The 144,179-nt window shown below is 36.9% G+C and overlaps 4 protein-coding genes and 3 pseudogenes across 13 annotated transcripts; 2 read left to right on the top strand and 5 right to left on the bottom strand.

The window, feature by feature from the left end:
* Window positions 1–21,973: 21,973 nt before the first annotated feature.
* On the bottom strand, window positions 21,974–23,211 carry LOC126727727 (uncharacterized). Its single transcript, XM_050433648.1, has 2 exons — window positions 22,837–23,211; window positions 21,974–22,750 (listed from the first exon to the last, which is right to left on the bottom strand). The coding sequence occupies exons 1-2, from the start codon at window positions 23,209–23,211 to the stop codon at window positions 21,974–21,976; spliced, it is 1,152 nt and encodes a 383-aa protein (XP_050289605.1).
* Window positions 23,212–24,334: 1,123 nt separating this feature from the next.
* On the bottom strand, window positions 24,335–24,853 carry LOC126727726 (uncharacterized). The gene has a single exon (XM_050433647.1). The coding sequence runs from the start codon at window positions 24,851–24,853 to the stop codon at window positions 24,335–24,337; it is 519 nt and encodes a 172-aa protein (XP_050289604.1).
* Window positions 24,854–53,578: 28,725 nt separating this feature from the next.
* LOC126724940 (40S ribosomal protein S3-2-like) lies at window positions 53,579–58,439 on the top strand (annotated as a pseudogene).
* Window positions 58,440–66,554: 8,115 nt separating this feature from the next.
* Window positions 66,555–124,232, bottom strand: LOC126724935 (uncharacterized). 9 transcript variants are annotated; one of them, XM_050429353.1, is made up of 8 exons: window positions 123,827–124,232; window positions 122,430–122,724; window positions 121,867–122,164; window positions 120,958–121,020; window positions 120,689–120,862; window positions 67,370–67,465; window positions 67,079–67,128; window positions 66,555–66,873 (listed from the first exon to the last, which is right to left on the bottom strand). In XM_050429353.1, exons 1-8 carry the CDS (start codon window positions 123,993–123,995, stop codon window positions 66,819–66,821), a joined length of 1,200 nt encoding a protein of 399 aa, XP_050285310.1. In that variant the 5' UTR covers window positions 123,996–124,232; the 3' UTR covers window positions 66,555–66,818. The 9 variants fall into 9 exon arrangements, 8 of the variants coding, with proteins under 8 accessions (XP_050285310.1, XP_050285313.1, XP_050285312.1 ...); XR_007655197.1 differs by lacking the exons at window positions 66,555–66,873; window positions 67,079–67,128; window positions 67,370–67,465 and adding exons at window positions 118,819–119,137; window positions 119,343–119,486; window positions 119,634–119,729; XM_050429356.1 differs by lacking the exons at window positions 67,079–67,128; window positions 67,370–67,465 and adding an exon at window positions 119,634–119,729.
* LOC126724938 (polyadenylate-binding protein 6-like) lies at window positions 68,461–71,977 on the bottom strand. 2 transcript variants are annotated; one of them, XM_050429363.1, is made up of 5 exons: window positions 71,580–71,977; window positions 70,177–70,471; window positions 69,664–69,912; window positions 68,694–68,756; window positions 68,461–68,605 (listed from the first exon to the last, which is right to left on the bottom strand). In XM_050429363.1, exons 1-4 carry the CDS (start codon window positions 71,746–71,748, stop codon window positions 68,726–68,728), a joined length of 744 nt encoding a protein of 247 aa, XP_050285320.1. In that variant the 5' UTR covers window positions 71,749–71,977; the 3' UTR covers window positions 68,461–68,605; window positions 68,694–68,725. The 2 variants fall into 2 exon arrangements, with proteins under 2 accessions (XP_050285320.1, XP_050285319.1); XM_050429362.1 differs by lacking the exons at window positions 68,461–68,605; window positions 68,694–68,756 and having other exon boundaries at window positions 69,329–69,912.
* On the top strand, window positions 106,639–111,479 carry LOC126724939 (40S ribosomal protein S3-2-like; annotated as a pseudogene).
* A 3,790-nt stretch (window positions 124,233–128,022) lies between the features above and the next one.
* LOC126727725 (uncharacterized) lies at window positions 128,023–130,359 on the bottom strand (annotated as a pseudogene).
* Between the last annotated feature and the right edge of the window lie 13,820 nt (window positions 130,360–144,179).

Raw genomic sequence — 144,179 nt, 5'->3', positions numbered from 1 at the left:
TGGGCCTACAGAACCACCGCCAGAACCCCAACAAGAGAAACCCCCTTCAGGCTTACCTATGGCACAGAAGCAGTAATCCCAGTCGAAGTGGGGGTAACGAGCATCAGACGAGGAACTTTCAACGAAGGGATCAACGACGACGAACTACGACTCAACCTGGATTGTCTAGACGAAGTAAGAGACAACGCATCCAACAAGATGACGAAGTATCAGAAAAAGATGGCCGAATACTACGATAAGAGGGTCAAACTCAGACGACTGGACATAGGAGACCTCGTCTGGCGCAGGACCACCACAGCAACTAAAGACCCTACCCAGGGAAAGCTGGGTCCTACTTGGGAAGGTCCTTACCGAGTCATTCATTACTCAAGGCAAGGAAGTTATCACCTGGAAACCATGGACGGACAAAGGCTCCCTCGACCATGGAACATTGAGCATCTAAAAAAGTACCACCAGTAGATGTAATAGACAAATGCAGTCACTCTTGAATTTAATAAAAAAAAAAAGAAACTTTGATGTCTTTATGCAAACAGGTTTAGCCAATTGTAAGATGAACTAACGTAACAAGATTCCACCTTGACGGATGTAAGTTATTGACGACAACGCCAACGGGTATAAGACAAACTACAGTAACAAGATTTCGCCTTGACGGATATAAGTTACTAACGACCCTCATAGCGGGTACAAAATATGTGAAAGCTAAGTGATAAGATTTCGCCAAGACGGATGTAAATCACTGATGAATCCCGAAGTGACGAGATTCCTTAACCGGATGTAAGTCACCGAAAAATGACTAAGTGATAAGATTCCGTCAAGATGGATGTAAATCACTGACGAATCCAGAAGTGACGAGATTCCTTAACCGGATGTAAGTCACCAAAAAGTGGCCAAGTAATAAGATTCCGCTTTGACGGATGTAAGTCACTCACGAAGGCCCAAAAGAAAGTGAATGTCCCCAGAACGTGTTGGTGACGTAGACATAATCCTAAAGCCTACGCAAATGGCAAAGTCCCACTCGACGAACTCAGGGTACTGACGAACCCGCAAGAGAAAGAACAAAGAGAAAAAGAAGAAGGACAACAACCCTCATCAAGGATAAGAAATGACGAGCAAATCACGGCTAAAGAAATTTACGCTAAGTACAAGGTATGCTAAGAAGTTTATACTAAATCACAAACATATGCATGGTCATAGACAGGAGCATAGCCACAAAAATAGGTAAGTACTAAATCATAAAAAGCCCAAAAACAGAGGGCAATTATCCTTGTTCTTCCTACAGACCCATAAAACGAAGGGCCAAGAGGCATTGTTCTGAAAATAGAAAAAAAAAAAATATATATATATATATATATATATACATCTCCAAAAAAGCCCAAAACACAACGGGCAAATATAAAAGATAAATTTTCCTAAGTATCAGGTTCGGGTGTCTGGAGCGTCAGTAACGGTATCGTCAGCAGCAGCGGGAACATTCTCAGCAATAGGGGCGTCATCAGTAGCAGGGGCGTCACCTTCAGGTGCAGAAGACTGGGCAGCCTCGTCAGCAGCCATCTCTTGATCTACCACTTCTAGATCCAAATTCGGCAGATCAACCCCTGTAAGGTGCTTGACGAGGTACCTGCGAAGGAGCTCGAAGCCCTTGAAGTACCAGCTGAAGAGTACTGTGGAATACTCCTCAATTTGCTGAAAGGCCTCGACGGACCTGGCAGCGATCGTTTTCAACTTCTCCTTTGCCACCTGAAGCTGGTCGTCCTTCTCCAGATTCAGCTGACGCTCGACCCTAAGGTCAGAATTCAGAGCCTTGACTTTCTCCTTCAATGTGGCAGCATCGTCCATCGACTCTATGAAGTCCTTTTTCAGCGTCGAGTTCTCCTTTTCCAGAGCCTCCATCCTGGACGTCAGAAAAGCCACCTTAGCCTCTTGAGTGAGACACTCAAAAGCAAGGTGAAGGCTCTCCCCCAACACCTGACGAAGCAAGATAAGTGCGTCAGTAAAAAAAAAAAGGGGGGGGGGGGAAATTGATGTGAGAAGAAACCAAGGAAAACGCATGAACAGCCTTACCTGCACAATCTTATGAATGTGCTGACTTGCAACCACATTGATAGGAACTCCAGAAAAGACCTTAAGGTCCTCAGCCCTCACAACGTTATGTGCCCGCTCCACAGCCACACCTTCGTCATCAAAGACGGACGAGCCAACTCTCTCCTTCTCTTTCTCTTTGGCTGACAGTCTCGGCCTCTTTGATGACGGGTAGGGATCTCCTCAACTGAAGTAGCCGGTGAAGCCACCTGGGTACCCTCAACTCCCGAGACGATGGGAGTAGCATCCACAGAGGGGACGATAGAAGGACCCTTCCCCGTAACACGAACTACCTTCTTGCCAATACTAGCTAAGGGTTCGTCCTTCTTGGCCCTCATCTTGGCGTACATATCCTTGTTGAACTTGGTCGTCATCTCTAAAAAAAAAAAAAAAAAGAGACTAAGAAATCCAAAGTACGCAAGTGAAGGTCAGTACTGACGAGGTAAACACTTACTCTTCTTCTCTTCGATGCTAATGCTGCGCAAAACGTAAGGAGATGGATCCGAGCCTAAGCAGTAGAAAGCAAGTGTCCGTGGGTCAAAGAGATCGTCCCAACTCTCAATCGACTTTGCGTATTCGATTGCCTTCTGAACATGACCCTGGTATTTGCTCTTCAACTTGGGGTGTTTTTTAACTGCAAAAGAAAGTGAACAAGTGGTTAGTGACGACTAAACATGCAAGACAAAAATAAACAGACGAGAAGAAACATGGACGCACCTAAGTTTGGGGTTCCCACCGACGAAGTAACCTTGGGATATCACCCCAAGCCTCGCTAGAAGGGGTCTCAAAGTCATCCTCGGACACGAAAATGAAACATGACTTCCAGTACCTGAATGACGAGGCTAAACCCTTAATGATTCTAGTCCCCCTCGTCCAAGGGACTAGTTCATAGTACCCATACTCTTTTGATTCCTTTAAACGGTAGATATGGACGAACTCACTCACTTTGATCATATCTTCGTTGGCAGCCAGCCAAATCTCCATACAATTGATGACTATCCTCCAGGAGTTAGGCATGAGTTGCCCGGGGGCAATGCCAAAGTGATCCAGGAGCTCCATCACCAAAGGATGGACGGGTAGCCTAAGTCCAGAAGTAAAAGCAGCCTCATAGAAGCACACTTCACCTGGAAAGAAGTGGCAGGCCCGATCCTCAGGACCAGGCCGACGAACGCGGACCCGCGCAGGGAACTAGAACCTATCCTTAAACCTAGCCACTTTGTCAGCGTCCAGCCCACACTCCTCGTTAAGAGCGTAGAAAGCCCTAACCTGACGAGGGGTGGAAACGGCTATATCACCCTCGACCGGGCCGCCGCTAGACGACAACCTAGTGTCTAATTCACTGGATCTCACCTACGACATCCTCCTCGTCTCCCTCTCAAACCAAGCCAGTGACCGGCCTAAAATTGGAGATAGCTCCCCTAGAACCACACTCAACCCACTACCTTTAAAAAGATAGTCCCCAATCAAAGGAAAAAAGTCCCCGGAAACGCCCAAAGCCACCCCTAAGCGAGCAAAAAAGAAAGAAACCGAGGGGCAAGCTACCCAAACCTCAGAGGAACTAACCATGAAAAGGGATACCCAATCCTAAATGCCCACATATCAAACACAAAAACAACAAAAGTAAAAGACAAAGAAAAAAAATAAGGGATTTGTAAAGGGACCATGAAGAAAAAATCTGAGAAATCGAAGAAGTAGCGTACCTTGAAAAGCAGAATAGTCGAGGCCGGAGAAATTCGTCGCCGGAGCAAGGTCAAAGTCGCCGGAGTAGAATCAAAATGATCGTAGAAACAAGCAAAAGGGAAAAACACTCGGAGCAGGAAAAGAAAGAAAAACCAGAGTGAAGGAAAAAGAAAAGTTTTTAAAACCAAAAACCCAAGGAAACTGAAAAGTAGCGGGAAACCCAAGGGTCATGCCATCAATACCCTCAACCAGCATGTGCCACGTGGCCACGTTCCATACTGCGCCGCCATCACACATTAAATTCGAAATGAAACCCCAAGTGTCACAAACAATTCAGGAAAAGAAACTTTTCACCTTCTGTAGCCCTCATGACACGTCACTGACGACCATAGAACCTGGGGGGCAACTGATGGGAATGAAGAGAACACATTACCTTGACGAGGTCAACCTAGTGACAAGGTCACCCCTGACGACGAACAAGCCATCACTGACGAGGAAAGGAAAGTCATTCAATGGTGCTAGCAAGTAACCTGGGCAGTTACGAAACCAGCAAAACAGACCGTTGGAGCCTAATAAAAGTCCCATAATTGGGATGGAGGCGTTACAAAAGAGAGGCATTAACACCCCCAACGGCTAGCAGTCAAGCTCACATATATAAAGTCCTCACATTGATAGCATAAGGTACATAGATACTGAGACTCTAAGAGAATACCTATTACTTTCTAGTTTTATGAGTTGCTTTACTGTACTAACTTTGGCATCGGAGGCGTTGTGGCAGGCACCACACCGGTGACCCCTTTTTGAAGATACACAAGTGCTGACGGGGAGTTCCATCTGCCTACTACAACTGATGAGTTTACACTTCATCACTTGGGTAGGTAAACATAGAAATCATGGAATTCAAGGCTAACAATTGCCCACAAGAATGATACCATTGTATCACTGGACAATTAAAAGCCCAAATTTACTACTTATTTATTTATTTATTTTGGCCAAGTGTAGATAAAAAGTCGTACCTAGTGTATAAGACTCCCCGTTTTTTGCAGGGTCTACAAGAGGTGGTCAATAAACAACCTTACTCTTAATTGGAGGAGGAAGTATACTCTGTTTTGGGTGTATGCTTCCTTCGACTCACAGCTGAGTGGGTCTAGCTATGGGACCCACTTAGCTGTCAGTGGGAGGAAACATACACCCAAACAGGGTGTATTTTCTCCAATTGGAAAGTCAAATTTTGGAACTTAAACTCATGACATGTCATTTGGGCAAAAGCACTTGTCATTGCACCTAGGTCTAACCTCTTATCCACTATACCAAATGTTTATTAAAATGTTAACAACACCAAGTTATCTGCAAAACTTAATAGCATAAGAATAATGAGTAAATTATGGGGAATATTCGTTGATGAATAATGATTGTAACTATGTGAAGGCATCATTAGATCATATTTGATTTTTATAAATTAACTGAATTAATTACATCGAGTAACTAATTACCCGTTTGAGAATTAAGCAATGCTGCCACAACCATATGGAAATGAAGCTTCATAATGAGATTCAGCTAGAGTAAGAGTGCTCCATCAAGAATGTAGATATGGTACTTCTCTTGGAACTGTGTTAGTTTACAAAGCTTGGTCAACCCCTGGTTGTAGTCAGTCATCTAATTTTTGATATCTCTTGTTTAACTTATTTCAACCGTGGTTCCTATGTATCTGTTTGTGAATAGCTTATCCAAGGGTGTAGCCAGAAATATTTGGTTGGGGAGCCGAGATAACACTATCAATTTGATTTGCAATTCAAAAAAATACAAAGTGTGACATATATACATACATACATGTCTTCCTAGGTTAGTTTTAGGGGGGAAAAAAACCATTAAATCTAACAAAAACTAGAATACATTTACAAGAAATAATATTCATAGAAATTAAATATAACAAAGTCACTATAAGCAACCATAAAATAAATAGTAATTAAATTCAACCAAATTAGACTACTATGGTCAACAATAAATTCAAAATCAATTTCATACCTCTCAACTAAATAGAAATTGAACTAGAGAAGAAGATCATAAATCATAAGATAAATAATTAGGAATCAAACTAAAAGATCAATAAAAAAGAAGAAGAATTTTGTACCTCTCAATATTTTCTAAGCTTTAAATAAGAAACTATTTCTTAAGGAAGGGAGAGAAGCTAATTAAAATGTGATTAAGTGAGAGCATCATAAGGAAGAATTAATGAAGAGAAATTGAAGAGAGAGCAATGAGTGATGAGGAGAGTTTTTTGTGTGGCTATATACTAGAAAAGAAGATAATTAAGCTACTAGAATGCAAAAGACCATAAGAAATGGGTCACACCGACAATCCAAAGTACTACAAATACCATCGAGTTATAAGTCACCCGGTGGAGAAATGCTTTGTTCTGAAAGATATCATCATAAGGCTTGTAAAGGAGGGTAAAATCCTCTTGGACCTGGATGAAACGGTTGAGTTAAACTATACCATGTTCATCACTAAATCCTTTGCTTTAATAAAGTCACAAACTCCAACAAAAACATGGTCACCTTTAGCTTTAACACTGGGGGCATTTGGCAAGCATATTCAATCTGGAACAATTGGAAATTTTCACATGCCATGCTTAGGTCCATTGAATGAAGCTAAAATAAAAGGCAAGTTGATGAATGAAGATGGGAGTTGGTCTCTCGTAACTTGAAAGAAATCTTGGATGAAATGCAACCCGAAATCACAAGTGATCCACGCAAAAAAGCAATATCGAAAGAACAATCCAAGAAGACCTCGTAAGAAGGTGAAAAGGAATCCAAGCATCCAAAATGAAGAAGTTCATGACGACAAATTGTTGCAACAAAGAAGCAACTCTCTATTCACCCTTCATGACTTTTTTCCCAAAGGTTATTTCAAGGCGATGAATGATGGTTTGAGAGTTGAAGAGTCGAAAGCATGTGATGAAAAGCCTCAAGATCAAACTTCCAAAGCATTCAGCAAAAGAGCTTGTCCATATCCTTTTCAACTAGGAGATTTGGCACTTTCAACACGATGACCATTAATTCAATATGTTGTCCAAGAAGTTTGCTTTGAAATGGGGTGGTCCATATGTTGTCCAAGAAGTTCACAGCAATGGTACCTACCAAATAGTTGACAAAGATAGGCAAATGGTTAGTCCCATAAAGGCAAAATGTCACTAAATAGTTCAGTCACATATCTCAAAATAAAAAAAATTGTGAAGTGCAAATCCAAAAAAATTTCAAATCAATTGGTAATGCTAGCAAGTAGCAATATTGAAGGAGCTAGCCGGATGAGTAATTTACAAGGTAATGCTCATGATCCATGGGATGAAGACGAACGCCAGAAGATCTACTTGATCACAATCGCTTGAAGAAAAAAAAATCAAGCATGTAGAGATTGTAATCCAAGTGAAAGAAGAAGCAAAACATCTACTTGATCAAGATCGCTCAAAAATATCAAGCATGTAGAGATCATGACCCAAGCAAAGATGAGCGTCGAAGAGCGACAATTCAAGCAGAGCTCTGTTTGGTGCAAATTACATCATACACCTTAAAAAAAAAAAAAAAAAATCAGCGATATGAGTTAAGTACTTGTGTTCGTGTGAATGTTAAGATCAAAGGATAATTGCACATGTCCATTATCTAAAGTCATAGCCATGCGTTTGTGGATTGTGGCTTATTAATCATGAGGTGTGGTATTGGGCTGCAAGGTTGGGAGATAGCCATGTGTCCGCATGGATTGAAATTTTGGGAGGCGTGGCTGATTGCATGCTTACTATCCAAAGGTGAAAGACTTGTGTTTCCAGGACAATTTGGTCATCATATGCAGCATTAAGATTAAAACCCATGAAAGATGGACCACTCAGAAGTAAAACGAAGACAATTGAGAAGCCCATGCTTGTTCATACAAGACGTCGACCTCAGGTGAGTGTAGAATCGATACAAAGAATTTCAGGAAAACCACAACAATTTCTTAAGCCCTGCAAATACAAAGAATCAACATGGAAACACGTGGCTAGCAGAGAGTGAAGTCAGAGTGCCTAAGTACCATCGCTTCACAGCTTGGAGACCAAGGAGCACCGATAGTTGCGAGGTGAAGATGAATACGCGGATGAAGCTCACACGCTAGGGGTCGTTGCAAGATGATGTGAGATGTTTACGCCGACGAAAGCTTACATGCCGGTAGTTGCAAGACGAAAGCAGTGAGATGGGCTCAAGGACGAAGCTTCCTGTAGTTCAGAGAGTACCGCATGCTCAAATCGGTTGGACGCTAAAAAAGAAGAGCTGGACACCGCAACTTGCTTGGGACCCTAGCGCTGAAGCAGAGATGTCACTGCGGTAGCGCCAACAGCTGCGAGGTGGAGACGACAGATGTGGGAACAAAGCTACACACCTATGGTTGTGGAACGAGGGTAGTAAGTGCAATCCGTTGGATATTAAGATGAAGAGCAGTACACGATGACTTGCTCTGGACCTAGTGCCGACTCAAGAAGGTTGTTTGAAGATGAAGCCGCCAATGATTGAATTCGTTGGACGCTAAGGCAAGAAGATCATAACTCAAAGACTCGTTTTGGACATTGATGCAGTGGAGGATTAAAGCGACGTTGCTTATGCCACCGCCATGAGAAGACCATTCGTGGTCCAAAGAAGATGCACGGGCATTGTCTATGAGACTACGATGATAATCACAAGGAGTTTGGTGGGATCTCAAAGCACCGGTGGAGTAAATATGGCAACACCAAATGTCGCATGTCGCTGGGAGTGGATAGAATTCTCTAGATAAGATGAGACAGCAGAGTAATGTCGATGATCTAGCCCACAAGAAGTTGAGATGGAAGGATGTGCCGACAAAGCTCTCGCACTAATGACCGCAAGACGAAGGAGTCAGAAGGATGCACCGTCGAAGCTCTCGCACTGATGGCCGCAAGACGAAAGCAGTGAGAAGGATGCGCAGGTGAGCGTCGATGGTTGCTAGACGAAGGCAGTGGCAAAGGCAGTGAGAAGAATGTGCAGTCAAACCTATTGCACCAATGGCCGCAAGACAAAGGCAGTGGCAAAGGCAGTGAGAAGAATGTGTAGGCGGAGCTTTCGCACTGATGGCCGCAAGACGAAGGCAGTGACAAAGGCGGTCAGAACGTTGCGCAGACAAAGTACTCACACAAATAGTCGTGAGACAAAGGGCAGTGGGATGGATACGCTAATGAAGCTTACAATCCCGGAGTCTAGAGAGGACAAGAGGACCGCTATTGCTCGAATCCATCGGACGCCGAGACAAGAAGGACAAGTTAGTCATAACTCGTAATTTTTTATTTAAAATTTTAAAAATATCGAAAGTATTTTTTTTTTTTAAATTGAAATTTTGTTTTTTCAAAAAGATTTAAGATTAAATGAATAATTTTTTAAAATTTATTAGGCAAATTTTGTATAAATTTGAAGCCTTATTGAGAGAGCGATTTTGAAAGAAAAATTGTTATTGTGAAGGAATTTTATTTTCATTTCATGTCATCAAATTTGTGTAAAAAGAAACGCTCATTATGTATTGGTTGAATATAGACCTTTGATTTGGATATGAGATGAAGAAATATTACTCATTTGAGAGGTCCATCTCCCATGGAAATGACATGGAAAAACATCCCCTAATCTAATTCATTTCTTTACCAAAAAATAAAGATGAATGATTGAGGTCCTATATAAACCAATTAAAAAATGTCTCATGTGGTGAAGATAGGGGCCCAAGCGGTAGGAGATAGGCCTGGGGCGATGGGCCTTAGTTTTCAACTAATAGTCTTCCTTTAAAAATTGTATTTATATTTAAATATAAATGAATAATGCATCATTTTTATTTCTCTTAATAAATTCATGTCATCATATTTCACTCAAATTCCCTCTCTAAGTAAATCTATTTTTTAAAAACAAAATCTATTCATTTTTATTGGGATATTCAGAGATATAGAAAAAATGGAAATAATATTAATTATGATCAATATCATTTGAAAGATATAAAGTTCGAAAATTTTCAAACTAACTAAATGAAAAAAAATAATTGAGTTTTTTGAATACTAACATAGTCTAAATATCTTTGTTATATATGAAAAAAAAAAAAAAATAAATAACACATGTTGAATCATGTTATTATCCAACTTTATATATATATATACACACACACACATTTAACTTGGCACATGAGAAGCTTAACTCCATGCTTGTCCAAGAGAACAGATAGAACACCCAAATGTGATGGATATTTTTGAAACAAGAGTACTTAGAAAACCAATAGGCTGTCAATAGTTGAAACAAGAGAATAGAAATTTGAATCTTAGACCTCTTCATTGAAAAGCTAATATACATGTTGTAAAACCTTTATCACATTTTAATGGCTTGCATTTATTTGGGTAATTTTATTTAACTTATTTGGCTGATGTGAATAACTTTTTAATGGGTTTTTGTTGTTGTTGTTGTTGTTAATAAACTACAATAAAAATTTTATTCCCAAAAAGGCATCTTTTAGAGCTTGTGTGGATTGGCCAAAAACTGAGTGATATCACTCAGTTTTCATGATCCCTCATCCAAAACTCGTAGGTCCCACAAATGAAAGACTATTTGGCTTGGTTTTTAACATTTGTTTCCATCACTCAAAAACTCAAAATTTTGAGTTTGGATGATGGAAAATAGAAACAAGATTTTGCTGTTTTCAAAAGTTGAAAAATGAGATTTAGTGGCAAATGTGGTAAATAGAGTGACTTTGTGGGCCCCTTATCAGTGCGTTATCAAATCAAAGTTAGGCTGTTGATATTACTGTTGCAAACTCTTTATTTCATTTTCATTTCTCCCCCAAAATTTTCAGCAACACTTTCCCTCTTCTCACTTCCCTCTCTCCGCCTTCTCTCACATTTCATCTACTTCATCCCCAGCGAGTTAGCTCCATGATGAACACTCCGTGATCGAAGCACCATTTGAGATAAACACTCCGTGATCGAAGAGACCATTTCTGAGGCAAAATTGAATCTTCAACAGTGAGTCCATACCGAGCCCTTTGTCGTGATCTTCTCCCAAGTGCAATATATATCTCTCTCCCTCTCCATTTTCCATGTCCATTGTCTGATTTGGGTAGTTTTAATTTTTGTTTTATTAATTTTTGCTGGTATTATACTTTGGATGTGAAAATGGGTTTTTCTCCATGGACTGATGTTGATGACCTTTTTGTTTATACTAGTAATTACTTGCTCTATGTGACAATCGAAGGACAATAAACTAAAATCAGTCCAACTTTTCTATTTGTCCTTACATATTCTTTGTTTGATTCTGTAGAAACGAAAAATGAACTAAAAGATTTTTTGTTTTCCTTTTTCAATTGACTAAAGTGGACCCTTTTAGCTTCTAATGTAAAGGCTTAAGCTTCATTTCCCCTATCTATTCTCAAAAATCAAATGCCATTGTCATTTATGGTTCCTACCGTAGGTATTGACTTCATTATCTTTAAATCTTTCTTTTTTGTTTTTTATTTTATCGATTAGCAAGTCACCACTGCAAATGCCATTATCAGTGCAAGCATTAGCTACTCTAGTAGCTCTTGCCCTTGCCAGTCCATTTAAAACAAAATCCACATGCATTTAGTGCTCTGCTTTTGCCATTGCATCAGTTGCTCTGCATAAGCTTCTCTGCTTAAAAAAATTGTGTGCTTGTGTTGTAGTTTGTGTGCTTCTGCTATTTTGAGACATGTTAGAAAAGATGCTAAAATGAGTTAAATGCTTGCTTTACATTACTAATAACATAGATTCCATGTAATTTTAAATGAGTATTTTTTATTTATATATTATTTAAATAATATTTAGTTTATTAAAAAAACCACCAATTTATTACATCAACAACAATAAATTGCAATAACTTAAAATTTTTCAGTTGCAATAGAAATTTTAATATATTAGGAAAAATTATTACAATAACTTAACATGAAGAAATCGTTACAATAAATTGATACCAATTATTTTTGAAATCTATTGCAATGCAATTTTCAAACTAATAGCTTATATATTTGAAATTTTCAAATATTGCAAATGAACAATCATGTTACATATAAAAAATTATTGCAACAATGCAGAGCAACAAAGACAAATGCAGCTATAAATAGAGAAATAGCAGAAACAAAAATCATAGTATAACACTCATTGAAGTAGATTCAAGGCCAAAACAAACACCATAGAGAAGCAAGTCAAATGCTCCAAGGAAAATACTAGTATTAAGCCGACTTATATGTTGTCGAGTACAAAACAAACACCATAAGTTGCAATAACTTAAAATTTTTCAGTTGCAATAGAAATTTTAATATATTAGGAAAAATTATTACAATAACTTAAAATGAAGAAATCATTGCAATAAATTGATACCAATTATTTTTGAAATCTATTGCAATGCAATTTTCAAACTAATAGCTTATATATTTGAAATTTTCAAATATTGCAAATGAACAATCACGTTACATATAAAAAATTATTGCAACAATGCAGAGCAACAAAGACAAATGCAGCAATAAACAGAGAAATAGCAGAAACAAAAATCACAGTATAACACTCATTGAAGTAGATTCAAGGCCAAAACAAACATCATAGAGAAGCAAGTCAAATGCTCCAAGGAAAATACTAGTATTAAGCCGACTTGTACATCGTCGAGTACAAAACAAACACCATAAGCGAAGAATCATACCGTGAAAGAGGTATTCGGAAACACGCAATCAGAGTTCTAGGGTTTTTGCGGGAGAGAATTGAAGCGATTTATGGAAAGAAACGAAAACCAGAGAGTCACTATGTAGTAGCCTCCTATGGAGACTCAATGTGAGAGGCCTTGGAGGGAAAAAGCCACTTGTTTGGGAAATATTATAATAACTACCACTTTTCTTGCTATTTATAAATTTGAATTTCACTATAATTGAAATAATTGAAATCAGGTTATTGCAATGATATATTTATTGTAATTTTGTGTTTGCCATTGCAATATATTGTAAAAGAATTAATATTAAATTATTGCAATGATAACTTTGTTGTAATAAGCTATTAGTTTGAAATTTTCATTGCAATAGATTTCAAAAAATAATTTGTATCAATTTATTGCAACGATATCTTCATTTTAAGTTATTGTAATATTTTTTCCTAATATATTAAAAATTCTATTGCAACTGAAAAATTATAAGTTATTGCAACTTATTGTTGTTGATGTAATAAATTGGTGGTTTTTTTAATAAACTAAATATTATTTAAATAATATATAAATAAATAAATACTCATTTAAAATTACATGGAATCTATGTTATCAGTAATGTGAAGCAAGCATTTAACTCATTTTAGCATCTTTTCTAACCTGTCTCAACACAGCAAAAGCACACAAACTACAACACAAGCACACAAATTTTTTAAGCAAAGCAGCTGATGTAGAGAAGCTGATGCAATGGCAAAAGCAGAGCACTAAATGCATGTGGATTCTGTTTTAAATGGACTGGCAAGGGCAAGAGCTACCAGAGCAGCTGCTGCTTGCACTGATAATGGCATTTGTAGTGGTGGCTTGCTAATCAATAAAATAACAAACAAAAAAGAAAGATTTAAAGATAAGGAAGTCAATACCTACGGTAGGAACCATAAACAACAATGGCATTTGATTTTTGAGAAAAGATAGGGGAAATAAAGCTTAAGCCTTTACATTAGAAGCTAAAAGGGTCCACTTTAGTCAATTGAAAGAGGAAAATAGAAAAAAATTTAGTTCATTTTTTGTTTCTACAGAATCAAACAAAGGATATGTATGGATAGATAGAAAAGTTGGACTGATTTTAGTTTATTGTCCTTTGATTGTCACATAGAGCAAGTAATTACTAGTATAAACAAAAAGGGTCATCAACATCAGTCCATGGAGAAAAACCCATTTTCACATCCAAAGTATAATACCAGCAAAAATTAATGAAACAAAAATTAAAACTACCCAAATTAGACAATGGACATGGAAAATGGAGAGGGAGAGAGAGATATATATTGCACCTGGGAGAAGATCACGACAAAGGGTCGGTATGGACTCGCCGGTGAAGATTCAATTTCGCCTCAGAAATGGTCTCTTCGATCATGGAGTGTTTATCTCAAAAATGGTGCTTTGATCACGAAGTGTTCATCATGGAGCGAACTCGCTGGGGATGAAATAGATGAAATGTGAGAGGAGGCGGAGAAAGGGAAGTGAGAAAAGGGAAAGTGTTGCTGAAAATTTTGGGGGAGAAATGAAAAGAATATGACACGTGGCACTGTTATCTTATTAAATTTCTACATCCCACAATTTATATTAATCATTTATCATAATTTTATATTTTACAATAAAAAAAACATGCACATTGCATATTGTCCCTAGAATGATAGTGTAAGGGTCGGTTTGGGGCCTAAGCCCAACAAGTATGGAGTCTTGGTCCAAAGGGGCCTGATACAATGAATTTGTAAAAAGTGGGTTACAGAACCGGGCCTTAGCTAAGTAAATAGGGGCTAAGGTTGGGCTACACAACATTTAGACACAAGAAGATCCTGTTAACGTCCAAATATTCTTAGTTCGAGGGGATCAGGCAGATATTTGGAGGTTCTTCCTTTCAATTTTCTAGTCCCCTTTTCTCGTGAGGGCTCCTTTTCTTATATAGCCTCCTTGAAGCCATTATGGCCTTACACTTGTTGATTATCTGGATTCCCACTTGAGTGCTTGTCCCATCGGACACCCCCTCCACCTTTCTGTGAGTTATGGTAGCCAAGGCAGCACTGTTCACAAGTCTTCTCCACATTAATGCGGTAAAAAAAGTAGCTGCAATGCATTTAATGTGGCAGCTGCAGCCTCTCCTTGGGCATCTTTTGTTTCCTTCTTTGCCATGGGTCTGTAGGACTTGTCCTTGCTATTAATGTTCGTTGGGGTGGATCCTTTTGGCAGGCAGAGTGCATGTTGAGTCCTACTTGTCATGTCCGAAGAGACATTTCTCCTCGGATTGCCCTTTAAGTGACTTTAGGCCTACGAGAACTGGACTGGGACCCCTTTTGGTATCCACGTCCTTTCCTCGAACATGGTCGATCATCCCGTATGGGGTCCAAGGACCATTGTATGATTTTGGGCCTGTGGGCCTTTGCCCTTACAATAGCCCCTCAAAATTCCGGTTTTTCCCTCTTTATCCGAGGAGAAAATGTGGGATTTTGATACTTATTGAGTAAATTATTACAATTTCTTGACTCACGCGTGCGGGGGTACAGCCTCACATGCTTCATTATTGCCTCTGGCGTTTCGTAACCCATGAGGCGCTATTAATTGCACCAGGCGGCTTTATGTCCCCCATATCCAACGATGGGTCATTCAATCAACGGTAGATATTCCCCCAATTCTTTGGGCGGGAGTAATCCCGTTCAGTTTCCCCTCGCTATATAAGGTTTCTGAGGGGAATTACTTCCTCTTTTTAGAAAAGACACCCAAACATTCCAGAGTACTTAAGCATTTCCTCTCACAAAACACTCAAAAGTCCATAGCCACTTCCGTGTGGATTTCCGGCAGATTCTTTGAAAGCTCGAGAGGTTTAGAATCTGCGTTCCTGTAAGTGTTCATTTCCCCGTATCCCTTTACTTTTCTTCTCTGTTGTTCTTCTCGGCGTCCTTCCATTAGTAAATCTTCTCCGTGCCACCTAGGGTTAGTAGGATGGGTAAGTTTCAGAAACTGGTAGACTCTCCGGCCGGTATGGAAGGTTTCAGGGCCAAATACCGTATCCCACCGGGAATGGGTCTAGAATACTACTCCTCAGACTAAATCTTAACCAAGAGAGAGACAGGGCAGGTCGCCATTCCTATGATCGCTTTCATAGAAGGAGGAATGACGATCCCCATGGGGAGGATAACTAGGGATTACTTGCGCGGTCATAGGTTGGCCCCCCACCAATGCGCCACTAACATATTCCGGATCCTAGGGTGTGTAGACGCTATGAACGAACAGATGAACCTCGGCCTCTCATGGCACTCGTACAAGTGAACTACATCGTGCCATTGCCTCAATGAGTCGTATTACCTGAAATCCAGGTCCAACGAGGTGAGGCTGATATCCTGCCTTCCCAAGTCCAACAAAGGCTTGAAGGACGACCATTTGATTGTCTCTGGAGTATGGCATGACGGTCTTCGCTACCCAGTTAGGGCGGAGGTACCAGGTGGGGCACTATAGGGTCAGACCCATCGGCGGGAATCTTAGTTTTGAGCTTTCCTTTCACTTATTTTGGTTTCGGTTTTGATTATTTACCTTCTCAGACTGACATAACCCTCCCTTTGGGTATTTTGCAGACAAAGAACTCACAGCTCCGAAGATAAGTTTGGTCAACGTCCAAGCCCTCAATTATCTCCTAAAGTCCGAGATCTTTGTGAGCTAGGACGGGCAACTGCGTGCCGCTCACCTTATGTTGGACTACGAGCCCCTTTCTCGCGCTTTCGTGGACGTAGGTGTAGACACCCCATTTTACAACTTGTATTTAACCAACTGGTAGATCTTCAGATTTGTGATACAAAACAAATCTTGATGTTCTAACGATCATAATGGTATGTCATGGGTTTTGATCGGACCACCTGATCAAAAGTTATCATACAAACAATTTTCAATGATCATGGCTTGCCTACACGATGGGCCTGATCGCGTTCTATTCTAAACACTTAATTTTGATTAGTTCTCACAAGAATTAATTTAAAATTAATCAAGTGTGATTTTTGATTGGATTTCATTTTATTTCATTTTTTTTAAAGAAAATAATAAAAAAATGTTTTTCTTTATGGCATCTTATCTGCTCTTTTGAAAAAAATTCCGGAGATATGATCCATGAAAAATTCAAAAAAAAAAAAGAAAAAATGCTCAAAAAACGTCATTATCATCAGCAGTAACTTGAATCGCATTTTTGGTCAGAAAAACGTTGAGATTTGGATTTCTCTATTTCTATAAAAGTTGTAGAGAATTAAATTTCCTTTCAAAAAACATCAATCCAGAATCAATTGGAATTTTGAGCAGCAAGTTATGGCCAAAATACGAAACAGGTGCAGAAGACAACACAAATTCAGCATTATCTTCAATTTTCTCTCAAAATTTCAAATGAGTTCAACGTCAAATCTGTTCAAGCCTATCTAATAGACTTATCCTTTCCCTTTGCTTCAGAAGAAATATTTTTGAAAAATGAATTGGGTAAAGAAACAGATACAGCCTATGAAAAAATTCAAAAATGCTCAAAAGACGTTACTATTTTCAGCAGCAATTTGAAACACATTTTTGGCATGGATAACGTTGAAATTTGGCTTTCTCTATTTCTCAAAAAGTTGTAGATAATTGAATTTCCTTTCAAAAGAAACCCATCTTGAATCCATTGGAATTTTGAGCGGAAAATTAGAGCCAAAATACGAAGCAGGTGCAGCATCATTTCAAAATTTGAATGGGGATCAACACCAAATCCGTCCCCAGCTCATTTAAACAGGTTATCTCCTCCCTTAGCTTTAGAAGAAAGCTAATAACTTAGCTTTAAAGCTAAGCCATCCCTTCCTCTATAAATAGAGAAGACCTCTTCCATTCTCTGGACCCCGAATTCCCTCTAGAGAGCTAGTGAGAAAGCAGAAAAAAAAGCTATTGAGCAACCATTGTTCTTACTTTGATTGTAGTTGTGTACTTCCTTGCTTTCTCTCTAGCCCTTTAGGTGATCATTTCCCCTTTTAATTTATGCTGGTAAGTAGTTAACTTTTTTTAACTCTTTATACATGCTAGAATAAATGCTTACAAATCATTATTCACTTCTTTTATGCTATGCTTGGATGAACATGCCTATGTCTTATTGGTTTTCTCTTACATGCTTAGATGAACACTTCTAGGCCAATACACAATTTTCTTTTGAATGCTTAGATGAGCACTTCTAGGCTAAAACACAATTTTCTCTTTAATACTTAGATGAACATGTCTAGGTAGTTGTTTTACTTTTTTTTAAATGCTTGAACAAACATGTCAAAGTATTTTGATTTTGTCTAGATAAACATGTCTAGGGTTTTTCCTTTACTTCTCTTCATAATTGCTTGGATGATCAAATATGCTTAAAGGTTTTATTTTTATTTGCTTCTCTTTGCAATTATGTTGATGACAAATAACATGACAATTTTGTTTTTCCCTCACATGCTTAGATGAACATGTCTAGGCTAGGAATTCTTTATTTATATTGATGTCTTGGATGAACATGCCATCACCTTCATTTTTGTTATCTAACAAGTTTTGTTTTATTTTTTTATTTTTTCTCTTTATGTCAAATTCCCCTAACAGATGTTTATTTACACTTCTTGCAAATCACATGTTTATATGACATATTCTTTGTATTTGTTTGACATGACATGACATTGGCCACCTTAACCTAGGAGACCGGTTTTACCGGGCGAGATGGGTGCTTAATCCCTTCCCATCTCGTAAATTAGCCTCCGAACTAAGATCAAGGGTTCTAGACAATGTTTTTTTTTTTGTATATACAATTTTATCTGTTTTAGAATGTAACTAGGAAATAAAGCAATGTAATTTACTTTTCGTAGATTGTACCTAGGACAAAAAGCATTGTAAATTTTGTTACAAAATTCGATGTAAATTGTCATATACATTAATACAACAGAAGTATTTTTCATTAAAGGTTTTCTTGTTTTTCCTTTTAAATTAAATAAATGGCGACTCCATGTAAAACCCTCAATCTAGGGGAGAGCACATTTTTACAATAGGTCAAGCAATAAGGGCTAGGAGTCCCCGATTAGCCCATATTGACGTCTCTAAACTGGGCTTCCTTGCTCGGAGAGACCTACCACTAGTCCAACCTCCCGTTTAGCATGTTCTCCAAGAGGTAGCCGCTCTAGGAAAGGAAATTGACTCCTTGCGTTCATCTCTCGAGGCTGAAATTGACCAATTCCATTTCACCGAAGAGGGCGAGGTGTCAACAAGGCCCGTAGAGCTTTCAAATTCCAGCTCGGATCTTGATCGATTCTCGGCGGCTCATCCTTCTAGCCTGGTAATTGCTCAGATTGACATGAGCCAAGAAATTGAAGAGGAGGATATGGATTTGAAGTCGAGGTCCGAGCTGAGGGGGCTTATATCCAATAGGAACAAGGGGCAGTCCTCCAAGGATGCCCCTAAGGAGTAAGTTCCAGCTAAACTCCCTCCTCCTTCCACTGACCCCGCACTACAACCAATTCCCAATTTGAGGCGGAAGAGGCCAGTGGAAGAATTGGAGGAAGGTGAGATCGACCCTCAGAAGGCCAAACAACAGAAAAAAGGCAAAGAGCCAAAGGACAAGAGGACATAGTCCGTTGATAGCCGAGAGGAGGCGGCTATCAGGAGGGAGCAGCGCACCTGGTCTCTTCGCCTGGAGTTGGATGGCACCCCTATCCCGTAGGATGCAACTCTTTGGGAGTCCCAGTGGGGGCAGGCATCCTACCTTGCCGAGGCCCTACATCAGCCCCTCCTTCTGCCCCGTGACATGGATGGGCTCCGAGCCACCAGGAAACCGGACCTCTTCATGTCGTTGAAGAGAGATCTTGCCATGGTAAAACGAAGACTCTTCCTTGTTTGGGTTCTTTATTCCATGCTCATCTATCTGTCATTCTCGTTTTAATGATTTTTCCGTTATTTCTGTGCAGGTCACTCAACAGGTCTTCGTCGCTGAGGAATGGGCGAAGAACTCTTGGGAAGAGCTGAACGCTGAGGTTCAGTCCCGCCTCGCCGCGAAGAAGGTTGTGGGTGCTCTCAAGCTGGATAAAAAGCGCTTGAGTAAGGAGATCAAAGAGGCACTCAAGGCCCAGGACAGTGCCGAGGTGGGGTTAAAGACCACAACGAAGCAGGCCGAGGACATGCGCCAGCAGCTTTATACAACAGAGATGAACCTTGCGACCGAGAGGCAAATGGTCTCGGACCTCAAGGCGTAGCTACTATAGGCAAAGGAGGCGGCTCGTTTGGCGAGGGAGGTGGCTAAGGCTGCGGTAGCAGCCTCCTACGAGCACAGAGTGGTGAATACTGAAGTCAGGCTGACTGAGGAGGTGGCTGTGGTTTACAAGGACTACGTCATTGAGTCCTGGGGAGTAGCCTTGGACCGGGCAGCAGTTCCTGCGGATTTCGACCTTAGGAGGATCGAGAATATCTTCTTCCCTAAGGATATTCGCGAGATTCCTGGTTCGGATCCTCTTGAGGAGCCCCCTTCTGCCCCGACCACTGTTCCCGATTCCATCATACCTGAAGGGAAAGGGGGGAATGAGGAGGTACAACCACCACCCAAGGACAAGTCGCTTGAGGACGCCCTCATTATAAGGGACGTGGTCGCGCAAGCCAAGGAGGCCGAACCCAAACCTATAGCAGGAGGTGACCGTCTTGAGGCTGAGGACCCTGCAAAAAGCTCAACCCAAGATAAAGCTTAGGACAATAGTGTAGGACTTCTCTTGTAGTTGTTTTGTTTTGTTTTTCATTTCCTTAGCCTTTGTTAATGTTTGTAAGATGACACATCTCAAAGCTTAATGAATGATATAATTTCTTTTTTGAACTTCATTTTACTGCTTCCATTTTTGTCTTCAATGTGAATGAATTTTGACTGTGTTACTAGACCTTCGAGGATAACCCATTACTCGTAGTTTAAGTAATACGGCTAAGTATGAATGAGAGGATAGTAACTAATTTCCTCCAAGCCTGTGGTCCGAGGAGCCACGCAGGACTTGGGTTTTGTTTAACACTTAGTTAAAATGGTGTAGTGGTTAATTTCCCTCAAACCTGTGGTCCGAGGAGCCACGCAGGACTTGGGTTCTATTTAACACTTAGTTAAAATGGCGTAGTGGTTAATTTCCCCCAAGCTTGTGGTCCGAGGAGCCACGTAGGACTTAGGTTTTGTTTAACACTTAAATAAAATGGCGTAGTGATTAATTTCCCCCAAGCCTGTGGTCTAAGGAGCCATGCAGGACTTGGGTTCTATTTAACACTTAGATAAAATGGCATAGTGGTTAATTTCCCCCAAGCCTGTGGTCCTAAGAGCCACGCAGGACTTAGGTTCTGTTTAACACTTAGATAAAATGGCACAGTGATTAATTTCCTCCAAGCCTGTGGTCCGAGAAGCCACGTAGGACTTGGGTTCTGTTTAATCACTGTGGTCTGAGGAGTCACGCAGGACTTGGGTTCTGTTTAACACTTAAATAACATGGCGTAGTGAGTAATACCAAGAGTACGAACTTTTATTAATAATAGTACCTCTTCAGGTTATTTACATTCCAAGGACGTGGCACTACATGCTTATCTAAATCTTCTAAAAAGTAGGCTCCTATGCTCACCACCGAGGTGATATGATACCGGTCCTTCCCAATTTGTTCTGAGCTTTCCCCACGTGGGATTCTTTGCAGTGCCCAGCACTTTTCTTAAATACCAGATCCCCAGGTGCTAATGGTCTTAGCTCACCTTGGCGTCATAACCTTGCTTAAGTTTGTGTTGGTAGTAGGCAAGTTGGATCATTACCCTGTCCCTTCTTTCCTCGATGAGGTCTAAGCTTTTTCCAGCAGCCCGTTGTTGACTTTAGGACAGAATGTGCTGGTCTTCAATGTTGGGAAGTTTGTTTCTAGAGGGATGATAGCCTTAGCTCCATAGGTCATCGAAAAGGGGGTCTCCCCTGTGGATCTGTGCGGCGTGGTATGGTACGTCCACAGGACATGGGGCAATTCTTCCACCCATCTCCCTTTCGTGTCATCTAACCTCTTCTTCAGCCCATTTACTATGACTTTGTTAACGGCCTTGGCCTGCCCATTCCCCTGTGGGTAAGCCGATATGGAGTATCTATTTGCAATTTCCAACTTACTGCAATACCTCCTGAAAGCTTTACTATCGAACTGGAGACCGTTGTCTGAGATTAGGGTTTAAGGGACTCCAAACCTGGTGACGATGTTCTTCCAAATAAACTTTTTGGCATCTACATCTCTAATGTTTGCCAGCGGTTTGGCTTCGACCCATTTTGTGAAATAATCAATGCCGACGAGAAGGTACCTCTTGTTCCCCATCACTTTAGGAAATGGTCCTAGGATATCCAGGCCCTACTACGCGAATGGCCAAGGGATGGACAGCGGATTGAGGGCCCCGCCCGGTTGATGTATATTTGGGGCGAATCTCTAGCATTGGTTGCATTTCTTCACATATTTGTGCGCCTCTTTCTACATGCTCAGGCACCAATAACCTTGGGTTATGGCTCTATGGGACAAGGATCTGCCCCCTGTATGGCTCCCACAAATTCCTTCATGCAACTCCTCCAAGATAAGCTCTGTGGCATCAGGGTGCACACATAGCAAGTACGGTCCTGAAAATGAGCGTTTATACAATTTCAAGTCCTTGAACAGCCAGAATCGACAAGCCTTTCTTCTAATCTTGTCAGCCTCGCTCTTCTCTTTGGGTAAGATGTCCTCCTTTAAAAATAATATTAAAGGATCCATCCAGCTAGGCCCTGCCCAGATGCTGTGAACATGCATCAACTTGGACTTGACCACCGAGGGCTTATGTAGATCTTCCACGAGTATGACTCGAGGTAAGCATTGCACCGAGGAGGTGGCTAGCGTGGCAAGAGAATTGGCATGGGTGTTTCTGCTCCTAGATACATGCATTAGGCTAAAATAGTTAAAACGCGTCCGCAAGCGTTTAGCTTGGACCAGGTACTCTTGCATTCTTTCATCCCTTGCCTCCAATTCCCCATTTACTTGTCCTACAACAAGTCTTGAGTCCGAGAACATATCTATGGATTTCTCGCCCAGTTTCTCGACCATAGACATTCCTTCCAACAAGACCTCATATTCTGCCTTATTATTTGTGGCCGAAAAATCTAGCCTTAGTGATTTCTCGATGGTAATCCCCTTGGGGGAAATCAAGACAAGCCCCACCCCAGAGTCCCTTTGATTTGCTGCGCCGTCAACATATGCTTTCCAACAGGTGGGCCCTTGCTGAGAAACTGTGTTGACCAACTTTTGGTCCGTGCTTGGTATCCCCCCCCCCCTTCTTCTGGCGAGGGTTCAGTAAACTCAGCTACCAGATCCGCAAGGACTTGGCCCTTCACAGCGTTGCGAGGCATGTACCTGATGTCGAAGGCGCCAAAAATGGTCCCCCACTTAGCTATTCTCCCTGTGTAATCAGCACTTTGGAGTATTAACCTAAGCGGGAGTTGGGTTAATACGACAACTGTGTGCGCTTGAAAATAGTGGGGGAGCTTTCGCGTGACTCGTATGATCGCCAGGATGGCCTTTTCCAGGGGGAGGTAACGGATCTCAGCCTTATGCAACGATTTGCTCATGTAGTAGACGGGCCATTGTATGTCGTTGTCCATCCGAATCAGCACCAGGCTCACTGCGTGAGGGGCCACAGCAATGTAGGCGAATAAAACCTCATCGGCTTTAGGACTGGACATGATTGGTGGCCAAGACAAATACACTTTGAGTTGCTGGAAGGCCAAGGCGCATTCTTCAGTCCACTCGAACCCTTTCCACTTATTTAATAAGAGAAAGAAAGGCCTACACCTATCCGCCGAACGAGAGATGAAATGGTTCAAGGCGGCAATCATGCCGATGAGCTTTTGTACCTCCTTGGGGTTTCGAGGAGGCTGCATACTGTGGATAGCTCTAATCTGGTCGGGGCTGACTTCGATACCTCTATGAGTTACCATATAACTTAAGAATTTCCCTGATCCCACTCCGAACGAACATTTAGACGCACTCAGGCGCAGCCTGTATTTTCTCAAGATTCCAAAGATATCGCCGAGGTCCCTCAAATGCTCGGACACCAACTTACTCTTCACCACCATGTCGTCTATATAGATTTTGATGCTCTTACCCATTTGCAGCTCAAACATTCTGGTCATCATCATCTGGTAGGTGGACCCGGCGTTCTTTAAGCCAAAAGGCATCACCTTATAGTGGTGGTTTCCAATGGGGGTGACAAAAGCCGTCTTTTCTTGGTTGTCGACACTAGGGGTATTTGATGGTATCCTTGAAAGGCGTCTAAGAAGCTCATTCGAGGGTGCCCCATGGTTGAATCCACCAATTGATCTATCCAAGGCATAGGAAAGGGATCCTTTGGGTAGGCCTTATTCAGGTTCGTGAAGTCTACGCAGACTCGCCATTTCCCACTCTTCTTCTTCACCACAACTATATTGGCCAGCCATTCAGGGTAGAAAACTTCTTTGATAGCCCCTGCTTTCTTTAGTTTCATCACCTCCTCCCTCACCGCATCAGCATGCTCTTTCGACAGTCGCCGAGGAGGTTGTTTCTTAGGCGTAATGGCCAGACTAACATTAAGATGATGGCATATGAAGTTTGAATCGACCCCCGGAGCCTCGTAGGCGTCCTATGCAAACACGTCCACATTTTCTTTGAGGAAATCAATTAGCTCTTCCTTTTCTTGGGGTGGTAGTTCCGAGCCTATCAGAAAAAATATTTCCGAATCGGAGCCCACAAGAAATTTTTCCAAATCTTCACAACTTGCCTCCTCGGTTGGTCCCTACCACCCGAGCCCGGGGCTAGAGCTGTTAATTACTATAAGCCATTCTCGGTAGAGGGCTCGGCACTCGGCCGTTGCGAGATGGCGGACACCATGCATTGTTGGGACATGGCTTGGTCCCCTATCACTTCTTTAACCCGACCCTCCGACGGGTACTTCACCTTTTGGTGTAAGGTTAAGGATACAGCCCCTAGGACATGAAGCCAAGGTCTAGCTACAATGGCGGTGTAGGGCAAATACGCGTCCACTATTATGAAGTCCACCTCTACTATGTCCAAGCCTGTTTGTATAGGCAACCTAATTTGGCCTTTCGGAGTAACAGTTTTCCCTTCAAAGCTTACCAAAGGGGAGTCGTATGCTGTCAAGTCTTCCGGTCTCAGCTTCAGCCCCTTGTATAGGTCGGGGTACATTACCTCCACGGCACTGTCTTGATTGGCTAGCACCCTCTTCACGTCATATCCCCTAATCCTGAGTGTGACGACTAGAGCATCGTCGTGGGGCTGGATGGTTCCAACTTTATCCTCGTCCGAGAATCTAAGTATGGGCAAGGCCATCCCTTTAACCCTCTTAAACTCACGATCGTCAGCTTCAGCGGGGAGTCAGGCCACCGACATTACTCTGAAAGGATGGGAGCCGGTTCTTCCTAGAGTGCATGAATGACATTTATCGTGCCAATAGGCGGTCTCAAGGTGCTTTGCCTTGCCTCGACGCTTGTCTGCTCTTGTCGGCCACCAGAATGATGTAAGAGATGTCTCAGCTTTCCCTCTCGGACCAGCTGGTCCAAGTGGTTTTTAAGATTTCTGCAGTCGTCGGTGGTGTGCCCCGGTTCCTGGTGGTATTTGCAATATAGGCTCTAGTTGCATTTCGTGGGGTCGCCTGCCATCCTATTTGGCCATTGAAAGAACGGCTCGTTCTTGACTTTCTCTAAGATCTTACGTAATGGTTCCCGGAACATAGCGTGGGCTGCCTGCACCCCAGTGGATCCAAACTGCTCCGAGTAATCCCTTCTCAGCCGGTTGTTGTTGCTAAATCGGTCCGACCTGAAGTCCCTCCTCTCTTGAGGGACAACCTTCGTTTTACCCTTTCCCGTCTGTTGGTCCTCTTCGACCCTTTTGTACTTGTCGATTTGGTCCATGAGTTGGCACACACTGGTAACCGATTTCCCAGTCAGGGATTTCCTTAAACCGTGTTCTGTCGGCAGACCTCTCTTGAAGGTGCTGATGGCGACGTCGTCATAATTTCCCTCTATCTCATTATACATCTCCTAGTACCTATCCGAGTAGGCCTTCAGGGTCCCTCCTTCTTGCATGGATAAGGACAAGAGGGAATCCAAGGGCCGAGGAACCCTACTGCTTGTTATGAAGCGAGAACTGAAAGCTTGGGTTAGCTGCTTAAAAGAATTTATGGAATTTAGCTTGAGGCTGTCAAACCACCTCATCGCCATGGGTCCCAAACTAGACGGGAACACTTTATACATCAAAACTTCATCTCTGGAATGTACAGCCATTCTCTGGTTAAACTAACTTACCTGCTCTATGGGGTCCGTCAGACCATTATATATGGCGAAAGTGGGTTGGTGGAACCGCCGAGGAAGTTCAGCTCCCTCTATCTTGCGCGTGAAGGGTGACTGGGAGATGCGGTCCAGGGCCTTACTCATGGCGTCATTTGCGAGGCGCTTGTAAGACGGACTTCTGTAGCCGCGTTTATGAGGTTGCTCTTCCTCATAGGAGAAAGTTTCACTTGGTGGGTTTCTCGACCTTTGCTTATATTCGTTATCCTCTTCATTGCTGGTGTCCGGACTGGGGGAAGGATGCCTTCGCTGCGCTCGGCACAACTTCCTCTTCAGGTCGTCGATTTCTTACTGGAGAGCCCTATTATCGCCCCGCTTTTGGGATGCATGACCTTTCCCTCTCGAACTTCTTCGGCTTGTATGGGAGGTATTTACGCTACCCTCACGTCGCTTGTCTTGATCTTTTTCCTGTTCGAGGTTAAGAAAGTTGTCCTGCCGTTGGGAATCCGCAGGTCCCGTTTGTCGCAAACCTGATCCTTCCATTTCTAACGGTCAAACTTGCTGAGGCACAAGTTCTCCCCACAGACAGCGCCAATTGTAAGGGCTCGGTTTGGGGCCCAAGCCCAACAAGTATGGAGTCTTAGTCCAAAGGGGCCTGATACAATGAATTCGTAGAGAGTGGGTTACAGAACCGGGCCTTAGCGAAGTAAATAGGGGCTAAGGTTGGGCTACATAACACTCGGACACAAGAAGATCCTGTTAACGTCCAAATATTCTCAGTCTGAGGGGATCAGGCAGACATTTGGAGGTTCTTCCTTTCAATTTTCCAGTCCCCTTTTCTCGTGAGGGCTCCCTTTCTTATATAGACTCCTTGAAGCCATCATGGCCTTACACTTGTTAATTATCTGGATTCTCACTTGAGTGCTTGTCCCATCGGACACCTCCTCCACCTTTCTGTGAGTTGTGGTAGCTAAGGCAGCACTGTTCACAGGTTTTCTCCACATTAATGTGGCCAGAAAAGTAGCTGCAATGCATTTAATGTGGCAGCTGCAGCCTCTTCTTGGGCATCTTTTGTTTCCTTCTTTGCCACGGGTCTGTACGACTTGTCCTTGCTACTAATGTTCGTTGGGGTGGATCCTTTTGGCAGGCAGAGTGCATGTTGAGCCCTACTTGTCATGTCCGAGGAGACATTTCTCCTCGGACTGCCCTTTAAGTGACTTTAGACCTACGAGAACTAGATTGGGAGCCCTTTTGGTATCCACGTCCTCTTCTCGGACATGATTGATCATCCCATATGGGGCCCAAGGCCCATTGTATGATTTTGGGCCTGTGGGCCTTTGCCCCTACAGATAGTATGGTGGTTCAACATAAAATCGATGAGTTTAAATTTTTCCCTAGACCAATGAACCAACCACTAGAGTACTCAATGAGGGATATGTTGATGAATATATAGTTCTAATGCTATTTTCTTATTCATTTTATATTGCATAATTATTATAATTATTCTCTCATGTTCACCGAAAATTGTGTTCCTTTCAAGACCCCTCCCTTTTTATTTTAAAAAATTCAAGACATGCTTATGTCTTAGCTGGACGTAGTTTAACTTAGATGAGATAAGGAAGTATTACAAATTTGAAGGGTCCATTTACCAAGGAAATGACTTGGAAAAAGAATCTCTTAAGTTGTTCCATTTCTTTACCAAGAGATAAGGATGAATGATTGAGGTCCTATGTATACCAATTCAAATACATTTCATGTTGTGAAGATAGGGGCCTGAGGGGTGCGCGACAGGAGGCCCGTGGACCTTAGCTTTTTAAAATTCTTCCTCTCTTCTATATTTTTATATAAAAATTTATGTATAAAATTTAACTAAGGGACTCCTATTTTTTAAAAACATTGTACAACATTTATATAAAATGACTAATGCATCATTTTTATGCCTAATAATATTTTTATGGCATGTGTAGTACATTAAATTAAAATTTATTCAAGGTATATTTTGATTATTTTCTAACCAACACTAATCAATGAAAAAGGCAAAAGCACAGTATAATCCTTGTTCAAAATGGATCATCTCGCTTTCAAATGAAATGGAGATGATCCAATTTTATGGTTATTAGGCTACAAGAAATGAAAAGGGCAAAGGACAATACAATCCTCGTTGAAAAAGGATCATCGCATTTTCAAATGAAATAGAGAAAATCCAATTCTATGGTTGTTAGGCTACGTGAAATCTATTCTCTTTTCTTTTTTTTTTTTTTGGTAGTACTTTGGATTCTCACATTATCAACTTTATTTTTACCCTTTCCTACCCATTTTTTCAAATGTAATGAAATAATTTCCCCTAAACATTATCATATTAATTAAAAAGATAATGAGTATCACTAACTTAAAATTGTACACTCACCGCACAGGCACGTAAATCATGTGTTTTGAAAATAAAAGAGGGTGTGAACGGAGTGTCTGGAGCGAGCGTGTAACAAAGAGCCAACTATTTAGCTTCAAGCTTCAATCGATATTTTAACAAGTGATTTACAGGTATGCTGACAACTGCTTCAACATTGTTTATGATTTGCAATATCTAGTTAGCTCATCCCATGTAAATGAAGTTGTTATCCAACAATAGTATGTTGTTTAAATACACCAAAAAAGAATTTCTTGAAAGAAAAAAAAAAAAAGCCAAACAATTGGACACAATAAGCCATTATCTATGATGACGTAATTTTGTTATATGCTATTTGAGATATAAGCAACTGTACTTGCCATCTACTATTATAGGACGTTGCGAACTATATAGTTGACATTAATTTTTCACTGGTATTGCTCCTTATCTGGTCAAGCCATAAACTTTAGCAAGCCTGATCTCTTCTGTTCCCCAAGGTTAATCTTGTTCGGTGTCCTAGTAAGTATTTGGGATTATCTTTTAAGCTTAGGGGGAGAAGGGTATTTGATTTTCAGGATTTAATTGATAAGGTACAAGCCAAACTCCAGGGCTGGAAGGCAAGGCTGCTCTCTCAAGCTGGAAGAGCAGTCTTGATCTCTTCAGTTTTACAGTCTACTCCCCTCTTTAGACTGCCTGATAGTGTGTGTAGCAAACTAGATGCCATCATGAGAGATTTTGGTGGGGGCTTGAATCAGGTACCAGGAAGCTTCATTTAATCCATTGGGATAAGGTATGCCAACCAAGAAACATGGGAGGTTTGGGTTTTAAAAAATCTAGTCTTTTCAACCAGGCTATAATTTCAAAGCAATATTGGAGAATACTGCATAATCCGAACTCTCTTCTTTCTAGGACCTTTAAAGCCAAATATTTCCCCATATCCTCTTTACAAGATTACAAGCCAAAACCTCATCACTCTTTCATCTGGAAGAATATCTCTGTCCCTCAAAATAGAAATTTGCATAAGGGCAGATGGATCATAGGAAATGGTAGAAGCATCCCTCTAACTCATAAAGATTGGTTTAACTGTCCAAACCAGGTCTTGCAGAGCCATAACTTGGTTGATGATACTGTGGCTGATTTGATAGATAACATAACAAAATCCTGGAATTTAAGCTTACTTGGGAAGTTGTACCAACCACCTACAGTCAAGGATATTGTGCAAATTCCTATTGCAAAAGTAGATGGAACTTTGGACAAGCTAGTGTGGAAGCACTCTGCCTCAGGGGAGTACAAGGTGGATCAGGCATACAAAATGCTTCAATTGGACTATAATCAATCTAAGGGCTTATGTACAAATTCATGTGTGGACCATCAATCCTTATGGAAGTTTTTCTGGAAGATAAAACTTCCTATGAAGGTTCTCACATTCATTTGGAAACTAGTTCATGACAGCATTCCTGTTCTGGCTATTCTCAAAGGGAGAAGTATCACAAATTACAGCATTTGCCCTTTGTGTAATGAGGGTGAGGAAACCACAACACACCTATTTCAACAGTGTACCTTTGCTAGAGCTGTTTGGTACGGATCCATGCTTAACATCAGAACTTCTGAATTTAGTCATATGACCACAAAACAATGGATCAAAGACGGTATTTCTACCAACAGAGTGTTAGGGCAGAATGGAATGTTGTTTCTTCGGGCCTTTCTTACTATCTTTTTGGCTTCTCTGGAACCACAGGAATCTGGTGGTTCACCAAGGCAAAATTCCTAATCCTATTGAAGTAGTACTCACATCTAACTCTCTCATCTACAGGTACAAGGAGGCCTTTAAAGATTCTGTGCTAAGTCCAAGACCAGGTATAGTGAAGCAACCTCAAACCAGTAACCAACACCATTGGAAAACGATAATCAAGGTGGCAGCCTATAGGCATAGGAGAACAAGAAGATCTGGATATGCTTTTGAAGCTATTGACTTGGAAGGTACCAGACTTTTCATAGGAGCTTCTACCAGTGGGAGGCAATCTGTAGTTCTCACATATCAGGAGGCAATAGTGGAAGCAATCAAAGCAAAGGAAGTCAATCTAAGCAGGCTCATTATTTTGACCAATTGCAAAAGATCAGTCCAACTGTTTAATTATGCTAGAGTACCAACTTGGCAGGAACAGACTTTTGTCTCGGACACTAGGCAGCTAATGCATCAAGGAATGACTGCTATTTTGTTTTATGTACCTAAAGTTATCATATCCCTTGTATTACAGCCTGCAAATTGGTCTACTAGGTTCCCTATGCATGTCTATAATCTTTGTATGAACTCTATATGGAGGCTTAGCCTCTTTATTAATTTTCTCTATCAATATATTATGTTTATCAGGTATCCAAAAACAAAGAAAAGATGACATTAATTTATATATTATATACCTTTAAAGAGTAATATTTAGTATTGATGTACATCAATGAACATATCATCATTTTCTTTTCATTATTTTTCTTTAAAAAATATGTATATAAATATTAATGCATGTAATAATGCTTTATGCATTTACTCATTCTCAAAACTAATTATAGATGATCACCTTTCACTCTTATGACTTTACACATTCTCGAGAATCAATGTCATTTTCATCCATTTCAAGGGATAGATAATAAAGCCTTTAACAAAGGTTTTTTTTTTTTTTTTCCCATTTTTTTTTTGGGTATAAAATATTACATGCAAGTGGTTTTCTTGATATGCTTTTTTGTGTTGTACCAACTTTCTCTAGTGTACCAACTTTCTCTACATTGTCTCGAGTTCATCTTGAATAAAACATTCAACAAACACATAGAATCACCAACACATGCATAATAATTAAGTTAAAAATATTAATGTTATAACAAACTTGATTAATGTTACTTAAACAACAAACCACTTCCATTACATTGGAATACATTACCTTATCACAGATTATGGTTTTACATCATCACTTTATTATTAGAATTATTATTAATTTTTTGAGTTATGTTTCCTAATTATGGTTCGACATTCTATCCATTTTGGGTCCATTTCGGTTCATTTGGTTCATTTCGGTCCAAGTTGGTCTACTTTGGTTTATTTCAATCCAATTCGGTCGAATTTGATCCATTATGGTCCACTTCGGTCCATTTAGTCAATTTCGGTCCTTTTTATCCACTTCGGTCTAAGTCAATCCATTCAGTCCAGTTTGGTCCAATTCGGTCTATTTAAGTCAATTCGGTCCACTTTGGTCCTTTTAGTCCATTTAAAAATGCGAAAAGACAGATTGGGGTTGAAAGTACTATAAATTATTGAGTAATATCAATTGTAATTATATGATAAGTTTTGATTATTATGATAATCCTAAGAGAATGAGAAATTTGAAGCTAAAAAATTTTAATTTTACCAAAGTAAATTAGAAAAATATAATATATATATATATATATATAATAAAAATATTTAGAAGAAAATGGACAAGTTCAAAAAATAATTGTATGAATCAAAAAAACCTAAAATGATAAAATTATATATTTGTAAAAATGGAGAGATAGAGATTGACCGTATATGGTTTTGATTAATAATTTATAATACTGGCTTAATAAACTAATTAACTACATATATTGTTCACACTTCTTTATGGGAGGAACAAGTGAAAGTCAAATGCACATGTTTGTCGCTTTTATTTTGCTTATTGACATTGATGGTTCATTGAAATAATGTTGCTTTTGCTAATTGGATGGAAGACGAAAGGGTTTTGTTTTTTAACTAGACCTTCCTCCTTGTCTTCTTCGTCTAGTTCTTTCAACTAGCAGTGGCTGTTGTACAACAATACCAAAAACTCCGGTGATATTGTGGTTTGATTAGAAAGAAAATCGTTGATTTAATCCTCTCTCTCCTAGGTTTTTCTCTCTCTCAAAACTGGGCATAGAGTTTTTCTCTGTCTAAGACAGTGAAATGGTTGCAATTGGAATTTGGAAAATTTCTTCTACATGTGACGTTCATGTGAGTGGGAGAAGTGCAGGATGTTAGGCCATTTAACCGTAGATTAAACAGAAGTAGGAATTTGGCACCTGTGAAGTTTAGGTACTAAACTGACTAAAATAAGTTATAATTGTCACTACCCAAAGTTTAAGGAGTGTTTAGACATTTTTCCCTCAAAATTGTAGCAATAAGAACAAAGTTTCTCTCCAAACTAGTTTGGAAAAAAACTCTACAAACTTCTTATATATATATATATATATATATCTTTTTTTGGTGTAAATTTTGAAAATCTAACCGTTAAATTTCATGTTTTTTATGTTCTTAATATGCATATTAAATTTCGTTCAAATTGGATATTATTTACTATTCGATCAATAAACTTATTTTTTATACACAATTTTAGATTATAAAAAATTGAAATTTTAATATTTGTTTGAAGAGATTGCAATTGTTCTTTGATCTTTTTGAAATTTTATATGCATGAAAAATATAATAAAAACATGCAATCTAACGGTTAGATTTTCAAAATTCACAGTCAATATAGAAATATATGAGCAGTTTGAAGAGTTTCTCTCCAAACTAGTTTGATAAAAAACTTTATTCAAGTAATAAAGTTCCTAGAAGAGCATTCTAAAAAAAAAAAAAAAAAAAGTTCCTAAAAGAATTCGTAACAGAAATCAAGAAGAAATTTTAGCCTATCAATTCCGTTGTCTAGATTTAAATAGATGTCACCTAAGCTATGAAAAACACAACAGTTTGATTGAGATGATTGTAGTGTTAAAGCTTTAAGGCCTATCCTATGGCAGGCTCTCGTGTGTGTGGGTTCTTTCGTAGACTAAAACCCATAAAATTGGTATTGGGTTTTCTGTTCTCAAACCATAGTGATTTGGGGCTTATTTATTAGTCATAAATTTTGGTCTTTTGACGTTGGTAGAACAGTTTTGTAGAGTTGGATTGGAGTAGCCATTTGGGGTTTGTGTAGAGGCCGAAAGCCGAATTGAAATGGTCTGATATTTAAGGGAATAAAAGGATGGATGTGAGCTTCTCATGCTGTGATTTAGTTTATTGGGCTTAGCCGAAAGGGTTAGGCTTACACGAATTAGAGCTTCTAGTCGACTCTTGGGTTACTCGAATTAGACCTTCACAAATGTTGTATACTAGTCGCTAACCCGTGTGATGCACAGAAAAACTATTGAAAATAAGATTTTAAAAAGAAAAATTTATTAATTTTAGTTTATATTGAAATTTATTTATGGTAGTTTAAAATAATATTTCAAATCTTCATTTCATTTTATTTTAGTTGGAATAACTTATATAATTAAGTGAAATGCTTATAAATAAGAGATGACATTAATAATATATTAGTGATTATTCAAGATATCATTCAAATATGACAATTTTTTTGTTTTAAAAAAAGAACAATATTAATACATAGAAACACAAAATACTATATTGTCCAATAGATATTACAACTTTAAAACTAAAACATGAGTAGTGAGGTCTCCAAAAAAAAACATTAGTAGTGATTTTTAATGGACTGGGGTAATAGTACAACTTTCAGTAGAAAAAATCTGATTAAAAATTACATTTGGGTTTTTTTTTTTTTTTTTTTTTTTTAATTGAGCAGGTACATCACTATTTAATAGAGTCTTAATACATGGGGGATGCTCCTCCATCCAATAGATCATTGTCTAGCAAACCCAGTATGCTATCTTCTCTACTGGTCCTTTTATTCAAGGAAAGCCATAAGAGAGAAATATATTCCTTATAGAAGAACCAAGCAATCTAACATCATTAAGGAAGGATGTGGCCAATGCTCAAATTGGTAGGTCCAGCTGACTTTACTTCATTTACTGGACTTTTAAATTCACACTCTACCTTAACTGCTTGAAGCCCCAAATCCACACCAAACTGCTAGCTCATCATAATTTTAAAGCCTGCACTTCAATTTGATCATTTCCTTCAACTATTCTTGCACATAAAGCTCCTATACATTGACTTCCACTATCATTGTACCCTTAAGCCACACCATCTATTGTTTTGCAATTTCTTGATGGCAAAATTTACCTTGTCACATGAACCTATAGGAGGACATGTACACTCTTCAACAAGCTATCTAGACTGATTATTTCTCTAAGCTTCCATATATTCCATAACAAGTGTACAGGTTGTTTGCACCAACTCCACTACTAACTTCAGAGTTTCATCCACATGCCTTTGGTTCCGATTTTACCATAATAGCCAACCTCCACCTCCATCACATTCCCATTTTGTTTTACCCAAATTAACAATTCAAAATAAGACAGAATAAATCTGTACCATAACAAAATATTATGAGCATGTATAAGGCAAACAACCATAAGTACTAAACAAACAATTTTTTTCTCCCAAGTGAACCACAAACTATGAAACTCAAACATTCAAAAGAGGCAATCATGGAGAGAACCCATTATGCATTAAGCAAAAAAGTATAAGGTATTAATCTTATAGATGAAAGGTAGGCTTGTTACTGGTCACCTTTGTTAGAAAATAGAAAATTGGATTGGTTAAAACAATACATCAAATACTGGGGATATAAAGATACAAAATTTGGTAATATGTATATGATACCATTGAAAGATCACTATCACAGAGGGAGGGCTTCAAGACAAATGCTACAAATATCATTGTAGGCTTCCTGAATTCCACCCATCACAAAAGCCAAGGCTTACATCAAATTGGCCTTTGAAATATTGATCTCCTTCATCCTTGGAACCTAGAAAGTAAAATTTCTGGACTAATTGAAAATTTGTAAATATTCCCAACTATCATCTAACAATGAAATTATTATATCTTTTCAAGAACAAAAGGAAAACAAAGACCAGACGTTCTATGTAGCAGATTTGAAACCTATCACCAAGAAAAAGAATTAAACCTATTGGAAATTCATTAATTGGTATCAATGCAAGTAATTGATACGCTAAAAGGCTCATATTATATAACTTATATTTTAGCCTTTTGTGATTTCTTGTAGCTGAATTCTTTTAAATAGAGAACAAAAGGCATATTACAAATGAATCTGAGAACAAACAACTGAGCATTCCAAACTTGTTCAACAAATACCACAAATAAATTGGCAAAGAAGAATCAGAGAACAAACACCTGAGCATTCTATCAAACACATGTTCAGCAATCTCAAACAAATATACTAACCAACCCTAACCTTCAAAAAAAATTCCGATTGAATCCAAAATAGCGGCAGCCCAACATAATAAGAGAACCCAGAGATTATAATAATATATAAAAAGGGAAAACCAATGTAAATGAAGATGACAATAACAATATAGGTCCGTTTGGATAGAACTTATTTTGCTGAAACTGAAAACTAAAAACTGAAACACTGTAGCAAAATAATTTTTAAATGTGTGAATAATACCGTGAGACCCTTTTTTAATGAAAAAGTTGCTGAAAAGTGAGATTTGTGGGTCCTGCGCACTGTTCATGGGACCCATTGATGTGCTAAAAAGGGTTGAAAATTCAAATAGTGCGGCTACTATTCATGAACAGTACATGAACAGTAACCGCACTATCTCCTTAAACGCGTGCCCAAAAAAAAAAGGGAAAACGTAAAACTCAAAACGCCAATGCCAAACGTGTATCCAAACCCCACCTATATATCAAACCAAAACAAACCCAAAATTGAAATCAAATAGAAGAATCCCAGGAAACCAAAAATCCAATAAAAATTGCATAACCAAAAAAAGGGAAAAAGAAAATCCAAACCAATTTAAAATGAAGATGAGAAAAACACTATATATCTACTAAAACAAACCCAAAATTGAAACCAAATAGAAAACTCCCAAGAAACCAAGAAACCAAAAATCCAATAAAAATTGCATACAAAAAAAAGGGAAAAAGAAAATCTAATAACAGAAATTTCATGATTCTTCTTTGCCCTAGCTTTGACAACAAAGGAAGAAGAAGAAAACGTGGAAATCTGAAAAGAAAAAACAAAAACAAAAAAAACTTAAATCCAAAAAGCGGATAGAGAGAGAGAGCAATATATAGCAATTAAACATGTTTTAATTACCTCAAAATAATTTGCCGACATAGAATATGATGGGCTGGGTTGGGCAATGATGGAGAGGCAGAGAGAAATCGATGTAGTGGCGGTGATCCATGGTGGCGGTGGCGGCGGGAGGATCTAGCATATATTAGAAAACAGAGGTTGTGGGGTGTCGGCGTATATTAGAAAACAGAGAGGTCATGGGGTTTACCACTTTGACTTAGACGTGAAGGCTAAAAGGGGAGTTGTATACTTGTATTGGGTTCTAAATTGATAAATTCTAATATAATAATAAAATTTTAAAAAAATTATTAAAAAATGATAAATTCTAATATAATAAAACATTAAAAAGAATTTTTTTTAAAAGGTGACGCGGAAAATTGTGATGCCAGCAAAGATTTCGGTTTTATATTTATATAGAATATATAGATTAGGCATATAATTATATCGACCAATTTTGGCGTTTAAGTTTTAAAGCAAGATTAAATTATGGGCAACCCTTGACCATGTTGGATATATTACAACAATTTACTTTTGTGATAAAGCAAAAGGAACAATACACAAATTTAAGAATAAGCAATAACACAAATAGATCTGACAGGCAAAAGCAATAAACAAATACTGAATATATATATATATATATATAAGAAGAAATATGCAAATAATTAAAAACTCATAGACCAAATGCATGAAGAATGAATGATTCAGATCAAGTCTTGTGTTTGACACAATCTCCTTAAAGCAGATTTCGCCCCTCATACAATCACTGTAGTACTTTGAGACTCACGGACGTCTGCCTCCCAATATAAAATGATCTACAGCACGAAAACGAAGCACACAAGGTCGTGCTCTACGAACTACTCAATGTATCTTTCTCTCTCTTTGACACAAATTGAAATGCACAAAAATATATTCTCATTGGGAGAGTTTTCTGAAAAATTAGTTTTTATGAATGAGGGACAATGAAAAATTATACGTTACTGAACAGGCACTCTGTTTCAGTGATAACTGTTATGCACAGACTAACTGACTCAAAAATTAAAATAATAAAATATTATTATTTGGACAATTAGGCCTAGTTCACATAAGCCAAAGGCCCAACCCAATGTCCAACTCATGAGCATATAAACTCATATATTTTCTCTTTCCTTTCCTATGTGGAACTCAGGATTTTTATCACATTTAATAACATCTTCAAGTGAATATAGAAAATATCAATTTCTTATTCACTCTATGCTGTTTTTCCAACAATCCCCCACATGAATAGAAATTGATAATCACAATGCAAATGATGATGCAGACACAGAGAGAGTAGAAGAAAAGTTACTTTATCGGGAGAGGTGGCTTTTGGCTTTGAACCTTCCTTTGTGAAAGATTATCGGATATACTAGCTAATCAGTGAATACAATGTTTTTGAACTGCCAGCCGTTTGTGTATACCAAGACAATAGAATTCACACAGCTCCTTTTTGGACATATTTCGTTCTTATAGTTGTGTTTATTTCGGCCTTGAACATATCCTGGTAAATTCATGAAGTGCTTTAGAGAATTCAGCCTTGAAACCCTCATGGAAGCGGCCCACTTCACACTCATATAGGTGAATCTTATTAAGAGTATCCTGCTATACCCCACTTGGTATTCCAAGATGTAAGAATCATTAAAAGCAAAGCTTACCCTAAACATTGCTTATAGGCATCACTATTTCATCATAGGAATGAGAGGGAGATGTTATCTCCATAGTGATAAAAATAGTCTCCACGATTCAGTTGTCCCTTTGAACCTAGATCTTGGGATCTTCAGTCAGCTAGGTTGGGTTGCCATCCTAGAGACTTTTAGGTAACCCCATTCCCCTTGATGAACATGCAGTTTGTTTGCTCTCCACAAAAACAATTGATTACGAATCTGTTTTATAATCTGGAAATACTTCCATTTGAGAGCAACTGCCTCATGGTATTGTCTCCAACAAATATGTAGAGACCTACCATAACTTTGTGCCCTACCAATATATACAATTAGGAGGCACAAGTATCCAACAATGCATGTCTATTTAGATTTATTGACTTCCCAAAAATACATATACTCTTTGCATAAGGTATTCTCACTAGACTATCGTCACATTTCTCATGTGATTGAGACAGGACAAGTCCATTAGATGTATTAGAAATTTTCATTTCTTGTATCACATCTACAACACTTACATGAGCATATCCAACAACGACATAACCCCTTGTGATATATTTCACATTACACACTAGTCACATGAAATCTAAACTCATTTGACATCATTTCATTGTCAAATTTTTCATGTCATTGCATTGAAACTTGCTTCAATCCATACAAAGACTTAACAAACCTACACACTTTGTTTCCTTGTACAAGAACCACAAATCCCTTTGGTTTATTTTGTATCAAGAAAACTCATATCTTCCTTTTATTTGTAGCCTTCTAAAACAAGTCTCGCATTGTAATAGTCAATAATTCCATCAACTCTCAAACTCTTAGGTGGTAGATCCACCAATTACTATGCATAGATTTCAAAGATGGAATTATTGCACTATTGACAATCTCTTTTCCAAGAAGGCACTTTGGGATTTTGCTTCTTTGAAGCTTTAAGTTCATCTTCTAATATATGAATTAGAAAATTTGGACCAAACAAATATGACGTTTGTCCTTTTACTACGCTTAGGCTCAACCTCTCTTCCATCAACTCTTGATCATGAGAGATACTAAACATAGAGTCAAACTTTCTATTAAGAAAGTTTGACACTTGAAATATATTCTAAATAATTTTCATGCATATAAGAATAATAGATTCATAAATTAGAAAACACTATACACTACTGTTATGGCTATAACCAATGAAAACACAATCAATGGTTCTTTATCATTTAGGAATAGGAACCACCACCTTCATTAAACACCCCCACATTTAAAGATTTTATAGAAAGGCGATCACTCTTTCCATAATTCACAAGGTGTTTTAGTGGTTTCTTTTAAAGCATCTCAATGAAAAAATAAATAGTGGAAATAATAGCTACCCCCCACAAGTTCTATGGTAATCAAGAACTTATTGCATTCATTGAGTTATTTCTCAACTTCATTCTTATAATAAATGAAACTCTAATACCTCATCCTAGCTTACTTATAAGCACTCATAACAGACTCTTGTGCATTCCACATATTAGACTACTCAAGTATGTCAACTAAGGCATGTAACATATATTTCATTCAAAGAAATATTACAAAACATATATTGGGATTAAATATATTAATATTCAATTAGGTTCACACATGCCCAAAATATATATACATGAATGTTTAAATAAGGCTATATGTGCTCAAATACAACAATCATGTGTCCTTCATATCAATACAAACAATTGAGCCTTAAACTTTATAGATAAATAACACCTTTAGCCAAGGGGTGAATGGTACACTCTCTAACTTAGAGTGAAACCTCATAATTACAGCCCCACTAGTATGCAATTGGTCTCATTCTTGGGCTTATAGCCACATATTTGAAATTATTAATAAGTGCTCTCATAAAGCTATTTTAATTATCAATTAGTGTATCACTTAATGAAATAGAAAAAACTGACCAATAAATAAGATGGCAGCCACGCCCCAAGAGCATTTAAAAGGATTCAAAAAAAATTGTCTCCAATAAAATTTCCGATTTCCTATATTCATCTAGTCCATACACCATTGCACATAAAAAGGCTAAGAACATCCTTTTGAACAAGCACCACCAAACATGGTCATTGTTATAAAGTTTAATGTTAGATATCAATATAAATAATTCATCTAACAAATAATCATTGAAATATCTCGTAAGCAAAAGCCAAATGAAAATAAGCATGTCATCATTTATATATATACCAACACATATGACAATCTGAAACAGTTTTAAAAAAAAAATAATCGTATCTCTTAATCAAATTGTTAGATGCCAAAAGTTTATCAAATATCATTATCCTCAAAGATTTACTGCACAGTATCTATGTCTCCAACCAAGATAATCTTTATTGATACATTCACAAACACAAGCAGTATTTAACATCTTAAGAATTATTAACCAAGTTTAAGAAATAATTATAAATATATATTTTCAATCATTACTGATGATGTTGAAAATACCACCAGTAAGTCACACGGTCCTCGCGCGCTCCAAGTAGCACCTGCATAGCAAAAAGAAAGGACCTAGTCGAGAGCACCGGTGTGGTACCGGCCAAATACCCTTCGAAGGTCAAGTTAGAACTATTCTCACTGCTCTAGAGTGCTAGAGAGGGTAAATTATGCGTACCTTGGTTTGTGAGGGTGCTTGGTTTTTATAGTAGTAGGGTTTGACCCATTTTCCTTGAAGTAGAAGTCTTTTCCTTATAGGAGTTTCCTTGGGCGTATTTTGCGGGATCCTTTCCATATAGAAATCCCTCTTAGGTTTAACAAAACGTGGAGGGCAAGTCATTTACTTATACACGCAAACGTGGTTAGCAAGCATTCTTTGACTAGTGCCGTCAGCTTATATTATGCCTTCGGTCTTCATACCGTCAGGATGACCTTCAGCTTTATTATCCCGTCGATCTGTGGTGCCTCTCCTTATAACTTTATCCCACCGTCAGTCATTGAACAGGGACTGACGGCTCAGTAGATACCGTCAGCTTATCTTTCTAGACCAATTTCTTTTATCCTTATCAATTACTGTACAAAATAGAAAGTAAAGTTAACTGCAGAAAAAAAGTAGGCACAATGCGAACACACACAGAATACCTTTCACAATAACCGATAAACCCAAACCAGTTTTTTCCCGCAATTACAGAATACACTAGAATTTGCATGCAAAGATGCTAACACGGAAAAAGAGATAAGAGATTGCAGATACAAAGCAAAGATCAATCATACAATCTACACACATGACTCTACACCATGCCCAGTCAATCAAAAATTCAAAGGGGCAAATATCCAAATATTATATAAATAAATATAGAAGATGAACAGATATTGAATAGACAAACCCCAACTGTCAGACACAAATCAATTTTACCTAAAAGCAAGATCACCTTAATTTTATAATATTAAAAGAAGATGAATAGCCTTGAAAAAATAAATATCACCAGCATAGTCAAACACGTAATCAACTTTTGAAGATCATAAATTAATTTATAATATGAACAAGTGGATATACATGCAGCGGTAAACACAACCCCAGTTTTTTAAGTTTTGCACAGAATATATATGCAACTGCCGATTTAGGGGGAATGAGCATACTAGCAGTGTGAGGGGAAACTATGTAGTAAGTTAGGCAAAGTTTGAAAGAATAATAGAAAGTAGCATCTCGAGTTTTAGAAACTCGAGATCCATATTAGAACTCAAGTCCCAAAGACTCGTTTTGCGAGTGTTTTGCTGGATGAGTTGGACTGAAAATGCCATATAGATCTCGAGTTTTAGAAACTCGAGTTCCTATAGTGGCATTTTTAAGTCCTATAGTGATATTTTAAAACCCTATAGCGGCGTTTCCCTGCAAAATTTTTTTTATATGATCACCCCACACTTTAGGGAGCCCTATAGTAGCGTTTTTAATCCCTATAGTGACGTTTTAAATCCCTATAGTGGCGTTTTCCTGCAAATTTTTTTTTATAAATATGATCATGCCATACCAGGTTCAGGTAGCCCTATAGTGGCGTTTTTAAGCCCTATAGTGACATTTTAAAGTCTTATAGCGGTGTTTTCCTGCAAATTTTTTTTATAAGTATGATCACCCCGTGCCAGGTTCAAGGAGCCCTATAGTGGCATTTTTAAGCCCTATAGTGACGTTTTAAAACCCTATAGCAGCGTTTTCCTACAATTTATGGAACTCGAGTTTTTTAAAACTCGATTTCCACGTGGATTTTTTTCACATCAGACCCATCCGCTTACAAATCGAGACTAAAAAACTCGAGTTTTTTCTTGGAACTCGAGTTTTAGACACTCGAGATGCTACTTTTCAGCATTGTTTTGAAACGTGACAACTAACTAAATTTTTTGATATTTATTGTTATTTGGAAAGGGTGTTCGCCAATTTAGTGTTTTTCAACAACCACAAAATTCCTTTCACAATCATCACAAAAATAAATTAAGAAGTCGAAATCTACTTTAAGGTGGTTGGATATATTACAATAATTTACTTTTGTGATAAAGTAAAAGGAACAATACACAGATCTAAGAATAAGCGATAATACAAATAGATATAACAGGCAAAAGCAATAAACAAATACTTAATATATATATGAAGAAATCTACAAATAATTAAAAATTCACAAACCAAATGCGTGAAGAATAAATGATTCAAATCAAGTCTTGTGTTTGACACAATCTCCTTAAAGCAGATTTCGCCCCTCACACAATTATTGTAGTGCTTTGAGACTTACGGATGTCTGCCTTCCAAGATAAAATAATCTACAGCACGAAAACGAAGCACATAAGGTCATGCTCTGCGAACTAGTCAATGTCTCTTTCTCTCTCTTTGACACAAAATGAAATGCACAAAAATATATTCTCACTGGGAGAGTTTTCTGAAAAATTAGTTTTTATGAATGAGGGACAATGAAAAATTATACATTACTGAACAGCCACTCTGTTTCAGTGATAACTGCTGTACACAGACTAACTAACTTAAAAATTAAAATAATAAAATATTATTATTTGGACAAGTAGGCCCAGTCCACATATGCTAAAGGCCCAACCTAATATCCAACTCATGAGCATATAAACTCATATATTATCTCTTTCCTTTCCTATGTGGGACTCAAGATTTTTACCACATTTAATAACATTTTCAAGTGAATATAGAAAATATCAATTTCTTATTCACTCCATGCTATTTTCTAACAGACCATTGATGCATATTTTAAAAAGAAAAGTATTTGAAAATTTAGACCTCAATACCTTGGGTATGAGTTTGTCCAAGGGTTAAATCTCTTAAAAGGACTCTTAAGATTTGAAATCATTCAAAATTTTGTATTTGTCAAATTACCAAATAAGAAAAAAGAAAGAGTGTTTTTTTTTTTTTTTTTTTTTTTGGTAAAAGAAAAAACCACACTCTCCAATGAGTTTAGTGAACAACCTGCAAGTGGGGTATAAGGAGCATAACATGGTAGTAGTGTGAGAATTCAAACTCATACTTAGAGTCATATTGGCCTAAACCTTTACCACTGGGCCAACCTATATTAATAAGGAAAAAAGAATGTAGAGTTATAATAAAGAGAAGTGTATGTTTACAACATTTTCAAAACATTTTCATGACAAATTATGGATAGTAAGTTGTTATCAGTTTTGTATAATTCTTAAATACTCCCGGAGCATGGAGAATAGTGCTCCATCCTCTTACATTCACAATGTGATCCACTCATTAAATCTATGATGGAGATCATTATGAAAGTGAGAAAAGGAAACACCATTTTTCTGTACTTAACAACGGGAGATCATCAGTGGTTGTCCTCATCCTCTTTCACAGCTTAGGGATTGTTTTGACATCCGAATTCTCGTTTGAGATTACACTACTCCTTTTTCTTCTTCTTCTTCTTCAATGATGTTTTTTTTTTTTTTTTTTACATCTCCATCGTTAAATCAGAGGATTTATCTTTCTCTTGTCCCACTTTACAAAAATAAAAAAAATTCTAAAGATTACAATTTTTTTTAAAGAGATTTTCATCCTCTTATCTGTATATATAGCCAAAGCCACTAACTATTACCACCAACGTATCCATGTCAGTTACCAAAATCAATATAATTTTTTTTTTAAATATTGTTTGGTGAATGAGGAAACCTTCACCGTCGATTAGCGAATAGAGAGAACTTAGAGTTGACGGTATACTCACTGTATAGTTCTATTTGTGAGAGAGAGAGAGAGAGAGAGAGAGAGAGGAATGAATATCTCAGCCGCTTTTAGGGTTTCAGTTTTCTAATTGTTATGATGATAGTAACACTGATGAGATGATAGGTTTGCCCCACTCGGGTTTGAATTTTGAATCAACCAATTGAATATTTGGAAATAAAATATGAATTTACCAATTGTTAACAAAGCATCGAGCGAAAAAAGGATCTGTGATAACAAAAAACCATTCCTTTGACACACTTGCATCGCGTCGTGAACATTAAATCCAGACGATGCAATATTTCTAACACTAGATATATTGGGAGATCAACAGTGGCTGTCCTCATCCTCTTTCGCAACTTGTGGAGTGTTATGACATCCAAATTCTCGTATGAGATTACACTACTCCTTCTTCTTCATCTTCTATGATGTTTTTTTACTTTTCTCATCTCCATCGTCAAATTGGAGGATTTCTCTTTCTCTTCTACCTGCTTTACTGAAATAAAAAGAATTCTAAAGATTACAATTTTTTTTAAGAGACTGTCATCCTCTTATATGTATATATAACTATAGCCACCGAAGTATCCGTGTCAGTATCAATATAATTTTTTTTTTTTTTTTATAATCTTACCTGGTGGATAAGGAAACTTTCACCGTCGATTAGCGACTAGAGAGAACTCAAAGTTGATGGTATACTCAATGTATAGCTCTATTTGAGAGAGAGAGAGAGAGAGAGAGAGAGAGAGAGAGAGAGAGAGAGAGAGAGAGGAATGAATATCTCAACCACTTTTAGGGTTTCAGATTTTTAATCATTATGATGATAGTGAGTGACACTGATGAGATGATAGGTTTGTCCCACTCGGGTTTGAATTATGAATCTACTAATTGAATATTTGGAAATAAAATATGAATTTACCAATTGTTAACAAAGCATTGAGCGAAAAAAGGATTAGTGACAACAAAGCACCATTCCTTTGACGCGGACTTGCATTGCGTCGCGAATTTCAAATCCAAAGGATGCAACATTTCTAACACTAGATCTATTAGGAGATAATCAATGGCCGTCCTCATCCTCTTTTGCGCCTTGTGGATTGTCCTTAAATTAGAACTCTGGTATAAGATTACACAACTCCTTCTTCTATGATGTTTTTTTACTTTTCTCATCTTTATCGTTAAATCAGAGGATTTCTCTTTCTCTTTTGCCTATTTACTAAAATAAAAAGAAGTCTAAGGATTACAATTTTTTTAAGAGATTGTCATCCTCGGATATGTATATATAGCCAAAGCCACCGACTATTACCACCAACGTATCCGTGTCGGTTACCAAATATAAAAGTAAATTTTTTTTCTTTTAATATCACTTGATGGATAAGGAAGCCTTCACTGTCGATTAGCTACTAGAGAGAACTTAGAGTTGACGATATAATCACTGTATAGCTCTGTTTGAGAGAGAGAGAGAGAGAGAGAGGAATGAATATCTAAGCCGCTTTTAGGGTTTCAATTTTTTATCGATATGATGATAGTGACACTGATGAGATGATAGGTTTGTCCCACTCGTGTTTGAATTTTGAATCTACCAATTGAATATTTGGAAATAAAATATGAATTTACCAATGGTAAACAAAGCATCGAGTGAAAAAAGGGTTAGTGATAACAAAGCACCATTCCTTTGACACAGACTTACATGATGTTGCAGATTTCAGATCCAACCGATACAATATTTCTAACACTAGATCTATTAGGAGATCATCGGTGGCTGGCCTCATCCTTTTTTGCGGCATGTGAATTGTTCTGACATCCGAATTCTCATTTGAGATTACACTACTCCTTCTTCTTCTTCTTCTTCTATGATGTTTTTTTACTTTTCTCATCTCCGTTGTTGAATCAAAGGATTTCTCTTTCCCTTCTACTTGCTTTACTAAAATAAAAAGAATTCTAAAGATTAAATTTTTTTTTTTTCAGAGATTGTCATCCTTTTATATGTATATATAGCCAAAGCCACCGACTATTACCACCGACATTCCCGAGTCAGTTACCAATTATCAATATAATTTTTTTTTTTTTAATATTACCTGGTGGATGCAAAAATGTTCCCCGTCGATTAGCAACTAGAGAGAACTCATAGTTGGCGGTATACTCACTGTATAGCTCTGTTTGATAGAGAGTGAGAGAGAGAGAGGGAGAGAGGGAGAGGAATGTATATCTCAGTCGCTTTTAGGGTTTTAGTTTTTTAATTGTTATGATCATAGTGACACTGATGAGATGATGGGTTCGTCCTACTCGGGGATGAATTTTGAATCTACCAATTGAATATTTGGAAAGAAAATATGAATTTAACAATTGTCAACAAAACATCTAGTGAAAAAAGGATCAGTAATAACAGAGCGCCATTCCTTTGACATTAACTTGCATTGTGTTGCAGATTTCAGATCCAGCCGATTAAATATTTCTAAGACTAGATCTATTAGGAGATTATCAGTGGCCATCCTTATCCTCTTTCACAACTCGTGGGTTGTTCTGACATTCAAATTCTCGTTTGAGATTACACTACTCCTTCTTCTTCTTCTTCTATGATGTTTTTTTACTTTTCTCATCTCCATCGTTAAATCGAAGGATTTCTCTCTCTTCTGACTGCTTTACTGAAATAAAATGAATTCTAAAGATTACAATTTTTTTTAAGAGACTGTGATCAGCTTATATGTATATATAGCTAAAGCCGCCAACTATTACCACCGACATATTCGTGTCGGTTACCAAATATCAATATAAATTTTTTTTTTTTTTTAATATTACCTGGTGGATGAGGAAACCTTCACAATTGATTATTGACTAGAGCGAACTCAAGGTTGACGGTATACTCACTATATAGCTCTATTTGAGAGAGAGAGAGAGAGAGAGAGAGAGAGAGAGAGAGAGAGAGAGAGAGAGAGAGAGAGAGAGAGAGAGAGAGAGAGAGAGAGAGAGAGAGAGAGAGAGAGAGAGAGGAATGAATATCTCAGCATAGCGCCGCTGATGAGATGATAGGTTTGTCCCACTCGTGATTGAATTTTGAATCTACCAATTGAATATTTGGAAATAAAATATGAATTTAGCAATTGTTAACAAAGTATCGAGCAAAAAAAGGATTAGTGATAACAAAGCACCATTCCTTTAACACAGACTTACATGGCGTTGCGGATTTCAGATCCAACCAATGCAATATTTCTAACACTAAATCTATTGGGAGATCATCATTGGCCGACCTCATCCTCTTTTACGGCTTGTTAAATGTTCTAAGATCCGAATTCTTGTTTGGGATTACACTACTCCTTCTTCTTCTATGATGTTTTTTTACTTTTCTCCTCCCTATCGTTAAATCAAAGGATTTCTCTTTCTCTTCTATCTGCTTTACTAAAATAAAAATAATTTTAAAGATTACAATTTTTTTTAAGAGATTGTCATCCTCTTATATGTATATATAGCCAAAGCCATCGACTATTACCACTGACATATCCGTGTCGGTTACCAAATACCAATATAATTTTTTTTTTTTAATATTACCTGATGGTTGAGGAAACCTTCACCGTCGATTAGAGACTAAAGAGAACTCAGAGTTGACGGTATACTCACTGTATAACTCTGTTTGAGAGAGAGAGAGAGAGAGAGAGAGAGGAATGAATTTCTCAGCCGCTGTTAGGGTTTTAGTTTTTTAATCGTTATGATGATAGTGACATCGATGAGATGATAGGTTTGACCAACTTGGGTTTGAATTTTGAAACTACCAATTGAATATTTGGAAATAAAATATGAATTTACCAATTGTTAACAAAGCATCAAGCAAAAAAAGGATCAGTGATAACCGTGCACCATTCCTTTGACATAGACTTGTATTACGTCGTGGATTTCAAATCCAGCCGACGTAATATTTCTAACACTAGATCTATTGGGAGATCATCAATGGCCATCCTCATGCTCTTTTGCGACTTATGGATTGTCCTGACATCCGAATTCTCGTATGAGATTACACTACTCCTTATTCTTCTTCTTCTATGATGTTTTTTTACTTTTCTCATCCCCATCGTTAAATCGAAGGATTTCACTTTCTGTTCTGCTGCTTTACTGAAGTAAAAGGAATTCCAAAGATTAAGACTTTTTTTTTTTTAAAAAGACTGTCATCCTCTTATAGGTATATATAGCCAAAGCCACCGACTGTTACTACCGACGTATCCGTGTTAGTTACAAAATATCAATATAATTTTTTTTTAATATTATCCGATGGATGAGGAAACCTTCACCATCGATTAGCGACTAGAAAGAATCAGACTTGACGGTATACTCATTGTATAGCTCTATTTGAGAGAGAGTGGGAGAGAGTGTAAGAGAGAGAGATAGAGAGGGAGAGGAATGAATGTCTCAGCTGCTTTTAAGGTTTTAGTTTTTTAATTGTTATGATCATAGTGACACTGATGAGATGATGGGTTCGTCCCACTCGAGTTATAATTTTGAATCTACCAATTGAATATTTGGAAAGGAAATATGAATTTACCAATTGTTAACAAAGCATCTAGCGGAAAAAGGATCAGTAATAACAGAGTGCCATTCCTTTGATACATATTTGCATCGTGTCGCGGACTTCAAATCCAGCCAATGCAATATTTCTAACATTAGATCTATTGGGAGATCATTAGTGGCCGTCCTCACCCTCTTTCGTGGCTTGTGTATTGTTCTGATATCTGAATTCTCTTATGAGATTACACTACTCCTTCTTCTTCTTCTTCTTCTATGATGTTTTTTTACTTTTCTCATCTCCATCGTTAAATTGGAGGATTTCTCTTTCTCTTTTGCATGCTTTACTAAAATAAATAGAATTCTAAATATTACAAATTTTTTTAAGAGATTGTCATCCTCTTATATGTATATATAGACAAAGCCACTGACTATTACCATCAACGTATCCGTGTCGGTTACCAGATATCAATATAATTATATTTTTTTTAAATATAACTTGGTGGATGAGGAAACCTTCACCGTCGATTAGCGACTAGAGAGAACTCAAAGTTAACAGTATACCCATTGTATTGCTCTGTTTGAGAGAGAGAAAGAGAGATGGAGGGGAATGAATTTCTCAGCCGCTGTTAGGGTTTCATTTTTTTAATCGTTATGACGATAGTGACATCGATGAGATGATAGGTTTGACCAACTTGGGTTTGAATTTTGAATCTATCAATTGAATATTTGGAAATAAAATATGAATTTACCAATTGTTAACAAAGCATCTAGCGAAAATAGGATCAGCGATAACAGAGCACCTTTCCTTTAATACAGACTTGCATTGCGTCGCGGACTTCAAATCTAGCTGATGCAATATTTCTAACACTAGATCTATTGGGAGATCATTAGTGGCCGTCCTCACCCTCTTTCGTGGATTGTGGATTGTTCTGACATCCAAATTCTCGTATGTGTAATCTCCTTCTTCTTCTTCTTTTATGATGTTTTTTTTACTTTTCTCATCTCCATCGTTAAATCGAAGGATTTCTCTTTCTCTTCTACTTGCTTTACTAAAATAAAAAGAATTCTAAACATTACAATTTTTTTTTTAAAGAGATTGTCATCCTCTTATATGTATATGTAGCCAAAGCCACCGACTATTACCAACGACGTATCCGTTTCGGTTATCAAATATCAATATAATTTTTTTTTTTAATATTACCTGGTGGATAAGGAAACCTTCATCGTCGATTAGCGACTTGAGAGAACTCAGAGTTGACGGTATACTCACTGTATAGCTTTGTTTGAGAGAGAGAGAGAGAGAGAGAGAGAGAGAGAGAGAGGAATGAATATCTTTGCCGCTTTTAAAGTTTCAGATTTTTAATCATTATGATGATAGTGAGTGACACTGATGAGATGATAGGTTTGTCCCACTCGGGTTTGAATTGTGAATCTACAAATTGAATATTTGGAAATAAAATATGAATTTACCAATTGTTAACAAAGCATCGAGCGAAACAAGGATTAGTGATAATAGAGCACCACTCATTTGACATGGACTTGCATCGCGTCACGGATTTCAGATCCAACCGATGGAATATTTCTAACACTAGATCTATTAGGAGATCATCAATGGTTGTCCTCATCCTCTTTCGCGGCTTGTGGATTGTCCTGACATTCAAATTCTTGTATAAGATTACACAACTCCTTCTTCTTCTTCTTCTATGATGTTTTATTTACTTTTCTCATCTTCATCGTTAAATCAGAGGATTTCTCTCTCTTTTACCTGCCTTACTAAATAAAAAGAAGTCTAAAGGTTACAATTTTTTTTTAGGAGATTGACATCCTCTTATATGTATATATAGCCAAAGCCACGACTATTACCACCGACATAGCCATGTCGGTTACCAAATATCAATATAATTTTTTTTTTTTAATATTACCTGATGGATGAGGAAACCTTCACCGTAGATTAGCGACTAGAGAGAACATAGAGTTGACGGTATACTCACTGTATAGCTCTGTTTGTGAGTGTGAGAGAGAGAGAGAGAGAGAGAGGAATGAATATCTCAGTCGCTTTTGGGGTTTCAGTTTTTTAATTGTTATAATGATAGTGACACTGATGAGATGACAGGTTTGTCCCACTCGTGCTTGAATTTTGAATCTACCAATTGAATATTTGGAAATAAAATATGAATTTACCAATTGTTAACAAAGCATCAAGGGAAAAAAGGATTAGTGATAACGAAGCACCATTCCTTTGACACAGACTTGCATGGCGTCGTGGATTTCTGGTCTAGCCGATGCAATATTTCTAACACTCGATCTATTGGGAGATCATCAGTGGTCGTCCTCATCTTCTTTTGCGGCTTGTGAATTGTTCTGACAGCCGAATTCTCGTATGAGATTAAACTACTCCTTCTTCTTTTTCTTCTTCTTCTATGATGTTTTTTTTTACTTTTCTCATCTCCATCATTAAATCGGAGGATTTCTCTTTCTCTTCTACTTGCTTTACTAAAATAAAAAGAATTCTAAAGATTACAATTTGTTTTTTAAGAGATTGTCATCCTCTTATATGTTTATATGTATATATAGCCAAAGCCACCGACTATTACCATCGATGTATCCGTGTCAGTTACCAATCATCAATATAATTTTTTTTTTTAACATTACCTAGTGGATGAGGAAACCTTCATCGTCAATTAGTGACTAGAGAGAACTCAGAGTTAATTGTATACTCACTATATATCTCTGTTTGAGAGAGAGAGAGAGAGAGAGAGAGAGAGAGAGAGAGAGAGAGAGAGAGAGAGAGAGAGAGAGAGAGAGAGAGAGAGAGAGAAGTGGTTGTTATATTTGTTAAATGTTACTGTTAATTGTAATTTCTTACAAGTTTAATGTGAGGTATTAGTTGTGTCGACGGAGCTATTGTCGATAAGAAAATACAGAAAAGAGAACGAGTGGGGTACAAAGAAAGTTGTGAAAAGAGATGCAATATTTTTAACACTAGATCTATTGGGAGATCATCAGTGGCCGTCCTCATCTTCTTTTGCGGCTTGTGAATTGTTTTGACATCCGAATTCTCGTATGAGAATAAACTACTCCTTCTTCTTCTTCTTCTTCTTCTATGATGTTTTTTTACTTTTCTCATCTCCATCGTTAAATCGAAGGATTTCTCTTTCTCTTCTGCCTACTTTACTAAAATAAAAAGAATTCTAAAGATTACAATTTTTTTAAGAGATTGTCATCCTCTTGCATGTTATATGTATATATAGTCAAAGCCACCGACTATTACCACCGACGTATCCGTGTCGGTTACCAATTATCAATATAATTTTTTTTTTTTAACATTACCTGGTGGATGAGGAAACCTTCACTGTCGATTAGCAACTAGAGAGAACTCAGAGTTAACGGTATACTCACTGTATATCTCTGTTTGAGAGAGAGAGAGAGAGAGAGAGAGAGAGAGAAGTGGTTGTTATATTTGTTAACTGTTACTGTTAATTGTAATTTCTTACAAGTTTAATGTGAGGCATTAGTTGTGTCGGCGGAGCTGTTGTCGATAAGAAAATACAAAAAAGAAAACGAGTGGGGTACAAAGAAATTTGCGGAAAGAGATGAAATATTTCTAACACTAGATGTATTGGGAGATCACTAGTGGCCATTCTCACCCTCTTTCGCAGCCTGTGGATTGTTTTGACAGCCGAATTCTCGTATGAGATTACAGTACTCCTTCTTCTTCTTCTTCTTCTTCTTCTTCTTCTTCTATGATTTTTTTTTTTAACTTTTCTCATCTCCATCGTTAAATCCGAGGATTTCTCTTTCTCTTCTGCCTGCTTTACTAAAATAAAAAGAATTCTAAAGATTACAAATTTTTTTAAGAATTGCAAAAGATCATAATGATTTGTCTCTGTAATATACCTTAAGAATGTTTATTTTTTTGGCAACATGTAAAACCCAAAAATCTGGGGCATTATATGTCCACGAAGAAGGCTATCAATTTTATTTAAGACATCATATATGCTTGCTTCTACGATAGATATGTCTGATTATAAACTCCTTGAGAAGAATGTTGTTTTATAATTGCCATCATTTGAGACTTTTTTTTTAATAACTAAATTGATATCAATGTGTTCCTACTTTCTATTAATCTTCTTAAGTTAAGATTTTTACTAATTATAGTAAATTAGGTGTTACAAAACAAAGAAGGAGCTGGAACTGTGGGCCACAACGACTTGGGCAATTTGGAATGCAAGAAACAAAGTATACTTTGAGAAAGTTCAGACACAACCTAAAGTCATTTTGGATGTAGCTCTAGCATTGCTGGTGACATATCAGATGCTCTCGGCCACTCAAGCAAACATGATTATGGTGCAGAAGGGTCTTCGTTGTTTTGTTAGTTTAAAGGGAAGCCTTGTATGTTTTTTCTTCATAATTTGTATGGCTAACAAACTAGCCTGAGCTGTGTGCCCAGGTCTTTACCTTTGAACATGGTTTTTTACTTCTGAAAAAAAAGTCATTCTATTTGGTATCTCAAAAAAAAAAAAAAAAAAAAAAAAGGTGTTACAAAACAAACTGGTTGAAATTTATAAATCACCTTATTTGCTATAACAGATATATGATTGATAATTAAATAGACACAGACGCCATTCATTTCTTTAATTCTCCTGTGCATCGCACAAGCTAGTGACTAGTATGTATCCTACCAATTATTACCACCCACGTATCTGTGTCGGTTACCAAATATCAATATAATTCTTTTTAAAAATATACATGTAATTTTTCTATAATAAAATATTAATGATTTTACACTAAAAAGTAAAACACAAGGTTTTCCATTTCTAATTTTATATCATACAAATTTATTAGGCATTGTTTATTAGTCATGTATTCATATGTTTGCAAATCCAATTCTACCCTCACAACAATAGATAAATTCACATAATAAAAAATAGCAAAATAAGACACTTTTAATCACAACTGTTAAAAAAAGGCAACCCTCAGCCACTGACCGTCCGATCATGATTCCTCAGTACTACTAATACAACACAAAACCATAAAACTCTTCTCACTTTTATCTCTTTTCATTTTTAGGCTCTCTCTCAAAAAAACCAAAACGGCAAAACCCACAAAACACAAAGAATCGTTTTTTCGATCCATTTTCTCTCAACAACAACATGGCGACTCAAATGAGCAAAAAACGAAAGGTACGAAAAATTTTCTATCTTTTTTTTTCCTGCGTTTTCTCGGCTTCCAAACAGACTGTTATTTTGTTATTAATTGGTTTTTGATTGAATTGTTATTATAGTTTGTGGCTGATGGAGTGTTCTACGCGGAGCTGAATGAGGAATCAATGAGCTTAATGCAGGAAATGGTGGTGAATGAGGAGTCTGGTGTAATGTAATTGTTTGGCTTCAATGGGTGACTGTTCAATTTTTAGAAATGGAAGAATAATGAAAATGGTCTAGGGTTCTGTGGTTTTGTTTGATGAGAAAATGTGAAGAAAGCAAAGTAATCAACTTTTTGTGTGGTAATGAGAGTTATTTGGTTGATGTAACTAATACTATGTTTTACTCAATTAGGTGAACTATGAAATTTCAGCTCATTGACTTGTGTTCTTTGTTTCCAAGAAACATATGACAATTCTGTGTGCCCATAATCTGCATCTGGTTGTGAAGAAATTTGAAGGGAAAGATTGTACTTGTTGTAGCTTTGTACATGGGGTTGATTTCTATCTGGGTAGGAGTTTGGAAGTTAAGTTTTCTGATTGTGCTTCTAATTGATGGGCTTAGGTGAGAAGGGAAGAAGAATTAGGGAACTCACATCTCTTATTCAGAAGCGTTTCAAGTTTCCCGAGAACAGCGTTGACCTTTATGCTGAGAAAGTGAACAACAGAGGGCTCTGTGCCATTGCTCAGGCAGAGTCTCTGCGTTACAAGCTTCTAGGAGGGCTTGCTGTCCGGAGGTATATCTTCTACTTAGTAAAATTGAATTTTAGCATGTTCATTGAGTTGCCATATTGGTTCTTCTTTGTTTTTGAGATTTTTATAGAATATTTGTAATATAAGAATCATGATTTGCCAAACTCTGCTTTAGAAATGTCTCCCTTGTGGTTAGCATTGATTATACTGATATACTACTCCATTTCCCAAAAATGATGGGTTAAGAGGGTCCCTGAACCTGAAAAATGCTTACATTTAATATTTGGAGTTTTGTTAGTCTCTTTGAACTGTTCTTTAGTTCTTGGAGTTCGGGAACTGCTAAATTTTAAAGTCGCTGAACTTCAGGGTATCTATTGCCTCTTGGATCAGTGTAACTCTCTCTCTCTCTCTCTCTGTGGCACACATACACATACTTGCATCTGCCCTGACTATTATGTGTATGAAGTTTTGAAAAAAGTCAGAGTGGCTCAGAAGTATTTAATCCTGAACTTATAGTGAGAACCAGCTGGGAAGTCTTCTTTACAGCTACTTATCAAAAAAGAGTTCTTTACAGCTGTCTCTGGGATATATTGGGATTGGCCCAAAACAAAAGGATTGGGATAGGATGGTTTATGCATTCATGTACTGCTTGGTAAAATACACAAACATATTATTGCATTATTGATCATGCACAAACATACATATGTTGGTATATCATTATCCTACCTGTTTTCTATATTTATCCATTTCTAATTCTTAAAAATGTCTTGGGACCAAATCTATGTTGACGATTCTAATCATTTTTGTTCTTGTAGATCCATACAATATCCATTATTTAGCTATTTGGACCTACTCTTGTCTTTTTAATTTTGCTGCATGACTGTGTGGTCATGACATACTTTATTGGGATTGAAATGGATTTGTAAGAACCTTCCTGTTAGAAACCGTGGTTTGTCCAACATTATTTTGCAATGTATCTCATGTAGTCAGTATTGACTATACTTCTCCCTTCTCCGATAGTTATGGGTTTAGAGGACCATCAACAATGCTTACATTGAATTTTGGAGTTTGTAAGATCCTTGAATTGTTAGTTAGTGCTTGGAGTTTGCAAGCTCCAATATTTCATTTTTACTCCAGTCATTATCTGTGGAACGTAGTGCCTCAATTACTTCATGAACCAATATGAATCTCTCTCTCTCTCTCTCTCTCTTTCTCTCTCACTCTCACACACACACAAACTCTTACACCTTCATGCTCTCATGGTTTAGGTGTAAAACTTATTAAAAAGAAGTATTGAGAAGGTCGAGACTGCGCAGAAGTAATTTTAACCTTTGAATGGCAATTTAGCATGTTCATTGAGTTGCCATTTTGCTTTGTTTCTTAGATTTTATAGAATGTTTGTAATAGAATTATGATATGCTGAACAACGCTTCACAGAATCTCTGCCTTGTGGTTAGCATTGATTATACTGATATATTTCTCCCTTTCCCAAAAATAATGGGTTTAGGGGATCCTTCAACAATGCTTACATTTAATATTGGGAGTTTTGTTAGTCTCTTTGAACTGTTCTTTAGTTCTTGGAGTTCGGGAACTCCTAAATTGTATTCTCTGAACTTCAGGGTATCTACTGCCTCATGAACTAGTGTGATTCTCTCTCTCTCTCTCTCTCTCTCTCTCTCTCTCTCGCACATGCGCACGCACACACTCTGACATGTACACCTTCATTCTCTCATGGTTTAGGTGAAACTTGTAAAAAAATAAAATAAAGAGGTATTGAGAAAACTCAAGACTTCTCAGCAGTATCTAAGCTGTTGAATATCAATTTAGCATGTTCATTGAGTTGCCATTTTGCTTCTTTGTTTCTGAGATTTTATAGAATATTTCTTATAGAAGAATCATGATTTGCCAAAAAAGGCATCACCTAATGTCCCCCTTGTGGTTAGCATTGATTATACTGATATACTCCCTTTCCCAAAAATATTTGGTTAAGAGGACAACAATGCTTACATTTAAAATTTGGAGTTTTGTTAGTCTCTTTGAACTGTTCTTTAGTTCTTGGAGTTTGGTAACTCCTAAATTGTATTTTCTGTGAACTTCAGGGTATCTATTGCCTCCTGAATTAGTGTGATTCTCTCTCTCTCTCTCTCTCTCGCGCGCTCACACACACTGACATGTAAACATCATTCTCTCATGGTTTAGGTGAAAGTTGTAAAAAATACAATAAAAGTGGTATTTAAACCTTTGAATTTCAATTTAGCATGTTCATTGAGTTGCCATTTTGCTTTGTTTCTGAGATTTTATAGAAGAATCATGATTTGCTAAACAAGGCCTCACCTAATGTCTCTCTTGTGGTTAGCATTGATTATAGTGATATACTCCCTTTCCCAAAATTAATTGGTTCAGAGGAGCCCTCAACAGTGCTTACATTTAAAATTTGGAGTTTTGTTAGTCTTTTTGAACTGTTCTTTAGTTCTTGGAGTTCGGGAACTCCTAAATTTTAGTGTATCTGAATTCGAACCAATCAAAAAAAAAAAATGTGTATCTGAATTTGATTCCATCTATTTCTTCATGAATCAGTGTGACTCTCTCTCTGTGGCAGTTACACAGGTTTGCATGTGTCCTATTATATGTATAGAATTTGTAATGAAGTGTTGGAAAAGGTGAAAACAGCTCAGAAGTATTAAAACCTTAGACTTATTGTGAGAAAATCAGCTGGGAAGTCTTCTATACAGCTATCACTGGGACAAATCAGGATTGGCAAAAAAAAAAAAAAAAAAAAAAAATCTGCTTATGATGGTTTCTGCATTCATGTTTGGCAAAATGCATGCACACATTATTGAGCTATCCGCACATGCACAGTATATATAATTGTCCAATCAGTTTGTTATCGTCTTTATTTTTATCCATGTCCAGTGATAATTTTTAAAGATGTCTTAGGACTAATATTTGTTGTAGATTTATGCTGTATTTTTTTTTCCTTTCGGTTTTTATACTTCTATTGAATCGGCTTCAACCTCCTTGTTTTTAGGGCTTGCTATGGTGTTCTTAGATTTGTTATGGAGAGTGGAGCAAAAGGATGCGAGGTATGTAAAGGAAGCTTTTGGCCTCCATTGACTGTTAAATGAGCTTTTTTTTTTTGCTCTGTTTTCTTTACATAAGAGTGTCCTTTTTGTCACTATATCCAGGTTATAATTTGTGGTAAGTTCAGGGCTCAGCGTGCCAAAGCTATTATGAAGTTCAAGGATGGTTACATGATATCCTCTGGCCAGCCTGTCAATGAATATATTGACTCTGCTGTGAGGCATGTGCTTCTTAGACAGGTTAGCTTAGTTACTCCTTGAAAAACTCATTTCAGAATTGGATAAATGCAATTAGCATATCAACAACCTGCCTTGGTATGAAAAGTTATCTTTTTATTAATGTTTTTGCATTTAAAATTTGTTGCAGGGTGTTCTTGGTATCAAGATGAAGATAATGCTCGATTGGGATCCTAAGGGCAAGGTAGGCCCCATAACACCCTTGCCTGATCTGGTTACCATACACTCACCCAAGGAGGAAAGAGGAATACAACTTTACACCTGCATTGGCAGCAACTAACATAGAGATTGCAGCAGTTTAAACTAGGTCTCCTCTTGTCCAGGTTGCTTTCACTTTGTAGTGTCTAGGACAACAGAAACTTAAAGATGCCTGTTAAATTTTTTGCAAGGAATAGGATTTAAGTTATGGTTCCATCTAGTTCTTCTACGTGGAGTTGGTGACTTGTGAAGGATCGTGTTTTTGTAGACTGTGTTGCCTTTGTTTAACGTATCTTAGTTGCTATTTGTTGTCCTATCATGTATTATCCTTGAAAAGTTTACTTTTTTTTAATAATCCCGTTATAGACAGAAGCCATCATTTGAATTCCCAGTGTAGCTTGCTATTCTAGGGTCATAGATGGCCTGATCCCGATCGAGTTCATTTTGTTATTATGAAAATAGGAAGAAAGGCTTTGATTCTCACTTGAGCCATTTGGTCAAGCTCCAAGAATGTGTAAGCTACTAAGCTGAGTCCGGTGTGATGCATGAAGAGTGGACTATGGTCCTGTTTCGTAAAGTGGTAACAGTTTTCTGTAGACTGTACTTAACATTCGAAATAAACATGCCCTGGAAAAATTCATTGGTGAATAATAAAAATGGAATTAGTTATAGTCATAGATATATGAGAATTTAAACTCAGAAGATTGTTTTTTATTATTAAAAAAAAAAAAAGGATAAGAAAGATTCACCGGCCAGTTGAATCTAACTAATCGTTTGGGGGACAAAGGGCAAAGGTATACTCAATGGGACGTAGGAGTAGCCTAGTCGAGTAGGACCTATGATGCTAGTCATTTGATTGCTGAGGCCTTATTTTTGTCGTGCAATAGATGCCGGATGTATTGGTGACAATCCACCAGTTTGGCTGGTAGCAACTTTTTCTTTTTGGGTCATACTTGTGATTTGTGAAACGACTGAACGACCCTGTCAAATTTAAGTGAATTAGCATTTTCTGGGTTGTCAAACAAAGGCACAGAGAATTGGAGTTCATTCTTTTAGACCAGTTTTGTGGAACTGGAATGATGTGCTTGGTTGAGGTGTAAAGGGAGGAGATGAAAAAGGAATAGGAAACTATGATTTTCTATCATTTATTCAGGGAGAAAATGGAGAGAATAAAATAGGATTTTCATCCAGACTATCATTTTTGTTCATTTCAAATTGGGGAGAAAATGACTGTTCCTTTCAAATTGGGGAGAAAATGACTTGGAGCAATGAAATTAAAAAATTCTTCTCATTACCCCCATTGTTTCAAACTACACTAAGTGCAGGGATGAAAAGAAGAATAAAAATGATAGGAAACTATGATTTTCTATCATTTATTATGGGAGAAAATGGAGAGTAGGAAATAGGGTGGGTAGAATTTTTCACCCAGTTATTTTTGTTCCTTTCAAATCGGGGAGAAAATGACTTGAGCAACAAAACTAAAAAATTATTCTCATTACCCCATTGTTTCAAACTACAATAAGTTCATAATAATAATAATAATAACAATAATAATATAATTTCTATCTTATCTTTCCACCATTTACCAAATATTTATGATGGAAAATTAAAATCTCTTTTAATCATTTTATCATTTTTTATCCTTACAAATTTTATTATCATCCCATACAAAAAGAGCTGAAGTGATGTTAATTTGAGATGTAACACTATCATATTGATTTGCAATTCAAGAAAAATACAATAAGACATATATATATTCATACATACATACATGTCTTCCTAGATTAGTTTTAGAAAGAAAAAAAAAACATTAAATCTAACAAGAACTAGAATACATTTACAAGAAATAATATTCATAGAAATTAAATATAACAAAGCCACTATAAGCAACCATAAAATAAATAGCAATTAAATTCAACCAAATTAGACTATTTTGGTCAACCATAAATTCAAAATCAATTTCATATCTCTCAACTAAATAGAAATTGAACAATTTTTATTTTTTATAGAAAGTTTCAACCTATGACATCTGCTCTTGATGATAGCTTTTTATCATCAGACCAAAACACTAACTAATATTTGGTGTAGGCGGGGATTGAAACTCAGATTTTTTATACAACCATCAAAGACTTTATCAGTTAAGCTAACTAGAACCCACAAATAGAAATTGAATTAGAGAAGAAGATCATAAATCATAAGATAAATAATTAGGAATCGAACTAAAAGATCAATAAGAAAGAAGTACATTAGGCAAAGTAACAAGTACATCAGCATCTAGAGCAGCTGAAAACGGAGGAATTACTTCTATCCATCTAATACTATCCTCGTTGCCTACCTAGCATAAGAAGCTAATAGCTTGGCTACCCTATTAACAAACTTAACAAGGGACTATACTAAAACTCCAGGACCTGCACATGGATAGGAGAGTGTGGACTTAATCAACAGGATGCCCATTAGCTCAAAAATTATCTCGAATTTTCTGCCTAGCACTAGTTCCTACTAATAGTCTAATACTATACCCTCACGGCCTCTCTAATCTCTAATGATAATTCCCACACCAGTACAACATAGGTCCTTGAATAGCTATGGGATCTGGTCTCACTCAAGAAAAAAAGTGTGGGATATGGTTGACATGTTTTAGAGGAGGAAAGGAAAAGTCAAATTATGAAAAGTAGGGATTTGGGGTGGGGAATTTTTATGGCTGACGTATTGGAGGAAGGGCCAAGCTTTTCTCATAGGGGGCAGCTCTTAAATGAGAAGGTATGATACCTATTTCTTCCTACTATTATAGAGGTTTTAAAAATTTTTGGGGGGAGGGGGGGGGGGGGGGCTGTAGGACTCGTAAATAGTTGAGAAAATAAACAAAAATTAAATAAAATAAGTAGGTAACTTAGGTGGAACTTGAAAATAGGAGGAAAAATAAACAATAAGATGGCTTACAATCTAATCCTAAATAGGCGGTACTAATCTACTTTTCAAGTTTGACAGCCTAATTTTTTGTTTTCAGCGTACTAATATATGTGCCCACAACTCCTTGGTTTATGCTGTGGAGTTGAAGATTTGGAGTTGGTGTTTACTATGCAACCACAGATTGCAAATGGGTTTGTACAAAATTGAAAGATTAAAACACCCAGTTAGTAATTAGCTTAACTATTCAAACAAGGCCATCAAAATTCTTTTTTCTTATTCTTTCTAATCAGTCATCACATCCCACAATAGCTATTCTTATCACCCATCATAATTTTTTTTTTTTGAAATGGAAAATGAGATATAAAATATGTTGCTAATGCTATAACAAATAATCAGAATGAAAATTCGCAAAGAGAGAGAGACCCTCGAAACGAGAAGGGAATTCAAGCTTTGTAGAAATTAGTCCAACTCTCTCTCTTGGATGTGGATTAGTTAGGATGTCAGCACTAGCAAGCTCCAATTGTGGATTTTAAGAGGAAAGCCGCCAAGGAGAGAGACAGAGTGTGTGTGGGTGTGCACCATAAGATAAGGCTCCTGCATCTTCTTTTACACTAAGAAGTAGTAGAAAACAAACTGATATATATATATATTTTTTTTTTGGTAATAATATATGTGATTTGAATAATTTGATTATCCAATTAATTGGTGACAATTTTGTGGTAACACAATATGAATCCAAAAAAGGCGCCAGTTTACAGATGATTGTCATGCTATTATAGTAGTAGTTCTCAGCCTACAGTTGCTTTGATGAATTACAGGAGTTGCAGCTAATTTGGAAGCAGAGAAAATAATGAATGAAAAGGAATATAAATAAAAAATTTATATTGTTCTTTTTCTTCATTTATTTGAGAGTTTTAATTGATAGAATCTATTCACTTGTTTAGGAGTTTAAGTCCATTCCATTCCTTTATGATCATTTCTTGTGAACTCACAAACGAAGGCTTAGAAATAAGGTTATAATCAATTACAATGGTGACAAATTACACCTTAAAATCTCAATAATTGGTTTTTTTTTTTTTTTTTGAATCCACAAATGCTCTACAATGATGTAAACGTGGAATATAAATTTTTGAATTAAATCTTTTATGAAAATGTAGTACTTGTTTTCTAGTTTTCAAACTAAAATAAGTGCATAATAATAATAATAATTGTAAGGACACAAAATCTTTAACGGCCCAACAACGATGTTGGGCTCGCACACGGAAAGTCCCTCACAATAATATTTGTAGAGAGTGGGATTAAAAGGCCAGCGTTGGATCACAGGGGGACATTTCGGGCCGGACTTTAGGTGAACCAACATGAGATAAAGCTTTGGGCTGGATATTCAGGCCCTTCAATCTTGTGTCTAGGAGGATTTGGCTCCTCGGATCATGTCCGAGGAGCGATGGTGTTGTCCTCGGTTACCCGTCGGCGGGTTTTTAGGTGGTGTCCGGCGTGTATTCTCCAGGCATTCTCTTTCATCAAGTCTTTTTCAGAAGCTAGATGGGAGACCCCCTTCCTTATTAGTTTACCTTTCCTTTTATACTAGCCTACGTTTGTTGTCCCCCGTCCACGTGTAGGGTCGATCTTTCCAGGACAGATATCTGTCCCATCAATCTAATCCCAAAATTACTGTAGATGATCCATAAAGCCTAAGATCTCGGCTCTGTTAGGGGCAGTGTCATGTCAGGGAAGGGCATTAAAGACAACTTCCCCAGGATATTTTCTGATCTTTCTAGCTTACTCGTGTTCCATTCCTATCCCTGAGGTTTTGGGCCTGCCGAGGACGAAACCGTCCTCGGCTATGTCTTCGGGCTATTTTTATGTTTCCTAGTTTCGAGCTTGGGCCCTGGCCTCCTTCAGTTTAAGACCGGTGGGCTTCCCATAAGCGTGTGGGCCGGACCCATAAATTATTGGACCCCACATTAGATAATAATTTAATATATATCCTTTTGCTTTTCCATCACTATTACCGAACACAAATGGTGGAAAAAAAAAATTTTTCTATCATTTTTTATCTTTCAACTTTTCCATCATCCCAATCAATATAGTAGAATTGATATCAATTGAGACGTGACATTATTTTTTTAATTTTTTAATTTTTTGTTAATATAATTTTAGTATACTCTCTTTATGATGCCATATTCATATTCATGAAAATTTTGTGGTTGAACACATGGATATATGAGTTAAACTTGAAAACTTTGACAACTTATGTTAATTTAATTTGATCCACAATTTATTTATTTTTTATTTTTCATAATGCAATAGTTACAACTTACAATAATGGAGAGAGATGATTTGAATCTTGAATATTTCTGTTAGAAACATTAGGAGGTGCTAATTGAACTACAAAACTCTTGGTATAAAAACAACTATTTCATACATTCATATAAGTTACTATTCATTTTTTTTTTCTCCTACAAAAAGTATGAAGTTACTTATCAATGCCCCATCATTATAATAAGGTATCTAATGCATTTGTTGCATGCAATAAGTGCCTCACAACTATGTTCCTTGGTTTGTGGATTCCTATTTGCTGTGAGACTTTTTTTTTTTTTTTTTTTTGAGAAACAAACACACACACACAAGGGAGAGGGAAAGAGATTCTAACACAAAAGCACACCACAACTCCGCTCAAAAGCTATGGTAACTTTTAAGGGAGGGTGGGACAAGTTATATTACACATAACACATTCTCTTAAATAATGTGGGACAATTACCCATTTTCATTTTTGAGAAACAAACACACACACATTGGGAGAAACTAAAATATAAAGATTGGATTAAATAAAATATAAAATAAATAAACTAAATGTGACTTATATTAATAATGAAAAATTAGGAGAAACTACGCTTTTCTTTTTTCTAATATGTGATTTTGACAAAAATACATTTTACCCACATAAGACCTGCTAATGTGGATGTTCATCAAACTTTGTTGTCAAAATATAGAGGCTAAGTGATCACGTGCTTGAGAAAAATATGACACCATTACACTTTGACATTTTTCCCACTTGACACTTGTGGTTTAGAAATTTAGCATTTTGCCCACAAAATGGTTTAGAAAAAAAATCAAGTGCTTATCCATATAGTAGTGTCAATATTTATTGATTCCACAATAATTAATGGGAAGATGTGTCCACAAAAACATCTAGAAGTTCATTCAGTTTCAACTCACTGTGAATGTTGCTGCTGTTATTGTTAACTTTGTGGCATATTTGGTAATGAACCTTTCATCTTTGTTTCAAGATCATCCTTATACTTTGAGATGTTCCAAAAAAAAAGGCTCTTATTATTATCCAATGGTTTAAAAATACTAATGTTACAAATAGAGTTCATGAAACCAAAAGTCACTTTGATGATGCGGAACCTATGGCAAGGCATGAAATATTCTGTTTTGTCACATAAATGATAATAAAGTGGGAGATGAGTGTTTTCCACCAAAAGCAACAAATTACAGATTTGAGTTTGAAAATCAATATCTTCAATAAATTGGAAATAAGATTGCCTACCATAACCTCTCTCAGATCTCGTAAAAATAGGAGCTCCAATTTTGAAACAAAGTTCAGAAGGTTGAGTACCAAATATATAACTTAACCAAAAACTAAACCAGGACAATTTAGAAAGCAAAAAATTGAATTTGGTCTCAAAAAGTTCCAAGCACAAATTGAAGTATTTAATATTTGCTTACCCAGGCGGTCCAATTTCTCCTTAATGGACAAGACTACATTTTGTGTCACGAATGTAGCCCCCTCCACCAAGCATTCCTGAGGTAGGCCCTGCCCAATACAAGCACTGTTGCCTTTCCTGATGTGGGAATACGTCTAGTTTGTGCAGAATATTGGTTAGGGGCGCCATTGCCATTAGTTCTTGACATCTTTTGAGTATTTGTGGCAAGAAGATGAAATTTGAGTTTGATAAAAATGGAGTCAATACTATGATAACAAGTCAACGCCAAGTTGGTATTCTAAAAACAAGAAGTTGTAAAGAAATACTAATAGTCTGAGAATTGGAAGTAGACTGATTTTAAAGACAATACCAGTTGCTGGGATGATTTTCTTGTCCCCCAAAAAAAAAAATTATTAATTTATTTGAACCATGTTATTTTCTTCTTCATTTTCATAGTAACTGGGTTGTCAAATGTTCTCTTATTTGAGTGACACTAGTCGGTCAAAATTTTTTTCTGATGAAATGGTTTGCAAGAGAAAAATGATATAAAAGTGAGTAAAATGTTAATCAAAAGAATATTAAAATGAAGAATATTCAAGACTCAAAGAGAATGCCAGTAATTGCCTAATTGGAACAAAATATTAGTCAAAAAGGATACCGATCTACTACATGAGATTCCAAACTTCCTTTGCTTCTTGTACTAAACTACTCATTCTTATTCCACAATGAAAATGCGCATAATCTATACAAAACCTTCATTCGATCAATGGCCTGGATTTCTAGTCACTCTGCCTAACAAAAGCAGTTTCTTGTCATTTTGCAAGACATCAAACTGCACAAACTCTGTCAATTTTACTCCAAAATTAAAAAAAAAAAAAAAAAAAAAAAAAAAAAAAAAAAAAAAAAAAAAAAATTCAAGATGCAACAGCAGTCATGTTTCACAGAAAGAAACTAAGGTTGCTAGCCCAATGTTGACATATAAACCTGCCCAAACAAGTGGCTCCTGCAAGCATGCCAACAGTTGAAGGGTGTGCATCAAATCTGCATGGAACAGCTGACATGTGTGGGGGCTTTGTAGAGTGAATATTGTTTTCTCTAGAGTTAGGGAGGTAACATCAACTCCTCTTTTTATATTACCAATAAAGATGTGTGAATCATCCCAACCCCATATTGCTCTGCTCCCCAAAGAAAGAGATGTTCAATGACAATCTTATTTTCATGATTGCAAAATATTGTATATATTTGCTCCCAATAATTGGTCATGCCTATAATGACATCAGACCACAGTTACTGTCCAACTTATCCTAATCACATTTTACCTCTTTATGTGTTCTTTTAAAAAGTGGGATTTTATTGTGGTTGGGGAGAAAAAAAAGGGGGGGGGGGTGGAATTGTGGGTGACGACAGCCCATCTTTGTCAGACGGTTGATATCATCCCTCCTAGCTAAGAATCTGTTTCAGAGAATGAATCGACCAAACTTGTTTAATATTTGGCATCCTGATGTTTCTTTGGCTGGACAACTCTGACCCTGATGGAGGGATTGTATGTGATGGTGGGAGCAGCATTAATGCTAGAGATTCTAGTGTTATATGAGGGGGCATTGGAGCTGATTCAAGTTAAAGTGCTTCAGGTAAACCTGGAAGAGAGGGATTCTTTAGAATGGACTGGATTGTTGCAAACTCTAGTATCTTCGATTGCGCAGAAACCTGGGAAGCTATCAGATCAAGGCCGCAATTTGTTAATTGGTGGATGATGGTCAGGCATATTTCTACTACCCCAAGGCATGCATTCACCTGTTGGTTGGCTCCGAGAAATAGATTGACTACCCATGCTAGACTTAAATTGTTGGTATCAAGGTGTCATCTTGCATATATTTCACAGAGGGTATAGAAAAGAAGGGAGAACTTGAATTTTAAGTGCTATTGTCCCATGAGAGAGCATCAGATTGAGATATTATATTGGAATAGATTAAGGAGGCAGTGCTGAAATTTCTGCATGAGAGAGCATCAAATTTCTGCATATCAGAAATTTCGCACTAACACTTATGTTCTCTGAATCATTACTGGTTAATGGTTATGCAGTTCATGTGTAAAACAAACTCACTTGTAATGCCCTTTTCTCTGGCAAAACATTTCATGAGAACACTGCCAAGAACAAAGAAAAACAAATAAACATCAAATGATTGGCACATTTTTTAGCATGGTTTGGGTGTTATTATTGAAGCTGTTGCCCAGCTTTCTCCATCAATCTAGCCATACACTCTTGCCAATCTGAAATCTTTTCATCTCCATTGACCACCTATAGTCACAAAAAGCAGAGAACATTTGATGACCTAGTTTTCAAGAAAATGAAGAAGAAAATAACATGGTTCAATAAAATTATAAGGGGTTGTTTATCGTGGACAAGAAAATCATTTCACTGCTCTAGTATTGTCTTTGAAATGGGTCGACTACATATTCTCAAACTATTTTGTAGTTTACTTTCAACTTGTTTTAGTATATACCAATTTGTCGATGACTTCTCATAGCTATGACTCCGTCTTTGTTGTTTTACCTTCAAAGAAGTGTATATGACCATATGTTAGACAGGAACCTAGAACTCAACGGCTGGTCCAATGCATGAAACATGCCAGGCAGGATTGATTCATCTGGTTCAACATGATAATAAAGGTAACCATTAAGCAGTTGCCTATAGCTGATGCATTAAAGGAGTTTCATTTGTCACATTTGTACAACAATTCGACCAATCAAATCAGTTTCATTCAATAAATTTGATTTAGTATATGTTTACCAACCTCAAATATAAATCCTCTTTGTGGGACTGCATCAAGTGCTTGCACACAAATAAAGGCAGCATCCTCCTTGCTAAGATTTCCTCTCGCAGCACTACCCTGTTATGAAGAACATTAAGTTTGATACTCAGCAACCGCAATAGAACAGACCTCATTATTGTTATCTTGTAAGGTAATTTTGTTAATATCCACCAGATGCTTGCCAATTCCCTAAAATTTTCAGTTAGAATCAAAATTTCAAGGGCCCATGAGATCAGATTGAACAAATAAGTTTGATAGAATGATCTATCTTCAAAGAAACAAGATTTCTTTTTCCTTTTTTCTGTGCATCAAAAGGGGGTCTATGTTCGTGCTAGAAAATGAAGAGAAGGGTCTATAATTGATTGTCTTTAGTATAACATTAGAATGTTTTGCCTAAATGCTAATGGACAATAACTAAAGCACTTTTGTTTAGTGAAACCAAATAACTTCAATGTCTACAATCAGTTTTTGACTTTTTGTGATGACTATATTTGCTCTAGAAAGGCTCCTTGGAAACAATAAGTTCTGGCATCCTAAAGCTATAGAGAACAAAATGGGACAATTCACTACCCTGCAATTTCCTGATGACCAATGAAAAAGGTCTCCTACAGCAATCGCGTCACTGCTAAAAGCCTAAAACACATTGCAATGACCAACACATGAAGTTGTCTCATAAGTAAATTCTTTTTTAATAGTGGGTAGAATTTGCTCCATTATTTGATGACTTATGAGCAAACAGCCTTAAGAATCTTATACATAGAAAATGGTAGTTGCTCTTATGCTTCTCAATAATCATCTGTTGAGAGAGAAAGGAAGTAAATATAATGCAGTCCAAAAAACTAGAAACAGCACGGTGAATAATGTTGGGTATGTAAGGAGACTGCACAAAACACAGCAATGCCTGTTGACAATTATGCAAAATTTCCTCATGAATCTGACATATTATTTCTTTTCCAAACAATTGATTTGAGTAACTGAAAACCAAGCACCATAGATTCAATTTTATCCTATTCATGGTAAAAGGAGAAGAGTAATACCTCCTCAAAGCTAAAACCTTGTTGTCCACCTGGAGTGCTTTGTAACAATCCAGCCCTGATGATAGTGTAAGGGATTCCTGAGGCCATCAACAACGATTCATCTTGCTCAGCTAATTTTCTTGCATTGCTTTTCATGAGAGCTTGAATGCCACCAGAACCTCTATAAGCAGACAACTGCAACCTTATCAAACCACAATAACAAAAAAGAATTTACTTAAATTGATGATGTTTCATGTTTAGACAAGCACACCTAAGAAGAAGACAGATACCTGAGATAAGAGAACTACATGTTGCACCCCTTTCAAGCCCTCAACATTGGATAAGAAACCTTCCTGACAAAACATTAAACAGAATACTTAAGTAGATAGGAAAGATGACCTTAAATAATAGGAATGTCCTGAAGTGGTAGAGAAGCAATTAATCTACGAATAAATAATTTTATATAATTAAGCTGTTGCAAATATAGCCAATATATATATATATATATATATGACTTTTGCATGGACAGCTAAAGCTTGTATGGTTTGAGTTTCAACAAAAACACTGAAACAAGGAGACTTTTTTCTGTTATGGAAATGCCAATATCTAAATGCCAGATTATTGTAAATGTTTTAGAGACAAATTCTCGTGGCACATTGGATGCTCTTTTGTGGCCATGGCAGTGTGGCACCATATCTCATGTCCATTTTAAACATTGACACTTCTGCCATTTTAGTTTTAGTGTATGCCAGCTTAATAAAGATTTTGGTTTTGGCAGATTCATCACCTAAAGGATTTTTTTTTTTTAAGTCAGCTTTTAGCTTTCCAATATGAAAGCTTACTTAAGCTAATTAAATGAGAAGACCAGGGGCACTAGGACAACATGAATCACAAAGATAATAAGGATGGAAGATTCAACCCCAAATAGCACAATTGGTTGGGGAACATGGTTCATTAAGCTAAGGTCACCAGTTTGAATCTCCCATTTCCTTTTCATTAAGCAACACATTCAAATTAGTAAACAAAAATGTAGTATAACAGTTCCTCAATCAAAAATATAGTATGTCTCTCAATCAAAAAATCCTATAGGCAGCAAAAATTTCTTTGCTAGTTCTCTCAATCAATATCTAGTCCACCTTATGAATAACAACAAGTTTCACACTGGACAAGAACCAAAGTGTAAATGGATCATCTTCATTAAACATGTCCACCTCTTCCACAAGGACTGGCTCGTAAGTCCTGCTATTTGCATGATAGTACCTCGCATGATAACCGGGCCAAGGACAATTTAGGCTTAACCCCACTGCTAATGGTGAGCCCCACAAGTCATGCAGCACTAGAAGGAAATCAGCTACAGTCCTGATAGAGTCCATTTCAATGCTAGCAACGAATTCAAGTTCCATGCCTTCAAACTTGTAGATGGACGGCAATTTAATTGGCTCTTGAGCTGCTGTATGATCTAAGGCCGCCACAACATCCCCCATATTTCTCACAAATTTAGCGACATAGCTGAATAAAAAATTAAAAAAAAAAAAAAAAAAACAAACAAACAAACCATAAGCAGTGAAGAATAAAGTTTGATGCAGGGCAGTGAAGCAAAAAATTTGATGCAGGCAGTGAGGGAAAAAAAAGAACTAAAGTTTGATGCAGGGCAGTGAAGCAAAAAATTTAATGCAGGCAGTGAGGGAAAAAAAAAAAAAGAACTAATGTTTGATGCAGGGAAGTGAAGCAAAAAATTTGATGTAGGCAGTGAGGGAAAATAAAGGAACTTACAATTTTCTGCCATATATTGTTGTACCATTTAGATCATGCACAGCAGAATCAGCCGCACTAGCTAGCTCAAATGATACAGCACCTCTCCTCTTGCCACTACGTCCAGAAAACTTGCATTGGCGGACAAATCCATAGACAGAAAACAGGTCATTCAATTCCTGGTCATCAAGGAAAGGTCCATCAATTCTAACCCAAACTTTAGAACTAATGGACGGCGATTGAAATTCATTCCATACAATAGTCAATTCCCTTCCCTCCATTTTGGTGTCCTGCAGATTTTCTAATGCCTCCCTTGCTGAACAATTACAGTAAGAAACACAAAGAGAAAGAAAAGTAGAGGTTAAGAAATAGAATTCGAAAAGGAAGAGAAGAACACATATAATAGACAGACAGTTTAAATAAACTTATAGTTGTAAATTATTATTACAAATTGTGATTAGTCCTCCTCTTTTTGTCTTCATTCTGTTGATACTTACTGGTAGGACTGCATATTGAGAGTGAGCAACATCTAGTAAATTACTGAGAATTGTAGGCATTAGAGCCCTGGCATCCCAAGTCAGTTTTGAACATTCTGAACCCCCCCCCCCCCCCCCCCCCCCTTCCTCTCTTCCTCTATCTGTAATGTAATTCTGACAATTATTGTCTTAGTGAATGGAAATGCTAAACTTTAAGATAGTCTCTCTTGTGGTGATAGCTCTACTCTACTATTGGTTTTGTCTTGATCAGACTTTCCAGTCTTGACTACATATGCTACAAAATATTGCCAGTGTTCTAGTAATACTTTCAGTACTTTATCATGTGAGTGTAGTGGTTGTGAAAATTTTTATATCCACGCAATAGTTTTTATCGTCTTATTTTTCTATCTACTCTATCAAACACTTTCTATCACCCAAAAAAAAAAAAAAGAAAAAACAAAACAAAACAAAAAAAAACTCAACCAAACAGAGCACACTAGAAAACTTATTTCACGAAAACAAATGGAAGGCTACCTTTTCTTTTTCCTGCTAAATTTATTTTTCTTTGTAGAATACTAAAGCTAAAGACACAAACAAAGTCATTAATTTTTCAAATTTTACACCCGAAAGCAGGAAAAAAAAAAAAAAAAAAAAATCATGACGTATGAATATCAAATTATTTTAAATTCTATTTGTTGTATATATTATTGCCCATGAAATTTGACTCAAATGAAACTTTTTCCTTCCATAAATACGGATAAATAAAGGAAAAAACTCGTTAGTTCAAAACGCATAGAAAAAAAAGCAACAACAACAATAGTAAATAATTTAATGGCATTATCAAAATAGCACATATAAATGTCCACATTTGATTGCAGAAATGCAGAGAACAAAACATAAACCCCACTAAAACCCCAATCAAAAACCAGACCTCATCAACACACTCACCGTGGTAAAAGTTAATGAATTTCACCAAGGCGCAAGTAGACGTTTCGAATTCGATGCATTCCAACCGCCCAAAATTTGAGAACAGTCGGTGTAGGTCTTCTTCGGAGACATCCTCACCGATGTTCGACACCCTTAAGGTGTTAGGAGGCATTGGGCCCTTAATACCCATGGTGGTGGAGACAGAGACAGAGAGAATGGTGGTGGTGTTTGTGAGAGAGAGTGGCGGTGGTGGTGGTGGTGGTGGTGTTGAGAGAGAGTGGTGGTGGTGGTGGTGGTGGTGTTCGTGTTCGTAAGAGAGAAAGAACGGTGGTATTCGACCGTTGGTGTTTGAGAGAAAGGTGGAATTCGACCGTTGGTGTTTGAGAGAGAGAGAGAGAGAAGGGAATTTTGAATTTGAGTGAAAAAAATAAAAATGGGATTTTGAGTTTGAATGGTTTAATCCCTTTTTATAATCACTCGTGTTTATAATATATATATATATATATATATCTCTAATCGCTCGTGTACTATTTTTTTTTCTTTTGTTTAGGCTAGAGATTAATTTAAATTGATTTTAAAACACCTTTTTTATCTTTTCCTTCTTTTTTTTTTTAATTTGTTTCATTTCCTCACGATAACTCCTAGAATTTTTCACCATTTTTTTACTATTTAATTTTATTCACTTCACACTAGATTAGTCACCAATATCCTTGGAACTTATGGAAAAGGGAAGAAAATAATAATTCCTAATTGTCACTTAATACAGGATAGATTTTTTTTTTTTTTTTATACCACAAGATATATGAGTAACATTTTGTCCATTCCTAACAAGTTCTTAAATTAAACTTACGAATACTTTTTTTTTTTTTTTTTAAAGGAAAAAACCTAAGATTGCTTTAATCTATATATATTAATAGACAAAGCTTAAAGATTGCTTTAATTTATCAATTATGATATACTAGTGGAAGACCCATGTAATGCGTGAAAATAAATAATTATTTTGTATTGTAATATTATGTATAATTTTTTCCCTAAAAATTATACAATTTCTATTCGGTCTAATTAGATCTACTTCAACCCAATTTGGTCCACTCAGTCAATTTTGGTCACCTTCAGTCCATTTTAGACTAATTGGGCTTTTTAAGTTGATTCTTTTTGTAGGTTTGCTTTTCAAGTTTAGCTAAAAATTTCATTTTTTTTTCTTAATTTTTGGATTGGAAAGTATGAAATTTTATTATATTTGGGCTAAACTCTTTAGTTTTGAGTAAAAAAATTCAAAGAAAATAGACATTAGAAATTAGAAATATGAGCCCTAAAAATGCAATAAAAATAATGAACATTTAAAAGTATTATTCAATCCACATTGGTTCCATTCGGTCCATTCTATCCTCTTCGGTCCATACATCGTAATCGGTTAATTCGGTCCTATTTAGTCCATTCTGTCCACTAAAGTTCTATTCGGCCCATTCGGTCTTATTCAGTCCACTTCGATCTCATTAGGTTAACATTGGCTCTATTTGGTCCACATTGGTCCTATTCTGTCCACTTCGGTCCTATTTGCTTTATTCTGTCCACTTCGGTCCATTCCTTGTGTCTATATATATATAAAAAATCAAATCTGAGAGAAAATTCAATTAAATTCTAACCTAATTAAATTTCAATTTTGGGTTAATTTTGTGACATCTGTTCACTTAAGTATTTTAATTTTTGTGCAAGTGAATTAATGAGTGCAAAATACTAAGAGTCTAATATTAATGAACTAAAATAATAATAATAAATCAATCGCATATCTACTCAACAAAATCACCTCACGTTTTATCTTATCGAAAATTAGAATAAAAATTATCGTAAGTAATATTAAATTTAGTTAAGAATTTTAATATGCATCTAATTACGATTATATTTCTAATAAAATTTGATTAATTATGTATATTTTGATGATAAAAAATGTGTTTATTTTTAAATGCATCCATATATATACATGGGTTATAAACTAATTATATTTATATCGCTAGAACAAATAAATACAACTTTTTTATTTTTTTTGTGCATTATTATGAAGTGAAGCAACCATTAATATTTATTATAAAAAAAAATAAAAAAAAAAAAAAAAAAAAAAAAAAAAAAACACACACACACACAAGTAATAGACAGGTAATTGGATTACGTTGATCTGACCAATATTTCTCAAGGTGCAATCTTTATTTCATGCTCACATATCTCTCTGGCCAAGGAATAATAAATCTTTATTTTTGACATACCTTTCTCTTGTTCTAGGTTCTTGCCTAACATATGCACTTCTTTGAAGGTACACTAAATCGACAAAAATGGTGTAATTGCTATGAGAAGTAGTCATCATCACCAAGTTGGTACGCTAAAAACATGTAAACTACAAAATAGTTTGAGAATTCGAAGTTGGCCATTTCAAAGGCAATACTAGAGACAGTGGATGATTTTTTTGTCCATGAAAAACAACCCTTTATTAATTTATTTGAACCATGTTATTTTCTTCTTCATTTTCTTTGTAACTGGATTGTCAAATGTTCTATGTTTTATGTGGCAATAGGAGGTTATTGGAGACCAGAAAATTTCATATTGGAAAGAATGTTAGGCTTGATTGATGGAGAAAGCTGAGCAACAACATCGATAATGACACCCAAACCATGCACAAAGATGTGCCAATAATTTATTTTGAATTTTTTTGTTGCTGGTAATGTTCCCCTGAAATGGTTTGCAAAAGACAAAGGGTATACAAGTGAGTTTACTGTGCACATGAAATGCATAACTAGTAATTATCGTTAAGAGTGATGATTCAAAGAAAAACATAAGGGTTAGTGCTAAATTTTTCATTTCAAGTAGTTCTTAAATCCCAATGCAAAAAAATCTAGCAAGTTATATCACCTTCTTTTTTTTTCTCCACTCCAGCTTTCATATGTCATGAATCGAGGTGAAATCCCCTCCAAGTTCTAGTCAATTGTGAGTGTAGCGTTAATTGATTTTGTGTGTTTAATTTATTTCAGTTTTTACTTTTTATCCATATCTCAGGTCAGCCGCGTATGAATAAAAATTGAAAGAAATTAGAGAATTTGAATGGGAAGAAATCATTTTCTAAATAAATCATCTTGTCTTTGAAAGTTGTTTTTAGCATCCTATGATATAAAAATGATATTGCAAGATGTTTTCTGGTGCAATTATGGCACATTTAGTGTGGGGAATTCATAGAAGAAGGTAATGTATGGTTTTCTCTTCTTTTGTTTTTAATCTTTTTTAGATATTTCAAAAATACTTATAGGTTCTGACAAAAAAGTTGTTAAAAAAATAAGCATTGGCAAGTAAGAGGTGGCTGGCATCTGCAATGTGGATAAGATTTGTGTCCCTAGAATTTGAATGAGTTCTCATAATAAATTTGTTTAAATGTGAGATCTTGGGTGGAGGCACCCAATTTTTATTATTATTATTAATTTTTTTTTTTTTGGTAAATAAGGAGTATATCATTGATAATATTACTACTATGAACAAGTCGAGGAGTCACTATATATAGCAATACAATCCATGTTTAAAATAGGAGGAACATAATTTGGATCCATAGATAAGAAAAAAAAAAAGACCAGATTGATATTAGGGAGATCTTTACATTAGGGACGGCAATAAGATGGGGTAAGGTCTAATTAGGGGTGCCGCCCATCTTCGCTCCATTCCCCTCTTCGAGACGGAGAAAACGTGAGGGGTGGTGCAAATTTGGGGCTAGTTGGATATATTTTACTAATCTAAATGAGACTGATGAGATAAAGATGAAATATAAAGGAAATTTTTTAATATATATTAAATAAAATATGTATATACACATCGAGTCGGTACAGGCACAACAAGCAAAACCTGTCCCCGTGCCGTCACCTCTTAGGGGCAAAATGGGGCAAAGACAAGTCAAGCAAAGCTGAGTTTTTTTTTTTTTTTTCATCCCTAAATACTCTTTCTTTCTTATGCATGGAAGATTGAACTATATAATTATCCAAGTATTTTTTTTCTTTTTTTCTGAGAAATGAATTTTCCAGTTATAATTCTCATTTGCTTATTAGGCCATTTACCAAAGATACTTGTTATTAAAAGTATGCAAGAGTTGGGTTGGGGTTATTTTTATTTCAATCAAACTTCCATGGGTATAAATTTCTACCCCAACCCGTGATAACTCTTAAAACCAACCCAGCCTAACTTTTAAACATGGCCCAATTTCCATATATAAACATGGCCCCAACATATGGCTCCTGCAAGCATGCCAACTTTGTAAGGGTGTGCATCAAACCTGCTTGGAATCGCTGGCATATGCGGGCTAGTGAATATTGTTCTCTTTTTAGTTGAGGAGATAACATCAACTCCTCTCTTCCTATTGCCGATGAAAATGTAAGAATCATCCCAACCCCATATTGCTCTGCTCTCACCAAAAAGATATGTTTAATTAATGTCAATCTTATTGAAATAATTGCACGGTATTATATTCATTTGTCCACAATAATTGGTCATACCTATAATGACATCATAACACAATTACTTTCCAACTTATGCTAATCACATTGTACCTTTTTCTGATTTTTTTTTTTTTTTTTGAAAGAGTGGCGTTATTTAAGTGGCGTTTTTTTGAAACGATGTGTTTCTTTGGCTGGACAACTGCCACCCTGATGGAGGGATTGTATGTGATGCTCGGAGCACATTAATGGCAGAGATTCTAGTGTTCTCTCTTATGGTCATTGGTGCTGATTCAAGTTAAAAGTGCTTCAGGTAAACCTGGAAGAGGAGGGGTTCTGTAGAATGGACAGGACTGTTACTAAATCTGGTATCTTCAATTGTGCAGAAATCTGGTATCAGATCAAAGCATCCAATTGTTAATTGGCAGATGGTCTGGCATTCTTCTACTACCGCAAGGCATTCATTCATCTCGTGGTTGGCTCTTAGAAATAAATAGACTACCCATGACAAACTTAAATTGTTTGGTATCAAGGTGACATCTTGCGTGTATTTCATTGAGGGTATAGAGAAAGCAGGGGTCGCTTGAATTTAAAGTGCTCTTTTCCTATGAAAGTGGCATCAGATTGAGATGTTATGTATGATTAGATTGAGGAGGCAGTGTTGGTCTAAAATCCAACAATGGGGTGTCTAGGTTTTGAAGGGGAAGGGTCTCAAATCTGTGATCAAGAGCATCTGCTGTATATCACATGTGACTGCAAAGAAACGAGAATGTTTAATGGTCTCATCAAGCTTGAGGAGAGCATAATTCAAGCAATCAAGTGGGATGTGAAATCTAGACTTGGTTGCTGCAGGAGGTTTAAAGACTCTGCAGAACAGAATCCTCTGCAATCACAGGGCTATCCCTTGCTCGGTGTTAACTGGTGGAAAGAACTAATTGTTCAGGGGTCCGGGTTCTTGGTTAGACCACTGTAAATTTTATTGTTTTTTGTTTGAGTTGGTTTCAAAATTAATATCCAAGGTCTAATATCATTCAAGAGATTCGTTTTTTTGGTTTCAGAACCATTTCTAAAGGAAAAAATAAAACATTTTAAACGCTATTATTTTTATTTTGATGACAAGATGGCAGCAATTTCTTCGTTAATTAAGTGCTCAAGCAAAATTTAGAGACCAGCAAAAGGTTGTTATTAAGGAACAATAACAAACTTGTGTAGCAAATGATTGTCATATTTGCCATAGAACATCAAGAAAATGGTCCAACAAAAGAGAGACATATTAGCATTTGATAATCTGGCAAAAATTCATACCTGAAAAAAGTAATCCGTGAGTTTATCTGATTATCAAGCTCAATCATTGAAATGTGCTCAAAATTAACTCCAGTCACTATACCCACCGTGTTGTCCACGCTACATGAAGACAATTGAAAATTAATTCCTAGAATTCAGGTCATATATAGATCTGTTCAAACTAGACCCACATTAGATTCCATACCCTAACTCTAAACAAGATAACTAACATAAATTAATTAGTGGCTAGAATTTGCAATTAGGGGAAAAACAAAAACAAAAACAAGAATTTGAATGTAAATATACCTAAAAACAGGAAACTAGTTAGTAGCTAGAAATCCCTATAATCTCGCAACAACTATAAAATAAAGGGATCGACTTGAAGTCTTGAAATCTGGCTTTTTCAGCAAGTAGCTTATAAGGTAAAATTATATAAAGAAGCATAGATTATAATCTCTAAAGTGTACTTAATTTCTAACAGGCTGTAAGATATTCAATCTGAAAATCAAAGGTTTAATACAACACTACATACCTTGTTGTTGCAAGGGAGCTTCCGGAGGGTGAGAAGTAAGCAGAGTGCACAGCCCTATTGTGACTAAATTCCTTTAGAGGTTTGGGTTGATCTCAAATCCCATATGCAGGCGGTTCCATCAGAGGAACTAATAGCCATGATGTTAAAGTTTTCGGAATTAAAGTCTATTGAGTTAATTGTCCTTTCATGCAAATTCCAATAGGAAGATTGTTTAATGTTAAAGTTGTAATAAGACAATACAATACAGTCTTGGGTGTATCTCAATGGCTTCATACAGGTCTCTTTTTTTGGACAACGAATGGAACCTTTCTAAAGTAGAGTCCTTTGAACTCACCTCTAGTTAGTAAAACCTACGGGCAACTAACCCCACCCGTCAGAACCAATTGTCGGGGGAATCAAAGAGCATTCAGTCCTGACAATAATTTCCTAAATCAATAGACATTTAAGGTCCAAATGCAAACTAAATGTGCATGCGGTTCATAATTTTAACAACTAGTTGACATGCCAACACTAAAATTTCTAGGCAACCAATTACAAACAATAGATAAAAATTTATGTACTATACAACCAATCTTTCAATCAAACCAAATCATTACCTTTGGAAAGGAATGTTGATGCATTGAAATTCCTGAAATGGCAGAAAGATGCGGGCGATACAAATAAATCCTTTCCCCTTCCCCTTCATCCACACTAGAATTAAAATCCCAAAACCCAACATTCCCAATCTCGTTCCCGACCACAATCGTTGTCACATTGCTACAAGGCAAAAACCTCAAATTCGTTATGCCCCCTATTCTTCCCCGGCACAAATTGCCTAATATACTCCGGTTTCCAACTCAAAGAACCCAATTCCAAACCACTCCCACTTTCACACACACCCTTTATGGAATTCCCATCACCAAATTCCTCATGGGGTTCTTTGAAATTCTTTCGATTAGTTCTTTACCGAACCTGGCTCCACTATAAGCATCACTCATACTAATAGGCCCCAAGTGTGCAAGGGACATTATATTGACTATTGAGATTGGGGTGTGAGAATTCTGGTCTCATTCCCTAAGTACGCAACGACCTTTGGGTTTTGGGTATTGGGTTTATCTTCCTCCGGACTCAAATTCCAAAAAGCTGCTCTGAAGCAAATGCGAATGGGAATTAGAGAAGAATGTGTTCTTACTTGGAAAATAAAAAATAAAAACCCGAAACGGTATTGCTTTTTGAGAAAAACGACATGACGTGCAAAACATTAATGCAATTGCAAACGGGTATGTCGTTTTATTGCGTGCAAAAGCAAATTTTCCTAGTCTATATCAATATAACTATTATATTATACTAACTCGTTACACGCATTTTGCGACTCTTTTTATTTCCAAATATAATATTCAATTGGTAGTGTAACAACCCAAGAAAAAGCGCTAGCCACATCTGCGCTATACCTCAAAAGGACTAGTCACAATTGAGGCTCCTTGCAGTTGTTAATAAAGCCCAGTTCAACCTAGTAATACCCGATGTGGGACTCATCACACACCCCACACACATCACACAATCAATCAAATTGGGGCATCACAATCTCCCCCACTTAAATCCCTAACGTCCTCGTTAGGGCCACTTTGTGGGCTAGTGTCTCTGAGCCCACACGGGATTACTGGGACGACTCTGATACCATATGTAACAACCCAAGGAAAAGCACTAGTCACATCTGCGTTATACCTCAAAAGGACTAGTCACAATTGAGGCTCCTTGTAGTTGTTAATAAAGCCTAGTTCAACCCAGTAAATACCCGATGTGGGACTCATCACACACCCACACACATCATACAATCAATCAAATTGGGGTATCATAATTTCCCACACTTAAATCCCTAACGTCCTCGTTAGGGCCCACTTTGTAGGGTAGTGTCTCTGAACCCACATGGGATTATCGGGCCGGCTCTGTTACCATATGTAACGACCCAAGGAAAAAGCGCTAGCCACATCTGCGCTATACCTCAAAAGGACTAGTCACAATTGAGGCTCCTTACAGTTGTTAATAAAGCCCAGTTCAACTTAGTAAATACCCGATGTGGGACTCATCACACACCCCACACACATCACACAATCAATCAAATTGGGGCATCACAATCTCCCCCACTTAAATCCCTAACGTCCTCGTTAGGGCCCACTTTGTGGGGTAGTGTCTCTGAGCCCACACGGGATTACTGGGCCGGCTCTGATACCATATGTAACAACCCAAGAAAAAGCGCTAGCCACATTTGCGCTATACCTCAAAAGGACTAGTCACAATTGAGGCTCCTTGCAGTTGTTAATAAAGCCCAGTTTAACCTAGTAAATACTCGATGTGGGACTCATCACACACCCCACACACATCACACAATCAATCAAATTGGGGCATCACAATCTCCCCCACTTAAATCCCTAACGTCCTCGTTAGGGCCCACTTTGTGGGGTAGTGTCTCTGAGCCCACACGGGATTACTGGGCCGGCTCTGATACCATATGTAACGACCCAAGGAAAAGCGCTAGCCACATCTGCGTTATACCTCAAAAGGACTAGTCACAATTGAGGCTCCTTGTAGTTGTTAATAAAGCCCAGTTCAACCCAGTAAATACCCGATGTGGGACTCATCACACACCCACACACATCATACAATCAATCAAATTGGGGTATCACAATCTCCCCCACTTAAAATTGGGATATCACAATCTCCCCCACTTAAATCCCTAATGTCCTCGTTAGGGCCCACTTTGTAGGGTAGTGTCTCTGAACCCACATGGGATTACCGGGCCGGCTCTGTTACCATATGTCACGACTCAAGGAAAAAGCGCTAGCCACATTTGCGTTATACCTCAAAAGGACTAGTCACAATTGAGGCTCCTTGCAGTTGTTAATAAAGCCCAGTTCAACCTAGTAAATACCCGATGTCGGACTCATCACACACCCCACACACATCACACAATCAATCAAATTGGGGCATCACAATCTCCCCCACTTAAATCCCTAACGTCCTCGTTAGGGCCCACTTTGTGGGGTAGTGTCTCTGAGCCCACACGGGATTAATGGGCCGGCTCTGATACCATATGTAACAACCCAAGAAAAAGCGCTAGCCACATCTGCGCTATACCTCAAAAGGACTAGTCACAATTGAGGCTCCTTGCAGTTGTTAATAAAGCCCAGTTCAACCTAGTAAATACCCGATGTGGGACTCATCACACACCCCACACACATCACACAATCAATCAAATTGGGGCATCACAATCTCCCCCACTTAAATCCCTAACGTCCTCGTTAGGGCCCACTTTGTGGGGTAGTGTCTCTGAGCCCACACGGGATTACTGGGCCGGCTCTGATACCAAATGTAACGACCCAAGGAAAAGCACTAGCCACATCTGCGCTATACCTCAAAAGGACTAGTCACAATTGAGACTCCTTGTTGTTGTTAATAAAGCCCAGTTCAATCCAGTAAATACCCGATGTGGGACTCATCACACACCCACACACATCACACAATCAATCAAATTGGGGTATCACAATCTCTCCCACTTAAATCCCTAACATCCTCGTTAGGGCCCACTTTGTGGAGTAGTGTCTCCGAGTCCACACGGGATTACCGGGCCGGCTCTGATACCATATGTAACGACCCAAGGAAAAGCGCTAGCGACATCTGCGTTATACCTCAAAAGGACTAGTCACAATTGAGGCTCCTTGTAGTTGTTAATAAAGCCCAGTTCAACCTAGTAAATACCCGATGTGGGACTCATCACACACCCACACACATCATACAATCAATCAAATTGGGGTATCACAATCTCCCCCAATTTGATTGATTGTGTGATGTGTGTGGGTGTGTGATGAATCCCACATCGGGTATTTACTAGGTTGAACTGAGCTTTATTAACAACTGCAAGGAGCCTTAATTGTGACTAGTCCTTTTGAGGTATAGCGCAGATGTGACTAGCGCTTTTCCTTGGGTTGTTACATATGGTATCAGAGCCGGCCCGGTAACCCTGTGTGGGCTCAGAGACACTACCCCACAAAGTGGGCTCTAACGAGGACGTTAGGGATTTAAGTGGGGGAGATTGTGATGCCCCAATTTGATTGATTGTGTGATGTGTGTGGGTGTGTGATGAGTCCCACATCGGGTATTTACTAGGTTGAACTGGGCTTTATTAACAACTGCAAGGAGCCTTAATTGTGACTAATCCTTTTAAGGTATAGCGCAAATGTGGCTAGTGCTTTTCCTTGGGTTGTTACATATGGTATCAGAGCCGGCCCGGTAACCCTGTGTGAGCTCAGAGACACTACTCCACAAAATGGGCCCTAACGAGAACGTTAGGGATTTAAGTGGGGGAGATTGTGATACCCCAATTTTAAGTGGGGGAGATTATGATACCCCAATTTGATTGATTGTATGATGTGTGTGGGTGTGTGATGAGTCCCACATCGGGTATTTACTAGGTTGAACTGGGCTTTATTAACAACTACAAGGAGCCTCAATTGTGACTAGTCCTTTTAAGGTATAACGCAGATGTGGCTAGCGCTTTTCCTTGGGTCGTTACAGGTAGATTCAAAATTCAAACTTGAGTGGGACTCACAAACCTATCATCTCGTCCTTTGGTCCATCAATCTGATTTTTCTTTTTTCTATTACTCGCCTATTTGTGGAATAACCTAGTATTTTTGTCTCCCGCTGGAAGCCATATTGCTCTAGACTGCTGTCGCCAAAAGACTTCTTCTTGGTGTAGTAGCTTGGTGATCTCCGTCCTCTTTTTTTGAATCTGTTCCAGGTTGTTTGCATATCCTAGATTGATAAAGGTCTCCACCTTCTTCTGTTTCTCATTATGCCACCAGTTTAAGACGGCAATGCTTTATTTTCTCAAAAAGTCTGAACATTGGGCTACCGCTCTGTGGGTGTATCCTCCGAGCCTCTCTTATTACTTTCTCACAATCTTAGTGTGCTAACCACCTTTCTTCAAAATGGTGGAGCCTCCTTTTTCGATTTTGCCTTGGCTGGGTAGTATGCTGGGTAGTCAAGAGTATCTAGCCATGGTTTTTGTAGGATACCCACAAGTGAAAAATCTGTGCTTCAGGAAACAACACTTGCCAAGGAAGGGTGGCGCAGGCTCTGTCTAGCCTTTCTTGCACAAACGCATCCCCTGGTCATCCATTTCACCGTTTGAAGATATGTTCCTAGATGCCAAGGTCTTCAAGGCCACTTTGAAGTAGGGCCTTTTTGAAAGCAAGCATCGGAGCCAATGGCTTAGGTATGCCACCTTGTTTCTCATGAAAGTGTAGAATCTCATTGAAGTCTCCTCGGCATACCCATGGTAGTGATAGTAGGTGTTTGAGGAATTCCCATGATTCATGCTTCCTATGTCCCTTTGGTCAACCATAGAAGTCGATTATGCACCAAGGTTGCTAGTCAGGTGTCAAGATATGTGCATCAATGTGATTAAGGGATTAGGTTTGGATGTGTAGGTTACACTCTACCTTCTAGAACATACCTAGTCCTCCACTCCATTCATCATTAGGTACTGCCAGGATCGATTGAAAGCCAAGGTCAAAACATATATTCCTCATCTATGCAATGTTCTTCTTTGTGTCCATAAGGAACAACGGTGGGTCCTTTACTTCTCACCATGTTTGTGAGAACGTCCACTACCAGCTGGTTCCCAAACCCTCAGCAGTTCCAACTTATAATGATCATTGCAATCGGTGGGGCTGCCTTGCAACCTCCATCATTGATGAGGTTGGATAGGGACAGCCCACATCCAGTTTAGTTCTTTTTTCTTTCCCACTGGTTTCATCTTCATTTTCCACCCCTCCCACTACCTTGGCTCTTTTACGGCCCACTGTCACCTTTACCTTTGCTTCTTGTTTTTTACCCTCCTAATATGGTCCACAAGCAAGTCTCACCCACGTTGGTTGTTTTGGTTGAGTGCTAGTATAAATGGTCACATGCCCTGCATGGTCACTAAAGTTGTCTAACTCCATGTGATTTGCATGGTTGTGTTGCATGCTCGCCTTTTGTTGGTTTGTGATTATAGGTTTTTTGTGCATGTTTGTACTAAGTGGTGGGCCATGTTCAGCAATCATGTGAGATATTCATTCATCTCCCTCTCTCTCTCTCTCTCTCTCTCTCTCTCTCAAACAAAGCTATCTATAACGAGTTCATTCTCGGATTATCAACCAATCCTCCTCTACTCATCCATTGAGCTTCTTTCGTAAAACTCCTTCCCGTTCTCACATTTTTGCTGTTATTTTTCCGTTAACACTGAGTTCTCTCTAGTCGCTAATCGACAGTGAAGGTTTCCTCATCCACTAGGTAATATTAATATAGTTTGTTGTTGTTTAAAAACTTTAATTCGATTTCAAATATTCTCATTTGCTTTTAACCTGAATTGAATGAACTTTTTTTTTTTTTTTGGTTAATTAAAACAAAGCTAGGATTTTTATTTTTCCTCCCAAAAAAAAAAAAATTTGGTAACCGATACAGATATGTCGGTGGTAATAGTCGGTGGCTTGGGTTGTTTTGGTTGAGGTGATGAAGTCTGGATCCATTTGCGCCCACAACCAGGAGAGTGGGTAAGGACTGCTCACCCTATGTGAGAAGAAAAGCTCCTAACGTGAGGAGGAAAAAAAAATTATTACACAACTTTATTAGATTTAATGAGTAATGTAAGGATTCATTAAATCCTTCCCACCTCTTCCCCCAGCTTCCCTCATCCAAACACATTACACATTAGTAACAATTTAAAAAAGAAAAAAGAAAAGAAAAGAAATACTCATCCTTTCTTTAAGATGAGTGGTGGTGGTGGTGGTTTTCTTCGAAATGCTTGAAATTCTTTCGATTAGTTCTTTACCGAACCTAGCTCCACCATAAGCATCACTCATACTAATAGGCCCCAAGTGTGCAAGGGACATTATATTGAGATTGGGGTCTGAGAATTCTGGTCTCATTCCCTGAGAATGCAACGACCTCCGGGTTTGGCTTTCTCTTCCTCCGGACTCAAATTGCTCGATTTGGCTTCAACTCTTAAAAAATAAAAAAATAAAAAAATGAGAAATGGGTTTTCTTTTCTAAACGAAAATAATGATAGGTTTTGGTTTTTTGGATGAATTATTAAAAGAAAGTATTTTCATGGAAAGTGAAATTGAGAGAGAGCGAGAGAGAGAGAGAGACCTTTGGCGCTTTGAAGAGGTGGAGAAGAGCTGAATGGCTTTGGAGTGGATTCTAAGGGCAGCCATCATTTCTTCATTGCGGCGAATGTTCTCGAGGTGCCTACGCTTGTACTCTGTGAGTTTCTGAGAAGACGCCATTGGAGAGGTCAGAGAACCAAACACTCACTCTCACTGTGTGTTTGTGTGTGTGTGTGTGTATGTGAGAGAGAAAGAGGGGCTGGTTATATTTGGCGGGACAGAGAGGCAGACCATTTTGAAATTTGAACAAAATTGTCATTTGGATTGGGCCTCTCAAGAAAGAGAATTTCATTGCTAGAATTCAAAGGGCTCTGCCCAAATTCTGAAATTCCCTTTCTTTTTTTTCTTTTTCTTTTTTTAAATTCAATTAGAAAGACATATTGATGCTAATGTGGTGGAGGTGTGGGTTTTGGGCCCTCTCTTATGGCCTATTTAGGTTGAATGGGGATGGAGGGGGAGCATTGGGAGTAGAGTAAAGTTAACCCGACCATTTGAGTAAGCATTTTTAAGAATTATACGAACTTGATGAGGCAAATTCGCCTCCATGAAGATTAAGGAGGTGTTTGGTTTGTGTTTTCAAACAACCATTTTCAATCTTTAAACAACATTACATGTATTTTCACACACTTTTTTACCCACATGTATTTCCACAAATGTTTTCAAACAACAATTTTCAGTTTTTAAACACATGTACCAAACGAGCCCTCCTAAGCATTTCTTTCACAAAACCAACTAGTTAATAGGCTTGCTAAGAAAAATACTACATTGCAACACAATTTTTTTTTTTTTTTTGGAACTTTTAATAATCCTCCTACTAAATAGTTGTTTATTGTTATTTTATGCCTCTTTGGATATGTAATATAAGGGAAAATTATAGAATACTCAAGAGTACAAAAAATGCATACTCTCTCCTTTTTCATGAATACTGAATCTCACCATAAATTTAATTAGTGATACACACTATTATGTGAGAAGAGAGAATAAACATTTATTGTACTATTAAAGTATTCTATAATTACATGTACTATGAGATGCTCTATACTCCTAATTTTATCCCCCCCCCCCCCCCCCCAAAAAAAAAAAGGTTGGGGTGAATTTGAATTCAATTTAAACTATGCATGGCTTGTAAAGTGGCCTCTACTTAGAAAACAATTCCACATGAAAGTTGGTCTAGATGAATAACATCTTTTCCAAAATAAAATTTTATTTATAAATCTGTTCACAAATTTAATATTTTGTATTGATTTGAAAATTATTTGCATATTTAACAATTATAATATGATAAGAAGATTTAGGATGAGAATTTATACATGTTTGTACATAGGAGTTTGTGTGAATAGCAATTTTTTTTCCCAATGGACTACTTATGGATAGAGTTGTGGATTACGTTAGGAAAGATCAACGCACAATAATGAAGAATGTGGTATGTTTATAACTTTATATGACTTCTGTGATATCAATTAAATTTATCTTGCAAGAACATATGCTTTTAAGTTTTAACATTTTATTTCTCTTGTACATACACACAATCACTAGAAGATCAACTGAACTGAAGCAACCATTATTTGAGAAAACACATGTAATTGGATTAGGTTGATCTGACCAATATATATCTCAAGGTGCAGTCCCTATTTCATGCCCACGTATCTTTAGCTAAGGAATGGTAAACCTTTCATTTTGATATACCTTTCTCTAGTCCTAGGTTCTTGCTTAACATATGCAGTTCTTTGAAGTTACACTAAAACAAGAAAAATGGAGTCATAGTCTGAGAATTGACCCAAAAAATAGTGAAGTTGTATTCATTAAAAACATTCAATTCTATGTAAAGTAGTTAAAAATAAGGCTAAATGGCATATTTGGTCATGAACCTTTGATCTTTGTTTCAAGGTCATGCTTATACTTTGAGATGTTCCAAAAAGGGCCCTTACCGTTATCCAATGGTTGAAAAAAGCTAATGTTATAAATAAAATTCATGAAACTGAAGTCACTTTGATAATGTGGAGCCTATGACAAGGTATGAAATATTCCATTTGTCGCATAAATTATAATAAAGTGGGAGGCAAGTGCCTTCCACCAAAAGCGACAAGTCACAAATTCAAGTCTGAGAATCAATCTCTTTAATAAATTAGGGGTAAGACTACCTATCATAACCTTTCTCAGTTCTCACAAAACTGGGAACTTTGTACACTTAGTACAACATAGGTAATAATAAAAACCATTTTAAAATAATTTTGAAAATATAGGAACAAAAGTGAAATATTTTAGAGTGTGTAAAGACAAATTTGAAACAAAGTTCAAAAAGTTGAGTACCAAATATTTAACTTAACCAAAAACTAAACCAGGACAATTACGAAAGGAAGAAATTGAATTGGTCTCAAAAAGTTCCAAGCACAAATTGAAGTACATAATATTTGCTTACACAGGCGCTCCAATTTCTCCTTAATGGACAACTTTACACATTTTGTGTCACGAATGTAGTCCCCCACCAAGCATTCCTGAGGAAGGACTTGCCCAATGCAAGCACTGTTGCCTTTCCTGGTGTGGGAATACGTCTAGTTTGTGCAGAATATTGGTTAGGGGCGCCATTGCCATTAGTTCTTGACATCTTTTGAGTAGTTGTGGCAAGAAAGACGATGAAATTTGAGTTTGATAAGAACTTAGGGAGACTTGTCAATCATAAAAATGGAGTCATTCTATGATAAAAAGTCAACGCCAAGTTGGTATACTAAAAACAAGAAGTTGTAAAGAAATAATAGTCTGAGAATTGGAAGTAGACTGATTTTAAAGACAATACTAGTGGCTGGGATGATTTTCTTGTCCCCAAAAAAAATCTTATTAATTTATTTGAACCATGTTATTTTCTTCTTCATTTTCATAGTAATTGGGTTGTTAAATGTTCTCTTATTTGAGTGACATTAGTTGGTCAATGGAGACAAGGTTTCAGATTGGCAATTTTGGCTAAACAGATGGAGAAAGCTGAGCAACAGCTTTAATAACAACACCCAAACTGGGCACAAAGACGGAAACTTCTAGAGTTCAAATCCCCCCTCCCTCATTGTAACTATCAAATTATCAACCAAAAAAAAAAAAAAAAAAAAAAAACTTCAAATCATCCTATCCACCTAATGCCAATAGATACAAACAAAGCACAAACCATCCAAAAAGGAATCCACAGATTCCAATTCCCAATCATGTGCTGCTTGAGTAAAAGATGGATGCCAATGACGAAAACCATCAGACAGTTAAATAATTAGCCACCGTGGCTGCTTTATCTCTAGCAATTTGAAATGATTCAAAATACTGATCCCTAAAAGGTTCAACTCCCCACCAATGATCGAGCCAAAACTTAATTCTAACCCCTGTGCCTACCTTATATTTCACATATTTAGAAAACGTTCTCATCCCTTGCTTATATACTTCCAAAGACTCACTCCATAGGTCCCTCTCACAAAAGTTGTGCACTAGCCACCCGTGTGAGAGCCCATATAGGTAGCAATCACCCACCAAAAAAAGATTTGTCTCCACTCCGGAATCCCATAGCCATTTCCCTAACAAGGCTTGGTTGAAGATCATCACGACTAATCCCCAATCCTCCTTCCTAAAGGGGATAACACATGAATCCCAATTAACAAGATGAAATTTAAATTCATCCACCACACCATCCCTTAGGAAATCCCTCTGACAAGGCTTGGTTAAAGATCATCATGATAATCCCCAATCCCCCCTCCTAAAGGGGATAACACATGAATCCCAATTAACAAGATAAAATTTAAATTCATCCACCACACCATCCCATAGGAAATCCCTCTGACAAGGCTTGGTTAAAGATCATCATGATAATCCCCAATCCCCCCTCCTAAAGGGAATAACACATGAATCCCAATTAACAAGATGAAATTTAAATTCATCCACCACACCATCCCATAGGGAATCCCTCTAGGACATAAAATATTTAGGGGATTGGAAAGCGTACTTTAAAAATAAAGCCCTCCCCCTTTTGAAAGATTAATCCTCTACCACCCTGCCAACTGCTTCTCCATACATTCAAAAATATGTGCCAAATAGCCAACACTTAAAACGAGCTCCTAAATAGAAGCCCAAATATTTCAAAGGTAGGTTCAAAACTTTACAATCAGTAGTATCTGCTAGAGCACCCATATCCTCCATCTCTCCCATTGGGACCATTAGGAGTTGCCCAAATTTATTTTCAACCTAGAGACTCTTTCCGAAAAGCAAAAGGGTACAACGAAGATAACTCATTAGAACTGGTGCATCACACATAATGAGTGTATCATCTGTGAATAGTTAATGAGAAATCATCATCGTATCAATATTCTCTTAACTGAGAACCCGAATAAATGGCCAGCTTCCTCCGACCTGGAGAGCATTCTACTCAGTGCTTCCACTACAAAAACAAAAAGAAGTGGAGATATCCCCTTGCTGGAAACCCCTAGTGCTTGCAAAAAAGCCACTCAAAGTTCCATTCACAAACACCAAAAATTGAACAGAAGAAATACAGGAATACATACACTTCAACCGCTGTTCCCCAATCCCACATCTCCGCTATATAAGAAGAAAATACCAATTCACATGATCCCACGCTTTTCCTACGTCAATTTTACAAAGTAGGCCAAGAGCTTTTTCTTAAAGCCTACTATCCAGGTATTCATTTGCAATCAAAATAGAATCAAGGATTCAAAAGTCAACAATTTTGAATCAGCTGTCACCATATGAATCTATGAAATTCAACATGTGTCAAATATTTCTAGGGTGTAAAAGCATGTGACCAGGAAGACACAGCTAGAGTCGAATGACATTTTACAAGAGCCAGAGCAATTATATTGTCCTGCCCAAAGCAAACAACTCAACATGAAGATAGAGTCATACAGACCAAGCAAAGTCATGTGCATTCTTTTATTCAAATTCAATGGAACTAAGGTATCCTAGAACATGTACAGCCTCATCAAGTCTTCTCAAGTATACAGAACCTTCAGTAGAGTTGTTAATTGAAATGTTACCCATATTCAATAAAGGAAAAAAGAACAGTGAAATGCTGATTCATAACAATTTCAGGAGAGTGGTTGAGGGAAGCATATATCAGCTTCAACAAATGTTGGTCATTAACTTATCTAACTGAAGTTCATTCTAATATTAGTCTACAGATCAAATCAACGTGCATTGTTCCATGACGAAAAAAATATACATTGCAAGTACAAGCAACAACTTCAACAAAAATTTAAAGTTTACGTTAAAAAGATCAGCATTATTACATAATGATTAATCTGTACCTAATTGTTGACATATCTGATAAAGAAATGATTCTGGTACACACCAATTCAATTCTAACCATAGTAATGCATAAGTAAACGAATCAGTAGAGTCCTTTCCATTTCCAAATTCCGTAACAGAAATTCTTATGTTGTAAAAAACTGAGCATCTATCTCAACCTACATGATAAACAATAGCAAACATTTAAGTAGTATAAAAGCAATCTTTGAAATCAAATTATAACCCTTGAAAAGGAATGTTGATGAATTGAAATTCCGGAAATGACACCGTGATGTGGGTCATACAAATGAAGCCCATCATCTATACTAGAATCAACATCCCAAAAGCCAACATTCCCAAAATTGTTCCCAACCACAATCATTGCGGCATTGCTACAAGGCAAAAACCGCAAATCTGTTATCCTCCCCGGCACAACTCTTGCAATATTCTCCGGATTCAGACTCAAAGAATTCAATTCCAAACTACTCCCAGTCCCACTTTCACACACACACTTTATCGAATCCCCACCATTAAACTAAAACTCCTCATGGGGTTTCTTCGAAAAACCGAGAATTCTTTCCATTAGTAGTTTATCAGAGGCGGTTCCTCGATAAGCATCTCACATAGAAAGAGGCCCCAAATCAAGCATTGGTGAAATGTTGGAATTGGATTGGGAAATTGCTTTGACAGTATCATCTGGAGGCATTCCCTGAGCGCGTAAAGACCTTCGCGTTTCGATTGGGGTTTGAGTTTTGGGTTTCTTCTTCATTGGCCTCACTTTTTTTGTACGATTTGGTTACAACTCTGCCACAAGAAAAACAAACAAAATTGAGAAATGGGTTTTGTAAATTAAGTGAAAACAATGATGGGTTTTGGTATTTTTGGATGAATTGTTACAAAGACAAACAAAAATGAGAAATGGGTTTTGTAAATTAAGCCAAAACAATGATGGGTTTGGGTTTTTTTGGATGAATTATTACAAAGACAAATAAAAAAAATGAGAAATGGGTTTTGTATTTTAAGTGAAAACAATGATGAGTTTTGGTTTTCCACGGTAAGTGAAATTTAGAGAGAGAGAGAGAGACCTTTGGCGCTTTGAAGAGGCGGTGGAGAGCTCAGTAGCTTTGGAGTGGACTTTAAGGGCGGCCATCATTTCGTCGTTGTGGCGAATGTTGTCGAGGCGCTTCCGGTCGTACTCTGTCAATTTCTGAGAGGACGCCATTGGAGAGTTCTTCAAAGTTCAAAGTTCAAAACCCAAAGAGGTTCACTGTTTTTGATAGAGATAAGAGTTATTTGGCGGGAATGAAAAATATTAGAAAAAGAGTTTATATATTAGAGGACCAATGTGGTTTCTTGCTTGAGCTTTGCTACAGTAGCACTCTAACCACTTTCGAGCTAAGACACTGTTGTGTATGGCTGTATGGGCATAAGTTTTTTTTTTTTTTTAGGAAAAAACCTAAGATTGCTTTAATCTATATATATTAATAGACAAAGCTTAAAGATTGCTTTAATTTATCAATTATGATATACTAGTCGAAGACCCATGTAATGCGTGAGAATAAATAATTATTTTGTATTGTAATATTATGTATAATTTTTTCCCTAAAAATTAAACAATTTCTATTCGATCTAATTAGATCTACTTCAGCCCAATTTGGTCCACTCAGTCAATTTTGGTCACCTTCAGTCCATTTTAGAGTAATTGGGCTTCAAGTAGCTCTAATGGTTGTATAAGAGATCTGGGGTTCAATTCCCGCCTACACCAAAAACTGATTGGTGTCTTGGTCTGATGATAAAGAGCTATCATCAGGAGCGGACGCCATAAGTTTGAAACTCTCTCAAAAAAAAAAAAACTTACCACTTAGAATTTGTTGTGAAAATATTGTGGACATAACATTTTTGACGAAGTTTCTCTGTAGTAAGTCTAGGGTCAAAAAAACCCTAGCCGCTCAGTAGAAGGTCGTGCCTATCTCTAGGCTTTACAGTTCTCCACGCTTTGTGTTTTTCAAACGTTGTGAGACGGTTGTTTTCTTGATTTTGTTTTGCAATAGTATCAAAAATGGAAGATCTCTCAGTGATGTGGAAAAATCTCTCATTAACAGAAGAGGAGGACAGTGAGTACAGTGGTAAGCCAGTAGAAGCACTCAGAGGAAAGGTTATAGCGGCCAAGTTTCACACACGACGTGTACTCAATATGGAAGCCATTGCGCGAACCTTTAAACAACTATGGTTAACGAAGAAGGGTTTTGAAGTCAAAGATATGGGCAATCACGTAGTTCTCTTTGTATTTTCGGACAAAACAGATGCGGACAGGGTATTGCTAGGTGATCCTTGGAGTTATGACAAGTATCTAGTTTCTCTGTGCAGGTTGGAGAAAAATGGTGCGTTGAAGGACTTAGTGTTTGACCGAACGGCTTTCTAGGTTCAAATCCACGACATCCTAGTCTGCGATATGAATCCAGAAGCGGCTGCTGAGATCGGTAAGGTCTGTGGGGAAGTGCAACCGGGTATTCGGGACTGGGGCAATCAAGATGGTAGCACGTTCATGCGAATTAAAGTACGGGTTAATACTTCAAAGCCTCTGTGCCGAGGATGAAAACTCCGTAGAGAGGATGGAGAGATTGGCTGGATACGCTTCAAGTACTAGCGGCTGCCGATAATGTGCTACTGGTGCGGAAAACTTTCTCACAGTGACAAAGACTATGAGCTATGGGTTAGGAGCAACGGGTCACTTACTGAAAGCGACAGACAATTCGGTGCGTGGCTCCGTGCCCCGCTGTTCAACACAAAAAAATGCTCGGCAATCTGAGTGGGTGGCGAAGATGAGGTGAACCTTAAGCATGGTGGATCGGACCAGGGGACGATCGGAGAGGTAGTGGAAGATTTAGGACGCCAGAGTGGGAATGGAAACAGCCCTGTGAACGACCGGAACCGCCGGCAGAAGGAGGAGACCTGTGGACCGTTTCCTACAAACAAGGAAACCGGCGCAAATTCCGTTACCGTTATCCCAGGTACAGAATTTAATGCAGAACGTGATTCTTGCGGAGTAACGGATTTTCAGGAGACGTTACGCGGGATTGACGAAGCCATTTCAAAATATGATAATTCTGGGGTGGACCTTAAGTCAAATGGACATACATCCTTTTTGGGCCAAGCTGAGGCCCAGAAAACATCAACCATGCTGGGAAAAAAGGGCCGTGCTTTAAGTGAAGATGAAGATATGCTCCCAGTAAAAAGCCCACAAGGAAATGATTTTAAGGCTCGTGGGTGGAAGAGATTAGTTAGTGACCGGCCTTATGCAGAAGTCCAGAATACACCCATGCAGAGAAAAAGAGCAGTACGTGACGAGGAGGATGAAATGGAAGTCGGGGTTTTGAAGAAGAAGCTCTGTTCCTTTGACACAACACAACAGCAAACGGTGGAGGCTGCGGGACAGCCCTGCCGAGAGCAATGAGTTGCCTTGCTTGGAACTGCCGTGGGCTTGGGAACCCACTGGCAGAGGATGAGCTTGAAACCATCATTCGAGCACAAGATCCCCTAATTGTTTTCTTGTCGGAAACCTGGTCTAGAAGAAAACGGTTAGAAAAGTTACGGTGTAAGATCAAATATGCAAGCTTGTTCACTGTTCCTAGTCCGGGTAGGGGCGGTGGTTTGGCTCTTTTATGGAAATCGAATATTTCGGTATGGGTAGACAGCTTCTCTAAGTACCATATAGACGCAGTGGTGAATGGAACAAGTCCGGAACCTTGGCGTTTCACCGGATTCTATGGTGAACCCAACACTCATTATAGGGAGGAAGCATGGAGTATGTTAAGGATGTTACGATCAAAACCGCACTTACCGTGGTGCTGTATGGGAGACTTTAACGAAATTCTACAGTCGGAGGAGAAGAGAGGTGGTAGAATCAGGCCGCATGCACTGATGCAATCTTTCCGTGATGTGTTGGATGTTTGCGGCTTTGTGGATCTTGGCTTCACAGGACCAGAATTTACGTGGCACAGTAGGAGACACGGTCACCTGATTTGGGAACGTTTAGATAGGGGGGTGGCCAACTATGACTGGCTAGCCAAATTCCCAGCAGCTCAAGTCCGCCATCTTCATTGTTTTTTCTCTGATCATCGTCCCATTAAACTGGTTTTTGATCCTAACAGTGAGTCACAAAGGTGGTTTCGGCGTCCCTTTCGTTTTGAAGAAATGTGGCTAGCAGATAAGGGCTGTAGTGATACGGTTCTAAGAGCTTGGGAGATTTCACAAGAAGGCAACCCCATGTTTAAAGTGTCCAAAGAACTCAAGAGGTGTAAAAAGATGCTTAGGTCTTGGAGTAAAGATCATTTTGGTAACGTCAAGAAACAGATTGCTAATAAAAAGGAGAGGCTGTGGAAAGCTGAAGAGGAAGCAGCCAAGGGTGGGAGTTATGGGATGGTTGTTCAGTTGTGAAGGGAACTTAATGTCTTGCTGGACAGAGAAAGCAAAATGTGGAGGCAGAGAGCAAGAACACAGTGGGTGGCAAAGGGTGACAAAAATACAAGATATTTTCAGGGGTGGCTACTCAAAGGAAGAGGAAAAATTTTATTAAGGGTATCAAAGATAGTGAAGGAGTTTGGCAGAGAGATGAGGAAGTGGTTTCGGCAATCTTTGTGGAGTACTATACCAGATTGTTTACTCAATCACATTTCCATGATCTTGACCGAGTCCTTGAAGGGGTTAAAAGGGTAGTCACAGTAGATATGAATGCAGAATTGGTGAAACCATATAGTATGGAGGAAGTTGATATTGCTATCAAACAAATGGCTCCTTTGAAGGCACCTGGACCTGATGGAATGCCACCCCTATTTTACCAGTCCTTTTGGCAGCACATTGGCCCAGATGTTACAGAAGCAGTGCTATCTTGCCTAAATTCTGGTACTCTCCTCAAATCCATCAATCACACTTTCATTACTTTGATTCCAAAAGTTAATAATCCTGAATTGGTTTCGGAATTTAGACCCATCAGTTTATGCAACGTGATTTATAAAATTATTAGTAAAGTTATTGCTAATCGATTAAAACCCTTTCTGAATTCTATAGTTTCAGAAGCTCAAAGTGCTTTCATTGCTGATAGACTTATTACAGATAACATCTTGATTGCCTTTGAATCCTTGCATTATATGAAAACTCAAAGCTCGGGAAGGGAAGGTTCTATGGCTTTGAAATTAGATATGAGCAAGGCCTATGATAGAATGGAGTGGAGTTTTCTAGAAAAAATCATGTTAAAGATGGGGTTTCAGGATTCATGGGTGGCTATGATTATGCAGTGTGTTTCTACAGTGACTTATTCCATACTCTTAAATGGTGAACCAAGAGGGTTTATACAACCATCCAGAGGGTTGAGGCAAGGTGACCCCCTTTCCCCCTTTCTCTTCTTGTTTTGTGCGGAAGGTCTAAATGCTCTTCTTCACAAAGCAGCGGATAATGGGGAGATAAGGGGTTTATCTCTATGTCGCCAAGGGCCAAAGATTACTCATCTCTTCTTTGCAGATGATTGCCTTTTGTTTTGCAGGGCCAACAAAAATGAATGTCAAAAAATCCAGCAACTACTTCATTGGTATGAAGGTGCATCTGGCCAATTGGTGAATAAGGACAAAACAACCCTCTTCTTTAGCAGAAACACATCGGAGGAGGTTCAACAAGAAATCAAGGTATTGCTAGGGGTGCCAGCTATCAAGCACTATGAGAAATACTTGGGCTTGCCGTCATTTGTGGGGAGACAAAAAAAAGCTTGCTTCATTCAGATCAAGGAACGGATTTGGGCAAAAATGCAAGGGTGGAAGGAAAAGCTACTCTCTCAAGCAGGAAAGGAAGTCATGATAAAGGCGGTTATTCAATCTATTCCCACTTATTCGATGAGTGTGTTTCGGTTACCAATTGGCTTAATCAAGGATATTGAGACGATGATCCGAAAATTTTGGTGGGGAAATCAAGATAATACAAGAAGAATGCAGTGGGTGAAGTGGAGTACTTTATGCTCTCCAAAGTCTCTTGGGGGTATGGGATTTCGTGATCTTCGACAATTTAATGATGCACTTCTTGGTAAACAGGTTTGGAGACTTTACCATGAGAAGGACACGTTATCGTACAAAGTCTTTAAGCCGAAATATTTTCCAGTGGGGAGTATCTTGGATGCTGAGTTCAACCCGCGAAGTTCCTTTGCTTGGAAAAGTATTTTACAGGCTAGGGAGGTTATATGCAAGGGAGCACGGTGAAGAATAGGAGATGGTTCAGGGATCAACATATGGAAGCACCGTTGGCTGGAGTCTTCAGGGGGAGGCCAGATTGTATCTCCTCAACTTGATCCTTCTCTGATCACAGTAAAGGATCTCTTCATCCCTGACACAAGAGTTTGGAATAAGGAGATCATTGAACAAAATTTCTTACCATGGGAAGCCGAGAGCATTCAAGGAATTCCTGTCAGCCATTATCCGATGGAGGACTTGCTTATATGGCCACACACCACGGATGGAAGCTACACTGTCAAAAGTGCTTATCAGTTGATGGCCGCTGATTCCAAAGCTGCTCTGCCCAGTCCGTCCGCTACAGGGGGTTGCAAAGCCTTTTGGAATAGAATTTGGGATATGCAAGTTCCAAATAAAGTTAAGCACTTTATTTGGAGAGCCTCAAATGAATCTTTACCCACCAAGCTCAATCTATTTACACGGCACATTCTCCCTGAGAACATTTGTAGCCTCTGTGAAGAACACACCGAAGATACTATTCACTGTCTTTGGCTGTGTGATCGGGTTAAATGTATCTGGCTTTCGGAGCCATCTTTCTGTCCATTCCAACCAAAGATTTTTAGAAATTTTGGCGATCTTGTTTCAGCGATTTTAGCTAATGCAAGCCCAGCCATAGCTGCTCTGTTTTCGATGGTTGCTTGGAGCATTTGGATGAGGCGGAATAAACTGAGGGAGAAGCAAAGTGTTTGGGGAGTAGGGGAGACGGTGCAGTGAGCTCGTGAGCTGTTACAGGAATTTTGGGACGTTCAGGATCGTCCATTTCGGTCTACGGTGTCTCGCACAAGACCGCCATGGACGCCGCCAAGTGCTGGTTTTTATAAGCTGAATTTCGACGGTGCCGTCTTCAAGAATTCTGGTAGAGCAGGTCTGGGGGTGGTAGTTAGGGATGTGGAAGGAATGATAATCGCAGCTCTAAGTCAGAAAATTCCGCTCCCCAGCTCTGTAGAATTGGTGGAAGCCATGGCTGCCCGACATGCTATCCTTTTGGCGCAGGAGATAAGTCTCACACGAGTGGTAATGGAGGGTGACTCACTAAAGGTAATTGAAGCCATCAATAGTCCAAAACAGTGTAGGACTCAGTGGGGCCACATTATAGAAGATATTAAAATAGCTAGTCTTTATTTGCAAGCTTGTAGTTTCTGTCATGTTAGTAGGGGGGGTAATAATTTAGCCCACTCCCTAGCAAGAAGAGCAGTTTTAATTGCTGATACTGATGTGTGGTTAGAAGAACTACCACAGGATTTGGATGATGTTTTCCAGTCTGATTTGCCGAAATAAAATTGACTTACCTTATTCTCAAAAAAAAAAAAAAAAAAATCCCAATGCAAAAAAATCTAGCAGGTTACATCACCTTCTTTTTTTTTTTTTTTTCCACTCTAGCTTTCATATGTCATGAATCGAGGCGAAATCCCCTCCAAGTTCTAGTCAATTTTGAGTGTAGCATTAGTTGATTTTGTGTGTTTATATAATTTATTTTAGGTTTTACTTTTTATCCATATCTCAAGTCAGTCACGTATGAATAAAAATTGAAAGAAATTAGATAATTTGAATGGGTAGAAATCATTTTCTAAATAAATCATCATGTCTTTGAATGTTGTTTTTAGCATCCTATGATATAAAAATAATATTGCAAGATGTTTTTTCGTGCAATTATGGCACATTTAGTGTGGAGAATTCATAAAAGAAGGTAATGTATGGTTTTCTCTTTTTTTGTTTTCAATCTTTTTTACATATTTCAAAAATGCTTATAGGTTCTTACAAAAAAGTTGTTAAATAAATAAGCATTGGCAAGTAAGAGGTGGCTGGCATCTGCAATGTGGATAAGATTTGTGTCCCTAGAATTTGAATGAGTTCTCATAAATGTGTTTAAATATGAGATCTTGGGTGGAGGCACCCAATTTTTTTATTATTTATTTTGGTAAATAAGGAGAATATTAATCATTGATAATAGTACTACTATGAATAAGCCGAGGAGTCACTACAGCAATGCAATCCATGTTTAAAATAGGAGGTACATAATTTGGATCCATAAATAAGAAACAAAAAGGGCAAATTGATATTAGGGAGATCTTTACATTAGGGACGACAATAGGATGGGTTAAGGTCGGATTAGGGGTGCCCCATCTCCGCTCCGTTCTCCTCTTCGGGACAGAGAAAACGCGAGGGGTGGTGCAAGTTTAGGGCTAGTTGGATATATTTTACTAATCTAAATGAGACCGATGAGATAAAGATGAAATATAAAGGAAATTTTTAATATATATTAAATAAAATATGTATATACACATTGAGTCGGGACAGGCAGGACAAGCAAAACCTGTCCCCGTGCCGTGACCTCTTAGGGGCAGAGTGGGGCAAAGACAGGTCAAGCAAAGCTAAGGGTTTTTTTTTTTTTTTTGAGAAATGAATTATCCAGTTATAATTCTCATTTGCTTATTAGGCCATTTACCAAAGATACTTGTTATTAAAAGTGTGCAAGAGTTGGGTTGTGGTTATTTTCATTTCAATCAAACTTCTTTGGGTATAAATTTCTACCCCAACCCATGATAACTCTTAAAACCAACCCAACCTAACTTGTAAGGATTGGGTTGGGTTGAATTGAATCATTGATTTGAGATCATAAAAAATTAAAAAAATTTTAAAAAAAAATTCTTTAAACTATTTAAATCTATTATTTAATAATTTTTTATAATGTATACAACAGGACATAATATTCCATTTTTTTTTTCAAAAATAAATCAAACTAATAAATTTGATTTTGTTTTAAACATTTAATATTTTGGGTTGAAAATTTTGCCAACTAAAACCTCACTTAAAAGAAGTTTCAAAAGATATATATATGCCCAATGCATCGAACCCATAAAATACCAACCCGAGACTTTGGGTTGGGTTAAGTTAGATTTGTCAAGTTAGTGGATTGAGTGCAAACTTCAACTTGTCAATATAGTAGGCTTTTTGTACCAAATATTCACTTTTTGCACACCAAAAAATAATAATATTACTAAAAAGCCTCTACCTGAAGTTATTTAGTTATATAACCTCTTTTGAAACACGATTTTGCTAAATTTTGAGTAAAGATCAAGTTTAGTGAACTTGAGTTTTAAGCAAACGGGAGTTCACGTGGTCCATGTAATATGATGTGGCATTTTAAAATTAAATATCTCACGTGAAACTCAAATTTAGTAAACTTTAGTTCCATAAAAAAAATTAAAATAAAAAAAAAAAAAAAAAAACCTTAAAATGGAGAGAGGTGAGACAAAGCTATTTTATGTTTGATGCATGGGGAATTTTTCAGTTAAAAAATGTCATATCAAAAGGTCCATATTAGGGCTCATTTGCTTGAAACTCAAGCAAGGCTATATAACTAAATAATTTCGGGTAAATGTTTTTTAGTAATATATTTTACAAAGATTGAATACTCGGCACAAAAAAAAAAAAAAAAAAAAAAAAAAAAAAAAGCCCAATATAGCCACAAGCGAAAGACTATTGCATAAGGAATATCAGAGTAGGCAGCTCCTTTTTTTTTTTTTTTTTTAAGAAAGAATCCTAGTCAACATTTCTAGTCACTCTATCTACCAAAAATAGCTTTTTGTAAATTTGCAAGACATTGAACTGCATAACTTCAAGATACAACAACAGTCATGTTTCACTAACAGGTAACATGAAGTATGAAAAGTGTGGTGCTGAAAGAAACTGAGGTTCCTAGCCCAATTTCCATATATAAACACGGCCCCAACATGTGGCTCCTGCAAGCATGCCAACTTTGTAAGGGTGTGCATCAAACCTGCCTAGAATCGCTGGCATACTCGGGCTAGTTAATATTGTTCTCTTTTTAGTTGAGGAGATAACATCAACTCCTCTCTTCCTATTGCCGATGAAAATGTATGAATCACCCCAACCCCATATTGCTCTGCTCTCACCAAAAAGATACGTTTAATTAATGTCAATCTTATTGAAATAATTGCAAGGTATTATATTCATTTGTCCACAATAATTGGCCATACCTATAATGACATCATAACACAATTACTGTCCAACTTATGCTAATCGCATTGTACCTAGAGCAGGTAAAACCACATTAAGTCTTCTCAAGCATGCAGAATCCTCAGCAGAAATGTTACCAATATTCAATAAAGGTAAAAAACAATGACATGCCAATGCATGACAATTTCAGGAGGGTGGTTGGGGGATGCCTATATCAGCTTCAACAAATGTTGGTCATTAACTTATATAAGTGATATTCATTCTAACATTAGCCTATTGCTCATATCAATGTGCATTGGTCTATGACAAAAAACATATACATTGCAAGTACAACAAAGACTAAAGCTCACATTAAAAAGATAAAATCATTAATGCCTTGTAATTCACCTATTGCCTATTTGTGTACATATCTTATAAAGAAATGGTTCTGCTACTCCAATTCACATCTAACCAATCCATAGTTTTGCATAAGCAAAAAAAATAGTGGCAAACACCACTGATATCTACTAAATCAGTAGTGGCCCTCTCATTTCTAAATTCCCTCACAAAAACTCTTATGTTACTACTAAAAAAATCAGCATCTTCCACAGGATACCATGTGATAGATAGTAAGATTGTTGAATGTTAAAGTTGTAAGGAGAAAATGGGCATTTACCCTTAGTTTTTAAAATATCTGGCACAATGTCCTCGTTTTGAAATTATTTAGCAAAATGTCCCTGTTTTTGAATCTCGATTTTAACAAAATTGAGTTTTGTGTGAAAGTCGATATCCTCAAAATCGAGTTCTGTGTATATTTTTAAGTGCAACTCGACATTAGCAATGTCAAGTTTCACTTAAATGTTTTTGAAAATTTAAGTAATTGAACTTACCCAGAACTCGATTTTTAGAAAATCGAGTTTCAAAAAAGAGACACGGTGCTTAATAGTTCCAAAACAGGGACAATGTGCTAGATATTTTAAAAAATAAGGGCAAAAGCCAATTTTCCCCAAAGTTGTAATAAGATAATACAATCTCAACCCACCATGTCTTGTGTGTATCTCAATGGCTTCATACAGGATTTTTTTTTTTTTTTTTTTTTTGATAACGTATGGAACCTTTATAAAGTAGAGTCCTTTGAACTCACCTCTAGCTAGTAAAACTTATGGGAAACTGACCCCACCTGTCCAAATTAGTAGTCAGGCAATCCAAGAGCTTTCACTCCTACCAATGATTTCCTAAATCAATAGACATTTAAGGTCCAAATGCAAACTAAATGTGCATGCGGTTCATAATTTTAACAACTAGTTGACATGCCAACACTAAAATTTCTAGCCTTCTAGGCAATCAATTACAAACAATAGATAAAAATTTAAGTACTATACAACCAATCTTTCAATCAAACCAAATCATTACCTTTGAAAAGGAATGTTGATGCATTGAAATTCCTGACCACATTCACACTGGAATTAAAATCCCAAAACTCAACATTCCCAATCTCGTTCCTGACCACAATCGTTGTCACATTGCTACAAGGCAAAAACCTTAAATTCGTTATGCCCCTATTCCTCACTGGCACAAATTGCCTAATATACTCCTGTTTCCAACTCAAAGAACCCAATTCCAAACCACTCCCATTTTCACACACAACCTTTATGGAATTCCCATCACCAAATTCCTCATGGGGTTTCTTTGAAATTCTTTCGATTAGTTCTTTATCGAACCTGGCTCCACTATAAGCACCACTCATACTAATAGGCCCCAAGTGTGCAAGGGACATTATATTGAGATTGGGGTGTGAGAATTCTGGTCTCATTCCCTGAGTACGCAACGACCTTAGGGTTTGGGTTTCGGGCTTATCTTCCTCCGGACTCAAATTGTTTGATTTGGCTTCAACTCTTAAAAAAAATAAATAAATAAATAAATAATTGAGAAATGGGTTTTCTTTTCTAAGTGAAAAAAATTATGGGTTTTGGTTTTTTGGATGAATTATTACAAAGAAAGTATTTTCATGGAAAGTGAAATTTAGAGAGAAAGACATTTGGCGCTTTGAAGAGGTGGAGAAGAGCTGAGTGGCTTTGGAGTGGATTCTAAGGGCAGCTATCATTTCTTCATTGCGGCGAATGTTCTTGAGGTGCCCGCGCAGTTTTTGAGAAGACACCATTGGAGAGCTCAGAGAGCCACTCACGCTCACTGGGTGTTTATGTGTGTGAGAGACAGAAGGACTGGTTATATGGGTGGCTTGTAAAGTTGCCTCTGCTTAGAAAACAATTCCACGTGAAAGTTGGTCTAGATGAATAACATTTTTCAAAATAAAAATCATATTATTGTATTATATTATATATCATATATTATATATAATAAAAATTGGGCTTAGATGTCGTGATTGTACCAAGTGGCAGCACCAAACTGAAGAAATTTTGTTAAATTTTTAGATTTTAAAAAGAAAAAATGGATATAATTTTTTTTTCTTATCTTCTTCTTCTAAAATTTCTAAGTTAATAAAAATTTTTATTTAATTACAAACCAAATTCTTTTCTTCATTTATTTCTTCTTAATTTTATTACAATCCAAAATCTTCATCTTCATCTAATTCTTCTTCTTTTTTTTCTTTTTTTTTTTCATTTAAATTACTACACCTATTGCTACACGTAAAAAAAAAAAAAAAAAAAAAAAAAAAAAAAGTGATATTTAATTGAGTTAACGTGATTATTTTTCACACCTCATTAAGTTGAATCCAAGAGAAATTGAGTTAAACTAAAACTCTAAGTCTACTAAATGGATATAATTTTTTTTTTCTTATCTTCTTCTTCTAAAATTTCTAAGTTGATAAAAATCTTAATTTAATTACAAACCAAGTTCTTTTCTTCATTTATTTCTTCTTAATTTGATTACAATCCAAAATCTTCATCTTCATCTAATCCTTCTTCTTTTTTTTTCATTTAAATTAAAGTTGGGCTTAGATGTCGTGGTTGTGCCAAGTGGCAGCACTAAACTGAAGAAATTTTGTTAAATTTTTAGATTTTAAAAAGAAAAAATGGATATAATTTTTCTCTCTCTCACTCACTGTATAGCTCTGTTTGTGAGTGAGAGAGAGAGAGAGAGAGAGAGAGAGGAATGAATATCTCAGTCGCTTTTGGGGTTTCAGTTTTTTAATCGTTATAATGATAGTGACACTGATGAGATGACAGGTTTGTCCCACTCGTGCTTGAATTTTGAATCTACCAATTGAATATTTGGAAATAAAATATGAATTTACCAATTGTTAACAAAGCATCAAGGGAAAAAAGGATTAGTGATAACGAAGCACCATTCCTTTGACACAGACTTGCATGCCGTCGGGGATTTCTGGTCTAGCCGATGCAATATTTCTAACACTCAATCTATTGGGAGATCATCAGTGGTCGTCCTCATCTTCTTTTGCGGCTTGTGAATTGTTCTGACAGCCGAATTCTCGTATGAGATTAAACTACTCCTTCTTCTTTTTCTTCTTCTTCTATGATGTTTTTTTTACTTTTCTCATCTCCATCATTAAATCGGAGGATTTCTCTTTCTCTTCTACTTGCTTTACTAAAATAAAAAGAATTCTAAAGATTACAATTTGTTTTTTAAGAGATTGTCATCCTCTTATATGTTTATATGTATATATAGCCAAAGCCACCGACTATTACCATCGATGTATCCGTGTCAGTTACCAATCATCAATATAATTTTTTTTTTTTAACATTACCTAGTGGATGAGGAAACCTTCATTGTCAATTAGTGACTAGAGAGAACTCAGAGTTAATTGTATACTCACTATATATCTCTGTTTGAGAGAGAGAGAGAGAGAGAGAAGTGGTTGTTATATTTGTTAACTGTTACTGTTAATTGTAATTTCTTACAAGTTTAATGTGAGGTATTAGTTGTGTCGACGGAGCTATTGTCGATAAGAAAATACAGAAAAGAGAACGAGTGGGGTACAAAGAAAGTTGTGAAAAGAGATGCAATATTTTTAACACTAGATCTATTGGGAGATCATCAGTGGCCGTCCTCATCTTCTTTTGCGGCTTGTGAATTGTTTTGACATCCGAATTCTCGTATGAGAATAAACTACTCCTTCTTCTTCTTCTTCTTCTTCTATGATGTTTTTTTACTTTTCTCATCTCCATCGTTAAATCGAAGGATTTCTCTTTCTCTTCTGCCTACTTTACTAAAATAAAAAGAATTCTAAAGATTACAATTTTTTTAAGAGATTGTCATCCTCTTGCATGTTATATGTATATATAGCCAAAGCCACCGACTATTACCACCGACGTATCCGTGTCGGTTACCAATTATCAATATAATTTTTTTTTTTTAACATTACCTGGTGGATGAGGAAACCTTCACTGTCGATTAGCAACTAGAGAGAACTCAGAGTTAACGGTATACTCACTGTATATCTCTGTTTGAGAGAGAGAGAGAGAGAGAGAGAGAGAGAGAGAGAGAGAGAGAGAGAGAGAGAGAGAGAGAGAGAGAGAGAGAGAAGTGGTTGTTATAATTGTTAACTGTTACTGTTAATTGTAATTTCTTACAAGTTTAATGTGAGGCATTAGTTGTGTCGGCGGAGCTGTTGTCGATAAGAAAATACAAAAAAGAAAACGAGTGGGGTACAAAGAAATTTGTGGAAAGAGATGCAATATTTCTAACACTAGATGTATTGGGAGATCACTAGTGGCCATTCTCACCCTCTTTCGCAGCCTGTGGATTGTTTTGACAGCCGAATTCTCGTATGATATTACAGTACTCCTTCTTCTTCTTCTTCTTCTTCTTCTTCTTCTTCTATGATTTTTTTTTTTAAACTTTTCTCATCTCCATCGTTAAATCCGAGGATTTCTCTTTCTCTTCTGCCTGCTTTACTAAAATAAAAAGAATTCTAAAGATTACAAATTTTTTTAAGAATAGCAAAAGATCATAATGATTTGTCTCTGTAATATACCTTAAGAATGTTTTTTTTTTTGGCAACATGTAAAACCCAAAAATCTGGGGCATTATATGTCCACGAAGAAGGCTATCAATTTTATTTAAGACATCATATATGCTTGCTTCTACGATAGATATGTCTGATTATAAACTCATTGAGAAGAATGTTGTTTTATAATTGCCATCATTTGAGACTTTTTTTTTAATAACTAAATTGATATCAATGTGTTCCTACTTTCTATTAATCTTCTTAAGTTAAGATTTTTACTAATTATAGTAAATTAGGTGTTACAAAACAAAGAAGGAGCTGGAACTGTGGGCCACAACGACTTGGGCAATTTGGAATGCAAGAAACAAAGTATACTTTGAGAAAGTTCAGACACAACCTAAAGTCATTTTGGATGTAGCTCTAGCATTGCTGGTGACATATCAGATGCTCTCGGCCACTCAAGCAAACATGATTATGGTGCAGAAGGGTCTTCGTTGTTTTGTTAGTTTAAAGGGAAGCCTTGTATGTTTTTTCTTCATAATTTGTATGGCTAACAAACTAGCCTGAGCTGTGTGCCCAGGTCTTTACCTTTGAACATGGTTTTTTACTTCTGAAAAAAAAGTCATTCTATTTGGTATCTCAAAAAAAAAAAAAAAAAAAAAAAGGTGTTACAAAACAAACTGGTTGAAATTTATAAATCACCTTATTTGCTATAACAGATATATGATTGATAATTAAATAGACACAGACGCCATTCATTTCTTTAATTCTCCTGTGCATCGCACGAGCTAGTGACTAGTATGTATATATAGCTGAAGCTACCAATTATTACCACCCACGTATCTGTGTCGGTTACCAAATATCAATATAATTTTTTAAAAAAATATACATGTAATTTTTCTATAATAAAATATTAATGATTTTACACTAAAAACAAGGTTTTCCATTTCTAATTTTATATCACACAAATTTATTAGGCATTGTTTATTAGTCATGTATTCATATGTTTGCAAATCCAATTCTACCCTCACAACAATAGATAAATTCACATAATAAAAAATAGCAAAATAAGACACTTTTAATCACAACTGTTAAAAAAAGGCAACCCTCAGCCACTGACCGTCCGATCATGATTCCTCAGTACTACTAATACAACACAAAACCATAAAACTCTTCTCACTTTTATCTCTTTTCATTTTTAGGCTCTCTCTCAAAAAAACCAAAACGGCAAAACCCACAAAACACAAAGAATCGTTTTTTCGATCCATTTTCTCTCAACAACAACATGGCGACTCAAATGAGCAAAAAACGAAAGGTACGAAAAATTTTCTATCTTTTTTTTTCCTGCGTTTTCTCGGCTTCCAAACAGACTGTTATTTTGTTATTAATTGGTTTTTGATTGAATTGTTATTATAGTTTGTGGCTGATGGAGTGTTCTACGCGGAGCTGAATGAGGAATCAATGAGCTTAATGCAATAAATGGTGGTGAATGAGGAGTCTGGTGTAATGTAATTGTTTGGCTTCAATGGGTGACTGTTCAATTTTTAGAAATGGAAGAATAATGAAAATGGTCTAGGGTTCTGTGGTTTTGTTTGATGAGAAAATGTGAAGAAAGCAAAGTAATCAACTTTTTGTGTGGTAATGAGAGTTATTTGGTTGATGTAACTAATACTATGTTTTACTCAATTAGGTGAACTATGAAATTTCAGCTCATTGACTTGTGTTCTTTGTTTCCAAGAAACATATGACAATTCTGTGTGCCCATAATCTGCATCTGGTTGTGAAGAAATTTGAAGGGAAAGATTGTACTTGTTGTAGCTTTCTACATGGGGTTGATTTCTATCTGGGTAGGAGTTTGGAAGTTAAGTTTTCTGATTGTGCTTCTAATTGATGGGCTTAGGTGAGAAGGGAAGAAGAATTAGGGAACTCACATCTCTTGTTCAAAAACGTTTCAAGTTTCCCGAGAACAGTGTTGAGCTTTATGCTGAGAAAGTGAACAACAGAGGGCTCTGTGCCATTGCTCAGGCAGAGTCTCTGCGTTACAAGCTTCTAGGAGGGCTTGCTGTCCGGAGGTATATCTTCTACTTACTAAAATTGAATTTTAGCATGTTCATTGAGTTGCCATATTGGTTCTTCTTTGTTTTTGAGATTTTTATAGAATATTTGTAATATAAGAATCATGATTTGCCAAACTCTGCTTTAGAAATGTCTCCCTTGTGGTTAGCATTGATTATACTGATATACTACTCCATTTCCCAAAAATGATGGGTTAAGAGGGTCCCTGAACCTGAAAAATGCTTACATTTAATATTTGGAGTTTTGTTAGTCTCTTTGAACTGTTCTTTAGTTCTTGGAGTTCGGGAACTGCTAAATTTTAAAGTCGCTGAACTTCAGGGTATCTATTGCCTCTTGGATCAGTGTAACTCTCTCTCTCTCTCTCTCTGTGGCACACATACACATACTTGCATCTGCCCTGACTATTATGTGTATGAAGTTTTGAAAAAAGTCAGAGTGGCTCAGAAGTATTTAATCCTGAACTTATAGTGAGAACCAGCTGGGAAGTCTTCTTTACAGCTACTTATCAAAAAAGAGTTCTTTACAGCTGTCACTGGGATATATTGGGATTGGCCCAAAACAAAAGGATTGGGATAGGATGGTTTATGCATTCATGTACTGCTTGGTAAAATACACAAACATATTATTGCATTATTGATCATGCACAAACATACATATGTTGGTATATCATTATCCTACCTGTTTTCTATATTTATCCATTTCTAATTCTTAAAAATGTCTTGGGACCAAATCTATGTTGACGATTCTAATCATTTTTGTTCTTGTAGATCCATACAATATCCATTATTTAGCTATTTGGACCTACTCTTGTCTTTTTAATTTTGCTGCATGACTGTGTGGTCATGACATACTTTATTGGGATTGAAATGGATTTGTAAGAACCTTCCTGTTAGAAACCGTGGTTTGTCCAACATTATTTTGCAATGTATCTCATGTAGTCAGTATTGACTATACTTCTCCCTTCTCCGATAGTTATGGGTTTAGAGGACCATCAACAATGCTTACATTGAATTTTGGAGTTTGTAAGATCCTTGAATTGTTAGTTAGTGCTTGGAGTTTGCAAGCTCCAATATTTCATTTTTACTCCAGTCATTATCTGTGGAACGTAGTGCCTCAATTACTTCATGAACCAATATGAATCTCTCTCTCTCTCTCTCTCTCTTTCTCTCTCACTCTCACACACACACAAACTCTTACACCTTCATGCTCTCATGGTTTAGGTGTAAAACTTATTAAAAAGAAGTATTGAGAAGGTCGAGACTGCGCAGAAGTAATTTTAACCTTTGAATGGCAATTTAGCATGTTCATTGAGTTGCCATTTTGCTTTGTTTCTTAGATTTTATAGAATGTTTGTAATAGAATTATGATATGCTGAACAACGCTTCACAGAATCTCTGCCTTGTGGTTAGCATTGATTATACTGATATATTTCTCCCTTTCCCAAAAATAATGGGTTTAGGGGATCCTTCAACAATGCTTACATTTAATATTGGGAGTTTTGTTAGTCTCTTTGAACTGTTCTTTAGTTCTTGGAGTTCGGGAACTCCTAAATTGTATTCTCTGAACTTCAGGGTATCTACTGCCTCATGAACTAGTGTGATTCTCTCTCTCTCTCTCTCTCTCTCTCTCTCTCTCGCACATGCGCACGCACACACTCTGACATGTACACCTTCATTCTCTCATGGTTTAGGTGAAACTTGTAAAAAAATAAAATAAAGAGGTATTGAGAAAACTCAAGACTTCTCAGCAGTATCTAAGCTGTTGAATATCAATTTAGCATGTTCATTGAGTTGCCATTTTGCTTCTTTGTTTCTGAGATTTTATAGAATATTTCTTATAGAAGAATCATGATTTGCCAAAAAAGGCATCACCTAATGTCCCCCTTGTGGTTAGCATTGATTATACTGATATACTCCCTTTCCCAAAAATATTTGGTTAAGAGGACAACAATGCTTACATTTAAAATTTGGAGTTTTGTTAGTCTCTTTGAACTGTTCTTTAGTTCTTGGAGTTTGGTAACTCCTAAATTGTATTTTCTGTGAACTTCAGGGTATCTATTGCCTCCTGAATTAGTGTGATTCTCTCTCTCTCTCTCTCTCTCGCGCGCTCACACACACTGACATGTAAACATCATTCTCTCATGGTTTAGGTGAAAGTTGTAAAAAATACAATAAAAGTGGTATTTAAACCTTTGAATTTCAATTTAGCATGTTCATTGAGTTGCCATTTTGCTTTGTTTCTGAGATTTTATAGAAGAATCATGATTTGCTAAACAAGGCCTCACCTAATGTCTCTCTTGTGGTTAGCATTGATTATAGTGATATACTCCCTTTCCCAAAATTAATTGGTTCAGAGGAGCCCTCAACAGTGCTTACATTTAAAATTTGGAGTTTTGTTAGTCTTTTTGAACTGTTCTTTAGTTCTTGGAGTTCGGGAACTCCTAAATTTTAGTGTATCTGAATTCGAACCAATCAAAAAAAAAAAATGTGTATCTGAATTTGATTCCATCTATTTCTTCATGAATCAGTGTGACTCTCTCTCTGTGGCAGTTACACAGGTTTGCATGTGTCCTATTATATGTATAGAATTTGTAATGAAGTGTTGGAAAAGGTGAAAACAGCTCAGAAGTATTAAAACCTTAGACTTATTGTGAGAAAATCAGCTGGGAAGTCTTCTATACAGCTATCACTGGGACAAATCAGGATTGGCAAAAAAAAAAAAAAAAAAAAAAAATCTGCTTATGATGGTTTCTGCATTCATGTTTGGCAAAATGCATGCACACATTATTGAGCTATCCGCACATGCACAGTATATATAATTGTCCAATCAGTTTGTTATCGTCTTTATTTTTATCCATGTCCAGTGATAATTTTTAAAGATGTCTTAGGACTAATATTTGTTGTAGATTTATGCTGTATTTTTTTTTCCTTTCGGTTTTTATACTTCTATTGAATCGGCTTCAACCTCCTTGTTTTTAGGGCTTGCTATGGTGTTCTTAGATTTGTTATGGAGAGTGGAGCAAAAGGATGCGAGGTATGTAAAGGAAGCTTTTGGCCTCCATTGACTGTTAAATGAGCTTTTTTTTTTTGCTCTGTTTTCTTTACATAAGAGTGTCCTTTTTGTCACTATATCCAGGTTATAATTTGTGGTAAGTTCAGGGCTCAGCGTGCCAAAGCTATTATGAAGTTCAAGGATGGTTACATGATATCCTCTGGCCAGCCTGTCAATGAATATATTGACTCTGCTGTGAGGCATGTGCTTCTTAGACAGGTTAGCTTAGTTACTCCTTGAAAAACTCATTTCAGAATTGGATAAATGCAATTAGCATATCAACAACCTGCCTTGGTATGAAAAGTTATCTTTTTATTAATGTTTTTGCATTTAAAATTTGTTGCAGGGTGTTCTTGGTATCAAGATGAAGATAATGCTCGATTGGGATCCTAAGGGCAAGGTAGGCCCCATAACACCCTTGCCTGATCTGGTTACCATACACTCACCCAAGGAGGAAAGAGGAATACAACTTTACACCTGCATTGGCAGCAACTAACATAGAGATTGCAGCAGTTTAAACTAGGTCTCCTCTTGTCCAGGTTGCTTTCACTTTGTAGTGTCTAGGACAACAGAAACTTAAAGATGCCTGTTAAATTTTTTGCAAGGAATAGGATTTAAGTTATGGTTCCATCTAGTTCTTCTACGTGGAGTTGGTGACTTGTGAAGGATCGTGTTTTTGTAGACTGTGTTGCCTTTGTTTAACGTATCTTAGTTGCTATTTGTTGTCCTATCATGTATTATCCTTGAAAAGTTTACTTTTTTTTAATAATCCCGTTATAGACAGAAGCCATCATTTGAATTCCCAGTGTAGCTTGCTATTCTAGGGTCATAGATGGCCTGATCCCGATCGAGTTCATTTTGTTATTATGAAAATAGGAAGAAAGGCTTTGATTCTCACTTGAGCCATTTGGTCAAGCTCCAAGAATGTGTAAGCTACTAAGCTGAGTCCGGTGTGATGCATGAAGAGTGGACTATGGTCCTGTTTCGTAAAGTGGTAACAGAGTTTTCTGTAGACTGTACTTAACATTCGAAATAAACATGCCCTGGAAAAATTCATTGGTGAATAATAAAAATGGAATTAGTTATAGTCATAGATATATGAGAATTTAAACTCAGAAGATTGTTTTTTATTATTAAAAAAAAAAAAAAAGGATAAGAAAGATTCACCGGCCAGTTGAATCTAACTAATCGTTTGGGGGACAAAGGGCAAAGGTATACCCAATGGGACGTAGGAGTAGCCTAGTCGAGTAGGACCTATGATGCTAGTCATTTGATTGCTGAGGCCTTATTTTTGTCGTGCAATAGATGCCGGATGTATTGGTGACAATCCACCAGTTTGGCTGGTAGCAACTTTTTCTTTTTGGGTCATACTTGTGATTTGTGAAACGACTGAACGACCCAGTCAAATTTAAGTGAATTAGCATTTTCTGGGTTGTCAAACAAAGGCACAGAGAATTGGAGTTCATTCTTTTAGACCAGTTTTGTGGAACTGGAATGATGTGCTTGGTTGAGGTGTAAAGGGAGGAGATGAAAAAGGAATAGGAAACTATGATTTTCTATCATTTATTCAGGGAGAAAATGGAGAGAATAAAATAGGATTTTCATCCAGACTATCATTTTTGTTCATTTCAAATTGGGGAGAAAATGACTGTTCCTTTCAAATTGGGGAGAAAATGACTTGGAGCAATGAAATTAAAAAATTCTTCTCATTACCCCCATTGTTTCAAACTACACTAAGTGCAGGGATGAAAAGAAGAATAAAAATGATAGGAAACTATGATTTTCTATCATTTATTATGGGAGAAAATGGAGAGTAGGAAATAGGGTGGGTAGAATTTTTCACCCAGTTATTTTTGTTCCTTTCAAATCGGGGAGAAAATGACTTGAGCAACAAAACTAAAAAATTCTTCTCATTACCCCATTGTTTCAAACTACAATAAGTTCATAATAATAATAATAATAACAATAATAATATAATTTCTATCTTATCTTTCCACCATTTACCAAATATTTATGATGGAAAATTAAAATCTCTTTTAATCATTTTATCATTTTTTATCCTTACAAATTTTATTATCATCCCATACAAAAAGAGCTGAAGTGATGTTAATTTGAGATGTAACACTATCATATTGATTTGCAATTCAAGAAAAATACAATAAGACATATATATATATATATATATATATATATATTCATACATACATACATGTCTTCCTAGATTAGTTTTAGAAAGAAAAAAAAACATTAAATCTAACAAGAACTAGAATACATTTACAAGAAATAATATTCATAGAAATTAAATATAACAAAGCCACTATAAGCAACCATAAAACAAATAGCAATTAAATTCAACCAAATTAGACTATTTTGGTCAACCATAAATTCAAAATCAATTTCATATCTCTCAACTAAATAGAAATTGAACAATTTTTATTTTTTATAGAAAGTTTCAACCTATGACATCTGCTCTTGATGATAGCTTTTTATCATCAGACCAAAACACTAACTAATATTTGGTGTAAGCGGGGATTGAAACTCAGATTTTTTATACAACCATCAAAGACTTTATCAGTTAAGCTAACTAGAACCCACAAATAGAAATTGAATTAGAGAAGAAGATCATAAATCATAAGATAAATAATTAGGAATCGAACTAAAAGATCAATAAGAAAGAAGTACATTAGGCAAAGTAACAAGTACATCAGCATCTAGAGCAGCTGAAAACGGAGGAATTACTTCTATCCATCTAATACTATCCTCGTTGCCTACCTAGCATAAGAAGCTAATAGCTTGGCTACCCTATTAACAAACTTAACAAGGGACTATACTAAAACTCCAGGACCTGCACATGGATAGGAGAGTATGGACTTAATCAACAGGATGCCCATTAGCTCAAAAATTATCTCGAATTTTCTGCCTAGCACTAGTTCCTACTAATAGTCTAATACTATACCCTCACGGCCTCTCTAATCTCTAATGATAATTCCCACACCAGTACAACATAGATCCTTGAATAGCTATGGGATCTGGTCTCACTCAAGAAAAAAAGTGTGGGATATGGTTGACATGTTTTAGAGGAGGAAAGGAAAAGTCAAATTATGAAAAGTAGGGATTTGGGGTGGGGAATTTTTATGGCTGACGTATTGGAGGAAGGGCCAAGCTTTTCTCATAGGGGGCAGCTCTTAAATGAGAAGGTATGATACCTATTTCTTCCTACTATTATAGAGGTTTTAAAAAATTTTGGGGGGAGGGGGGGGGGGGGGGGCTGTAGGACTCGTAAATAGTTGAGAAAATAAACAAAAATTAAATAAAATAAGTAGGTAACTTAGGTGGAACTTGAAAATAGGAGGAAAAATAAACAATAAGATGGCTTACAATCTAATCCTAAACAGGCAGTACTAATCTACTTTTCAAGTTTGACAGCCTAATTTTTTGTTTTCAGCGTACTAATATATGTGCCCACAACTCCTTGGTTTATGCTGTGGAGTTGAAGATTTGGAGTTGGTGTTTACTATGCAACCACAGATTGCAAATGGGTTTGTACAAAATTGAAAGATTAAAACACCCAGTTAGTAATTAGCTTAACTATTCAAACAAGGCCATCAAAATTCTTTTTTCTTATTCTTTCTAATCAGTCATCACATCCCACAATAGCTATTCTTATCACCCATCATAATTTTTTTTTTTTGAAATGGAAAATGAGATATAAAATATGTTGCTAATGCTATAACAAATAATCAGAATGAAAATTCGCAAAGAGAGAGAGACCCTCGAAACGAGAAGGGAATTCAAGCTTTGTAGAAATTAGTCCAACTCTCTCTCTTGGATGTGGATTAGTTAGGATGTCAGCACTAGCAAGCTCCAATTGTGGATTTTAAGAGGAAAGCCGCCAAGGAGAGAGACAGAGTGTGTGTGGGTGTGCACCATAAGATAAGGCTCCTGCATCTTCTTTTACACTAAGAAGTAGTAGAAAACAAACTGATATAATTTTTTTTTTTTTTGGTAATAATATATGTGATTTGAATAATTTGATTATCCAATTAATTGGTGACAATTTTGTGGTAACACAATATGAATCCAAAAAAGGCGCCAGTTTACAGATGATTGTCATGCTATTATAGTAGTAGTTCTCAGCCTACAGTTGCTTTGATGAATTACAGGAGTTGCAGCTAATTTGGAAGCAGAGAAAATAATGAATGAAAAGGAATATAAATAAAAAATTTATATTGTTCTTTTTCTTCATTTATTTGAGAGTTTTAATTGATAGAATCTATTCACTTGTTTAGGAGTTTAAGTCCATTCCATTCCTTTATGATCATTTCTTGTGAACTCACAAACGAAGGCTTAGAAATAAGGTTATAATCAATTACAATGGTGACAAATTACACCTTAAAATCTCAATAATTGGTTTTTTTTTTTTGAATCCACAAATGCTCTACAATGATGTAAACGTGGAATATAAATTTTTGAATTAAATCTTTTATGAAAATGTAGTACTTGTTTTCTAGTTTTCAAACTAAAATAAGTGCATAATAATAATAATAATAATTTAATATATATCCTTTTGCTTTTCCATCACTATTACCGAACACAAATGGTGGAAAAAAAAAATTCTATCATTTTTTATCTTTCAACTTTTCCATCATCCCAATCAATATAGTAGAATTGATATCAATTGAGACGTGACATTATTTTTTTAATTTTTTAATTTTTTGTTAATATAATTTTAGTATACTCTCTTTATGATGCCATATTCATATTCATGAAAATTTTGTGGTTGAACACATGGATATATGAGTTAAACTTGAAAACTTTGACAACTTATGTTAATTTAATTTGATCCACAATTTATTTATTTTTTATTTTTCATAATGCAATAGTTACAACTTACAATAATGGAGAGAGATGATTTGAATCTTAAATATTTCTGTTAGAAACATTAGGAGGTGCTAATTGAACTACAAAACTCTTGGTATAAAAACAACTATTTCATACATTCATATAAGTTACTATTCATTTTTTTTTCTCCTACAAAAAGTATGAAGTTACTTATCAATGCCCCATCATTATAATAAGGTATCTAATGCATTTGTTGCATGCAATAAGTGCCTCACAACTATGTTCCTTGGTTTGTGGATTCCTATTTGCTGTGAGACTTTTTTTTTTTTTTTTTGAGAAACAAACACACACACACAAGGGAGAGGGAAAGAGATTCTAACACAAAAGCACACCACAACTCCGCTCAAAAGCTACGGTAACTTTTAAAGGAGGGTGGGACAAGTTATATTACACATAACACATTCTCTTAAATAATGTGGGACAATTACCCATTTTCATTTTTGAGAAACAAACACACACACATTGGGAGAAACTAAAATATAAAGATTGGATTAAATAAAATATAAAATAAATAAACTAAATGTGACTTATATTAATAATGAAAAATTAGGAGAAACTACGCTTTTCTTTTTTCTAATATGTGATTTTGACAAAAATACATTTTACCCACATAAGACCTGCTAATGTGGATGTTCATCAAACTTTGTTGTCAAAATATAGAGGCTAAGTGATCACGTGCTTGAGAAAAATATGACACCATTACACTTTGACATTTTTCCCACTTGACACTTGTGGTTTAGAAATTTAGCATTCTGCCCACAAAATGGTTTAGAAAAAAAATCAAGTGCTTATCCATATAGTAGTGTCAATATTTATTGATTCCACAATAATTAATGGGAAGATGTGTCCACAAAAACATCTAGAAGTTCATTCAGTTTCAACTCACTGTGAATGTTGCTGCTGTTATTGTTAACTTTGTGGCATATTTGGTAATGAACCTTTCATCTTTGTTTCAAGATCATCCTTATACTTTGAGATGTTCCAAAAAAAAAGGCTCTTATTATTATCCAATGGTTTAAAAATACTAATGTTACAAATAGAATTCATGAAACCAGAAGTCACTTTGATGATGCGGAGCCTATGGCAAGGCATGAAATATTCCGTTTTGTCACATAAATGATAATAAAGTGGGAGATGAGTGTTTTCCACCAAAAGCAACAAATTACAGATTTGAGTTTGAAAATCAATATCTTCAATAAATTGGAGATAAGATTGCCTACCATAACCTCTCTCAGATCTCGTAAAAATAGGAGCTCCAATTTTGAAACAAAGTTCAGAAGGTTGAGTACCAAATATATAACTTAACCAAAAACTAAACCAGGACAATTTAGAAAGCAAAAAATTGAATTTGGTCTCAAAAAGTTCCAAGCACAAATTGAAGTATTTAATATTTGCTTACCCAGGCGGTCCAATTTCTCCTTAATGGACAAGACTACATTTTGTGTCACGAATGTAGCCCCCTCCACCAAGCATTCCTGAGGTAGGCCCTGCCCAATTCAAGCACTGTTGCCTTTCCTGATGTGGGAATACGTCTAGTTTGTGCAGAATATTGGTTAGGGGCGCCATTGCCATTAGTTCTTGACATCTTTTGAGTATTTGTGGCAAGAAGATGAAATTTGAGTTTGATAAAAATGGAGTCAATACTATGATAACAAGTCAACGCCAAGTTGGTATTCTAAAAACAAGAAGTTGTAAAGAAATACTAATAGTCTGAGAATTGGAAGTAGACTGATTTTAAAGACAATACCAGTTGCTGGGATGATTTTCTTGTCCCCCAAAAAAAAAAATTATTAATTTATTTGAACCATGTTATTTTCTTCTTCATTTTCATAGTAACTGGGTTGTCAAATGTTCTCTTATTTGAGTGACACTAGTTGGTCAAAATTTTTTTCTGATGAAATGGTTTGCAAGAGAAAAATGATATAAAAGTGAGTAAAATGTTAATCAAAAGAATATTAAAATGAAGAATATTCAAGACTCAAAGAGAATGCCAGTAATTGCCTAATTGGAACAAAATATTAGTCAAAAAGGATACCGATCTACTACATGAGATTCCAAACTTCCTTTGCTTCTTGTACCAAACTACTCATTCTTATTCCACAATGAAAATGCGCATAATCTATACAAAACCTTCATTCGATCAATGGCCTGGATTTCTAGTCACTCTGCCTAACAAAAGCAGTTTCTTGTCATTTTGCAAGACATCAAACTGCACAAACTCTGTCAATTTTACTCCAAAATAAAAAAATAAAAAAATAAAAAAAAATTCAAGATGCAACAGCAGTCATGTTTCACAGAAAGAAACTAAGGTTGCTAGCCCAATGTTGACATATAAACCTGCCCAAACAAGTGGCTCCTGCAAGCATGCCAACAGTTGAAGGGTGTGCATCAAATCTGCATGGAACAGCTGACATGTGTGGGGGCTTTGTAGAGTGAATATTGTTTTCTCTAGAGTTAGGGAGGTAACATCAACTCCTCTTTTCATATTACCAATAAAGATGTGTGAATCATCCCAACCCCATATTGCTCTGCTCCCCAAAGAATGAGATGTTCAATGACAATCTTATTTTCATGATTGCAAAATATTGTATATATTTGCTCCCAATAATTGGTCATGCCTATAATGACATCAGACCACAGTTACTGTCCAACTTATCCTAATCACATTTTACCTCTTTATGTGTTCTTTTAAAAAGTGGGATTTTATTGTGGTTGGGGAGAAAAAAAAGGGGGGGGGGGGGGTGGAATTGTGGGTGACGACATCCCATCTTTGTCAGACGGTTGATATCATCCCTCCTAGCTAAGAATCTGTTTCAGAGAATGAATCGACCAAACTTGTTTAATATTTGGCATCCTGATGTTTCTTTGGCTGGACAACTCTGACCCTGATGGAGGGATTGTATGTGATGGTGGGAGCAGCATTAATGCTAGAGATTCTAGTGTTATATGAGGGGGCATTGGAGCTGATTCAAGTTAAAGTGCTTCAGGTAAACCTGGAAGAGAGGGATTCTTTAGAATGGACTGGATTGTTGCAAACTCTAGTATCTTCAATTGCGCAGAAACCTGGGAAGCTATCAGATCAAGGCCGCAATTTGTTAATTGGTGGATGATGGTCAGGCATATTTCTACTACCCCAAGGCATGCATTCACCTGTTGGTTGGCTCCGAGAAATAGATTGACTACCCATGCTAGACTTAAATTGTTGGTATCAAGGTGTCATCTTGCATATATTTCACAGAGGGTATAGAAAAGAAGGGAGAACTTGAATTTTAAGTGCTATTGTCCCATGAGAGAGCATCAGATTGAGATATTATATTGGAATAGATTAAGGAGGCAGTGCTGAAATTTCTGCATGAGAGAGCATCAAATTTCTGCATATCAGAAATTTCGCACTAACACTTATGTTCTCTGAATCATTACTGGTTAATGGTTATGCAGTTCATGTGTAAAACAAACTCACTTGTAATGCCCTTTTCTCTGGCAAAACATTTCATGAGAACACTGCCAAGAACAAAGAAAAACAAATAAACATCAAATGATTGGCACATTTTTTAGCATGGTTTGGGTGTTATTATTGAAGCTGTTGCCCAGCTTTCTCCATCAATCTAGCCATACACTCTTGCCAATCTGAAATCTTTTCATCTCCATTGACCACCTATAGTCACAAAAAGCAGAGAACATTTGATGACCTAGTTTTCAAGAAAATGAAGAAGAAAATAACATGGTTCAAAAAAATTATAAGGGGTTGTTTATCGTGGACAAGAAAATCATTTCACTGCTCTAGTATTGTCTTTGAAATGGGTCGACTACATATTCTCAAACTATTTTGTAGTTTACTTTCAACTTGTTTTAGTATATACCAATTTGTCGATGACTTCTCATAGCTATGACTCCGTCTTTGTTGTTTTACCTTCAAAGAAGTGTATATGACCATATGTTAGACAGGAACCTAGAACTCAACGGCTGGTCCAATGCATGAAACATGCCAGGCAGGATTGATTCATCTGGTTCAACATGATAATAAAGGTAACCATTAAGCAGTTGCCTATAGCTGATGCATTAAAGGAGTTTCATTTGTCACATTTGTACAACAATTCGACCAATCAAATCAGTTTCATTCAATAAATTTGATTTAGTATATGTTTACCAACCTCAAATATAAATCCTCTTTGTGGGACTGCATCAAGTGCTTGCACACAAATAAAGGCAGCATCCTCCTTGCTAAGATTTCCTCTCGCAGCACTACCCTGTTATGAAGAACATTAAGTTTGATACTCAGCAACCGCAATAGAACAGACCTCATTATTGTTATCTTGTAAGGTAATTTTGTTAATATCCACCAGATGCTTGCCAATTCCCTAAAATTTTCAGTTAGAATCAAAATTTCAAGGGCCCATGAGATCAGATTGAACAAATAAGTTTGATAGAATGATCTATCTTCAAAGAAACAAGATTTCTTTTTCCTTTTTTCTGTGCATCAAAAGGGGGTCTATGTTCGTGCTAGAAAATGAAGAGAAGGGTCTATAATTGATTGTCTTTAGTATAACATTAGAATGTTTTGCCTAAATGCTAATGGACAATAACTAAAGCACTTTTGTTTAGTGAAACCAAATAACTTCAATGTCTACAATCAGTTTTTGACTTTTTGTGATGACTATATTTGCTCTAGAAAGGCTCCTTGGAAACAATAAGTTCTGGCATCCTAAAGCTATAGAGAACAAAATGGGACAATTCACTACCCTGCAATTTCCTGATGACCAATGAAAAAGGTCTCCTACAGCAATCGCGTCACTGCTAAAAGCCTAAAACACATTGCAATGACCAACACATGAAGTTGTCTCATAAGTAAATTCTTTTTTAATAGTGGGTAGAATTTGCTCCATTATTTGATGACTTATGAGCAAACAGCCTTAAGAATCTTATACATAGAAAATGGTAGTTGCTCTTATGCTTCTCAATAATCATCTGTTGAGAGAGAAAGGAAGTAAATATAATGCAGTCCAAAAAACTAGAAACAGCACGGTGAATAATGTTGGGTATGTAAGGAGACTGCACAAAACACAGCAATGCCTGTTGACAATTATGCAAAATTTCCTCATGAATCTGACATATTATTTCTTTTCCAAACAATTGATTTGAGTAACTGAAAACCAAGCACCATAGATTCAATTTTATCCTATTCATGGTAAAAGGAGAAGAGTAATACCTCCTCAAAGCTAAAACCTTGTTGTCCACCTGGAGTGCTTTGTAACAATCCAGCCCTGATGATAGTGTAAGGGATTCCTGAGGCCATCAACAACGATTCATCTTGCTCAGCTAATTTTCTTGCATTGCTTTTCATGAGAGCTTGAATGCCACCAGAACCTCTATAAGCAGACAACTGCAACCTTATCAAACCACAATAACAAAAAAGAATTTACTTAAATTGATGATGTTTCATGTTTAGACAAGCACACCTAAGAAGAAGACAGATACCTGAGATAAGAGAACTACATGTTGCACCCCTTTCAAGCCCTCAACATTGGATAAGAAACCTTCCTGACAAAACATTAAACAGAATACTTAAGTAGATAGGAAAGATGACCTTAAATAATAGGAATGTCCTGAAGTGGTAGAGAAGCAATTAATCTACGAATAAATAATTTTATATAATTAAGCTGTTGCAAATATAGCCAATATATATATGACTTTTGCATGGACAGCTAAAGCTTGTATGGTTTGAGTTTCAACAAAAACACTGAAACAAGGAGACTTTTTTCTGTTATGGAAATGCCAATATCTAAATGCCAGATTATTGTAAATGTTTTAGAGACAAATTCTCGTGGCACATTGGATGCTCTTTTGTGGCCATGGCAGTGTGGCACCATATCTCATATCCATTTTAAACATTGACACTTCTGCCATTTTAGTTTTAGTGTATGCCAGCTTAATAAAGATTTTGGTTTTGGCAGATTCATCACCTAAAGGATTTTTTTTTTTTAAGTCAGCTTTTAGCTTTCCAATATGAAAGCTTACTTAAGCTAATTAAATGAGAAGACCAGGGGCACTAGGACAACATGAATCACAAAGATAATAAGGATGGAAGATTCAACCCCAAATAGCACAATTGGTTGGGGAACATGGTTCATTAAGCTAAGGTCACCAGTTTGAATCTCCCATTTCCTTTTCATTAAGCAACACATTCAAATTAGTAAACAAAAATGTAGTATAACAGTTCCTCAATCAAAAATATAGTATGTCTCTCAATCAAAAAATCCTATAGGCAGCAAAAATTTCTTTGCTAGTTCTCTCAATCAATATCTAGTCCACCTTATGAATAACAACAAGTTTCACACTGGACAAGAACCAAAGTGTAAATGGATCATCTTCATTAAACATGTCCACCTCTTCCACAAGGACTGGCTCGTAAGTCCTGCTATTTGCATGATAGTACCTCGCATGATAACCGGGCCAAGGACAATTTAGGCTTAACCCCACTGCTAATGGTGAGCCCCACAAGTCATGCAGCACTAGAAGGAAATCAGCTACAGTCCTGATAGAGTCCATTTCAATGCCAGCAACGAATTCAAGTTCCATGCCTTCAAACTTGTAGATGGACGCAAATTTAATTGGCTCTTGAGCTGCTGTATGATCTAAGGCCGCCACAACATCCCCCATATTTCTCACAAATTTAGCGACATAGCTGAATAAAAAATTTAAAAAAAAAAAAAAAAAAACAAACAAACAAACCATAAGCAGTGAAGAATAAAGTTTGATGCAGGGCAGTGAAGCAAAAAATTTGATGCAGGCAGTGAGGGAAAAAAAAGAACTAAAGTTTGATGCAGGGCAGTGAAGCAAAAAATTTAATGCAGGCAGTGAGGGAAAAAAAAAAAAAGAACTAATGTTTGATGCAGGGAAGTGAAGCAAAAAATTTGATGTAGGCAGTGAGGGAAAATAAAGGAACTTACAATTTTCTGCCATATATTGTTGTACCATTCAGATCATGCACAGCAGAATCAGCCGCGCTATCTAGCTCAAATGATACAGCACCTCTCATCTTGCCACTACGTCCAGAAAACTCGCATTGGCGGACAAATCCATAGACAGAAAACAGGTCATTCAATTCCTGGTCATCAAGGAAAGGTCCATCAATTCTAATCCAAACCTTAGAACTAATGGACGGCGTTTGAACTTCGTTCCATACAATAGTCAATTCCCTTCCCTCCATTTTGGTGTCCTGCAGATTTTCTAATGCCTCCCTTGCTGAACAATTACAGTAAGAAACACAAAGAGAAAGAAAAGTAGAGGTTAAGAAATAGAATTCGAAAAGGAAGAGAAGAACACATATAATAGACAGACAGTTTAAATAAACTTATAGTTGTAAATTATTATTACAAATTGTGATTAGTCCTCCTCTTTTTGTCTTCATTCTGTTGATACTTACTGGTAGGACTGCATATTGAGAGTGAGCAACATCTAGTAAATTACTGAGAATTGTAGGCATTAGAGCCCTGGCATCCCAAGTCAGTTTTGAACATTCTGAACCCCCCCCCCCCCCCCCCTTCCTCTCTTCCTCTATCTGTAATGTAATTCTGACAATTATTGTCTTAGTGAATGGAAATGCTAAACTTTAAGATAGTCTCTCTTGTGGTGATAGCTCTACTCTACTATTGGTTTTGTCTTGATCAGACTTTCCAGTCTTGACTACATATGCTACAAAATATTGCCAGTGTTCTAGTAATACTTTCAGTACTTTATCATGTGAGTGTAGTGGTTGTGAAAATTTTTATATCCACGCAATAGTTTTTATCGTCTTATTTTTCTATCTACTCTATCAAACACTTTCTATCACCCAAAAAAAAAAAAAAGAAAAAACAAAACAAAACAAAAAAAAACTCAACCAAACAGAGCACACTAGAAAACTTATTTCACGAAAACAAATGGAAGGCTACCTTTTCTTTTTCCTGCTAAATTTATTTTTCTTTGTAGAATACTAAAGCTAAAGACACAAACAAAGTCATTAATTTTTCAAATTTTACACCCGAAAGCAGGAAAAAAAAAAAAAAAAAAAATCATGACGTATGAATATCAAATTATTTTAAATTCTATTTGTTGTATATATTATTGCCCATGAAATTTGACTCAAATGAAACTTTTTCCTTCCATAAATACGGATAAATAAAGGAAAAAACTCGTTAGTTCAAAACGCATAGAAAAAAAAGCAACAACAACAATAGTAAATAATTTAATGGCATTATCAAAATAGCACATATAAATGTCCACATTTGATTGCAGAAATGCAGAGAACAAAACATAAACCCCACTAAAACCCCAATCAAAAACCAGACCTCATCAACACACTCACCGTGGTAAAAGTTAATGAATTTCACCAAGGCGCAAGTAGACGTTTCGAATTCGATGCATTCCAACCGCCCAAAATTTGAGAACAGTCGGTGTAGGTCTTCTTCGGAGACATCCTCACCGATGTTCGACACCCTTAAGGTGTTAGGAGGCATTGGGCCCTTAATACCCATGGTGGTGGAGACAGAGACAGAGAGAATGGTGGTGGTGTTTGTGAGAGAGAGTGGCGGTGGTGGTGGTGGTGGTGGTGTTGAGAGAGAGTGGTGGTGGTGGTGGTGGTGGTGTTCGTGTTCGTAAGAGAGAAAGAACGGTGGTATTCGACCGTTGGTGTTTGAGAGAAAGGTGGAATTCGACCGTTGGTGTTTGAGAGAGAGAGAGAGAGAGAGAAGGGAATTTTGAATTTGAGTGAAAAAAATAAAAATGGGATTTTGAGTTTGAATGGTTTAATCCCTTTTTATAATCACTCGTGTTTATAAAATATATATATATATCTCTCTCTCTCTCTCTCTAATCGCTCGTGTACTATTTTTTTTTCTTTTGTTAGGCTAGAGATTAATTTAAATTGATTTTAAAACACCTTTTTTATCTTTTCCTTCTTTTTTTTTTTTAATTTGTTTCATTTCCTCACGATAACTCCTAGAATTTTTCACCATTTTTTTACTATTTAATTTTATTCACTTCACACTAGATTAGTCACCAATATCCTTGGACCTTATGGAAAAGGGAAGAAAATAATAATTCCTAATTGTCACTTAATACAGGATAGATTTTTTTTTTTTTTTATACCACAAGATATATGAGTAACATTTTGTCCATTCCTAACAAGTTCTTAAATTAAACTTACGAATACTTTTTTTTTTTTTTTTTAAAGGAAAAAACCTAAGATTGCTTTAATCTATATATATTAATAGACAAAGCTTAAAGATTGCTTTAATTTATCAATTATGATATACTAGTGGAAGACCCATGTAATGCGTGAAAATAAATAATTATTTTGTATTGTAATATTATGTATAATTTTTTCCCTAAAAATTATACAATTTCTATTCGGTCTAATTAGATCTACTTCAACCCAATTTGGTCCACTCAGTCAATTTTGGTCACCTTCAGTCCATTTTAGACTAATTGGGCTTTTTAAGTTGATTCTTTTTGTAGGTTTGCTTTTCAAGTTTAGCTAAAAATTTCATTTTTTTTTCTTAATTTTTGGATTGGAAAGTATGAAATTTTATTATATTTGGGCTAAACTCTTTAGTTTTGAGTAAAAAAATTCAAAGAAAATAGACATTAGAAATTAGAAATATGAGCCCTAAAAATGCAATAAAAATAATGAACATTTAAAAGTATTATTCAATCCACATTGGTTCCATTCGGTCCATTCTATCCTCTTCGGTCCATACATCGTAATCGGTTAATTCGGTCCTATTTAGTCCATTCTGTCCACTAAAGTTCTATTCGGCCCATTCGGTCTTATTCAGTCCACTTCGATCTCATTAGGTTAACATTGGCTCTATTTGGTCCACATTGGTCCTATTCTGTCCACTTCGGTCCTATTTGCTTTATTCTGTCCACTTCGGTCCATTCCTTGTGTCTATATATATATAAAAAATCAAATCTGAGATAAAATTCAATTAAATTCTAACCTAATTAAATTTCAATTTTGGGTTAATTTTGTGACATCTGTTCACTTAAGTATTTTAATTTTTGTGCAAGTGAATTAATGAGTGCAAAATACTAAGAGTCTAATATTAATGAACTAAAATAATAATAATAAATCAATCGCATATCTACTCAACAAAATCACCTCACGTTTTATCTTATCGAAAATTAGAATAAAAATTATCGTAAGTAATATTAAATTTAGTTAAGAATTTTAATATGCATCTAATTACGATTATATTTCTAATAAAATTTGATTAATTATGTATATTTTGATGATAAAAAATGTGTTTATTTTTAAATGCATCCATATATATACATGGGTTATAAACTAATTATATTTATATCGCTAGAACAAATAAATACAACTTTTTTATTTTTTTTGTGCATTATTATGAAGTGAAGCAACCATTAATATTTATTATAAAAAAAATAAAAAAATAAAAAAATAAAAAAAAAACACACACACACACAAGTAATAGACAGGTAAGTGGATTACGTTGATCTGACCAATATTTCTCAAGGTGCAATCTTTATTTCATGCTCACATATCTCTCTGGCCAAGGAATAATAAATCTTTATTTTTGACATACCTTTCTCTTGTTCTAGGTTCTTGCCTAACATATGCACTTCTTTGAAGGTACACTAAATCGACAAAAATGGTGTAATTGCTATGAGAAGTAGTCATCATCACCAAGTTGGTACGCTAAAAACATGTAAACTACAAAATAGTTTGAGAATTCGAAGTTGGCCATTTCAAAGGCAATACTAGAGACAGTGGATGATTTTTTTGTCCATGAAAAACAACCCTTTATTAATTTATTTGAACCATGTTATTTTCTTCTTCATTTTCTTTGTAACTGGATTGTCAAATGTTCTATGTTTTATGTGGCAATAGGAGGTTATTGGAGACCAGAAAATTTCATATTGGAAAGAATGTTAGGCTTGATTGATGGAGAAAGCTGAGCAACAACATCGATAATGACACCCAAACCATGCACAAAGATGTGCCAATAATTTATTTTGAATTTTTTTGTTGCTGGTAATGTTCCCCTGAAATGGTTTGCAAAAGACAAAGGGTATACAAGTGAGTTTACTGTGCACATGAAATGCATAACTAGTAATTATCGTTAAGAGTGATGATTCAAAGAAAAACATAAGGGTTAGTGCTAAATTTTTCATTTCAAGTAGTTCTTAAATCCCAATGCAAAAAAATCTAGCAAGTTATATCACCTTCTTTTTTTTTCTCCACTCCAGCTTTCATATGTCATGAATCGAGGTGAAATCCCCTCCAAGTTCTAGTCAATTGTGAGTGTAGCGTTAATTGATTTTGTGTGTTTAATTTATTTCAGTTTTTACTTTTTATCCATATCTCAGGTCAGCCGCGTATGAATAAAAATTGAAAGAAATTAGAGAATTTGAATGGGAAGAAATCATTTTCTAAATAAATCATCTTGTCTTTGAAAGTTGTTTTTAGCATCCTATGATATAAAAATGATATTGCAAGATGTTTTCTGGTGCAATTATGGCACATTTAGTGTGGGGAATTCATAGAAGAAGGTAATGTATGGTTTTCTCTTCTTTTGTTTTTAATCTTTTTTAGATATTTCAAAAATACTTATAGGTTCTGACAAAAAAGTTGTTAAAAAAATAAGCATTGGCAAGTAAGAGGTGGCTGGCATCTGCAATGTGGATAAGATTTGTGTCCCTAGAATTTGAATGAGTTCTCATAATAAATTTGTTTAAATGTGAGATCTTGGGTGGAGGCACCCAATTTTTATTATTATTATTAATTTTTTTTTTTTTGGTAAATAAGGAGTATATCATTGATAATATTACTACTATGAACAAGTCGAGGAGTCACTATATATAGCAATACAATCCATGTTTAAAATAGGAGGAACATAATTTGGATCCATAGATAAGAAAAAAAAAAAGACCAGATTGATATTAGGGAGATCTTTACATTAGGGACGGCAATAAGATGGGGTAAGGTCTAATTAGGGGTGCCGCCCATCTTCGCTCCATTCCCCTCTTCGAGACGGAGAAAACGTGAGGGGTGGTGCAAATTTGGGGCTAGTTGGATATATTTTACTAATCTAAATGAGACTGATGAGATAAAGATGAAATATAAAGGAAATTTTTTAATATATATTAAATAAAATATGTATATACACATCGAGTCGGTACAGGCACAACAAGCAAAACCTGTCCCCGTGCCGTCACCTCTTAGGGGCAAAATGGGGCAAAGACAAGTCAAGCAAAGCTGAGTTTTTTTTTTTTTTTTCATCCCTAAATACTCTTTCTTTCTTATGCATGGAAGATTGAACTATATAATTATCCAAGTATTTTTTTTCTTTTTTTCTGAGAAATGAATTTTCCAGTTATAATTCTCATTTGCTTATTAGGCCATTTACCAAAGATACTTGTTATTAAAAGTATGCAAGAGTTGGGTTGGGGTTATTTTTATTTCAATCAAACTTCCATGGGTATAAATTTCTACCCCAACCCGTGATAACTCTTAAAACCAACCCAGCCTAACTTTTAAACATGGCCCAATTTCCATATATAAACATGGCCCCAACATATGGCTCCTGCAAGCATGCCAACTTTGTAAGGGTGTGCATCAAACCTGCTTGGAATCGCTGGCATATGCGGGCTAGTGAATATTGTTCTCTTTTTAGTTGAGGAGATAACATCAACTCCTCTCTTCCTATTGCCGATGAAAATGTAAGAATCATCCCAACCCCATATTGCTCTGCTCTCACCAAAAAGATATGTTTAATTAATGTCAATCTTATTGAAATAATTGCACGGTATTATATTCATTTGTCCACAATAATTGGTCATACCTATAATGACATCATAACACAATTACTTTCCAACTTATGCTAATCACATTGTACCTTTTTCTGATTTTTTTTTTTTTTTTTGAAAGAGTGGCGTTATTTAAGTGGCGTTTTTTTGAAACGATGTGTTTCTTTGGCTGGACAACTGCCACCCTGATGGAGGGATTGTATGTGATGCTCGGAGCACATTAATGGCAGAGATTCTAGTGTTCTCTCTTATGGTCATTGGTGCTGATTCAAGTTAAAAGTGCTTCAGGTAAACCTGGAAGAGGAGGGGTTCTGTAGAATGGACAGGACTGTTACTAAATCTGGTATCTTCAATTGTGCAGAAATCTGGTATCAGATCAAAGCATCCAATTGTTAATTGGCAGATGGTCTGGCATTCTTCTACTACCGCAAGGCATTCATTCATCTCGTGGTTGGCTCTTAGAAATAAATAGACTACCCATGACAAACTTAAATTGTTTGGTATCAAGGTGACATCTTGCGTGTATTTCATTGAGGGTATAGAGAAAGCAGGGGTCGCTTGAATTTAAAGTGCTCTTTTCCTATGAAAGTGGCATCAGATTGAGATGTTATGTATGATTAGATTGAGGAGGCAGTGTTGGTCTAAAATCCAACAATGGGGTGTCTAGGTTTTGAAGGGGAAGGGTCTCAAATCTGTGATCAAGAGCATCTGCTGTATATCACATGTGACTGCAAAGAAACGAGAATGTTTAATGGTCTCATCAAGCTTGAGGAGAGCATAATTCAAGCAATCAAGTGGGATGTGAAATCTAGACTTGGTTGCTGCAGGAGGTTTAAAGACTCTGCAGAACAGAATCCTCTGCAATCACAGGGCTATCCCTTGCTCGGTGTTAACTGGTGGAAAGAACTAATTGTTCAGGGGTCCGGGTTCTTGGTTAGACCACTGTAAATTTTATTGTTTTTTGTTTGAGTTGGTTTCAAAATTAATATCCAAGGTCTAATATCATTCAAGAGATTCGTTTTTTTGGTTTCAGAACCATTTCTAAAGGAAAAAATAAAACATTTTAAACGCTATTATTTTTATTTTGATGACAAGATGGCAGCAATTTCTTCGTTAATTAAGTGCTCAAGCAAAATTTAGAGACCAGCAAAAGGTTGTTATTAAGGAACAATAACAAACTTGTGTAGCAAATGATTGTCATATTCGCCATAGAACATCAAGAAAATGGTCCAACAAAAGAGAGACATATTAGCATTTGATAATCTGGCAAAAATTCATACCTGAAAAAAGTAATCCGTGAGTTTATCTGATTATCAAGCTCAATCATTGAAATGTGCTCAAAATTAACTCCAGTCACTATACCCACCGTGTTGTCCACGCTACATGAAGACAATTGAAAATTAATTCCTAGAATTCAGGTCATATATAGATCTGTTCAAACTAGACCCACATTAGATTCCATACCCTAACTCTAAACAAGATAACTAACATAAATTAATTAGTGGCTAGAATTTGCAATTAGGGGAAAAACAAAAACAAAAACAAGAATTTGAATGTAAATATACCTAAAAACAGGAAACTAGTTAGTAGCTAGAAATCCCTATAATCTCGCAACAACTATAAAATAAAGGGATCGATTTGAAGTCTTGAAATCTGGCTTTTTCAGCAAGTAGCTTATAAGGTAAAATTATATAAAGAAGCATAGATTATAATCTCTAAAGTGTACTTAATTTCTAACAGGCTGTAAGATATTCAATCTGAAAATCAAAGGTTTAATACAACACTACATACCTTGTTGTTGCAAGGGAGCTTCCGGAGGGTGAGAAGTAAGCAGAGTGCACAGCCCTATTGTGACTAAATTCCTTTAGAGGTTTGGGTTGATCTCAAATCCCATATGCAAGCGGTTCCATCAGAGGAACTAATAGCCATGATGTTAAAGTTTTCGGAATTAAAGTCTATTGAGTTAATTGTCCTTTCATGCAAATTCCAATAGGAAGATTGTTTAATGTTAAAGTTGTAATAAGACAATACAATACAGTCTTGGGTGTATCTCAATGGCTTCATACAGGTCTCTTTTTTTGGACAACGAATGGAACCTTTCTAAAGTAGAGTCCTTTGAACTCACCTCTAGTTAGTAAAACCTACGGGCAACTAACCCCACCCGTCAGAACCAATTGTCGGGGGAATCAAAGAGCATTCAGTCCTGACAATAATTTCCTAAATCAATAGACATTTAAGGTCCAAATGCAAACTAAATGTGCATGCGGTTCATAATTTTAACAACTAGTTGACATGCCAACACTAAAATTTCTAGGCAACCAATTACAAACAATAGATAAAAATTTATGTACTATACAACCAATCTTTCAATCAAACCAAATCATTACCTTTGAAAAGGAATGTTGATGCATTGAAATTCCTGAAATGGCAGAAAGATGCGGGCGATACAAATAAATCCTTTCCCCTTCCCCTTCATCCACACTAGAATTAAAATCCCAAAACCCAACATTCCCAATCTCGTTCCCGACCACAATCGTTGTCACATTGCTACAAGGCAAAAACCTCAAATTCGTTATGCCCCCTATTCTTCCCCGGCACAAATTGCCTAATATACTCCGGTTTCCAACTCAAAGAACCCAATTCCAAACCACTCCCACTTTCACACACACCCTTTATGGAATTCCCATCACCAAATTCCTCATGGGGTTCTTTGAAATTCTTTCGATTAGTTCTTTACCGAACCTGGCTCCACTATAAGCATCACTCATACTAATAGGCCCCAAGTGTGCAAGGGACATTATATTGATTATTGAGATTGGGGTGTGAGAATTCTGGTCTCATTCCCTAAGTACGCAACGACCTTTGGGTTTTGGGTATTGGGTTTATCTTCCTCCGGACTCAAATTCCAAAAAGCTGCTCTGAAGCAAATGCGAATGGGAATTAGAGAAGAATGTGTTCTTACTTGGAAAATAAAAAATAAAAACCCGAAACGGTATTGCTTTTTGAGAAAAACGACATGACGTGCAAAACATTAATGCAATTGCAAACGGGTATGTCGTTTTATTGCGTGCAAAAGCAAATTTTCCTAGTCTATATCAATATAACTATTATATTATACTAACTCGTTACACGCATTTTGCGACTCTTTTTATTTCCAAATATAATATTCAATTGGTAGTGTAACAACCCAAGAAAAAGCGCTAGCCACATCTGCGCTATACCTCAAAAGGACTAGTCACAATTGAGCCTCCTTGCAGTTGTTAATAAAGCCCAGTTCAACCTAGTAATACCCGATGTGGGACTCATCACACACCCCACACACATCACACAATCAATCAAATTGGGGCATCACAATCTCCCCCACTTAAATCCCTAACGTCCTCGTTAGGGCCACTTTGTGGGCTAGTGTCTCTGAGCCCACACGGGATTACTGGGACGACTCTGATACCATATGTAACAACCCAAGGAAAAGCACTAGTCACATCTGCGTTATACCTCAAAAGGACTAGTCACAATTGAGGCTCCTTGTAGTTGTTAATAAAGCCTAGTTCAACCCAGTAAATACCCGATGTGGGACTCATCACACACCCACACACATCATACAATCAATCAAATTGGGGTATCATAATTTCCCACACTTAAATCCCTAACGTCCTCGTTAGGGCCCACTTTGTAGGGTAGTGTCTCTGAACCCACATGGGATTATCGGGCCGGCTCTGTTACCATATGTAACGACCCAAGGAAAAAGCGCTAGCCACATCTGCGCTATACCTCAAAAGGACTAGTCACAATTGAGGCTCCTTACAGTTGTTAATAAAGCCCAGTTCAACTTAGTAAATACCCGATGTGGGACTCATCACACACCCCACACACATCACACAATCAATCAAATTGGGGCATCACAATCTCCCCCACTTAAATCCCTAACGTCCTCGTTAGGGCCCACTTTGTGGGGTAGTGTCTCTGAGCCCACACGGGATTACTGGGCCGGCTCTGATACCATATGTAACAACCCAAGAAAAAGCGCTAGCCACATTTGCGCTATACCTCAAAAGGACTAGTCACAATTGAGGCTCCTTGCAGTTGTTAATAAAGCCCAGTTTAACCTAGTAAATACTCGATGTGGGACTCATCACACACCCCACACACATCACACAATCAATCAAATTGGGGCATCACAATCTCCCCCACTTAAATCCCTAACGTCCTCGTTAGGGCCCACTTTGTGGGGTAGTGTCTCTGAGCCCACACGGGATTACTGGGCCGGCTCTGATACCATATGTAACGACCCAAGGAAAAGCGCTAGCCACATCTGCGTTATACCTCAAAAGGACTAGTCACAATTGAGGCTCCTTGTAGTTGTTAATAAAGCCCAGTTCAACCCAGTAAATACCCGATGTGGGACTCATCACACACCCACACACATCATACAATCAATCAAATTGGGGTATCACAATCTCCCCCACTTAAAATTGGGATATCACAATCTCCCCCACTTAAATCCCTAATGTCCTCGTTAGGGCCCACTTTGTAGGGTAGTGTCTCTGAACCCACATGGGATTACCGGGCCGGCTCTGTTACCATATGTCACGACCCAAGGAAAAAGCGCTAGCCACATTTGCGTTATACCTCAAAAGGACTAGTCACAATTGAGGCTCCTTGCAGTTGTTAATAAAGCCCAGTTCAACCTAGTAAATACCCGATGTCGGACTCATCACACACCCCACACACATCACACAATCAATCAAATTGGGGCATCACAATCTCCCCCACTTAAATCCCTAACGTCCTCGTTAGGGCCCACTTTGTGGGGTAGTGTCTCTGAGCCCACACGGGATTAATGGGCCGGCTCTGATACCATATGTAACAACCCAAGAAAAAGCGCTAGCCACATCTGCGCTATACCTCAAAAGGACTAGTCACAATTGAGGCTCCTTGCAGTTGTTAATAAAGCCCAGTTCAACCTAGTAAATACCCGATGTGGGACTCATCACACACCCCACACACATCACACAATCAATCAAATTGGGGCATCACAATCTCCCCCACTTAAATCCCTAACGTCCTCGTTAGGGCCCACTTTGTGGGGTAGTGTCTCTGAGCCCACACGGGATTACTGGGCCGGCTCTGATACCAAATGTAACGACCCAAGGAAAAGCACTAGCCACATCTGCGCTATACCTCAAAAGGACTAGTCACAATTGAGACTCCTTGTTGTTGTTAATAAAGCCCAGTTCAATCCAGTAAATACCCGATGTGGGACTCATCACACACCCACACACATCACACAATCAATCAAATTGGGGTATCACAATCTCTCCCACTTAAATCCCTAACATCCTCGTTAGGGCCCACTTTGTGGAGTAGTGTCTCCGAGTCCACACGGGATTACCGGGCCGGCTCTGATACCATATGTAACGACCCAAGGAAAAGCGCTAGCGACATCTGCGTTATACCTCAAAAGGACTAGTCACAATTGAGGCTCCTTGTAGTTGTTAATAAAGCCCAGTTCAACCTAGTAAATACCCGATGTGGGACTCATCACACACCCACACACATCATACAATCAATCAAATTGGGGTATCACAATCTCCCCCAATTTGATTGATTGTGTGATGTGTGTGGGTGTGTGATGAATCCCACATCGGGTATTTACTAGGTTGAACTGAGCTTTATTAACAACTGCAAGGAGCCTTAATTGTGACTAGTCCTTTTGAGGTATAGCGCAGATGTGACTAGCGCTTTTCCTTGGGTTGTTACATATGGTATCAGAGCCGGCCCGGTAACCCTGTGTGGGCTCAGAGACACTACCCCACAAAGTGGGCTCTAACGAGGACGTTAGGGATTTAAGTGGGGGAGATTGTGATGCCCCAATTTGATTGATTGTGTGATGTGTGTGGGTGTGTGATGAGTCCCACATCGGGTATTTACTAGGTTGAACTGGGCTTTATTAACAACTGCAAGGAGCCTTAATTGTGACTAATCCTTTTAAGGTATAGCGCAAATGTGGCTAGTGCTTTTCCTTGGGTTGTTACATATGGTATCAGAGCCGGCCCGGTAACCCTGTGTGAGCTCAGAGACACTACTCCACAAAATGGGCCCTAACGAGAACGTTAGGGATTTAAGTGGGGGAGATTGTGATACCCCAATTTTAAGTGGGGGAGATTATGATACCCCAATTTGATTGATTGTATGATGTGTGTGGGTGTGTGATGAGTCCCACATCGGGTATTTACTAGGTTGAACTGGGCTTTATTAACAACTACAAGGAGCCTCAATTGTGACTAGTCCTTTTAAGGTATAACGCAGATGTGGCTAGCGCTTTTCCTTGGGTCGTTACAGGTAGATTCAAAATTCAAACTTGAGTGGGACTCACAAACCTATCATCTCGTCCTTTGGTCCATCAATCTGATTTTTCTTTTTTCTATTACTCGCCTATTTGTGGAATAACCTAGTATTTTTGTCTCCCGCTGGAAGCCATATTGCTCTAGACTGCTGTCGCCAAAAGACTTCTTCTTGGTGTAGTAGCTTGGTGATCTCCGCCCTCTTTTTTTGAATCTGTTCCAGGTTGTTTGCATATCCTAGATTGATAAAGGTCTCCACCTTCTTCTGTTTCTCATTATGCCACCAGTTTAAGACGGCAATGCTTTATTTTCTCAAAAAGTCTGAACATTGGGCTACCGCTCTGTGGGTGTATCCTCCGAGCCTCTCTTATTACTTTCTCACAATCTTAGTGTGCTAACCACCTTTCTTCAAAATGGTGGAGCCTCCTTTTTCGATTTTGCCTTGGCTGGGTAGTATGCTGGGTAGTCAAGAGTATCTAGCCATGGTTTTTGTAGGATACCCACAAGTGAAAAATCTGTGCTTCAGGAAACAACACTTGCCAAGGAAGGGTGGCGCAGGCTCTGTCTAGCCTTTCTTGCACAAACGCATCCCCTGGTCATCCATTTCACCGTTTGAAGATATGTTCCTAGATGCCAAGGTCTTCAAGGCCACTTTGAAGTAGGGCCTTTTTGAAAGCAAGCATCGGAGCCAATGGCTTAGGTATGCCACCTTGTTTCTCATGAAAGTGTAGAATCTCATTGAAGTCTCCTCGGCATACCCATGGTAGTGATAGTAGGTGTTTGAGGAATTCCCATGATTCATGCTTCCTATGTCCCTTTGGTCAACCATAGAAGTCGATTATGCACCAAGGTTGCTAGTCAGGTGTCAAGATATGTGCATCAATGTGATTAAGGGATTAGGTTTGGATGTGTAGGTTACACTCTACCTTCTAGAACATACCTAGTCCTCCACTCCATTCATCATTAGGTACTGCCAGGATCGATTGAAAGCCAAGGTCAAAACATATATTCCTCATCTATGCAATGTTCTTCTTTGTTTCCATAAGGAACAACGGTGGGTCCTTTACTTCTCACCATGTTTGTGAGAACGTCCACTACCAGCTGGTTCCCAAACCCTCAGCAGTTCCAACTTATAATGATCATTGCAATCGGTGGGGCTGCCTTGCAACCTCCATCATTGATGAGGTTGGATAGGGACAGCCCACATCCAGTTTAGTTCTTTTTTCTTTCCCACTGGTTTCATCTTCATTTTCCACCCCTCCCACTACCTTGGCTCTTTTACGGCCCACTGTCACCTTTACCTTTGCTTCTTGTTTTTTACCCTCCTAATATGGTCCACAAGCAAGTCTCACCCACGTTGGTTGTTTTGGTTGAGTGCTAGTATAAATGGTCACATGCCCTGCATGGTCACTAAAGTTGTCTAACTCCATGTGATTTGCATGGTTGTGTTGCATGCTCGCCTTTTGTTGGTTTGTGATTATAGGTTTTTTGTGCATGTTTGTACTAAGTGGTGGGTCATGTTCAGCAATCATGTGAGATATTCATTCATCTCCCTCTCTCTCTCTCTCTCTCTCTCTCTCAAACAAAGCTATCTATAACGAGTTCATTCTCGGATTATCAACCAATCCTCCTCTACTCATCCATTGAGCTTCTTTCGTAAAACTCCTTCCCGTTCTCACATTTTTGCTGTTATTTTTCCGTTAACACTGAGTTCTCTCTAGTCGCTAATCGACAGTGAAGGTTTCCTCATCCACTAGGTAATATTAATATAGTTTGTTGTTGTTTAAAAACTTTAATTCGATTTCAAATATTCTCATTTGCTTTTAACCTGAATTGAATGAACTTTTTTTTTTTTTTTGGTTAATTAAAACAAAGCTAGGATTTTTATTTTTCCTCCCAAAAAAAAAAAAATTTGGTAACCGATACAGATATGTCGGTGGTAATAGTCGGTGGCTTGGGTTGTTTTGGTTGAGGTGATGAAGTCTGGATCCATTTGCGCCCACAACCAGGAGAGTGGGTAAGGACTGCTCACCCTATGTGAGAAGAAAAGCTCCTAACGTGAGGAGGAAAAAAAAATTATTACACAACTTTATTAGATTTAATGAGTAATGTAAGGATTCATTAAATCCTTCCCACCTCTTCCCCCAGCTTCCCTCATCCAAACACATTACACATTAGTAACAATTTAAAAAAGAAAAAAGAAAAGAAAAGAAATACTCATCCTTTCTTTAAGATGAGTGGTGGTGGTGGTGGTTTTCTTCGAAATGCTTGAAATTCTTTCGATTAGTTCTTTACCGAACCTAGCTCCACCATAAGCATCACTCATACTAATAGGCCCCAAGTGTGCAAGGGACATTATATTGAGATTGGGGTCTGAGAATTCTGGTCTCATTCCCTGAGAATGCAACGACCTCCGGGTTTGGCTTTCTCTTCCTCCGGACTCAAATTGCTCGATTTGGCTTCAACTCTTAAAAAATAAAAAAATAAAAAAAATGAGAAATGGGTTTTCTTTTCTAAACGAAAATAATGATAGGTTTTGGTTTTTTGGATGAATTATTAAAAGAAAGTATTTTCATGGAAAGTGAAATTGAGAGAGAGCGAGAGAGAGAGAGAGACCTTTGGCGCTTTGAAGAGGTGGAGAAGAGCTGAATGGCTTTGGAGTGGATTCTAAGGGCAGCCATCATTTCTTCATTGCGGCGAATGTTCTCGAGGTGCCTACGCTTGTACTCTGTGAGTTTCTGAGAAGACGCCATTGGAGAGGTCAGAGAACCAAACACTCACTCTCACTGTGTGTTTGTGTGTGTGTGTGTGTATGTGAGAGAGAAAGAGGGGCTGGTTATATTTGGCGGGACAGAGAGGCAGACCATTTTGAAATTTGAACAAAATTGTCATTTGGATTGGGCCTCTCAAGAAAGAGAATTTCATTGCTAGAATTCAAAGGGCTCTGCCCAAATTCTGAAATTCCCTTTCTTTTTTTTCTTTTTCTTTTTTTAAATTCAATTAGAAAGACATATTGATGCTAATGTGGTGGAGGTGTGGGTTTTGGGCCCTCTCTTATGGCCTATTTAGGTTGAATGGGGATGGAGGGGGAGCATTGGGAGTAGAGTAAAGTTAACCCGACCATTTGAGTAAGCATTTTTAAGAATTATACGAACTTGATGAGGCAAATTCGCCTCCATGAAGATTAAGGAGGTGTTTGGTTTGTGTTTTCAAACAACCATTTTCAATCTTTAAACAACATTACATGTATTTTCACACACTTTTTTACCCACATGTATTTCCACAAATGTTTTCAAACAACAATTTTCAGTTTTTAAACACATGTACCAAACGAGCCCTCCTAAGCATTTCTTTCACAAAACCAACTAGTTAATAGGCTTGCTAAGAAAAATACTACATTGCAACACAATTTTTTTTTTTTTTTTGGAACTTTTAATAATCCTCCTACTAAATAGTTGTTTATTGTTATTTTATGCCTCTTTGGATATGTAATATAAGGGAAAATTATAGAATACTCAAGAGTACAAAAAATGCATACTCTCTCCTTTTTCATGAATACTGAATCTCACCATAAATTTAATTAGTGATACACACTATTATGTGAGAAGAGAGAATAAACATTTATTGTACTATTAAAGTATTCTATAATTACATGTACTATGAGATGCTCTATACTCCTAATTTTATCCCCCCCCCCCCCCCCAAAAAAAAAAGGTTGGGGTGAATTTGAATTCAATTTAAACTATGCATGGCTTGTAAAGTGGCCTCTACTTAGAAAACAATTCCACATGAAAGTTGGTCTAGATGAATAACATCTTTTCCAAAATAAAATTTTATTTATAAATCTGTTCACAAATTTAATATTTTGTATTGATTTGAAAATTATTTGCATATTTAACAATTATAATATGATAAGAAGATTTAGGATGAGAATTTATACATGTTTGTACATAGGAGTTTGTGTGAATAGCAATTTTTTTTCCCAATGGACTACTTATGGATAGAGTTGTGGATTACGTTAGGAAAGATCAACGCACAATAATGAAGAATGTGGTATGTTTATAACTTTATATGACTTCTGTGATATCAATTAAATTTATCTTGCAAGAACATATGCTTTTAAGTTTTAACATTTTATTTCTCTTGTACATACACACAATCACTAGAAGATCAACTGAACTGAAGCAACCATTATTTGAGAAAACACATGTAATTGGATTAGGTTGATCTGACCAATATATATCTCAAGGTGCAGTCCCTATTTCATGCCCACGTATCTTTAGCTAAGGAATGGTAAACCTTTCATTTTGATATACCTTTCTCTAGTCCTAGGTTCTTGCTTAACATATGCAGTTCTTTGAAGTTACACTAAAACAAGAAAAATGGAGTCATAGTCTGAGAATTGACCCAAAAAATAGTGAAGTTGTATTCATTAAAAACATTCAATTCTATGTAAAGTAGTTAAAAATAAGGCTAAATGGCATATTTGGTCATGAACCTTTGATCTTTGTTTCAAGGTCATGCTTATACTTTGAGATGTTCCAAAAAGGGCCCTTACCGTTATCCAATGGTTGAAAAAAGCTAATGTTATAAATAAAATTCATGAAACTGAAGTCACTTTGATAATGTGGAGCCTATGACAAGGTATGAAATATTCCATTTGTCGCATAAATTATAATAAAGTGGGAGGCAAGTGCCTTCCACCAAAAGCGACAAGTCACAAATTCAAGTCTGAGAATCAATCTCTTTAATAAATTAGGGGTAAGACTACCTATCATAACCTTTCTCAGTTCTCACAAAACTGGGAACTTTGTACACTTAGTACAACATAGGTAATAATAAAAACCATTTTAAAATAATTTTGAAAATATAGGAACAAAAGTGAAATATTTTAGAGTGTGTAAAGACAAATTTGAAACAAAGTTCAAAAAGTTGAGTACCAAATATTTAACTTAACCAAAAACTAAACCAGGACAATTACGAAAGGAAGAAATTGAATTGGTCTCAAAAAGTTCCAAGCACAAATTGAAGTACATAATATTTGCTTACACAGGCGCTCCAATTTCTCCTTAATGGACAACTTTACACATTTTGTGTCACGAATGTAGTCCCCCACCAAGCATTCCTGAGGAAGGACTTGCCCAATGCAAGCACTGTTGCCTTTCCTGGTGTGGGAATACGTCTAGTTTGTGCAGAATATTGGTTAGGGGCGCCATTGCCATTAGTTCTTGACATCTTTTGAGTAGTTGTGGCAAGAAAGACGATGAAATTTGAGTTTGATAAGAACTTAGGGAGACTTGTCAATCATAAAAATGGAGTCATTCTATGATAAAAAGTCAACGCCAAGTTGGTATACTAAAAACAAGAAGTTGTAAAGAAATAATAGTCTGAGAATTGGAAGTAGACTGATTTTAAAGACAATACTAGTGGCTGGGATGATTTTCTTGTCCCCAAAAAAAATCTTATTAATTTATTTGAACCATGTTATTTTCTTCTTCATTTTCATAGTAATTGGGTTGTTAAATGTTCTCTTATTTGAGTGACATTAGTTGGTCAATGGAGACAAGGTTTCAGATTGGCAATTTTGGCTAAACAGATGGAGAAAGCTGAGCAACAGCTTTAATAACAACACCCAAACTGGGCACAAAGACGGAAACTTCTAGAGTTCAAATCCCCCCTCCCTCATTGTAACTATCAAATTATCAACCAAAAAAAAAAAAAAAAAAAAAAAACTTCAAATCATCCTATCCACCTAATGCCAATAGATACAAACAAAGCACAAACCATCCAAAAAGGAATCCACAGATTCCAATTCCCAATCATGTGCTGCTTGAGTAAAAGATGGATGCCAATGACGAAAACCATCAGACAGTTAAATAATTAGCCACCGTGGCTGCTTTATCTCTAGCAATTTGAAATGATTCAAAATACTGATCCCTAAAAGGTTCAACTCCCCACCAATGATCGAGCCAAAACTTAATTCTAACCCCTGTGCCTACCTTATATTTCACATATTTAGAAAACGTTCTCATCCCTTGCTTATATACTTCCAAAGACTCACTCCATAGGTCCCTCTCACAAAAGTTGTGCACTAGCCACCCGTGTGAGAGCCCATATAGGTAGCAATCACCCACCAAAAAAAGATTTGTCTCCACTCCGGAATCCCATAGCCATTTCCCTAACAAGGCTTGGTTGAAGATCATCACGACTAATCCCCAATCCTCCTTCCTAAAGGGGATAACACATGAATCCCAATTAACAAGATGAAATTTAAATTCATCCACCACACCATCCCTTAGGAAATCCCTCTGACAAGGCTTGGTTAAAGATCATCATGATAATCCCCAATCCCCCCTCCTAAAGGGGATAACACATGAATCCCAATTAACAAGATGAAATTTAAATTCATCCACCACACCATCCCATAGGAAATCCCTCTGACAAGGCTTGGTTAAAGATCATCATGATAATCCCCAATCCCCCCTCCTAAAGGGAATAACACATGAATCCCAATTAACAAGATGAAATTTAAATTCATCCACCACACCATCCCATAGGGAATCCCTCTAGGACATAAAATATTTAGGGGATTGGAAAGCGTACTTTAAAAATAAAGCCCTCCCCCTTTTGAAAGATTAATCCTCTACCACCCTGCCAACTGCTTCTCCATACATTCAAAAATATGTGCCAAATAGCCAACACTTAAAACGAGCTCCTAAATAGAAGCCCAAATATTTCAAAGGTAGGTTCAAAACTTTACAATCAGTAGTATCTGCTAGAGCACCCATATCCTCCATCTCTCCCATTGGGACCATTAGGAGTTGCCCAAATTTATTTTCAACCTAGAGACTCTTTCCGAAAAGCAAAAGGGTACAACGAAGATAACTCATTAGAACTGGTGCATCACACATAATGAGTGTATCATCTGTGAATAGTTAATGAGAAATCATCATCGTATCAATATTCTCTTAACTGAGAACCCGAATAAATGGCCAGCTTCCTCCGACCTGGAGAGCATTCTACTCAGTGCTTCCACTACAAAAACAAAAAGAAGTGGAGATATCCCCTTGCTGGAAACCCCTAGTGCTTGCAAAAAAGCCACTCAAAGTTCCATTCACAAACACCAAAAATTGAACAGAAGAAATACAGGAATACATACACTTCAACCGCTGTTCCCCAATCCCACATCTCCGCTATATAAGAAGAAAATACCAATTCACATGATCCCACGCTTTTCCTACGTCAATTTTACAAAGTAGGCCAAGAGCTTTTTCTTAAAGCCTACTATCCAGGTATTCATTTGCAATCAAAATAGAATCAAGGATTCAAAAGTCAACAATTTTGAATCAGCTGTCACCATATGAATCTATGAAATTCAACATGTGTCAAATATTTCTAGGGTGTAAAAGCATGTGACCAGGAAGACACAGCTAGAGTCGAATGACATTTTACAAGAGCCAGAGCAATTATATTGTCCTGCCCAAAGCAAACAACTCAACATGAAGATAGAGTCATACAGACCAAGCAAAGTCATGTGCATTCTTTTATTCAAATTCAATGGAACTAAGGTATCCTAGAACATGTACAGCCTCATCAAGTCTTCTCAAGTATACAGAACCTTCAGTAGAGTTGTTAATTGAAATGTTACCCATATTCAATAAAGGAAAAAAGAACAGTGAAATGCTGATTCATAACAATTTCAGGAGAGTGGTTGAGGGAAGCATATATCAGCTTCAACAAATGTTGGTCATTAACTTATCTAACTGAAGTTCATTCTAATATTAGTCTACAGATCAAATCAACGTGCATTGTTCCATGACGAAAAAAATATACATTGCAAGTACAAGCAACAACTTCAACAAAAATTTAAAGTTTACGTTAAAAAGATCAGCATTATTACATAATGATTAATCTGTACCTAATTGTTGACATATCTGATAAAGAAATGATTCTGGTACACACCAATTCAATTCTAACCATAGTAATGCATAAGTAAACGAATCAGTAGAGTCCTTTCCATTTCCAAATTCCGTAACAGAAATTCTTATGTTGTAAAAAACTGAGCATCTATCTCAACCTACATGATAAACAATAGCAAACATTTAAGTAGTATAAAAGCAATCTTTGAAATCAAATTATAACCCTTGAAAAGGAATGTTGATGAATTGAAATTCCGGAAATGACACCGTGATGTGGGTCATACAAATGAAGCCCATCATCTATACTAGAATCAACATCCCAAAAGCCAACATTCCCAAAATTGTTCCCAACCACAATCATTGCGGCATTGCTACAAGGCAAAAACCGCAAATCTGTTATCCTCCCCGGCACAACTCTTGCAATATTCTCCGGATTCAGACTCAAAGAATTCAATTCCAAACTACTCCCAGTCCCACTTTCACACACACACTTTATCGAATCCCCACCATTAAACTAAAACTCCTCATGGGGTTTCTTCGAAAAACCGAGAATTCTTTCCATTAGTAGTTTATCAGAGGCGGTTCCTCGATAAGCATCTCACATAGAAAGAGGCCCCAAATCAAGCATTGGTGAAATGTTGGAATTGGATTGGGAAATTGCTTTGACAGTATCATCTGGAGGCATTCCCTGAGCGCGTAAAGACCTTCGCGTTTCGATTGGGGTTTGAGTTTTGGGTTTCTTCTTCATTGGCCTCACTTTTTTTGTACGATTTGGTTACAACTCTGCCACAAGAAAAACAAACAAAATTGAGAAATGGGTTTTGTAAATTAAGTGAAAACAATGATGGGTTTTGGTATTTTTGGATGAATTGTTACAAAGACAAACAAAAATGAGAAATGGGTTTTGTAAATTAAGCCAAAACAATGATGGGTTTGGGTTTTTTTGGATGAATTATTACAAAGACAAATAAAAAAAATGAGAAATGGGTTTTGTATTTTAAGTGAAAACAATGATGAGTTTTGGTTTTCCACGGTAAGTGAAATTTAGAGAGAGAGAGAGAGACCTTTGGCGCTTTGAAGAGGCGGTGGAGAGCTCAGTAGCTTTGGAGTGGACTTTAAGGGCGGCCATCATTTCGTCGTTGTGGCGAATGTTGTCGAGGCGCTTCCGGTCGTACTCTGTCAATTTCTGAGAGGACGCCATTGGAGAGTTCTTCAAAGTTCAAAGTTCAAAACCCAAAGAGGTTCACTGTTTTTGATAGAGATAAGAGTTATTTGGCGGGAATGAAAAATATTAGAAAAAGAGTTTATATATTAGAGGACCAATGTGGTTTCTTGCTTGAGCTTTGCTACAGTAGCACTCTAACCACTTTCGAGCTAAGACACTGTTGTGTATGGCTGTATGGGCATAAGTTTTTTTTTTTTTTTAGGAAAAAACCTAAGATTGCTTTAATCTATATATATTAATAGACAAAGCTTAAAGATTGCTTTAATTTATCAATTATGATATACTAGTCGAAGACCCATGTAATGCGTGAGAATAAATAATTATTTTGTATTGTAATATTATGTATAATTTTTTCCCTAAAAATTAAACAATTTCTATTCGATCTAATTAGATCTA

This window comes from Quercus robur, chromosome 5, assembly GCF_932294415.1.
Source record: "Quercus robur chromosome 5, dhQueRobu3.1, whole genome shotgun sequence".
NCBI lineage: Eukaryota > Viridiplantae > Streptophyta > Magnoliopsida > Fagales > Fagaceae > Quercus > Quercus robur.
The sequence above is the reverse complement of the archived record's forward strand: the minus strand, read 5'-3'. Positions and strand labels throughout refer to the sequence as shown.

Excerpts from the sequence above, each read along its gene's own strand:
- LOC126727727 (XM_050433648.1), bottom strand. The coding sequence starts at position 23,211 with ATGTCCAGTCCTAAAGCCGATGAGGTTTTATTCGCCTACATTGCTGTG. Across the intron at positions 22,751-22,836 it reads GCCAAGTCCTTGCGGATCTG|CAAGGGCCCACCTGTTGGAA; the intron begins GTAGCTGAGTTT and ends ACAGTTTCTCAG.
- LOC126727726 (XM_050433647.1), bottom strand. The coding sequence starts at position 24,853 with ATGGCCTTGCCCATACTTAGATTCTCGGACGAGGATAAAGTTGGAACC.
- LOC126724938 (XM_050429362.1), bottom strand. The coding sequence starts at position 71,748 with ATGGGTATTAAGGGCCCAATGCCTCCTAACACCTTAAGGGTGTCGAAC. Across the intron at positions 70,472-71,579 it reads ATTCATTAACTTTTACCACG|CAAGGGAGGCATTAGAAAAT; the intron begins GTGAGTGTGTTG and ends GTAATTGTTCAG. Across the intron at positions 69,913-70,176 it reads ACAATATATGGCAGAAAATT|CTATGTCGCTAAATTTGTGA; the intron begins GTAAGTTCCTTT and ends TTTTTTATTCAG.
- LOC126724935 (XM_050429353.1), bottom strand. The coding sequence starts at position 123,995 with ATGGGTATTAAGGGCCCAATGCCTCCTAACACCTTAAGGGTGTCGAAC. Across the intron at positions 122,165-122,429 it reads ACAATATATGGCAGAAAATT|CTATGTCGCTAAATTTGTGA; the intron begins GTAAGTTCCTTT and ends TTTTTTATTCAG. Across the intron at positions 67,466-120,688 it reads AAGGTTTTAGCTTTGAGGAG|GGTAGTGCTGCGAGAGGAAA; the intron begins GTATTACTCTTC and ends TCTTCATAACAG.